General features: G+C 44.8%; 3 protein-coding genes across 5 annotated transcripts; 2 read left to right on the top strand and 1 right to left on the bottom strand.

The window, feature by feature from the left end:
* The first annotated feature begins 2,490 nt into the window (after window positions 1–2,490).
* adam10a (ADAM metallopeptidase domain 10a) lies at window positions 2,491–62,136 on the top strand. 2 transcript variants are annotated; one of them, XM_049031402.1, is made up of 16 exons: window positions 2,491–2,662; window positions 18,708–18,858; window positions 40,379–40,497; window positions 45,690–45,848; window positions 50,869–50,969; window positions 52,159–52,308; window positions 54,121–54,213; window positions 54,371–54,554; window positions 56,582–56,745; window positions 56,898–57,081; window positions 57,301–57,451; window positions 57,557–57,740; window positions 57,986–58,094; window positions 58,177–58,397; window positions 58,646–58,772; window positions 59,115–62,136. In XM_049031402.1, exons 1-16 carry the CDS (start codon window positions 2,596–2,598, stop codon window positions 59,213–59,215), a joined length of 2,265 nt encoding a protein of 754 aa, XP_048887359.1. In that variant the 5' UTR covers window positions 2,491–2,595; the 3' UTR covers window positions 59,216–62,136. The 2 variants fall into 2 exon arrangements, with proteins under 2 accessions (XP_048887359.1, XP_048887358.1); XM_049031401.1 differs by having other exon boundaries at window positions 2,492–2,662; window positions 52,147–52,308.
* A 1,543-nt stretch (window positions 62,137–63,679) lies between these two features.
* aqp9b (aquaporin 9b) lies at window positions 63,680–80,894 on the bottom strand. 2 transcript variants are annotated; one of them, XM_049031406.1, is made up of 7 exons: window positions 80,719–80,894; window positions 79,368–79,494; window positions 76,312–76,449; window positions 75,359–75,477; window positions 73,737–73,954; window positions 71,855–72,007; window positions 63,680–70,157 (listed from the first exon to the last, which is right to left on the bottom strand). In XM_049031406.1, exons 1-7 carry the CDS (start codon window positions 80,818–80,820, stop codon window positions 70,103–70,105), a joined length of 912 nt encoding a protein of 303 aa, XP_048887363.1. In that variant the 5' UTR covers window positions 80,821–80,894; the 3' UTR covers window positions 63,680–70,102. The 2 variants fall into 2 exon arrangements, with proteins under 2 accessions (XP_048887363.1, XP_048887364.1); XM_049031407.1 differs by lacking the exon at window positions 63,680–70,157 and having other exon boundaries at window positions 70,409–72,007.
* A 5,762-nt stretch (window positions 80,895–86,656) lies between these two features.
* aldh1a2 (aldehyde dehydrogenase 1 family, member A2) lies at window positions 86,657–105,809 on the top strand. Its single transcript, XM_048969461.1, has 13 exons — window positions 86,657–86,909; window positions 96,407–96,511; window positions 96,949–97,089; window positions 97,647–97,776; window positions 98,690–98,751; window positions 99,734–99,862; window positions 99,995–100,108; window positions 101,534–101,636; window positions 102,405–102,589; window positions 103,036–103,200; window positions 103,306–103,463; window positions 103,977–104,051; window positions 105,007–105,809. Exons 1-13 carry the CDS (start codon window positions 86,793–86,795, stop codon window positions 105,077–105,079), a joined length of 1,557 nt encoding a protein of 518 aa, XP_048825418.1. The 5' UTR covers window positions 86,657–86,792; the 3' UTR covers window positions 105,080–105,809.
* The last annotated feature ends 14,475 nt before the right edge of the window (window positions 105,810–120,284 follow it).

The following is a 120,284-nucleotide window of genomic DNA, read 5'->3' as shown; positions in this document are numbered from 1 at the left end:
TAAAGTTTTAGGAACATATAAAAAGCCAAGTAAGCAAACACGGGCGTCCGTTAAGTCAACTATAACAATATGTTACTGAAAACAGGTGCAAATGGTAGCGAGAAGTCCTATAATTATATCGCGTTCGATATGATTTGGTATTTTCTATTAAACCTAGCAATAATTAAAAAGGGTAAGATAGAATGTATGTATTTATTCTGGCACTTATCTCAGGTTTGACAGATCTTAAAGAGACCGTCTGGAATAGATTAAATACGCGAAGGCTGTGAAACTATTGGGATTTTTTTGATAGTCGAATAAATTTATACTTAAATATCATATATGATTACGTGGACGTATAATAATTGAATATAAATCATCATAACCTTTGTCAAAACAAACAAGAATACGTGCACCACGCCCAGTTACATTAGGAGAGTGGACTTTCTATTCAACGTTCGTTGAACGCGGTGTGTTGTGATTGGATGAGATGAGCTCTGCTGACTTGTTGGCGAATCAGAATGAGCTTGTTTATTGTGCGTAGTAATAAAATATACCTTTAACAAAAACTTGCTTTCAGAGGTCTGCCGAACACTGTATGTCGGATGTCATAAGGGCAAAGGTTTAACTCATTTGCATCTTTCCAAAATAAAACTAATTAAAATGATAACGAGGTTAAAATTATCAACGTGTTATATAGAGAGTATTTTTAATATTGTGCTGTATCGAAACAACTCACTGAATGGTTTCAGGCATCGTACATTTTTTACAGGAATCACTTTATTCTGATTAATTTATCGACATGGGAACTGTAGTTTAGGTGTAATCGTTGTAATTATCCGATATGAAAACATAATTATGTAATAAATCAACTAGAGAACATCACAATTATCGATTTCAATCTTCAAACGTTCCTCTTGCGTGGCTCACGTAAATGCAGTACCGCCTATTACCGCAAAGGGGCAAACTGTGCACAGTAGTGAATTTAAAGTGAACGTAAACGTACTTACTTTTACACTTTTCATACTACGAATCAAAAGCTAATTGTTGGGATTTCTTAATAGTGGACGAGAGAACAAAAATGACCAAATCTGCTGGTGTTATTGGAGTAGCGTAGCTAGAAATTCTTGGTCCCTCGCCAGGGTTACCATTTGCTATCTGAAGTAATACAGATCCCTCACGGCAAATTTTGCAGACGATATAGATGTGATGTCCCCCAAGCGTATAAATTATTATTTTTTTATTCAGGGGCCTATATCAAATGCTAGGCCCCTGAATCTGCCAGGTAATCCATGCCCTTCCAACACATCTGCTCATTCCCTCCATCCATAAACACTTTCATTCATCAGTGACTGCCTTTCCAGTATATACTGTACAGTTTTCCTGGAGACTATCGGAAGAAGCACAAGGCACATGGACAGCCTGCACTGGATGAGGGCACACAGTGTGACAGTTTGGACAATTCAAAGATGGCAACTCATATTTTTGATTGCTGGAGGAAATCTGTGTGAATATGGGGAGAAATTGGAAACTCCTGAGACCATTTTCTTTGGGCCAAATGAAAACAGCCCCTTCCAGTGCACTGCTCCAGAGCCCCCTGTTATTGTTTGCATTGTGATCATTAAAATTTGGCAGACTAGCTGGGCCAGTTCTAATGACCTGACTGACTTCTGGCTGTATTTTAAAACTAGAGGTGATCCAATTATCATTGAGTAAAGGTGTAAAAATTGCTTATCTGAAATAGTTCCTAGATTATTCGAGTTTGACACATGACAATCATTGCATGTGGATCTTCTGCTGAACATGCACAGCTGGTGGTCGAGGTGAGTGATGATAAGATGAACAGTGCAATTCTCTATATAAATCAATAAATTATGAACATTAAATAATAAAATTAGTGTGTGCCACTGTCACCTCACGTCTTCAGGGTTTGGGTTCAAATATCTTCTCAAATCGCACCCCTGCCTTGTGCCCTATGCCATTGTTTTGCAAACCAGTCCTTGGGGCAGGGAGCTAGGAGTGAACAAAAATATGGCCCATCCGGGGGGAGGGGGTCTAATCGGTTATTCAATCTGGTGTTAAGAGAGAACTGGTTATATTCGCAGACAGCACAGAGCACAAGGATAGGATGAGAGAAATAATTTAATTTTTTTTTCAAATAAAGATCTCTTCAGCAATTTAAAGCTATATACATTTCTGCCATTTATCAATTCATCTAGTCATCCATTCGTTTTCGTTTCCACTCCCAAAAATTAATGGCCAAACTATGGGACATATATTTTGTTTTACACTAAGATGCTGAACTGAACAAGTACAGCAAAATGACATTCGTCAGTTGAGGCCAGATTCAGCATGACTAGTATGAAAAGTGTGTATACAGAAAGAGGTCAGCGCCGTCACGCTGTCAAGCCGATCGCCGGCTCCGCTTCGCCGGAAAGGGGAGAGGCGTCTGCAAACTGAGCGCGGGGGCGGAGCCGGCCCGCTGCCTGCGCGTGACGTCAGGCCGTTAGAGACCAGCCGCAAACGCCCGGAGACCGAAAGCTGCCATAAACGCAGGCGGGTGCCACTTCAAGGAAATCGGAACAATAAAGCGTCCACGCTGTCAATGTTCAAATAATGAATTTGGGCGCCATGTTCCAGCCGAAGCTCTTGCTTTTGATTTACTTTGTAAGACATGCCGGGGGTAAGCAGAATTATTTTATTTTATTGAAAGTGTTTCGTGTCTTTCGGTTGAAACAACAGGAGAAGGAATGGGGAGTGAAGGCGCACTAGAGAAGCGGGGTTAGCTGCAAAGCCAGCTAGCTAAAGAAGTAAACTGCTGGGAACCTGCTGCCGTCTGTGGGCGGAACCAGGGCGCGTCGGGACGCTTTCCCGTAACCGCTCGGCCGGCAGGAACCGCGGCTCCTGTGCGGGCTGAGCAATTTGTCGGCCAAAAGTTTTCTGGTCAGCCGCGTTGTAGAACAGTGGTAGTGCGAACTGTACAGTTGGAGGCTAACTAGTTACTTCTCGCGTACAATATTTAGTAAGATAGGGGGAACCGAGCTGTGCGTCCTGCAGCTAACTTGATAGCTAGACCGGTTTGCTACGACACTGTCTTACACCTGGGTCACAGTGTTGTGAGAGCCCTGTGTTTACATCCATTTCTCTCCGAGTTCGTCAGTACATTTTCCCAACGAACTGTAATTTTCCCCGTCGGACTGGGGAAACACTTTATCGAAACTGGCAACGTTTTTTCAACACGAAATGTCAGTAATAGGAAACGTAATTGGTTCTCTAATGTAATGTGAGAAAACACTTAGAAAAGGTGTTGAAATCCGGTTTTGTTCCTGTATGAGGTTAGCTCGTTAGCAAGCTGGATGACAGCTGACTTTCTGCTCAGTAGTGCGTACTGCTGCTGCATTAGAGGCACACTTGCAGCAAGCAGGGTAAATGTGCTTTTCGCCCTTTCAAAAATAAAACTGAGCCTAGGTCTATGCTAGCATTTGGGTGAAGTATTTGATATGCGAATCGGCGCTGTTCAATTATTGACCTTTTTATTCGGAGTACGCCACGATGCAGTTTATTCAGATGGAAATTTCGTGTGCCGACAGATAACCGGGACTCGTGTGTAAACACAATTTGTACCCTGAGCTACATATTTTGCTTAGGAAAACAAGTTTATAGAAAAGGCGGAAGTGAATCACCTTCTCGTATACTGTCGTGTAATCACAAAATACACCTTGTCTCTCTAAAAGTTGTTCACACAGGACGCGGTTTTTTATTTTAAATTCAAGCTAGTTATATAGTTATTTAATGGGTATGTAGATTGTGTACAATCTAAACGTATATGTAGTTGATATTTTATTGTATATTTTTGTTTCTGGTTATGTATTCCAGCAAATTAAGAACGTTATTCAATGATACAAGCAGGGTTCTCCTCTGGGAATTTGTAACTGTCTTCTATTGCCAGTCCTCTATTATTATTCTTATTTCCTGTTAGCTGCTATGTTTATTGCAGCACAACATATTTTCCTGGGAGGACACTCCCTGCTTTTCGCCCTCAGAGGCATGTGGAGCAGTTGAACAGTAATGATAATAGAATTATACCATTGTTGATTTAACGTTATGAGTGTTTTCCTCCTTTTGAGGATATTTATCTTGTTTTATAAGTAAATTGAGGTTTCTTCGGTCTGCTACAAACATCTGTTATACGAAATGAGAATAAATAGCATCTATAAATTAAGTGCCTCTTTATTAAAACCCCAATTTATGCTTTTCTCCATGCAAGACAAGGCTTTAATACCTCACCAGTCTGTGGTTAGATTATCAGTGTAGAATTCGTATTAGGCATTTTGGATATTTTGTTTTTACTGCAAAGATTTATAAATCTGTAATGCTTTTATGCAAAATGCCCTTTTGTTTCGTATACATCCTTGAATTCCAGCTTGAAGGCCTTTAAATTAAATCTTGTCTATTAAGTGGCCTGTAAGGACTGAGATTTGCAGATGACTGAGATTGAATAGAGTATCACTGAAAGACCTTATGGGTTGTCACTAGTTCTCACAGGAATGTCCTGTTAGTATACAGACTTCTGTTACCTTTAGAACTGATTAACTTGTACTTGCAGTAGTGCAGATTTTAGAACCGCAGAACAGAATCCTTTAATTTCGCCCTTCATTTATACTTCTGTAATCTGTGATTGATGCATTGAGGTTTTGCCAATTAAGTGGGAAGTGTTTAAGGTTCTTTTTTTGCTACATCAATATAAATTGATGTACAGGTAAGTTACAGTGAGAAGTGTTCTGTATTTGTGGCTAAAAGCCCACTGTATGACATCGAGACACTTGTAACATAAGCCCTAGTTTTGATTGGAATGATTCGTCTGGAGTTTTCGATTACATTTTATACGCTAATGGTTTTGAATTTTTCTTTGTTCTGTGTTGCTTCCCATAAGCCCCACTCAGAAATGCACTGCCATGTTAAACCATTCTAGATATTAACCGGAGAGGCTGTATGAGTGAAAGTAAATGTCCAAATCAGCCAAACTGGACACTAAATGGACTTTTCCCTATTAACTCCCTTGTCCAAAGTTTGGGTAATTATCCACTGACTCCCATGTGTGAATGGAGCAGGAAATTATCTGGAGTTTTCACTTCGAGCGAGTGGCTGTGTTGGTGATGTTTCTATCATGTGACTGGTGCAAAAATAGAAGAATGTAAACGGGCAAAAACTTCTGTTCGTAAGGGCCGTTGCCGAGATTTGTCTGACAGATTCAAGGAACGACAGACTCGTTTGTGTATGATCAGATGTCAAACCGGCTACACGAACGAGGTGTAATTTGAATTAAGGTGCAGGCGAACTGCAGACATCTTTGAAGTGCTGTAAACAAAACAGTGAGATTTCTGTGGCTTACTTTTTGCAGCATGTCCTGCTTCCTGTATGCTCTACCCAAGTGACACACCTCGTTTAGTCCAACCCGAGCGTTTCTAGTAGGTGTGAACACACCCAGCACGGACAGTCTGTGGTTGTGGTTATGTGAAAGGGCAACTCTGGAAAATGTCTGGACCTGATTCTCCAGATAATGTCCGCAGTTCATGTGTGACAACGACTTAAAGATAGAACTTAAGAAATGTTCCTGATATCTGCTTGCTGTCATTTTATTTCCTTAGTGGTGTTTTAATTCCAAATCTTTGAATATTATTGTGTAGGAGCTCTGCAGTCCAGGACTACCAGGCTCCAGAACAATTTTTACCCATCTGGTTACTCAGCTCTTGTACTGTACAATACTGCCAGTCACTACTGCTAGTTACTTCTGACTATTTACTATATTTTACTAACTACTCTGTCTGCAACAAAATATTACACTTATTTTAATACATTGATAGCCACCTTACAATGGTGCTACACCTGGTCTTTCTCGCTATTTTTTTACAAGTCTTGTTTAATTTATTCCCAGCTTATTCCAATATATTTATCTTAGCTTCCCTTTTTTCCTGCTTGTTTAGCTTCTCCCTGTGTATTGTATTTGTGATTGTATGTGAGCTCATTTGAGGTTCTCCAAGTATTTTATTGTATAGATTTCTCTGCCATACTGTGCTTACAGCAAATACTTTGTCTATACAAATGGATGGTCTGCAGAGGAAATCTGCAGTACCATGATGGCCTGTGTGGCCTAATGAAATGGGCCAAAGGGCTCAGCTGTTTCAGTTGTGGAGACTTTCAAAGGTAAATAAGCAGTATTGCACAGCTGAACTGAAACTAAATCTCCAGGTTGTATTTTCCACAGACACTTCATGAGCAAAGTTTCCCATAATGTTGTGTCTTTGTCAAAAGAGCAGGTCCACCTGATGGGTGGCCTTGGGTAATTACTGATCTGAATTATCTTACAAGGTGTGACAATGATGATGGTTATTGTGTAAATTAGTGTCTATTCCCATAGAAAACAACTGCAGTGGCTTCTTTAATTATTCAGTCTGCAGGCAGAAGAGCCAGCTAATCTCCGCCTGCTGAGAGGAAATGTTATCAAATTGTTTCTAGCGAAAAGCCAAGCTTTCTCCTGTGTAAAGGTAAAAAAAAAGCATGCAAAGAAAATACGTGTGATTAAAACTAAGCTGCACAAAAGTTACTAAGCATTAGTTTTTTGTTTTTCTCTCTCCTGAGGGAAAACCCTGTGTACCTTTACCATTCTGGGTTGCTTTATTTGTCCAACAGTTTCCAAGGTTTTCCAACAAAATTTAACTTTGATCAGGAAAAGGTGAAATGTCTCTCTTCTCCCTCACAGTGACTAAGCTGGACTGAAAAGGCCATTAACAGGCTGGATTTACAGCATATTGCTTTGGCTGACACACACTTCAGTCCTGGCTGTGTGTAAGGCTCTGCATATGGCTGCTTTTCTGTCCTTTTTAATTTCATCCTCAATCTGAGATTTGTTGTTTTTTAACGGTGCTTTATTTTGTGTTTCTTACATGTGAGCTATGACCATGCCAAAAATGCTGCAGTGCTGTAAGGCCAGTTCCCTGGCTAATTCCCAGCTATGACTTTCAGTATCATTAAGAATAGAGCATTTTTCAAATGCCTACGAGCGTAAGATACAAATTGGTTTTATTGGATCATGAGTTACCCTGTTGATATGCCAAAGAAACATGAAATGACTGCAAATGAAAATATCAGCATATAAATGTTTCTGAATGAGGATGAGTGCTGTGATATGTATGAATGCAGTTAGAAGCATGAAGTGGTTAGAGCTGGATTCAGTGTGGCCATCTGACCTCTCAGTGGGGATTGCAGGAATATCTGTGACTCTGTGTATACTGATGCTATAGGAAAGTTTGCTAACTCTGTATTTAAATACATTTTTTGGAATGTATTTGTATCAGTTCTGCGATGGGCTGGCCCCCCATCCTGGGTTGTTCCCTGCCTCGTGCCCATTGCTTCCGGGATAGGCTCCGGACCCCCCGCAACCCATTAGGATAAGCGGTTTGGAAAATGGATGGATGGATGGATTTGTATCAGTTAAAGTGAAGGATTCTAAGATAGCATGGTCACAGGGTGTGGGCTTCCTTCCTGTTGGCCTGGAAAGTCAAGTTACTGGTCCAGACTGGCTGTTGTCTAGCCCTGTGCCTGCCTTTGTTAGTTTTCACATTTGAACATGTTCTTACAAAGACACTAAACATTGAATTCATGATAGTTTTAAGTACTGGTTCAGGCATGCTTTCTGCCCCGTTTGGTTGGGTGGTGATGAAAGCTTCACCCTATTGCTGAATTTAGCAGATGAAAATTATGGTCCATATGAAAGCCTTTGACTTCACTAATTGATTGCATAAAGCCAAAACATTAATAGATTAGATGCAATAGATACACTAATAAACTATTTACCATCTTGGGCATTGCATAACTTTCTTGTGTTATCTAGAGACTGGAAAATCTGCTGTTGTCTTGAATTTTTGTGTGTTATTTAAATGGTCACTTTGCATGACCTTAGATCACAAACAGGACCAGATATCTTTCTGGGGTTGCTTTAGTTTTGGAAACCCTGTTGTAGACGCTGTCTTAGACCTCATCGGGCTTATATTTTTACTACTAATAGTGGGTGGTAGTGTCTTCGTTCCAGGAAATGAGTGTGTGTAGTTTCCCAGTGGAGGATTTATGAAAGTGCAGCCTAACATGTACTGACATGCTTCACAGTAGAACATTGTTGTTGTGCTTTTTTGACTCTTGCAATTCACAATAGTGCTGGCCTGACTGATGTGGGTTTTGTCTTCCAAATATGCATATGTTTCATTGCCCACAGGTAATCAATTTTCTGCCTCTTGGTTCTAAAATTCAACTTTTTACTATTTTTTTTTTTTTGCTTTTGGGGAAACCAGTGGTTACCTTTGCTTTTGTCTTCGGGGTGAGAGATGTGTCTTTGAGAATTGTTTTAAAACTGTCCTGTTGGCTGTGATTTTCCCAGTAACACTGACACACCATTTCGTTCCGTTTCAAAGTGTTTGGTGATTTTTGCATGCGTAGTCTTGTCCCAGGTAGGAAGTGTCCTATTGTAGCCAATTGTTCTGTTTCTAAGGTTGTGTTTACCATTCATGTTAATCTAATTTGGCTGTTTGAGTTTCATGGGCCCCCATATCCTTGAAAGCAGGAAAAAGCACTGCTAAAATAGGAAACTGAAAACCGGACCCTACCCCATTCTTCTTTTTGTTGTTGTTGCTGTTGTTTCTGCTGTTGTTGGGCATGTTTATTTTGTAGTTATTGCTCACTCTACTTGGGATATTCTACTAATGAGATGTAGCTGCAAACCATTGTATAAAAACTCCAGTGAATGCTGTTTATTGTAAATCATGTGTAAGTTTGTGTTAAATAAATGCAGTTGTCATTTATATGTACTATTAATGATGTTGACAACTTTAAACAGTTTGCTGTGAATTTGCATTTTTGCTTTGCTTTGTTTTAATTAGTTTGCCTGACAGACTGAAACCTCTAGGTTTGATCCTTATTCCTTAGAAAATATCTGCAAATTGAGGCCTGGGAGATACTAAGCAACTTCATTGTATTTTACTTGACATTTAATTAGACCTTAAAACAGTGCTTGAATCAGGTTGTTCTTATGCCGGATATGAATTTCTTGTAATGATAAATAGTCCCCAAGGGTGACAGAGCCAGTGGTGTCAGGCATAGAGATGAATGATTGCGAAAACTGTGAAAGAAATGAACACGTTGTTGTCATCGTGAATTGTCACCATGTCCGTTATTGATGCTTCATGTACAGTGGAAGGCTTTTTAGGCTGCCCCAATACTCTCATTTATATTGATTTATGAAGTATATGTATTTTATTGGTGAGATGTTGTCATTACTCGTGAGTGTATTTTTTGGTACATGAACAGGGTGTTAAGTAATCTAATTCATGGTGTGCGTTGTATGGATACAATGTACTAATTTTAAGAACTGCAAAACAGATTTTTGCATTTTAAATAGTCTACTGTTTCAGCTGTGGCTGGATGTCATTGTTGGTGTTTTTCAGGTTTGAAAGCAATGAAAAGCAATGAATTTTTCCACAAAACATCCATTTCCTGCTTCTTTTAGCAGCAGAACCTGTTTCTGTAGATTTGTTATTCCAGAATGGTCATCCTGTCCTGTAAACTGCACCCTCTAATCTCTGATCTTGTTTTTCATTGTTTTTATGTTAGTTGTTTTGCCCTGTATGTTACAGTTGGAGCTTTGCATCAGCCAGGCTGTGTGGGCTCGGTCTGGTGGCAGTGTGGGAGTGGCTTTGTCTCTGGAAGTGCCGTGGGTGCCCTGGAGAAAAGAGAAGCATAACAGCAGAACCTCAGCAGAGTTCAGCTGAAAATCTCACATTTCTTATCACCAACATGCAGCAAAGTAGTTTATTTGACACAAAGCTCAAGATTCAAGGTTCTTTATTAGTCACATACATTGTCATTCACGTTCAACTCAGTGAAATTCATCCTGAACCGATCAGACTGCAAAAATTTAAGTTAAGGAGGTCGATAAGTTAAGTTTTTAAAAAAGAAAAATCAAATAAGAACGGGGCGGCATGGTGGTGCAGTGGTTAGCACTCATGCCTCATACCTCTGTGTCCCAGGTTTGAGTCTCCGCCTGGGTTACATGTGTGTGGAGTTTGCATGTTCTCCCCATGTCGTTGTGGGGTTTCCTCCGGGTACTCCGGTTTCCCCCCACAGTCCAAAAACATACTGAGGCTGATTGGACTTGCTAAATCGCCCGTAGGAGTGGATGGTGTGTGAGTGTGCCCTGTGATGGGCTGCCCCCCTCATCCTGGGTTGTTCCCTGCCTCGTGCCCATTGCTTCCGGGATAGACTCCAGACCCCCCGCGACCCAGTAGGATAAGCGGTTTGGAAAATGGATGGGTGGAAGATAAGAATAAAGTTGTAGTTTCAATTAAAAAAGGAGTAGTATTCTTAGATTTACAATTTTGCAACTATGAATGTGCAAATTTTGACCAGAAAGTACGAGTCACTGACATTTGTGCAAAAAAAATAATGTATCAAGTCCCAACAACGGTAGCGACAGTGACCGTGTTGAGTGATCAGTCCTTGAGTCAGCGTATGAAAGGGAATTTAAGATGGGGTGACATGTCCTGATTAAGGAATCGTATGGCCTGAGGATAGAAACTTCTTCCGAGTCTCTCTGTTCTGGCCACGATACTCCTGAACCTTTTCCCTGAGTGGAGCAGCTGAAACAGGTTGATGCTGGGATGGGACAAGTCCTTTATGATCTTTATAGATCTCGTCCTGCATCTCTTGTTGTAAATGTCTTTCAGAGATGGGAGGGCTGACCTACAGCAGCGTTCTGCTGTGCGAATCACCCTCTGCAGGGCTTTGCAGTCCTGAACACAGCGACTCCCGAACCATGATGTAATGTTCTGCGTGAAGATGCTTTCCATAGTGCCAGAGTAGAAAGTCCTTAGGATCATTGGAGAGACTGCAAACTTCCTTAGCTGGTCCTTAGGACCATTGGAGAGACCCCAAACTTCCTCAGCTGTCTGAGATGGTATAGGCACTGCTTTGCCCTTTTGGACTCAACTTGAATGTGTTCAGTCCATGTCAGGTCCTCTGCGATGTGGACGCCCAGATAATTGAAGGTCCTCACCCTCCCCACTGGAGTCCTGTTGATGATGAGGGGCTTGTGGTGTCACTGCTGTCTCTTACTAAAATCCACCACCAGCTCCTGGGTCTTGCTGACATTCGGCTGGAGGTGGGTTTTCCTGACACCATGATGCCAGGTTCTCCACTTCTCTCATGTAGGCCGTCTCATGGTGAAAGCCATTGATTCTCACAAGCTGGCAATCGCACTAATGGTGTCTCACGTCAACAGCCCTCATCTGAATATTAGGGAGTTAGATTTGCCAGCCTACCACTGAAATTAGTTGTCTTCTTCATATTAAACTCAATTCGAAAGCACCCGGTATTTCAAAGACTAATTTTATGTTGAATTGCACAAGAAAGTGTCAGATTGTGGTGAGGTATAACTTGATGATTATTGTGTTTCTAAGAAGGAGAATTCAAAGAAAATTCTTAGTGATGATTTTATTCAAAGCTGTATTACTTCTAGCTGCTTATGTGGTTCAGGTGAATGGGGTTACTTGATATCTGAGGAAGCAGACAAGCACCCGGGACAGGATGTCAATCCATTGTCCATTGTGGGACATAAATGCACACTCGCCTACACAACTACATGCCGCAGACAGTTTAGGTCTTTTAGATTGCCTGACTCTCCATTTGTTTATCCTGCTGGAAGAAACGGGAACACCTGTAGAAAACTCGCACCACATAGAGAAGGTATATGCCCATGTCACACACGGCAGGGTTGGGATTCAGGGTTTGGGCAGGCTACCCAGCATGCTGCAGCAGTTACCGTCAGGTCTGGCGCCATGCATTCTCACGTCAAAATAAACGAAAGGCGTCTTGAGTTTCTGCCGACGTGTCTAGTCCTAAGCTCCGTGGTGCTTCCTGCAAACACTGGCTGAAAACACTGCCACATCTATTACGAAAGAGCTTTTTATGTGTAGGCAACATTCCTACTGTTTTTCCAAATAATACTCGAAGCACCGTGATTTTCAGTCCAACTATATGTTCTTGTACATATGTTTTCAAATATTTTGAATGGCATAATTTATTAATATTGAAAAATGTATGCGCTGTAGTCATTAAGTTCCAATTCAGCTACTACAAAGGTTGGGCAGGCTGTTTACTAAACTGAGGAGACTGGACTCAGACTCAGAATTGGCCAACACTGATGAAATTTGGCCTGACTTTCTGGCCAGGTGCAAGATCCCTGGGTTTGGGTTTCATGAGTGGGTCAAGCTTCTGTGACCTTCATTGACATTGCATGATAGAGACTGACCAGCTCTGTGAGCCAGAATGATTAAAAATGGCTTTAGTCATCAGAGTAGGCTATGTTTACCCATGCTAAGTGTATGCCTTCCTTTCTGCCCAGTTGTCAGTGATAAGTGTGGGCTGTATAATGAATGACCAGCTGCTGGAATTTCTCACCTCAGTCCCATGCTGCTCCAGGAACCCTTGTGCAGATTTATATGTGTGTTTTTTCTCTACTTATGAGCAGGTGAGATGGAGGAATGGGGCCTAATGCAAAGCATGCTTGCAGCAGAAGTTTTTATCTACCTCTTCACTTTGCCTGCCTTGTGCTGAATTATTTACATTCATTTTATTCTTACTTAAACATAAGGTCTTCCCCCTTGCCCTGGGCCTTTGTGAACCACCTGCTCCATTGACTAAAATTATATTTAAGTAACCTAGATCTTCAGCTGTTTTTTTTTCAGTAGTTAAATCTGCTTTCCCCTCAGTGCCATTATATAATGAGATTAGGGGTTAGTTTTCAAACATGTGTGATGATTCTAGGAAAATGTTGTGATGCTGGAAGTTGTCATGGCAACCCTTGACTGCCCTCACTCCCTCATTAGGTCATTATTAGGCTGTGGCAGGTTGGCATCTAAGAGACTTTAGATGGCAGCAGGGTTGAATGAGGTGGGTTGATCTTTGGTTTGAATTCCTATTTCTATAGGTACCATCGTGGCATCTCTTGCACACCTGTCAATTTCTTCCTTGTTCAAAAACAGGATTTTGGCAGTGTTAAATTTCGCAGTAACCACAGAAGTCGAAACATACTGTGGGGCTTCCCTGAAAAGTTCAGTTTTTTCCTTTTAAAGAAATATTTGAGTACTGCAGTTTCTGTGTGCAGAGTTTTGTTTTTGAGTCTGAGAACGACAGTGGCTAACCAGTTTTATTAGTGTCATGCCCGGCTCGTCCGCTCCTCGTGTGTGCCACGCCCCCTGATCACCCACGTGTTCTTCCCCGATTTGTACCCAGCTGTGTCTAGTTACTTTGATCAGTCCTGTGTATTTCAGTCCGTGTCTTACCTCAGTCCTTTGTCTGTCATTGACGTGACTTGACGTTTTGTCCTGTTCGTCTCCGATCGATGTCTCCTGAACCCAGTGTCCTGAATAAACCCCTAGTTTTCCCTGATCCTGCGCACCTTGCCTGCTTGACCGCCTGTCTGTCTGACCCGTACACCTTGCACGTCACAATTAGGCCATCTACAGTCTGCTGGTTCTGTAGCAGATTAAGGAGCTGATATTGGGAAAAAATGTGCTTCTTTATTGTCTAGCTTTAAATTGATGATAAAATATATTATAGGGGTGTATACTGCTACAGATATGTGATCATAATTGGTAGTAGAGATCAAGGGATTTAGACAGGATTTAGGTTATTATGAATGTTATGATGTTACAATATGCAAAAATGCATCTGTTAGTTTGTTATAAACGTGTCAACAGATGCATTGCCTTTGGTTTACAGCTGTTCTTGGTTGTCTTTCTATATAATACATTTCAAAACAAATTTTGTTTTCTCTGTTCTGTACAAACTCAGTACAGCAATCAACTCGAGAGTTTGTGCCAAACCGTAACTCTGATGTACTATTGCATCCCTAGTTGGACTCATTCAGTTGCCTGATTCAAACTATGCAAGTTGCTACCCCAGGTTGATTAGCAAGGGAGTAGTAAACCACATTACACCATTTCTGTGATACATTGTCAAGACATTGGCTTCTGTACTGCCTGTAGCCTACTTTTGGTTAGCTAAACAAATATATACTCCATGCTTAAGTAAAAAAAAATTAAAAGTCGAAGTCCAAATACATCACAACATATTTACGAGCTGCTCCACTTGCTGTTTGGAGTTCTTCATAAAAACTGCATGATGAAGCCAGCATCGTAAAATCATTGAGATGTAAAATAATTGCAGTCTTCTTGTTGCAATGCTAAGAACACAGTTATAATTATGCTAATGTTGTGCTGAGGTTGAAGAGGGAGCATTACAGTTATGCATGGCAATGTAGAAAGAGTACACTCCAATAATAAGAACTACAGTATAGTAAACCCATATTTATTATTGTAATGTACTGTATATGATTGTATGTGTTTTACATGACTGGTGGAGCAGCAGTTTTGTTTACATCAGCATCACCACAAACCCATGGGTAATGTGTTGCGCTACGGCATCGAAAGACGACGGGAATTGCCCTGTTATAACCTTAAAGGATCACTGTTGTAAATGAGATCCATGGTTGACCAAACTGTTCTGCGGTGCATGGCTGTAGGAATGTAGTTTCTGCGTGAGCCATTGCAGTGCCTCACTGGAAACAAGCCAGTTAGAGCAGAGCTCATCAACATATTAATGACCCCACAAAAAAGAGCAATTAAAAGTACTTAAAAACAAAATGCATTCTATGGCACCTTCAACCAGAAAAGTGCTTTACAGTACAAGGAACATGTAATCTGGTATTTGCTCAGGTAGGAAATAGCTGGTGTGCAGGTAGCTGCAGAGAAGGGACTGTCTATGGAGTCTGCAGAGCTGAGGTGAGGCCATGTATTCGTGCAGAATAGCTGTCAGCTGCCATCTGTCGCTTAGCCTCTGAACTGTCAGCTACTAAAGCAAACTGGGCTGTTTCAGATGCTTCTTTTTTCCAGTTTCCTATTGTACACGCAGATGGCCATAAGCATCCTCGGAGCAGGAATGCTTAAGTCAAGAGTCCGCACGCACTCATCTGATTCACCCGGGTTGTTTGATGGAGAAGATAAACGGGGACAAGCAGCAGTTCAGTGTCAACTGTTTTACAGAAATATAAATGGCCATTTACATCTTTCTATTGCACTGGTGGTAGTTTTTTTTTGGTAGCACCACTTAGACACACAATGTAGTATTATGCTATTACTTATGTATTAACCACAAACTTAAGTGCTAGTTCCAAACTGTCACGTTTGTTCATCATTAATTGTCATGCATCTTTTATCTCAAGCCGTTTCTGTATTTGTTACTCTATCTGTTAATTCTGTAAACCTTCGTGAACTAGCGAAGGAACCACTGAAGGAAGTAATGCAGGAACAAATAATGAACAACATGTAAAATACTGATCTCATGTTTGTTCAATAATGAATTGTGACGCCTCATATCTTAGTATATCTGTTAATTCTGTAAATCTTAGGGAACTACTGTAGGAACTATTGAAGGAACCAACAATCAATAACAGAAGTGAAATACTGATGTCATGTTTGTTCATCATTAATGAATCATGACACATCTTTCATTTTAAGTAGTGACTAGTCGTTGATTTATTCATGATTTGTACTTCAGTAGTTACTACTAAGTATTCCTGTCACCTCATGTAAAGTATTACCATGTTCCCCTTCTGGAATATTTAAACACAGGTAAGAATTACACAGTAGGGGGTCTTTGTGGATTTTTCTCATATAACATTGAACTGCAATTTGGCTAATTTCCTTCAGCAAATTACGGTACTTTCATTTTGTTTGGTTCAGTATATTCCAACCCCTGGTTTAGCTCTGCTGTTTAATTTTGGGGAGAAGGCATCCTTTTCCTACAGTTATTTTCTGGTTTCATATGAAATGTTTATCTGAGCCCTATTCTATTTCAGTGGTGTTTTTTTGTCCAGCCTTCTAAATAGATTTTTTTTCAAACCCCAGGAGGTGAGAAGTTAAGTATTCTGTTCCATCTTCCCTTACTGTTTTAAAATGCCCTGTTCCTGTTTACCCATTTCTGTGAAATATGATTAGTGGTAGTGGTGTGGTACTGTGATTTTTAGCTGTTCAGCAGCAAACTTTCCTGGTGGAATGAAAGTACCAGGCGCCCGTGTGAACTGCAGAAGGGAGTCACTGGTCTCCTACTGCCCTGGCTTATGTGACTGACTGTATCAAGCTCCCCTCTACATCTTTAGGCTAAAGCCCTGTTGCCTTGATCTGTCCACTTGACTGCCCAAGTGGGCTGTAAGCAAAGCAGTCTTGTCAGTGTGGGCTTCTCCTGGCCAGTGGCCACTGGGACATGCCTTATGCTTTCTGGCTCCACTTGCGCTGGGGCATGGATGTGCCTCATTTGTACTTGGTCCATATCTGTCTGAATTTACCTCACTAGCCTGCCAGGCAACAAAGGTTCAGCTCGGTGCCCTCTGGTTTTCAGGACCTACGGAGGAACTGGAAGCAGCCATTTAGTTAGCATTGTGACGAAGTTTCACTTCTGAATCCAAGTTTTATCTTTGCTGTGAATCTAGTTTGATTCAGCCTTCTGTATATGTAGGCTGATGCTGATGAAGTTTAGAGACACGTTGGACAAATCTGTGGGACTCAGTGCTCAACCAGATCTGCAGCAGATTTACTTCTTTGCTAGAGTGACATGGCAGACAGGTTTATTGCAAACCAGCTACCTTGTGGCATGGAAGGCAGAAGGCCATTCAGACTGCTGGAGATCTTTCTTGTTCTGCTTACTGGACTGTGACGGTCAGGTTTGGGTGGGATGGGTGTGCACTGTCACCTGGGCAGTGGTCACCAGGTGGCAGTTCTTCCTCAGGTATTTAGCTGATTTGAGATGCACCTACATAGATGACGGCATGAACAATCTGAAACAAAGCTGTTTTTACTGCTGTGTGCTCTGCTCTGCTTGTCCGGTTGTGTCTTCAAAATTCCACTTGGCAATGCTTTCAGGGGCTGTTTGGTTACTCCCACAATTCATTCATGAAATGTAATGTAACGATTGCCTTGTTAGTTTCTATGGGGAAAATGCCTTAAGCTATTTTGTTGCAGATTTAGAGGACCTGTTTCTGTGCATAAACTACTAGGCAAACTTATAGTTAATTTGTTGTCGCGTCAGACATGGATTATGTGCTTGTACGTGAATATTGTTATCGAAGCAGCTTTCGTTACCTTCACGTCTGTACCAGAGGCATCACGAGGCTTGGGCATTTGGGAATGAAGCCCCCAATGTATCCAAATGAGCCCTGAATGATTTGTTTGGCTCCAATATTGTAACTACCATGCTCTCACCTGGACAACTTGGGCTAAGCCCTGCATATCTTAAAACCCTACCGGCTGCCTGGTCTGTAACCTTTAACACTAGGTTTACCACATGTTGTTTAGTAAGAGTTGACTACTTTCATTTGACAAGTCTGAAGGAGAATTGACTAACATTTGTTTTAATTTCATGGCTTCACACCAATGCAAAAGTATATCATGCATTATTTATTATGACTCATCATTACAAAAAATCCTGTCTTCATTAGTTTCCTTTCCAGAGGGAACATCCTGCTAGAACTGCTGTTGAGTGACGTGCTCGGGCCGACAGATTGCATGTGGAGCTGGGAATTGGAAAGCCGAGACAGACAGGGGCCTTGTTTGTTGTGGGAGATCGATGTGGGGTTTGAGCATTAGCTTTATGTCAGGAAATAAAACGCTTTGTGCCCACAGGAGACCAGGGGTCGCAAACTGAATTCATTGCTGCACCTAGAATATGTCTGTTTTTTGACTAAATGCATTATTAGTTCCTAGAAACTTTCTGTTCATATTTGTATAGATATTGAGGAAAAACCCTACATGATTAAAAAAGATTACAAACTGCTTGGATATTTGTTTGCATACGGAGTGTTGTTGGTGTGCCTGTATGCGGTCTGTGCTTCGGCAAATGGACATGAGACCATTCAGCTGATTGCAGCCATAGTGTCCTCTGTTACAATGGAAGCTTTCCACAGTGAAGCCCCAGGAGAACACGCTTCTCTTTGAATGAAAGACAGGATGTGGGGGGGGCGGGGAGTGGAGGGGGGGCTGGGGTAAGCCTCTACAAACATTAACAGAAACATCAAGCTTTACACGCACACTTGTTTTCCTGTTTGAAGGGTCCCCATTGACCGTGCAGTCTAACAATTTCTCACTGCATTTCATCAAAACGCAAACAGTAGAAAGGCAGACAACAGATCGGTTCCCTCGCATTTATTCCGCAGGAACATCCACATCATATGTTTAACCTTACTGTTCTCAAAACTAGCAGACAAAGTGGACAGTCCCATGTAATGATTAGAGACACACAGTCAAACACACCCTCTCAGGGAGACGGATGGGGAAGCTGCCCCTGGTCTGACGTGAGTGGGGTTGCTCGTCGTGAAAGGCCTAGCTGAGGTAATTTTGTCATGGGCCCAGGAATTATGCACAGCAGATCCACACACACACACACACACACACACACACACACACACACACAAAAAATTGCTCTCTTGTTTATCAACTGTAAGGAACCACAGGTAGCCGCTGCATTGCTGTGTAAGATTAGGCGTTGCTATTTTGGCAAGGTGTGTCCCAGTACTGCCTCCATACTGGCTGGTTCATGGCTAACTGGCACTCTTCCTTTCTCTCTTGCAGGTCAGTATGAGAATCCCCTGAACAATTACATCCGCCACTATGAGGGCCTGTCCTATGACACAGATGTTCTGCACAACAAGCACCAGCGGGTCAGGAGGGCCCTGTCCCATGAGGACAAGTTTCTCCACCTTGACTTCCATGCGCATGGAAGGTCAGTCTGTCTGCTTCTAGCAGGGAAGGAACAGTGTTTACTGTTGCACATGACTCTACTGTATGTGTCTTAATTACAAGGATGGCCCCCTTTATGTAATGTTTATTTTAAAAAGCATTATTTCTTTGTGTATGTTTGCTCCTGACTTGGCATTCCTGGTGGTATGTTCACTTGATCTATAACTGCCATTCTGTGGGTGTTGTAGACATTTGGTTGTCTTGGAGAAAGCTAGGCTGTATCAGACTGGCCTAAATATTCCTACCTGAAGTAGGAATGAAGCAGCAGCAGTCGTGTTGTTCCTGCTCTTTGCTCCATCCTGGAGCTCACCTGTGGGCGCTGTGATACGCTATAATCCACAGGAGTCCCATATGAGCGGCTTTTCGGGACAGCCTCTTGCTGTACCCCCTGACGCGGTAGAAAAGTTCATGGAACACACAGGAACATTAACCCTTTGATAGTCATGAATGCTGGGAATATTCACCGTTGTATCTTGGCTGCCTGTTTATATGGTAATTCCAGGCGGAAGAAGCTAAGCAGTGATTGATTGAGGCAATACTCACATGTAGCCTTTGGCCTGCAAACGTCCATGCTTTTCCAAGTCTTCCCAGGTAGTGTTTAATGTTCAGCCCCTTTCGATCTCATTGTCAGAAGTGTCATATTAAATTTGTGGTAAACCATGTGAAGCTCTTTTTGTACAGTTGACTTCACAGCCTTGAGTCTTGTCCTTTTTGATCTTGACAAGCATCCTTGTCACTGCTCTCATTTTGAACCTTCTTGGGGTTGGTCGTTTTGGATACGATTGTACAACTTGCAGTTTTTGCTCCGCGTGACACGTGGCATCCACACACGGAAATGCCACCATCCACGTGCAAACTCGTTTGGGCCGATGGTTTTGCCCACACATGAGCAGCTGGCACCTGGTGAAGATGGTTTGGCCTGAAATGCAACTTGGTCTATTCCTGCCCCCAGTTCACCAGATCATCCACACAAGGTGTCATGCTGGGCTGACTCGCATGCTCTTAGTTACAGGTGAAGATTCACTAGTTATCTCCCGCATGTAAAGCACCTTTAACTGTTAAGCACGTTTATTAATTTATCCTTTCAGCTAACGTTTTACTCATCCTTTAACAAAGGTTCTTTACAGAAGTCAAACCAGGGGCTTTTTTCGATTTTTATTTTTACATTGAAAAAATCATCATAATCATATTATTTGGTTAGTTCTAACAGTTTGTAACTTTTTATAATCAAATTCAGAAAACTTATTGATGTTTTTACCTGTCTGGTTGTTCTGTTTGTTTAACTTCATGAATATAGCCCTAGTTGCTGGCATGATGTTAGAATTCAACATAAAATAACTAATTTACCTGCCACCACTTCCAACTAGTGGAAGTAAACTTGTTGTGTTAGCAGCTTTATACAGTATGGAAGAATGTGGATGACTGTTATTTATTCCTGAGTAAGATGGTGACAGTGTTGTGCTGAAGCTCTGTGTGCCAGCTTTGGGAGCCCCCTGCATCTCCTCCGCCTCACTGTGTGTGGCTGGTTCTCAAGGCCTAAAAATAGCTCTTTGCCCAAGGCCTCTCCTTGCCGGCTCTCTCGCTGTCTGTTGCCGCTGATGCCTTAATCAAAGTACAAACGTATGCGCACACACTCGCACTAGCATGGCTACAATCCATCATACTATGACATGCTGTTGTGTATATTTGGCAGTCATGGGATTACATATTTTGTTTTCCTTAAATCTATTTTTTTTCTCTACGAGGATCTGTAAATGTTGTTTAGGTTGAATAAGACCTCCTTATCCAAAAGGGCCTTTTTTGACCCCCTGCTTTGCCTCTTCCTGTTTCTTTTGAATGTGTGTCACTCCCTTTTAGCATGTGACAAACACTGAACTCTTATCCCAGATCTTTCAGCATAGTGTACAAGCCTGAAATTAGCTGTACTGATTGGTTATTGGCTAGCAGCTTAGTATTGTTGCAAAAGGTTCGTGAGATTTAAGATTTGTCACATGCACAGTTGAACAGATAAAACTCTTAGTGAATTGCACATCTGGTTACTGCTTAGACTGAGACAAATAAGTTAAAAAAAAAAAATTATGCTCTAAATTAAAACTGGGGACAGGTGGAAAAATGGATAAAGTTAAGTCTATATATATGCTGTATGTACAGAAATGATAAATTTAAGGTATGCAAAGATGGATAATAAAGGTTAAGTAAGACTGTTCAGAAATGTGTTGTATTTGGTGATGTAACGCATGAAGTATGTTATGGTCAGCTTGATTTCTCTCTCCATTAGGCATTCAGAATCGGTGCGCTTACTTTCTAGTTAGGTGGAGCCGGTGTTTTGTTTCTGGGTTTATGTCACTTAGGTTAACTGGGACAGAAGGTTTGCATGGGCTGTAACAGTCAGTAGTGTTTAGGATTTGCCTTGCAGAATGCTATCTTATTCTGTAGTTTCTTTAAATGGAATTGTCTTTGTTTGTAATAAAGCATTTTTAACTGCCTTTTCTGTTTGGGGAACCCAGCCGGATGCTAATTCACTCCGTGAACCGTTCTCTCAGCGGATGGGTGTGATCCCCTATGGGAAATTAATGCAGTTACTGCTGAAATACGAGCAATGTCACAGAAACAGCTAATAGGATGTGTTTTTGGGCTTTGCTCTGATTTTATATTGTGGTGTGATATGTGGCACATGTCTCCCTGGCTGGCATTTGTTGATCATGGGAATTCCCATCCACAGGGTGCTGTGAGACTCCATCCACCTAGGGGGGCATGTCTCTTTATGGATGATATGACTGCCTGTGTAGCGTCAGCACCTGAAAAATTCTCTGTCCAAATATTTGTTAATATTTTATTGCTTGAATTGGAGCTGCCACATTTGTAATGGTAATATGTGCAATTATCACATCCCATAGACCACAATGGTCAGCTGGGTTGAGAACATCGACAAACTACGCTGAAACGTTGTTAGTCTGTGACGGGAAACAAAACTTCACAAGTCTTACAGTTTTAGTGGTTGTTACTTTGCGCGACTAGTTAGTATGTTACAAAATCCGTCTAAAGTTTACTGCCTCTGCTTCTGCATGAGTTTTCTGACCCTGGTGTTGGGGTCATTCATAAACAGTGTGCTGGGTTTGTGAGAAATTTAACAAAACTGAGTGCGAAAGAGAAAAGCGAACGAGAACTGGTCACCAAAAGACATTAGTCATCCACCGCATGGAAATATTTCAGACTTCATAGGGAGAATATTGAGCAAAACCAAGTCACAACTTGTGGCAAGATCACCAACTTCCTTGAGAGAATTGTTTCATAAGCATTGAAAAATTTAGGCAGAATTGTCATAATATGGCAGCATGAATATTTGAATATTTTTTTCCCAATATTGTGCAGCCCTTCCTTGAATTTAGTGTGTTTTGTGTATCACCTGCTTTCTGTAAGTAGAATTACTGTGTGTGTGTGTGTGTGTGTGTGTGTGTGTGTGTGTGTGTGTGTGTGTGTGTATATGTATGTATATATAATAATTTTTTTTCTCCATTCTTAAATTCTTTGCTATTATGCTGAGCAGGGAGGCAGTGTCCCGTAACTCTGAAAACTTCTGCAGTTTTTGCAATTTGCACATGCAAGTTTCACCTTCTGTGACCTGCTTGCCCAACATCCAATATGGTCACTACCGAACAAAGTGAATGTCCATATCTCAGGTCCTCTTTGAACTAGATGAACTATTGTATAATATATACATTTCCATACTTTTGGTGCAATGAATCCATTTTGGGTGTTTTAAAATAATGTTCAAGGCCGGATGTCATTTTCAAGGTCATGAAAATGAACAAATCGAGCGCTAAAACAGATTTATTCAAATAAAAGTCAGACATTAAGAAAAATACTTGACTTGGTTACATTAAATATGTATATAGAACATAGATCTTCATATAATTGTTTGTGCAGCCTGCTTCACACTTGCAGAATGGGGCCTAGAAAATTCCATCTCGATAACATTTGCAGTGTCCTTTGCAGCCACAGTGGAGTAGCAGTGAGCGTCCCTGACTGGCATCTGCCAGATTAGTCCAATATGGCACCCACATCTAGGGTCTGTCATTCCACTCCCATCCCCATTTGCCTGGGTCAGGGACCTTGGGGGTTCTGCCATCTTCAGATGTGCACTTCTCACCGCAGCTTTCATTTTGCATGCTGATAGAAGGTATACTGAGTTTGGTGGGATGGAGTCAAGTGATTTTAGGCTGTGAGTGAACATCAACTTCATCGCTTTATTGACTGAGTTTGCACTTTTAATTTTTGCTGTATATAAGCGCAGCGAAGTGCTCCAGACTTTGCACATGCAGAGAGTCAATGTTGGTGTGATGGCACCAAAGGTGTCAGTGACCTAAAGAAACAGTTCATGCATTCTATGCTCTCTTTTTACCAATTCCAAACAATGTTTCGTCATACTCTGTGTGTGCATGGAAGAAACGCTTCACAGTGTTGAGGTCCCAGCTGTTGACGGATCTGATGGACTGGTATCTCTCTGAATATCTTTCCTGACCCGCACCCAACCCATAGCTCTGAGAGATTTAGCTGATGGAAATGACAAATTGCAAGAACAACCACATCATTGTTCACTCTCCTTAAACAGGCTTTTGTGTGGCCCTCTTTAGCAGCATGAAACTAATGGAGTATCATTCGTGTGTCCGCTTCTTCTTGCTGGCAAGGAGGCAGTGCTGTTATTTCAGTTGTTCTGTTGCTCACCACAGTGTTGGCCTTTGTTGTGAAGAGGTGATATCTTTGATTATCCTCATACGCTGGTTCTCTGTGCTGCAAGTTTCCCCATGTTTGGCACTAGTCTGTGATTTGAGACTGACTTCATTGTGTCCCAGACTGCATCTACCCTTGTGCTGTTTGTTGAACTTCCATCCATCCATTTTCCAAACCGCTTATCCTACTGGGTCCGGAGTCTATCCAGGAAGCAATGGGCACGAGCCTGGGAACAACCCAGGATGGGGGGCCAGCCCATCGCAGGGCACACTCACACACCATTCACTCACACATGCACACCTACGGGCAATTTAGCAACTCCAATTAGCCTCAGCATGTTTTTGGACTGTGGGGGGGGGAAACCCCACGACGACATGGGGAGAACATGGAAACTCCGCACACATGTAACCCAGACGAAGACTCGAACCCGGGTCCCAGAGGTGTGAGGCAACAGTGCTAACCACTGCACCACCATGTTGCCCCCGTTTGTTGAACTTAGTTCTTCTAACTTATTTAGTAACTAACACATACCTCAAATATGGATTTCTGACATCATAAAATATGAAGTGATATTACACAACAGTCTAGTGTTAATGGGAGGTGAAACAAATTGCGTTATTGAATAATGGAAGTAATTTTATGCCTTTTTATGCCTTGTGTCTATATTTGCTCCCGATGTGGCAGTCCTGCTGCTATGTTCTCTTTATGTATTACTGCCATACTGTGTAGAAACAAAGATCCACAGTCTCCAGTGAAGTATACAGTATTTTGATGGTATTTTCAACAGCAATTCTGGCATTTCAAACTCTTGACAATAAGATTTACGAGTGGAGGAAGGGTGTCTTTGCAAATTTGTTGCCAAGATTTAAAAATACCACAGTAGGTAAATATTACCTTAATACTGCTCAAGCCTAGAAGCAGCTTTAAAGCTGTTCATCAAAGGTTACCCATTTCACATCACTGCGTGTGTTTGTACTTGTTGCAGTACATCTGCCGTCTGATGGAATATCATTGCATGCACAGACTCCGACTGTCTGTGCCCACAGACACTCATATCTCCCAAAATCCATTATTTCAGGAGCATGAAAATGCATTTTTTTCAGAAATTGTGAAATTTACCTAAATCAACCTTTAGCACCACAAATACAAACCTATATTTACTCAGCCGTCTATGAATGTATTCATGTTTTAAATAGTTACATGGATTGTTGTCAGCAAGGCAAATATGTTTGTTTCAACAAGATACAAACTAATCATGCTTTATATGCACAATTAACAATAATTTTAGTTGGCTAGATGTCACCATTGTTAAAATCTACAAAATTAAGTAATTCATATGTTAACTAGTACACACACAAATACTAGTGTAGTAAATGACAAAATATCTTCATCGGTCAGTTGAATCTCAAATGCTATTAGTGGACATAGGAAAACAGGCATCCTCTTATCTATGGTAAAAGGATCGCAGTCATCAAAAAGTGGAAATACGTGCTTTTTCTTGGACAGTGATGAAATGTATGTAGACAATGGTCTGCATGCAGACTAATGACTTGTGGAAAAGTGAAGTATGAACTTAGCTTAACATCACTTAGCAGCGTTAACATTGGTGTGCCATTAAACACTTTTTATGCAGCCAATTGCAAAAATTCAACCAATTTGTTGGCAACTATTTTTTTTTTTTTTGCCAAATTAACAATGTTATCGATCATCAATCTCGCATTGTATCCCAATTCATAAGCAATTGCCAGGAATTTGCTTGGGAGAACCCCCCCCCCCCTTTAACCATAATTTTGAGTTGGTTGCTGGAAGTTGACTTTCAGTGCTGGGTTTTATCTGGTTGTAGCACTTAACTCTCCAAAGGAATCCTGCCCGTGGCTCCAGGTTTAAACATATATGAGGATGCAGCTTGTGCTTCTTCAGGGCTTCATGGATGGATGAGAGCCTGTTCTGGGGAGCAAGTTGGGTTTTTAAGATTCAGCTCAGCCAGCGGACCAAATCGGAACCCACAGTGGGCAAAGCAGTAATGCTGCAGCAGAGTGGAGCTGGCCGACAGATTCCGACACCCCTGACGACCTGTGTGCATCACTCTGGTGTCTTGCCTGAATGGGATTAGTGTAAATCATACTTTTTAGCTGCAAGCTGAAAGTCAGCAGAGATGAACCTGCCAGTTGGATGAGGACGACTCATGGTTTGTTTGTGTGGGCCTTTTGCAGCAGAAGTGTGTTGTACTATTTTCGGAGGGTTGACAATTTCTTCTCTCGTGATGCTTTTTCACTGACAAAGAACCGGTTCTGTTCTGGTTCGCATACCGGTTCTTTTCAGAGCCAGGCGCCAACCAGGAACCTGTGGGTATCTTCATTTTCTTTATCTTGTTTATTATTTGAACCAGCATTCACGCTTAACCAGCCTTTGCTAACTCTTCCACCACTTCAGCAAACTCTTTGCTTTTCCTAGTAATGTGTTTAAATTTGGTTTGGAACTTGGTTGATGTCCAAATCGACACCTGTAACTTTGTTTCTTTTAGGGACAAGAGAATGAATATATTACAGACTCTGCTTTCGCCTCCATGTTTGTTCCATGCCTGTAGGTAGAGTAGTGCACACCCACTCATGATGTCATTGCAGTTCCCATTCAGGACCTGACTATTTCTTGGTTCTTAATGCGAACTGGTCTTTTGATTCAGAACCAAGCTACAGTTTTTATTTTGTTGGAAATTCGCAGAACTGAGTTTGCAAACCAGAACAGAGCTGGTTTTCTGTCAGTGTAAAAGCGCTATCAGGTTATTTAGTTCTCCTGTCTTTGGCTGGGCTGGTTTGAAGGTCCCATCTGGGTCGTTTGACTGGAGGTGACCCTGACTGAGCAGTACTCTGCCTGCCTTTAGCCTCACTGCCCATCCCCAGTCAGCCATATCCATTTAAACACTCGTCTCTGTGGGAGCTGTCAGCTCGTCTGTGTGATTTTGGTAGTCTTAAAACCTTGGTTTGCAGGATATGTTTTGTGGCCTCGAGTTAATCTTGCATTATCTCCCTGTGCGATTCAGCCACCATGTGCTTTGGTTAGCAGTGGAACCGTATTACAGACGCGGACATTAGATGGGCGGTGTATGGCTCAGTGGGCTAGGACTGTGTCCATGATCAGAAGGTGTCTGCTTTGAATTTTGGGGCTGGCAGCCTGATATTCCTGTTGGGCACTTAAGCAAAACTCTTAACATCCCAATTGTTCCATGGGCACCAGCATGTAAGCAAGATGGGACATGTAAAAACGAGCATTCCATTGCGCCTGTGCTTGTACAAATAGCAAACACCACGAACAGAAAAGCTGCCCTGATTAGAAGGATAAATGTTGTTTAGTTTCACTTTCAAAATGATTTTTTTTTTTCTCCTCTCCTTTCTAACATGTAACTAATAAAGCCGGTTAGAACCAGTTTTTCCTTTATGCATTTGGTGTGGCCTGTCTTGTTCCTGGGAATTGCTCAACATCCTGCCTGCAGCCCCCTCACCCCTACCCCCGCCTACCCTGGGAGCTTCCTGTCAGTGGCATGTGAAGGTCTACGATGGGTTATCACTATAAATAATGCAGTTTGGACCCATTCCTCTCAGGCAGCAGCCAGCAGGCATCGGACTGTCTCCATGGTTCGCATTCCAGGTCATCCTGAGTTCCGTTAGCAGCACGCCTGCCTCCATGATGGCCTCTCTGTTTCACCAGGAAGCCCTAACACTCCAACGCATGCGGTGATTCCTGAAATGAAATTGCATATTCTAGAAATGGAAATGCTTGAATGGCAGCAGTGTATTAAAGATGGCTTCTCTGGCTTCTCTTTAGAGGGGAGAGCTTCTTATGGGTGGGGCTGCTTGTGGAGTCTGTTCAGCAGCTGGCTGAACTGAGTCACTGGTCGCAATACCGTAAATTGAACATTAAATTGGGAGCTGGTTCTGAAGGGATTAATTTGCAGGTAACATGAGATCAGGTCTCAGAAAAAACCCTAGAACATGATGTGGCTCAAAGTTCATCCGGATTGTCTTTTCAGGTCACAAAAGTTAGTGATTTTGCTATGGCTGTTTGCCACACAGGTGCCAGGTTTGTGAAAATTAGCCAGTGATATGGCTAAGCCAAAAGAACACTTTAGTGCAATAGTGCTTATTCTACTCTGCGTGAACCCACAAAACCAGGCTCCCCAATGGAAAAGAAGAGAAAGCTACTTAAAAAGGGAACACAAGTACGCATACTGAGAAACCCTGTATTATTTATAATAGGTCTTTCCTCCCCCTCATATCTCTGGCCCCGATGACAAACTATGTTGCATGTATTTTAAAAACATCAGTTATTGTGTATTATTTCACAAAACTCCGAGTTACCCCTCCCTGAAGTATCACATCAGCATCCCTACTGAGCCCCCACACCAGGGCAGCAGCTCCGACCAACACCGAAGACGAGTCACAACAAGACAGAGAAATTTGAAGACTTTGAAGAGTCACAGCAGAGCCACACTTCCAACCTCCCTGCTCCAGACACCGGCACGTCGGAAGCAGGCATCCTAAACAGCCAAAGAAGAGTTTATGCAGCTTTGCAATGTTAATACATTCCTTACCTTGCTTGGTGACAAAGAGCTGATGGCCATATTAGTGGTCTGGTATTTGCGACGCTGCTGTAAAACACGCGCCACAAGGACAGGTTTGAGGAAGTCAGTGTTTCTGGGTGTGGGTTTCACCCTGAAGCTATTTGCATCCAGTATAGTTCACTGTATATATCTCCGCTTTGATCATTGAGTTGCTTGGTGAAGATCTCTGCTGTCCTATAAGGGCCAATGGCTAGATTCCATTGGCTTATTTTGCTGATGATATCGTCTTTGACGAATGTATATGTCTGCTTCCAGACGCACTTCACACAATCTGCTGTTCATTATGTATGTCAAAGTTCCCTGACGTGTTGAGAGATGATTTGTGTTTGTCATCTGTATCGTCTTCGACAGCTTTAACATTGCATATGCGCTTTGGAATTCCTGTCTGGCTGTCATTGTATCTTATCATAACGAACACAGTACTGAGCAACACTTCTCTGCCTGATTCCCTTCTGTCTGCATTCATTTGAGAGTGGGTAGGCATCCCTAAGCTATTAAGATCAGAGAAGTGATTGTATTTTCACTTAATGTTTATTTAAAAGTGAAATATCTAAAGCTAGGTTGTTAAGTTTGTATTTGAATATATGGGCTCCTCCAATTCTGGAATGAGATTTTCAGGGCATTATTCAGCAATGTGAGAGCTGATGTACATGTTCCAGATCGGCAAGGCCCAGTAACATACTAGACAAATATTTTGTTTCTACACTTGTGACCAGAAAAGGAAGTCTAACTGGATCTGTACTACTCGGCTGGGAATTCTAAAGTAGTTTTTCTATGGTGCAGACATGGGGGAACGTGCAGCTTGCATCAATTCGGCTTTTGTCACATGGCCGTTCTTTAGGTCTCAGCCCAGCTGTGCTCCCACAATTATACTGGCATATGTATTGGAACAGTCCCTGTCATTGATGGGTGGCAGACCAAATACAACTGATGGCGACCGATTATCCCATCTCCACACCATTCTCTTGTGCTTCTGTGCATGAGAAGGAACGTTAATGAAGAATGCTGGTCAAGGTAGCAGACTGGCAGAGGCAAGCAGGCCTCACACTGGGCCTGTTCAGAAAGCACTGTTCAGAAATGACACGGCACAGGGCAAATTCCCTGTCATTGCATTTAGAGTGAAAGTGGTCTGCAGGTGATGCTGCCACTTTCTGTGGTATATTAAAAACTTAAAAGGCACTTCTTTTTTTTAATATGTGCTTGTGAAGTCCATCTTTACCTCCCTAATTAGTAGTAATGTGTTCCGAGTAATTATTTTAGTGTTTCACACTGCGCTAAACTGTTCTGGCATGTCGATTCTGCTTCTTCACAAAGTTGAATTGAATTCACTTTGGTTGTTGAACCCTCCCCTGAGAGCTCTAAGGTCCTGAGGTACACTGCTAAACTCTAAAAGGAGAGTTTTCCTGAGCCTCGTGCCTTCAATGCAGATAAGATCCAGTACTTATGTCTGTCGTACAACTTTCTACCCAGTTAGATATGTTTTTTGGGTAAAACTGCCAGCTGTGGTTGTGTGTCAGATGTGAAATATTCTCGAGGCCTTTCTCAAGGCCTTTAGGGACTGAAAGGGGTATGAGGTGATCTTCCTGGTTCATAAACCCTAAACCCACACTCTTATTGTCCAGGCGTAAGACTCAAAATTTCAGCTTATTGCGAAGACTAATGAGGTCTCGCCATGTTGTGGATATTCCAATCTTAACATTTTAGTGTTATGTGAACTTTGAGGAAAAATTAAGAAATAATCAGTAGAAGGGAACGTGAGCATTCAGCAGAGAAGAAAGGGCTCTATTTATGAAACACAGGCTTTCTGGTGTTTGGCTTGATTGTTCTATCATAGCTCTTTCTCTGACAGGACTCCTTGGCATGTTCCCCTACTCACTCTCCCTATCTGTGAGGAACATCTGTCAGAGTCATGTTCTTGGGACCAGCAGCAGGTGGTCGTGTTTGTACTCCTGCATTTAGGGCCCTGTGCTCATTCCTGTGGACTGCATTTCTGGCAAATCTGCCCTTTTGCTCTGTGTATCTGGTATATTTAGGCTGATAAAGAACATTTAATGGGGGACATTGAGCCAGAATTTACACAGCCTGTAGAGTTACCTGAGCATGGACGGGTCTGCCATTCTTTGTGCTAAAAGAATATTAAGTCATTATATGGCCTTTGAAATGATTTCTTTGATTAATATCAGGAATAGCTTGTGTTTTGCTGGTGTTAAGTGCTTTTATCTGGAATTGGGTGGCTGCCCAACTTTTCAGTAAAAATGGTCTGTATTTTCTGCACTGGGGATTTGTTGCTTTATTCTTCTTATTGAGCCTATTAAGCATCATTTTGATGGCTGCAATATGTTGCCAAGCCATAGAATCTGCTTGTGACTGTAGTAGGTGAAAGGTGTTTCCAGGGAAACGAGCCGTTTACATGTCACCTCTAAGCGCCAGTAGAACGTGAAGGAACTGAGAGGTACGAAGATGCCCTTTTAGTTACACTGCAAAACAATTTCTCACACAGATGGCAGCTTCAGTTGTTTTCCTTCATTTAAATTCTGTGGCTGATCATTTCCTGGTTATCCTATCTCTACCAATCTAGTTCCCCTTTCGGCTAACTTTCTCAGAAGTGTTAAGGAAAATTTATTAATATAGAAATATTTTACATTTTGAGCATTTTTTTTTTTGATAAGTGAAACGATAAAGGGCTTACTTACTTTGAAGTAACTAAATGACCAACATGCCTACAAAGGCAAGTAGTATTCAGCTGAATGCCAATTAAAAAGAACCCAAGTATAAATAGCCGTATGTGCCAAACACATGAACACACTACATCCATTTAGAGGAACTGTTTGCAACCTGATTTTCTGCTGATAACGATAGATGGATACATAATTTTGTAAACATCAATTGCTAAACACCATGGAATTGTCTTGCTTAGTCATTTAAAGGCTAAGGAATGTGAGGCTGGTTTACAGGAGCAGGTGCATCTGAATACCGGGGTAAAATCACCTTCCGAGTCAGCAGATATAAAGATCATTGAGCATTCAGGGGAAGTTCTGGAGTGCAAAGTGTGAAGTAGACTTCCACCTCCTCTATCCCTTAAAGAGCTAGCGGCGTTGCTTCTTTAGCCCTGTAACCTACTGCACACATTACGCTATTTAACCCCCCCACCCCGAAAAGAAAAATCTGCATGCATTTAAACTTGCTGTGAAAGATTTATGTTTTTTAATCAATATATCTCAGAAATGTGAAAGGGTTTGAAGATTATTTATCAAAATGCCATAGACGTCCCCTGTATTCCTTGCTGTGTTCAGTGCTGGAAGTTTACATGTCTGGTTTATGTTTAGCTGTCATGTATGCATGTATTCATTTAGCACTTCATGTATTCATGTGGTCCAAAATTTACTTTTTTTTTGACTCTCCAACCAAGATAGCTGGTAAATGGAAAAAAATCCACCAGCTAAGCCTATTATTTCCTGGGCAAAATAATAAATTGCCTTTTTGTGTAACACATACGTTTGTTTTCGTGTTAAGTTGGTTTACTCCTTGTAAATATCACTGCATCACTTTTAATTAGCCTGACTTAGTGGCAGCAGACTGCTGGCAAGTGATAGGTACCTGCATTCTGCCAAGAGCTGCCCGTACTCTACCTCTGATTGGCTCTTGTTTATAGTTTGGTTACGGTTATTGTCAGGTGGTTGGTTAGGCTCAGACAAAAAAAATGCTAGCCTCAGAGTGGCAGTTAGATGAGTAGGGAAGGGTCTTCACAGGAGATGTGTGTTTATGTGCAATCTCTGACGCATAGGACTGAAGCAGACTTTAGATACAAACATTTACCTACCAGTGTGGCCAATCGTCTTCTGAGATTTATTCTCATAACGGAAAATCTCCCTGCATTGGGCACCTTGCTGGTGTTTAATTTCAGACCCTGTATTTACGTATTTAAATACACACACGCACACAATTAAAACTGCAGAACAACTTTGATCAAGATCGCATGTTACATTTGAATGATGCACATCTCTCCAACCTGACTGTTCAGAGGGCTTGGTCCGATAAGTGATTTATTCTGTGTCATTTCTCATCTGAAATGAAACTTGTACAGTATGTGGTTTTTTTTATTTTTTATTTTGTTTTGTTTTTTGAAGCCCTGGTGCTACATTGCTGTTGACCTTTTCGTTTCCAGTCAGTTGCAGTTTGCGCTGTTACACTTTTAGCCAAAGCCTTGTGGTTTGTGGTTGCTGAAGCAGTCTGCATGGTGTTTTCTCGGAACACTTATCTTTGGCTGGTATCTCTTTGCTTTGTTTTTTTTTTTTTTTTTAAACTTTGTTTCCTTTGTTACTCAATTCGACCATCTCCATGTTTTGCTATAATTCTTGTGACGGAGCAGTCAGCCCCAGCTCTCAACACACACACACACACACACACACACACACACACACACACACACACACACACACACACACACACACACACACACACACACACAAGCACTAGGTATGTGCATCTCTATCTCTGAGGTGATGCAATACACATCTCGGTGCATTGCCAACGATCCGATATGTTAAAGAGCTTGCGATACGATACGAATTAACCGCAATGTTGATGCAGCGCAAATCGACAGGATGCCATGCAATACATCGCTGGACAAGTCTCCAACTCGAACGAGATTTGGCTGAGAGACTTGTAGAAGATTCTGCCACTAACAGCAGTGGAGAACTGGAGATGGGAGTGCGATTTAGAAAACGTTTACAACTGGGGTCACCAGTGTGGTGCCCGCGGGCACCAGGATGCCCCCAAGGACCACATGAGTCACCCACGTACCTGTGCTAAAAATAGTACAGCTCACAAGTGAGCAGCGTCTAAAATTCAATTTTATCCTGCTGCTAATCTTCTTTAATCACATTTGCATTTATATAGATTTGGAAAATGACAATATCTTAAAAAAAAAAAAAAAAAAAAAAAAAGCATTTAAACCGTGTTTATTATACGTGAAGTTTAGATAAGTTTAGGAGGGCGAATTCAAACAGGTAGCCCTTCATATACCCGTGAATTAGCTCTGTTTCAAAAAGGTTGGTGACCCCTGGTTTAAGAGAGTGGGGAAACAAAATCTAAATATAAAATTATTGGTCAGAAATTATTGGTTACATTTCTAAATAGTAAGGGCATATGGCTCCTGCTGATAATTATATATTAGTAATTCTGGCCTTGTGCTGCTTTCTGCTCTAACGCCAGGGCGAAGGGCAGGCTGAGCCTGGGACCCTCCCATCGCGTCTTATTATCCCTAACACACACACACACACACACACACACACACACACACACACACACACACACACACACACCTTTATTCAGCAGGCTGTGCACCCCCTTCCAAAACTCACGAGTTAGATAAGCATGTAGCCCTGATTTCTGTGGGGATGCATGATGTCTTTTGGACAGATTGCCGTCAGCCTCTGTATTCTGGTTTCTTTTAACATTCTGTTAATCCAGTAATAATACAGTATAATCATAGATCATGTTTCCCAGGACAGGCTATGAATCACTGACCACAACTGAATAAGCGGTCACTGAGAAATTGATCTGTTGTATGAACAGATCTTCTGCTTTTATGGGCTGCACCTAGACGGCAGATTACAGTGTTTCAGAGCTGGTTGAGTTGTGTGTGGGTTAGGGACCGACCAATATGAACATTTTTTTTTCTCCGATGTACCTAAAATAAGATTTAAAATGGCTTTACATTTGGGAGACGTCGCTTCTCAGCCTTTTCTCCCGTGAGACAGCTTCCTTTCTCATCCTCACATCGTTATCCACACTTTTTTGGTGAGTAGCCTTAATGGTGGGCGATTTTTATCAGTCTCTTGATAATACATTCTGTTTCATACTACTTTTTCGCCATCCAAAAGCCACACAGACAGGTCCATTAGCTTGGCTTTACGATCTTCCTCTGTGATACCAGGATTGTAGTCTAGGCCCCATGAACCTTGTACCGTTTCTTCTTAAATTGGCTGTTCTTTGCAGCCTGCAGTTTTTTTTTTTTTTTCTTGCCTTGAATACCCCGCCCTGCCCACATACCTTTCATATAATGTGTACCCCGTGATTTTTGTCCCACCATAATATAGTTTCTTCATTTTTCCGTGCCCCCTGGGGGGTGCAGACACTTCACAGATAACAAATGGATTCAGAATCTGCTCTTCAGATGCTAAAGTTTGTCCTTTCCCTCAGCAAGGTCTCCTCAGCTCCCTCTCTCTCCCCCATCTGTTCTGAATTCATGAATTGTGATTTAAAAAATAAGCTTCAGTCCATTCCTCCTGTTTGTGCTCACTGCAGGACAGGTGATTCAGAAGGGCCTTCTGGAGTGAATGGTTTCTCCATCCTGTTGTCAGTGTAGAGCGAGCAGCTGGCCTTATGTCCATTAAGAGATGGCAAACACATCTGTGGATTTTCACCAGGTGATGTCCAAGTAATGCTTTTCGTTTTGAAAACACAAACACACAGACTCGCCATTTGCCCAGTTAGAAATGTTAAGGCCTTAAAAACAGTATTCTGGTTAGGTGCAGAAGTTGAGTATAAATGATTTGTATCATAAACTGCCTTTAGGTTTTATATCAACTGTTAGAAGGGCAGGGTATTGCACTGAAGGTGTACATTCTGCATTTTGATTGGCTCCTCTCCACAGCCCTCTGCCCTCTCACAGCTGTCCAGCGTTGTACTTGTTGCACTGGCTTGCTGAGGTGTGATTCCTTTGGAAAATAACTTTGGTATTGATTATAAAAATTGACCTCTCTTTCTTACGGAGTGGGGCATCTAGCAGCAAAGGATATAGAATGATAAATAATGCAAATTTATTATTCTGTCAGAATCCTCATGAATATTGAAAGTGGTCAGAGTCATTGTCTGACCAGAGGTCGTCACTCCGCGTTCCAGAGGACTCGCCTAAACTCCCCACAAGGGGAAATTCAATTTTATCTGTGACTGCAATCAAAAAACTAAAAATGCCAAAAGTCTTTTGTTTGTTTTGTTTGGTTATTTATGGTTCAGGTTAGGGTTGGGTAGGGTTAGGGTTAGGGCTGGGTAGGGTTAGGGTTGGGGCTGGGTAGGGTTAGGGTTGTCATTGTTGGTATCAGGGTTTTGCCCATAGAAATGAATGGAGAGTCCCCACAACGATAAGTATGTCTGAGCGCGTGCATGTATCTGGTAATATGAAGCACTTTAAAAAATGTGACAATAGTAAGTTAGGAATGAACCGTGTATTAACAGAAATATAAGTTAATGGATCCATAGGATGGTCAGACAGTCTCTGTCCTCCTCCTTTGCTCAGGCCCTTGGTTGTGGATCATTTCCATTGGCAGCTGTGTTGAATTGGCTGAGAGCTTTTTCCCCACATGTGATAATGGACTGAGAGCAGACTTCATGTGACGTTGCGTGCATCCTGAGTGGGTCTTGCTTGTTTAAGCCTGCCTGCACTGCACTATGTGTTCCGGTATACACATTTACTGTGACTTTTTTTGAAGAGAGAAAAAAAATAAGGATGAACTGGTGGGAGGAGGAGAAGTCAAATGGTTCCCATTAAAGCGCAGTGTTACTGTCCGCCTGTTATGTAATTCGGCATCAGTGCAGCTTCTTGGGCTACTGGGAACGCAGTTTCCCGCAGATCACTCATCAACATTAATAGCAAGTAGCCAGTGGCCCAGTATCGCACTGAGCACCTCAGGCAGCCGCTGCAGTGAATGAGCCAGGAAGCGGCCCTCCACGTCGGCAAGGTTCAGCGGTGTAGGCCCTGTCCTCAGGAACAGCTGGGGTTATTTTAAGCACCGATTATCTAGCCTCCAATAAGGCAGGGGGGTAACACAGGCCCTCAGTCTACACAAGATCGTGCCTATGGGGCAATCTGACCTCTGTTTTTAATCCGCATCATCTTGTTGAATTTTACTGTTTGACAAATTTCTGTGAATTTCCATGGTCTGGACATATGACGGTTTTAGGGTCTTGGCCTAAACAATCTGGAGAGAGAGCTTTCATACTAATTTTGATGAGTTGTGCCCTGCGTTGGCTGGCTGCCCCATCCTGGGTTGTTCCCTCCCCAGTGCCTGAAGCTTTCAGGTAAATGATAAAGTGAATGCTGTTGGTCTTTTTCTAAATGACTACTGTTTATGTCCCTTCACTGGACTCTTTCAGAGTGTTTGCTTTTGCTTTCTGTTCCTCCAGCTAAGAGGTATATCCAGATGATATGTGTGGGCCGTTAAAGCCTTTGAAATCCAAGCAGCTCTCTCGGGGCTGGTGAGGCCTGTGTTGGACCATCTGGCTGGCAGTTTGGCCAGGGCTGTACATCACCCTGCCACTTCCAACGTTCTGTGTTCAGATGTTCGGCGCAGGTGTTACAGTACGGCAGTGTGGGGGAGGGGGACAAAACAGCCAGGTTACAAACAAGCAAACTTCTCGTGCAGTTGCCCTTCTCAGGAGGTGACATCCAGAGCAGTATGTGCAAAGTTTTTATTTTTTAGACATGGCTGGAACTGGCAACACATGGTTGAGCATGTAACAGTTTGAATGTATAGAAGATTTTTGCTGTTTTTCAAATCCCACATAAGAACTATGTAATGTGAGCAGAAATGCCGTGATGGACTGATGGACTGGAAGGAGTTGTCTTGTCTTGTTAGTTTAGTCATTTTGGTTGTCTTTACATCACTGGCTCAGAGCCTTATCTTAGGGGTTAATCCTGTAGAAGCCACCTGCCCCAGGACCTCCGTGAGTCTCAGGTTGGGTGACATTGTGGTTGGTTGTCGTCTAGGGCTCTTCCGGTTAAGTACATTGCTCAACGCTTCCACAGCAGGGCTGCTCCTGCATTTTGAACCATCCATCAAATTATCAGGTGTTTAATAATAGCAAAAGTGACGCCCGCCTCAGTCAGTGCTCCTGTCCCATGCTTCTAGAATAGCATCTCCTCGCTAGCGTCAAGCATGATCCTGTCTGCCATGCCTGATTTGCCGGAGCTGACAGTAGGCACTCTCTGCAGATGGAGCTGTTCGCTAGCTGTCATTGTGCTAAAAATACCGCTCTACATATTGGGGGTGGATCTGCCAACCATTTAGCACTTTGAGCTCTGCTAGTGGAGCCGCCGTGCCATAGCCTGTGTCTAGACCCATCCCTTTTTTGGACATTTGGAAACTCCATAACCTGCAAGTGTTCTGAATTATTTGTTTCCGAATGGGCTCTCAAATTGTCATAATGAAACCCTGTTTGACTTTTGGAGAGGCTCACTGCCAGCCCGAAATTCCATGTGTGCAGAACAATGTCAAAGAATGCAGTGCAGTGCAGTGGGTTATTCATTCCGCAGCATTAGCATCTGTTAGTGCTTTATCAAAACAGCTTTTGAAATACCTTTGACTGGAAACAAACATCCATGTATAAACATGATGCATAATATGATAAAATGCTCTTTATAGTAATATCAAGTTTGTGACCAAGCCTATATCCAAAGATAAGGATTGTGTATTAGCAATGCAATGCAAAAATAATTTTCTTCTAACTGTATGGCGATTTTGCCGCTATTGGATCTGTTGCCCTGTCATGTGTTGTGATGTGTTCTTGTCAGTGTAGCTTCGCACTCTGGACAGCTGGGCCACAATGTTTCATGCAAAACAACTTGCATTATTGTTTCCCATTTTACTGCCGATGCAGTTCAGTTTAAGTACTTTGAGATTGATCAAATTTTATGGACCCTTCCTGGGTCTTGATTTAATGATCACCTTGAGTTGATGTCCGTAACTGCAAGGCAACCAGCCACCCTGCCTTGAAACTTTAAATATAAGGGTCATTTTCAGTATGTGGATGTTTGTGTTTCACGGGAGGGTGGCTGATTACAGTAATGTAGCAGGTTCAGCATTCAGTGTGACCTCATCTGCATCCAGCATCATGGTAAGTCGAGGGTCTTTTCTGGGGTCCTGCATTCTTTTATGAACTGATTAATGATGTTTTGAAATTGAGAGCACATATTTTTGGTGCCATTAACGCCGATGTTGGCAGTTTGAAGCTATGTGCCTATTGGTGCCTGCAGGGACGCCGCTTCCTGCAAAATCAGCACCCAAAATAGTTATAAATGTCTGAATACTGGATGGATTAGCAAACAAGGGCAGTGTTTACAAGAAGCACCACCACTTCCCTTTTGGTATGTGTCGTGACGGTCTTGATTGGACGGTAAGCCCCAGCTGGCTTCTCAAGGTGAAGTGCTGTCCAGGAACTGAGTGTGTTCCCTCAGGGGAGACCAGTGAATAGCATTCTGTGTCAAGGCTAAACAGTGAATTGGCATAATGTGATTGTTGGAACACCTGTCCACACAGATGATACTTAATACCAGGTTTCCCTCTATAGTAATTAAGGCTTAATTTAAATCTGAGAACCTTACGAAGGGCCTTAGAATTGAAATCCAAAGTCCAGGCTGTTGGCTGTTTGCCCCACAAACTGGTTTATCCTGTCACACTCTGATCCCAGATGCTGAGCACAAGGATGCAGAATTTCCAGCAGGGCTAAAACATGACGTGACACACAGCTGTTTTATAGAGCCACGTGTAAATTGTGTGGCTTTCAGTAAAATGACATTTAGTGACTTCAGGCAATGTTATATGGTTAGTATTGTTTTTAAAATGTAGAAAGCAAGAAAATACATTTTGTTAGCGGTAATTTTTCAGGAATTTTAGGTAATGGACCCACTTTTACAAGATAAAGCATATGAATGCTTTTCAAAGCAGTTTTCTAACATTTCTGAAATGCCACAGATCTCCCCTGTAAGGATCTGGTTCCTTGAAATTCTTTGAACTCACTGGATGAAACCACCAGGAACACAGCAGTGTTTGAAGTGTTGCCTCTAGGTCTCTCCACAAAATAGTCCTTTGCTTGAACATGCTGCTCTTGACTATGCTGGCTGCCCATTAGCTCTCTTACCGGGTTCCTGACTACTGATCTTCCATAAGGCCTGCAGTGAAGCCTTAAGAAGACTTTTCAAAAATTGTTGATTCCGTAGCCATCAAACACAGCTTGAAGTATGATAACTAAGCCTTCTTAGCTTTCTCCTAATATGTAGGCATTTCAAAACTAAAAAGTCTACTTTGTTGATGTTACTTTTAAGTCTGATTTTAGTTTTGGATGTAACTTAAAGCACATAATAATGTTGTATTCACTGGCTGCCATTGTCGGGTTGCCGACCAGTGTGACAACTCAAAGAATATCTGGTGGATCTTTTTCAAACTTTGCTGACGCATTGTAGTGGATGCATTTTAAGACAAGTCAGACCATAACTGAAGCATTGAGAATGAGAAATGAATGCAGAAAACACTATGAGCATAACTCAAAAAGTATTTGATGGGTCTTGTTACTATATCACATAAATATTATTTGGATAAAGGTCTGTACTCTGTACTGGAAATTCCCCCAAATCTGAAGCAGCAAAGGTGGCACATGAAAGGACTTTTAATAGATAATATGCAGAGGTGGGGATTATAGAAGTTGGGGTGTAAGGGGAGTAGGAATTAGGTGGGGGGGGGGAGGGGCTGACAGGGCTGTCTGGGGAATACATTGTTCTTCCGAACAGAATTCTTTGCTTGACTTAGGGAAATATCAGCTGCAACAATGTGAATCATAAGGTACTGAGCCTGGAATATGTTGTACTGCTCTCAGGTTTAACAGACTAAATCCATGGGGATTAGCTTCTTGTTTGTTGCCCAGCCATCCTGTATACATACAAAGACGGAAAACTTCAGCCTGGGGCTGCCTACAAGGACTATAAAGCTTAGCCTCATTCATGAAGGGGAGGCACAAAGGCGTTCTGACTCTGGCGATTGTTTTTTTTTTTTAATAAATGTTTTATTGGTGTCCTGCCCTGCAGTCTTTTTCACGCTTTCATGTGGCAATGCTAGACTATCAGTGTATGACACATGTAAGCCCGGTATTTTGCATATGTCTTCAAAAATGAAGCATTGTTGTTTTTCTGAACTCTACCTTGCGGTGTTTCTGTCCTTTTGTTGGATACATTGTAAACTTTTCCTTGAGGTGCTTTTCAGATGAATGTATGTCAAGATCTGAAAACATGAGGACTAACTGTTAATTACCTAAAGTGTCACAGAAAAAAATGGTTAAAAATAACATTTTCCAGTAACTTTTTTTATTTTATTTATTTCAGATATTTTAATCTTCGAATGAAGAGGGACACCTCTATATTCTCACCGGATTTCAAGCTGGAAATGTCAGGCACGGAAACTGACTATGACGCATCACATATCTATACTGGCGAAATCTATGGTGAGTCAGGCAGTTACTACTAGCAAAGATTTTTTTATATATATAGTGAATGGGTTACCACGGAAACATTGCTGCAATTGGTGTACTCATAATGGATGTGGTGAGGACATCCTAGCAGTTGAACTTTTTTTATTTTTTTTATTTTTAATTGTCTAAAAGTACCTTTGAGACAGGGGCCTTCTGGGCCATGTTAGTAGGTGAAACCTTGAAAGGTGTTTCTTCAGTTTAAACTCACTGTCTGGGGTTCTGCTGAACTAGGTGTATAGGCTTAATAGTTCCACTTAGACTATGTAATAAAGAGACATGTTGTGTTTCTTACTAGCTGCAGTTACAAATTCCTGTCTAATGCACAAAGATTTGTAGCTTTCCAGCTCTGTATGATTAAGAATTACTTAAAACATGGTTAAAACTGCAATTAAGCTGCTGGGTGCCAGATTTGTCTCACTCTGCTAGCTTACAGTAACGTACAGTAAATACTTTGTCTTTCTCACTACATTACTTGCCCCTCTTTCCACAAACACACACACACACACACACACACACACACACACTCTTTCCCACAGTTTTTGGACTGTATAATTTGTATTGCGTGAGTAGTTTAAATTACTTTGACTAACTTAATAATAGAAATTTGCAAGAAGAGATTTTGCTTGTTTGGTGCCTGATGAGTCAGAGATTAAATATTTCTTAGCAGTGGTACAAATCAGATTAGATTCCGGTGTAATTATTTTTCTTCTTAGACAAACCAGTCAGTCCTTGTTCGCTTGCATTGGAGAATGCAGATTATTTGCAGCTTTGTCATAGAGTCTCATAAAGCTACTTAAAGTAACTGACATTTAACACATTTAGACACTTTTGTCCAGAACTTCGTACCAGTGAGACAAATAGCATGTTACAAACATATGTGCTGTCAAGGATTCAAGTGCTGCTGGGCTGATCTTGCAGTGTAAGCAGTATTGGAGCTGGAGCTACACAAGAAGTAACAAAGCAATAACCTAATAACTATTCAATGACCAATTTATTTGGTTAACCTCTCTGGTAACATCGCAGCTTGGGGTTGTGGCTCATCCTTCTTTTCTGTGTGTGAATATCTCTACTTGCACATATACATACTTGTGTAGGTATCGTTGCTTCACATGTGCAGACAGGTGTGATCAATGGAGAGATGTGTTACAGCAACGGTCTGGAAAGGTTGGCTTCTTTGCTCCAGAGAGTCAGGGACAGACCCATTGCCCAAATGGGGTGCTTTTCTGCCAGCTAAGCAAGAAATGTGGGTGAAACTAGCTGGCTCTGTCATCCGTGATTCACAGCGCATTGTTGGAAAGAGGAATTTGAATGCGTACAAGGCCCTTTTGTGTAGAACGTATAATTTGAGTGTCACAATCCATGCTGACACCTTTGGGCTCAGCACAGGATCAGAGCTGTCCTATCCAAACAACTTCAGTCGATGACTTTATCTCTGCAGAGACAGCCTCCAACTCTGGTACAAAGGCGAGGCAAACAGTGATTAAAACGAAGTGCAGACTGGCCTTTAGTTTCAGATAAAGTTCTTCCAGTTGGCCTGTGTTAGCCTCCCTTGGCCTTGCTCTGCCTCACCGGGCTTGCTGGAACACCAGATAAGGAGCAGTGTTTTCTCTGTCGGGTGGGCATTAGGCATTTTTACTGGCACACTGTTAAAAATTACAAATGCCCAGCCTCGCGTATCACGGATAAACTACTTTAGACAGTATTGCCGTGGCAGATTGAGTAGCCGTCACCTGGAAATGTTTGCTATTGCCGAATGACCTAACACAAGGGTTGTTTTTGCTCAGGGCAGTGTGTCTCACTGGTAACTGCTGGCTTTTCTGGTTCCTGGGTGTTTTGCTATAGGGATTGCACTAAATGAGAGGTTTTGTTAAAATGTTTTATGCGGATTATGGCATAGTCTTGCCAAAACCACATCCTTTGCCTAAGCAGGACTGCCACTAACGACTATTTTTCTATCAATTAATCTATCGACTATTTTACCGATTAATTTTTCTCCAGAAAATTAAGTCGACCCTTTAATATTATTTTGACAACAAACTATTATTGCAGGGCTTTAGATAATGGAACCCAGCTGTATTATTATTAATATATATTAATAGTAATATATATAGTAATCTGTATGAATTCACTGTATCCTTATGCTTATTAAACCCATGCTACTGTATTGGTGAATCATGGCAGCGATTAAGCACTGAAGCAGCGGTAAAGGAAGGGACAGCTCAGCAACCACAACATCTTTTAAAATAAGGGGTATTGTGGATATACAGGGTAAAAGGATGATGGTGGTGTGGCGCTACTTTTTGCTAGTTTTAGCTAATTTAAGTTTGACACGTTTGGGGCGATGGTGGCGCAGGAGGTAGTGTTATCATTCGGTAACTGGAGGGTTGCAGGTTCGAGCCCCGGTTCCTCCTGACCCCATCAAAGTGTCCTTGAGCAAGACCCTAAACCCCAAATTGCTCCTGGTGAGGAGATTGGCGTCTTGGCAGCCTCTGCCACCGGTGTATGAATGTGTGTGTGGACGGGTGAATGTGAGCCGTGAATTGTAAAGCATGTTCGTAGGAGTAGAAAAGCGCTGTATAAAATGCAATCCATATGTTTTTTTTTTTTTTTTTGTAAAGTTTTTTTCATTTTTATTTCAGTTCATAAATTCTCTTTTATTTAGTGTTCAGTTTTAGTTTATGATAACACTGGTCCCAACTCCCAAAAGACCCAATGCGCATGAACACATATTGGCACCATCAATCCACATAGAATAAACCCAGATTTTAGCCCCATCCACAAGCACTTATTCAATAGATTTATTCAATAGAGGTAGCAGGCATACAACTTAATGGCTTTAATAATGAGTTTATTTAGCGGCTTAAAGAACAAAAGATATTCAGAAGCTCTCTGTATGAATATTCATTTAATAAACATGAATAGACAACATGGTGGTTTGGCCTTTTCTGACGCCTGTGAGTTTTCTGTTCGGGTGCTCATGCATAGCTCTTGTGCTACTATGTTATGCCATCGCACTTTGCACAGTGTAAAACTACCGATTTATTCTGTTAACTATTCCCATAATTAAGTTGTGATATTAAAGGAAAACATTTGTTATATTGAATTGAACGGTTTTAGAAATCATAAAGGTGATTTTATTAAAATAATAATTTTTAAAAAATGCGGCGATTTAAAATTATTGATGTCGACGAATTTTCAGCGTCTACATCAAATACGTAGACTTTTCGCGGCTGCACTGTACAAGAGGCTTTGTGCATGACCGTGCGCACCATTCTTGGACGTGGAAAAGTGAAATATGAACTGGGCTTTAGTCTTCTAGAGGTGATTGAACTGTCCAGGTTCCACCGAGAGCAGAAATAAATGGAACTTAATGAAAACCTTCATTTATAATGAAATGGCTTTTATTGTCTTATTGTTCTGTTTATTTTTCAAATAACGAAAAAAAAAGAGCAGCTTGTATAGGTAGGTAGAAATGAAATATAACGACGAAATAAAGACGTCTATCGTTTCTTTTCGTGTTCTGTCATTTATTTTCTGGTGTCGCAAAATACTCTAACAGCAATATTTTTTCATCATTTGGATGAGGTTGCATGCCTCATGGGACGTGGCACTTGTGTAGACGTTTTTATTGCAATTTATTATTTGTAACCCACAGAAGACAATCCACAAATATGTACCATGATCCACAGATTTTTTAACTATCCACAAATATGTATTTTTAAATTTGTGTTGTGTAAACTGGTATCCACAAAAATACAGAGCGATTTAGAGAAAAATACAGAGAGTAATGTGCACCTTTGTGTATCACTTCCTGTCCATTTGTGGACCTGCGCACACGCAGAAACACACACACACACACGCACAAACACACACTCTTATATTATGATATGAGATTTTTGTTATACTGCACAGCCCAGCTGATAAAAACCAGTTATTTTAACATTGTGGGGGACATTTTTTCAGTCCCCGCAAGGGGAGACTCAATTTAATAAAAATCTGTTACTGCAATCAGAAAACTAAAAATGCCAAAAGACTTGTATTTAGTTTGGTTACTCATAGTTAAGGTTAGGGCTGCATAGGGGCTAAGGTTGTCATTGTTGGGATTACGCTTTTTCCACATATAGATGATTGGACGGTCCCCACAAAGAAATGAAAGCAGACGTGTGTGTGTTTCTGCCCCCCCCCCCCCCCCAAACGAGAACTGCAGTGAAATCCAAAAGAAATACGGCTAAGATTAATTATGCATATCTGACTGAAAAATTGTGCTTTTTTTTCCCCTGGTGTCGTTCAAATTTCTTTGCGGCACTTGTGCCCCCCCACCGCCCTCCACCCCTCCCCCAAGCAACTGTACATAGAAGTACAACTAATGCATGAAATACAATTGGAAGGAAAGAGTCAAATTTGGCACAGGGTGCAATGAATATACAGTGCAGTTGCGCAGTGAATAAGCAGTACAGTAAACACAGCTCTGCTTTCTTCCTTTGTGTCGTACCAGTACTGCTGTACGTCGGTGGGCTGCCCTTCCGTACAGGCAGAGCCGGGCCATGGCCTCACAGCTCCCTCAGGGGTTGCAGTTCAAGTTGCTGAACTTATCTGAAAGACCTGCCTACAGCTGGGCAGCAGCATGATGCTAACTCTGGTCTCTCATTCACTTTTATTGGACGCTGCAGAATCTGTTTGTTTTGGTTAGTTGGAGTCCTTCTTTGCCCACATGCCCCCCCCCCCCCCCCACTGTCCTCTCATAGCTGCTCTTTGGATGGCATCATTGTGACTTCTGTAAGAGTCTTTTGTGTTTAAAATGTCCTTTTGCGTGTAAAATGCACTTGACTTATTCAACCACTTTTAAATCCTCGTTGCATTTGCAAGTGTCGCATTCTACAGTAAAAGGACCTTTGTGTTTTCAGTGTCCTGCAATACTTTGATTATCCTTGACATTATTCAAGTCTGTGCCTTATTAAAAAAGCAATTATTATTAGCCGGAAGGTTAATGGGGAGCGGCTTTGGGGAGCCTTTGTGGAAAAAGGTGGAGAGCTTTGCTTTGCTTTGCTTTGTACCATCCGCTGGTCGCTTTGGGCATGGTGCCGTCTGTCCGCACGTCTGCTTTTCTGCACAGATCAGCTTCTTTTGCTAATGCCGACTTCTTCTGAACTTCTGTCATCCCACAGGTGAAAAGGGCACCTCGACCCATGGCTCCATTGTGGACGGGAAGTTCGAGGGTTTCATCCAGACTCACCGTGGCACGTATTACGTGGAGCCTGCCGATCGCTACCTCGGGGACCAGAACGTTCCCTACCACTCCGTCATCTACCACGAAAATGACATCCGTAAGTCTGTCTCCAGAGAGCAAAAAGCTGAGTGGCTGAAAGTGGCAGTGTAGGTGCCTGTGGTCCTGAGAGGTTATTAAAACATGGGGAGAAACGGACCATTTTGAAAGTGAACGACCTTAGATTTTGTCTTTTCTGAGAATCTACCTGTTCTTCCGTATTCAGTTTTTTTGTTGCTCACTTGTCAGACCTGTATAGTTGAGAGCGTTGGCTGCATCCCTTCGTTTTAGCACGTCTTCATTAGTCGGCGTGAGTCATTCCCTCGACTCCTGTTCCTCGGGTTTATGCGCATCGCCTAGGTGCCTCCACCTTCATGGCGCGTGGGGGGAGGGACTGTGGCGGCAGAAGCCGTGCTCATTGGCTCAGTGGGGAAGCGGCTCAGGAGCAGGGATGGCTGTCTGCCTGCTGTATGGCCACACTTGGGCTGGGTGATGCTCTGTTTGACTCGCAGCTGGTTGCAGAGCGTGAGTGTCCTTCGTGAGCTATGATGTACATGATGTTCTGATCCACCCGCCTGCCTCTCAGCCAATAGCAGTGTGTAGTAATATCTTTATGCCATGATGGTCTGCAATTTACATTCTGCCTGGTTACTCCTTAAGGATGCAGTTTGTCCTTTTAACCACCAGGATCTGAAAGCAAGTCTTCATTTGCCTGAACGGAGAGAAGTGTCCCGTTCGGCGGAGTGAAATAATGGTTAGGGACGTCTCTTTCGGCCCGTCTGTTTGAGCCGCACTTGCTGTGTGTGAGGTGAATTGGGCCTTTATGAAGGCAGCTGAGCTCGCTCGGTTCCCTCCGCCGTGCTGCTGTGGACCCAGGGCCCTTCAGGGGCTGCCTCCTTGTAACCCGTGGGGCCCTTATGGCTTTCTCACTATTCTCCGGCTGACAGTGTGTGATGAATGTGCCCCTAATGTCAGCATCAGTCCTCCTCTTCTGTCCCGTTTTTGCATTGTGAAATGCCCTGCTGGGGGGAATGTGCTCTCCAGCAGCATATAATGGCCACCTCTGCGCTTGCATCGCTGTAATTAGCGCCTGGCTTAGCCCATTACAAACACTAAAAAGCAAGGGATTATTTTAGCCGTCTCACTCTCTCCTGAACTTTTCTAGTTCCTCTGGTTTTTATGCATAAGGGCCTAAATACAAAGCTTTCCATGTACAGACAGTCCCTGGGTTACGGACGTTCGACTTACGGACAGCTCATACCTGCCAACGGGCTGCCATATTGTATTAAAAATTTCAGATAAAAATGATGGTTTGTAAACACGAACGCACACATTCTTTTGTGACTCTCAAAAACATTGAGCGGCTTCAGCGGTCCGTTGGCTCGAGGTGCATGTAGTTTGATTTATTGCTGTATCATTTATTATCACCATTATCATATTTAAGATGTTTTAATGCACATGGAAGTTTTTAAGTATTTTATGGGGATAGAAAGGTAAAATATAGCTATATGCAAAGACAAACATTTGACTAACTGACCCTAAGTAAGAACTGTATGTACCTGATCCGACTTGCCCACAGATTTGATTTAAAGACAGACTTAGGGAATGGATCTCGCTTGTGACCTGGGGACTGCCTGTATGTCGCCTGACTATGTCCATATGCATATGAAGTTCCTCTCTCTCTATTTTTTTTTTAACTGAATTGAATAGTGATACAGGAAATTTGATTGGGTGGGGTATCCATTGAGGTGGTCACTGCAGAGATGCTTGTACAATATTTCCTTCCCCACCTTGAATATTCCCTCAGCCCAGTCGCTGTGCGCCCCATTGCGCCATCTTGTGGTGGACAGAATATTTCCCTTGTCAATGCAGTTATGCAGCTCTTTGACATTAATTCCTCTGTTCTTTAATAAACTGTCTTTGATCAGTGGCCAGAGCAGAACAACAGTGCTGCCTCTGTGCAGAAGAAAACCATCACATTACTAGAAAACCATTTATTTAATTGCATTGAAACGTTACCAACTTGTTTTTTTTTTAAGGTTTTACTATTTCGGTATTAAATTACTGGCTTGTGCCTTAGTGTGCACAGCAGAGATCAGGCGTCAGTCCATCATGAATATTGTGGTGGCTCAAAACAGCCCCCGTTGCTCATAAAATAATTTTTTTGCGAAAGTGTAGATACCTGGAGACTGATTTTTAGGCCCATAGCTCATCGGAGGTCCATGGAAAACAGGATGGAAGGGGTCTGAAGGAGGAGTGAGACAAAGCCAGCAACCATCTATGGCTGGCAGTCGGCGACAGATGCCACTGTTTCACTTTCAGTTGTTCACTCTTTATTCCTCTTTTTGATTCTGACCCTAAACTGCCTACGATTAGCATCTCAATGTGGCTCCTTTGTATCGGGCAAACAAAGAGGGGCTGTGTGCGTATGGTGGTCTGTCTGTGTGTCGCTGGCCTCTCAGGGTCCGCGGCCCGCCCGCTTCACGCAGACTGACTCGCCTCCTTCGGTGTGGACGACGCGTGTTCAGCTTTACGAAAAGCCTGATTGCGGTATTTCGCTTTGGGGAGAGCCACCGCCAAGAAGTGGCGTGCAGGCGTGACGCCGAGTGACAAAGCCTCCTCTTCTGGTTGGACGATGTAACTGCCATCCGATGCGTCTGGGAGCAGCTTTGCGCCTGCTTTGCGCCTGCACACTGGCCTGGTGCTGATTATCGGGCGGGGGGGGGGGGGGGGGGGAGATGCGCTTCCCGGCACCACTGGCCTGCCTCTGTCTAGGAGGGGCTGCTTCCCAGCTGCGTTATCCCTGACTCACTCTACAACCCAGGGTCTATGTGCATATATGCCTTACAACCAACGCCCTTAGTTTCTGATAAGTCAGCCAGCTCCCAATAGAGGGATGGGTTTTGCTTTGGCAGGGAAGAAGAGAATATTTTTTGAACTTTGTACTCTGTGTAAATATAAAGCTGTCTTCCACAAATCTGAAGGGGATGCAGTTTATTTTCTGCATCTAGAGCAAAACAAATCTATATGTGGTTTCTTTGAATGCTGGCATGAAATGCGGGATGTACAGCCCCCTACAGGAGCCCCGGGGTACTAATGTTCTTCTTTGCTGTTTTCCTGGAGCGAATCCTCAGTGTTCAGTGATTAAGTGTGTGCTTGGGTGAAAGCTGTGTCGTGTGATTGACAACAGCGTGACCTTTTGAAGGGGGCTCTGGGTGGCTGCGCTGATTTGTGTAGGTGAGCCGCTAACGGCCAGCGTTGGAGTCGCCTTGCTGTTATAAACGGTGGACTGCTTGGCATGCAGGCCAGCGCTCGTGTGTGTGTGTGTGTGTGTGTGTGTGTGTGTGTGTGTGTGTGTGTGTGTGTGCGCTGAGGCATGAATTGGGGGGCCGCTCTCTCTGAACAAGCAGAATATCAGTAACCAAAGTCTGCCCTTAATAAAGGGCCTTCCAATGGTGGGAGGGGGTCTACTCTTCAAGGTGGTGTTCAGGCTAGCTCCTTAGCTGGACGTGATGGTGTGGGGGTCACCAATGCTGCCTCATTCATTGTTTCTGTTCTCTTCATTGTTCTCTACCAGAGTCTGCCTGGTGCCTGTAGTCTAGAAAATGTCAACTACCATACAGATTTTAAGTGGCAGCCATAATGAGCTGGGGGAACACGACAGAGGCCTGTAAATGTACATTATGCAAATATGTAAACTCAAAAAATGTTGCAGTGTAAATTGCTCAGTGAGTAAACGCCTGTAATGGAGCGTGTTCTCGGTCTCCCCTGCTGCGACTAAAAAACACTAATTAGAGGGCATCTCTGTCTCGGCTGCATTTCCAAGGCTTTGTAAGACAATTAAACCTCCACTTAGATCTTCACCAGATTTCCTGCCTAGGCTTGGCCAGTATCTCGTTTTTCATAGTCATACCTTCTAGACATTTCACGCTGGTATACGGTGTATGACGGTATTTGAAAACCAAAAAACCAGAAATGTAAGTCATGTAGGCTACGGTGAACTCCAGAGTCATAGAGAGCCTGAACGGCCTAATCGATGTGGGAGCCGATCGCTGGGGGAAACTAGGCGACCCCTCGCTGAAGAGCTTCAGATATCACCCTTCCTTTATGGACACCACTCCGCTTCATCGTTGTTGCACAACATGCCAGGTAGCTTCCTTCTGGGAGACGCAATTAGCTGGTTTACTAACAGTAGTATGAAGTTATCTAAAATTAAACTAATGGAATTCTTTTTTTTTTTTTTCCCTAATCTTGTGTTTTTGCTACCACTCTCAATTGGCATTTTTTTTTTACCAGTACATTGACCTCTCGCCTCAATACAGCGTCACCATATCAGTTGAATATAAACAGGAACGTCTAGATTTCTGATTTTATGAAAAATAAACCTTTGGGATTTCAAAATATCATGGTATACCGTCATACCGCCGCACCACTCTAGTCTAGTTCTGCTTCAGTTCAGCTTTGCCAAGCTGGGGTGAATCGGGCCCCTCACCATCTATAAACCCAGAAACAGTTGTTCTTATTATGAAGGATGGAGAGCTTGTGAAGCCATCCAGCTATGAACATGGTGATTGCTGGTGTAGTGAGCTGAAGCCCTGTTTGCTGTTGCTGCATGTGGCCCGTTGAGGTCTTCAGTTTCAAAGCTACTTTGTTGCTTGATGAGGACACCTGGGTAGACCGTGCTCTGTTTCCTAGCCAGCTCTGGTCAAACCTGCTGGTCACGTGTCGCTTGTTTGTGACCCCAACCACTGACCGATGACGTGTAGGTTTATCCGGGGAGAGAGGGTGAACCGGCACATCCTTACAAGCCTGTTTTACAGGCGTCTTCAGCGTCTTCAGCGTCTAGGGTCTTCAAAGGTGGTAATGAGGGTTAATAAACAGACCAGCATATGGTCTGTGGCCGATCGACTTCTGATCAACTCTGAGCTATTAGTTAAGTTCTCCCCAAACGAGCTTGATGGGCCGAATGGCCTCCTCTCATTTGTAAATTCCTTATGTTCTTGTGTTCCTATGAAACGGGTGCTGGAGGCTGTGGACTGGGGATGACGGGTGTAAATGGTGTTTTGCCGGGTGGCCTACAGGTTACCCTTACAAGTACGGGGCTGAAGGAGGCTGTGCGGACCATTCCGTCTTTGAGAGGATGAAGAAGTACCAGCAGTCTGCAGTGGAGGAGCCAGCCAAGGTGAGACTTACCCTGTGTGTGTTTAATACCCTTTCAGCTACCGCATACACATTCATATGCATATACACTGCGTTTATTTTCACAGCTGAGCTGCGATATGTTCACTGTAACAGTCACTAGCACAGCGTTGACACAATAGAATAGCAGCGTCCTCTGAATTCTGAGTGTTCCTTTCCTTTGAGGAAGGACGTTCCTGCACGTTTGTGTACTGATAGTCCTTCTCTTACTGTGTCTGGGACTCTCAGTTGCCCAGCCAGGTTTTAGCTGGTGACCCAGTGTCTTCTGTTTTCCCCGTTCTGAGACCCTCACAACATTTCTTAATTTCTTCCCATCCTGACAAATGGAGGCTCTTTTACTGTACAAGAAATCGAATTGTACATCTGTGTTCTCCCCGCTTCCAGTTAAACTTTCATTATCGCCCCCCTAGGGAACATTTCCAACATCTCCCCCAATTTCCTCTGTAGCTGCTCCTAGGCTCTTTACTCAGGCGCAAAAGAGAGCAGGAAACAAGCTTCTTTTCCCGGCCTGATCCCTCCCGGGTTTATCTGTCAGCCACCACTGGGAGAAGCACAGATAGCAAATGCAAACATGAAACGGGACAGGCAGGAATGTCAGCGCTCTGCCTTCTGCCTCGCAGCGCAATCACGCGGCGCATTGCTACGTTTATATCTTAAGGTGCCACCCTGAAAGGAAGTCTGTAGTTCTACGGTGAATGATGTAAGTAAAGAAGGAGTAAGGAGTCCAGCCAGATAAGGGTAGTCAGGTTTTCTTACTCCTGTGTTTGGATTATAATGCATTTCAATTTGATTAGCAGTGATTTTTGCCGGTATCTTCATTTTATTCTCGGCTGCAGCAGATGGCTTTTTTTTTTTTTAATAACTGGCGGTCGTTGCTGAGAAGTGTCAGAATAAATGAATGTGTGCAATGGGTAAGCAGATTACAGACGAGTGTCTTGGGCCTTTCCAAGCATAATGTCTGGCTGCTGCAGCTGTCTGGTTGAATTAAGCTTAGCACCACGGTGCTCCACAAACGAGAGCTTTCCAGCCGCACGTGGTGCTGCTACTGGCCCAACACAGACGCCGTCTCGAAGCGGCGAGTTCTCAGGATCCACAGGCAATTTAGGCTCTGCGTTGTTCCGCGGCACTGAAGCCCCTTTGGTTAACATCGCTCCCCGCAGGGGGCCCGCCAGAATGAGGAGGATGAGGAGCGCGCTGACGGGCCAGTGATCCTGAGAAGGAAGCGAGCCGCACAGGCGGAGAAGAACACCTGCCAGCTCTTCATCCAGACTGACCACCTCTTCTTCAAGCGCTACGGCACCAGAGAGGCTGTGGTTGCACAGGTACACTTCTACCAGGGCTGCACCATTTGATCAAAATATCACATTGCGATTATTTTGACACATTGCGATTGCAATGTAAACTGCGATATATAAGCCTAACTATTAAATGTACCATTTGGTCTTTAAACTTATATATTTACGCTAAAAGCAAATAATGGTACAAATGATCACATTAAGTAGGTGTCTTCCAATGTATGTTTAATAACTCAAAACTTATTTAAAAAAAAAAAACTTAAATTATTGAATGCTAGGAAACAAAAGGGTCAAATTTCTTTATTGGACTTATTTTACAAGCAGCCTAAAATGTATACATAAATAATGGACTGGTTAAGTTAGCCTTCAAAATAAAGATTTTCCTGTCGACTCAGTTTTGGTCCAAGCAAAAATACTATATACTGATTTTCTATTACAACAAATACAGGTAAATACAGGCGTGACCCTTGCAAACGCATCGCGATTGTTTTTTTGTGATTTTCCAGCCAGATTTTTGAATGTGACATTTTCACTTGTTTGCATTTGTTGTATCGTTCTGAAGGTTGTCTGAGATGTTGCTGTAAGTTAGCTGCGTTTCCATGCAGTGTATGCATTTTCACCTTTCACACATCTGCCGCAGTCCCTCCACCTGAGCAGTGTCACGGCTTATAAATCCAAAGTACTTCCAAATTACAGAAGAGGATCCCTCTCCTCAGCTCTGTTCATATTAGTATTCAGAATGCAGCAGATGAGTCTTTTGTGGTCTGCAAAACACCACTATTTCACAACAAAGGATGCGCTGACGAGTGAGGCCTCTGATTGGAGAGTTTCACATGGTAATCGGTCCAATTCCAGACACTTCAGGCAATGCTCTGTATGAATCTGTGCAGTGACTGGAGGCACAGTGTGAAAATTACCAGTACTAAATCGTATCCCTTCGCAGTTGGGTAAGAGCACGGGACTATATCGCGATTTTGATTTTTATTTGATTAATTGTGCAGCAAGTTTGCACCTCTTCAGGAAATAGCTAGTCTCTAAGTGAAGACATATTATTAATGTATGCACATTTGTGCATATATATGCACATTCGTCTGTGGCTTTAATCTATTTCCATATGCTGCACTTGGCCGACTCAGAGCTTCAATGGCTAATGAATGAGATGTCGAGAAGATCTGTGCTCAGCAGAAGTGGGTCCAGGGATGGAGGCGTTATTTATTAAAACAAGAGAGTCTCTGCATCTGACACTGGGAACGTGTTCACACGGTAGGGAGAGGGCTAAAATATCAGGAATGGATAGGATGGGGCGTGTTTCCAGGCTGTGAGGGACACGCACTGGGGCCGCTCGGAGCCGGGGCCAGGTTGGGAGCCGGAAGCTCCCCGTGCGCAGTGTCCAATGGGCCGTGACGCTGCCTTGGTTTCCTCTGCACCGATAAATCACCCCTTTCATCGTTACGCAGTGGGCAGCACTTTGGAGGAGAGAAATGGCAGGATAATTGGAGTCATTAGCGGGCCGTATATAATTTAGGAGCCGGAGTGGAGCCTTTGCTTGGTTCCCAGGAGCAGGCGGGCTTTCTGCCAGGGCGCGAGGGTCGTGTTTTACAGATGATTTACGGAAACCTGGAAAAAAGTTGACCGCTGCGCCATTCTCACTCAGCAGAAAATATGATTTGCAGGTAGCTAGAGAAAAGGTGCTAATTTAGCTTGTCTGAACTTTTTAAAAAATGTCTTTTTGATAGCGACGTGAAGTTACCTTTTGGTAGTATTTAGTGTCATACTCCATGCCTGTGTGAGTGAAGCACATGCCCTTGTTTTTTGTAAGTCTAATCACTCCTGTTCCAGATCTCGAGCCATGTGAAGGCAGTTGATTCCATATACCAGGGCACGGACTTCATGGGCATTCGCAACATCAGTTTCATGGTTAAGAGGATCCGGGTGAGTGTGTGAGCAGGGCGGTGTGGTCCTTCGTGCTATCGGTGGCTGCAGACCTCTTTGAAAGCGTCTGATTGTATGACCTTGTAGCTGGATGATTCAAACTGGCCCGCTGTGATCCTGGATCCTGCAGGCACTGAAGTCTCTTGCACTTTTTCAGATCAACACCACAGAAGACGCGAAGGACCCAAGCAACCCCTTCCGCTTCCCCAACATTGGGGTGGAGAAGTTCCTTGAGCTGAACTCTGAACAGAACCATGATGACTACTGTCTAGCCTATGTCTTCACGGACCGTGACTTTGACGATGGGGTGCTGGGTCTGGCATGGGTGGGAGCCCCAGCAGGTATCAACATGCATGCGAACCGTACCCTGCGGGACCCTTGTGATCATTATGGGATGCCTGTGTTGCCGCTAGTGTTTCTTGGTGTAAACTGTTGTAAAATGCAAGAAATGTCCTCTTGGCTGCAACCTGTTGCACTTCAGGGATCTTTGGTAGCATTTGGTTACAAACAGGGCTGACTGTCCGAGTCCCTGTCGCCCTTTTCTGCCACCCTAAGTAAGCTGCTTAACCTAAATTGCTCCTGTAAAATATCAGCTGCCAGAACGTGTAATAATCACAAGTTTCTTCGGGTTAGTGTTGGCTAAGCAACTAAATATAAGCACATTATGATCCTGATAGCAGCAGCCTGGCTGATTGGCTTTAACGTCTCGGGTAATCCCGGCAAACTGGCCTCCCGTGGCATTTCCATCTCAGTCGGCTCTTCTGGGCTATTTGACTCTGTGAAATCTCCATCTCCGCTTCTCCAAGCCTCTCTCTGGCTTTCACATTAATGTGCACCTGAAGCTTGATCCCGCAGCAGTTCCTCCTCTTTGGGGTCTGTCTCACTCCGCTGTACAGTCTTAATTTGATTCACATTGTTCTCTGGAGGCTTACAGGTTTGGTGGAAAATGTGTACATTTAGCAGCAAAGGAGCATGAACTGAGAATATAAATGGCAGTGGGTCTTACACAGTTTGATGTATTAAACTTTTGCTGTGTAACAGAGAAGTGCAACACGACTGTATGAAGCCACAGTTCCAGTTTAACATGGGAGCTCAGCCCCTGTATCTGCCTGTACAGATGATCCTTTATGGAGGGCAGTTTTTCTTTTCGATCCCTCTTGTTAAACCAGATCTTCATCAGAGCGATGATGGGCACAAGTTGGTCCCATGCTTACCCAGGGATCAAACAGACTGGCTGTGCTGTACCCCCGTCCCTTAATCCTGGTAGGCGTCGCTGGTGTTGCTGAGGAGTTAGGTTCAGGCCATGCACTCCTGCCGGACTCGGCTCAGGGGCAGAGAGAGAGAGACTCTGCATCTTTGCATGCCGTCTGCCAATCGGTCGAACGAGAGCCTGTTCAGGGAGGGCTATCGCAGCAAGGATCCCTTCTAATATCCACCTGGGTGGACTGACAGCACCAGAGAGCAGGCACCTCCAGCCAAGCCTGGCTAATGGTCCTGATGTTGAATTTGAGAAATCACCCCCCCCAGATGTGTCTGCTGACTTCCAGACAGCATCTCCCACTCGCTGCACGGAGAGGCGTGACATGGCGCGATTTAACATGGTGTCAAAAGGCAGCTGTGTATGTGATTACAAGGAACTGAGGCAGAGTGATGCTTTGCATGGTGATGAGTGAGGCTGGTGAAGGATGAGGTCTGTGTCTGTCTCGCTGTCAGGAAGCCTTATTGTTAATGCTGGAGCAGTGTGGACTCTGAGCCTGGAGCAGACTGTAGGCGCTAATGAAGTCCCCTCTTGACATCATTATCACCATGAACCACAGTGCTGTGTGTATTCTTGATTTCTTCTCATAGTCTCTCAGGAGCCGCTGTGTACCCAGACTGGTCAGTTTTTTTTTGTGGCATCACTGCAGTCGAGTCACATATTAGTTCCCGTCCCTGTGTGTGGCAATTTGAGCGGACCAGTAAAAATAATCCACAGATTAGCACGAAGCAAGTGCTTGCCAGTTTAGCGTTTCATGATTAGGGCAGCCCTTAAAGGGACAGGGTCACATTCGGTATGAGACTGTCCCTGACCCAAGCCCTGACTGTGTGACCATCAACTAGAATGTTCTCTCCTGTTTTAATATGGTTGGCCACAAAACAATGCCAGCACTCTGAGTTCTCATTTCCAAACAAATTGACACCTTTTTCGAAACCATGGCAGCGCAAGAGGTGTCTGCACGGGTTTGTTTTTTCCACAGTAAAACATGGTTAAGCTACTCTGTCCAATGCCAAAGATGCCCCTGGTAGACAGTCTGCAGCGGTTTGGGTTTGGTAAACATTTTGTTTGGTTTGCAAACAACTGCGAGTGACCGTGCTCTGGTGCCTGCAGGCAGCTCAGGTGGCATTTGTGAGAAGAACAAGCCGTATTCCGACGGGAAGAAGAAGTCCCTAAACACCGGCATCATCACTGTTCAGAATTACGCCTCCCACGTCCCACCCAAGGTCTCCCACATCACCTTCGCCCATGAGATTGGCCACAACTTCGGCTCTCCGGTAAGATCCTGGGCCAAAGGCTTCCCTTCACCCTTCAGCATTAATGGGGTCAAGTAATTCACAGGAGGTGCTGCTTTGAGTGCTGTGTTTTCCATTGGCTACCTATGGGCGCGGTCTTAACCGGTGGTTTGGTTCCCTGCGGCCCCCCTCAGCATGACTCCGGTTCGGATTGCACCCCCGGTGAGTCGAAGAACCAGAACATGAAGGAAAGTGGGAACTTCATCATGTATGCCCGAGCCACCTCAGGGGACAGGCCCAACAACAACAAGTTCTCCATCTGCAGTGTGCGCAACATCAGCCAAGTGCTGGAGAAGAAGAGGGGCGTCTGCTTTGTGGGTAGGTACTCATCCCTGAAGCCTGGAGCTGATGTCCATTCAGTACTGTAATCTTGTACGGGAATGTTTGTGCGCTGTGATGGACTGGCATACCATCCATGGCATCCGCCTAGTGCTCTCTGGACTGGATGGATGGACAGTGTGGTAGAAAAGAAGAGTATTGTCATTATTATTATGTGCTGTGGTGTGTGAACATGTTAGTTTGTTTATCTGTCTGCAGAGTCTGGTCAGCCCATCTGTGGGAACGGCCTGGTGGAGTATGGTGAGGAGTGTGACTGTGGCTACAGTGATCAGTGCAAGGACCAGTGTTGCTTTGATGCCAACCAGCCTGATAACCAGAAGTGCAGGTTGAAGCCGAACAAAGACTGCAGGTATGTGGTTCCCCAGCTTCGGTTCGGAGGCTCGTTCCTCCGACCTGCCTGCTTAAAGTAGGACACCCTCTGTATGAATGTCTGTAAGCTGCTGCTCCCTTCCAGCCCCAGCCAAGGGCCCTGCTGTACATCCAGCTGCACCTTCAAGGGAAGCAACGAGAAGTGCCGCGAGGAGTCGGACTGCGCCCACGTGGGCATATGTAGCGGCAAGACCGCGCAGTGCCCTATCTCCGAGCCCAAGCCCAACTTGACTTCCTGCCATAGGGATACACAAGTCTGCTTCAATGGGGTTTGTGATTGCTGGGCTCCATCAGGACCGAGTTTGAAATTTGTCACCGAGATTGATGTCAGGCAGATCCAGGGACAGGCATTTTGTGGCATTTCCATGGATACTTAGACACTAGAGGCCGATCGTGTGTATTTGTGTGGATATCTAGATAGTTGATGATTAGTGTACGACCACGCGGGTCGCGAATTACCCCACACCTGCGTCCTGCGCTCATAATCACACTGCCGCTCCCTTCTGCTCCTCAGGTTTGCTCAGGCTCCATTTGCCAGAAGCACAACTTGGATGTCTGCACGTGCGCCAGCATCGAGGGCAAGAATGACAGCGAGCTGTGCCACGTCTGCTGCATGGAGAAATGTGAGCCAGGCCCGCGTCCTCCTCCACGCTTTGCGTCGGCATGTTGGCGCTGCGACGACCTGACCCTCTCGTTTCCCCACAGCGAACCCCGACACCTGCAGCAGCACCACCTCGACCCGGTGGAAGAAATTCTTCAATAACACTGTCATCACGCTGCAGCCCGGCTCACCCTGCAATGATTTTAAGGGCTACTGCGACGTCTTCATGAAGTGCCGTCTGGTGGATGCCGATGGGCCCCTGGCCAGGCTCAAGAAGGCTCTCCTCAATCCAGAGCTCTACGAGAACATTGCCGAATGGATTGTTGTAAGCGTCCTTGCACTGTAAACCATGTTATCCTGTTTTTTTTTTTTTTTTTGATATTCTGAACATTACATAATTCAGCCTTTTGCAAAAATGTCAAAATCCTTTACAATAACCGCTCGAGTCTGTTTGTGGTTTTGTTGCAGTAGAGGAGAAGCAGGTCTGCCAGTAGAGTCATTCTCCTTTGTGTTCCTGAAGTGCTGGTGCTCTAGCGATTTTCACCTTCAAGGCTTTTGCCGTGTCCGTTTCAGGGACACTGGTGGGCCGTGCTGCTCATGGGCATCGCCCTCATCCTGCTGATGGCCGGCTTCATCAAGATCTGCAGCGTCCACACCCCCAGCAGCAACCCCAAGCTGCCGCCGCCCAAACCCCTCCCAGGTAAGGCAGGCCTCATCCCCAGTCCACTTGTGGATGCAAAGCTGTCCAGTAGGAGACAGGGTATCGGTGGACAGTCTCCATTAATCAGCCCATCTTCAGTCCTAGAGTTTCCGTAAAATCCATAAGACCTGATAGTTACAGTTAAGTGACCCAGATGCTGGCGACCAGAAGGGTCAGAGTCCCCAGCCTGTAGGTTTGGGAGAAGCGTGACGGTCGTAGGGAGCTCGGTGCGGACGCTCCCAGTGCGGACGCTCCCAGTGCGGACGCTCCCAGTGCGGACGCTCCCAGTGCGGACGCTCCCAGTGCGGACGCTCCCTCTGCTAATCCTCCGGTCTCACACAGGCACGCTGAAGAGGAGGAGAGCCCAGAATGCCCAGGCTCAGCCACCGCGCCACCCCCGCCAGCCCCGAGAGGACTACCAGATGGGCCAGATGAGACGCTGAGGCGGTTAGGCCTCCTAGTGCCTTGGTTCGTCTTAGTGCCTACAGCGGGAAAAACGTCACTCCAAAGAATTACCTGTAACAGTCAGATCCAAGCACCCCCCACTTTCTGCAGAGCAAACTGGCAAACAGACCCATTACACAGGAGGGGGGGAAACAGGACTCGCGATGTTGCTCTTTTCTCAGAGTGGCAAATGGCGACGGGAAGAGAGAGGAATTAAAGATTTCTGTTGTGTATTTAATTTTTTCAGCCTTTTTTTAACACAGTGTCAGGGACAAGTCTTAGCTCTTCTCGCTCTCTCTCGCACTCTCTCTCTCTGTCGGTCTCTCTTTTCCCCCCCCTCCTTTCTCATGTGATGCCCCCCCCCCCCCCCCCCCACCATCTCACCCCTTTGGAAACTGAGACTGCAGCTTCCCAGCTTGCATCGGCTGCAGAGGTCCACACATCGCCTGCAGTCAGAGTTCAAGGGACCACGTTGCCAATTTAATCTCCGCGGCTTCAAAGGAGCACAAGTGCAGGCTTCTGTCTGGGCTGCGTCCGCAGCGCGCAGCTGTACAGAGATCGCAATATGGAATTTTACACACTGTATCATATGAGGAGCCTTTTCTGCTTTTTGGAAAAACATTTTATTAAACACTCAGGACTGTAAAGAAAAACATCAAAGAAAAAATGAAGATGACGTCATAGTAGAGAATTCCTGAGGATTTTTACATTTTTTGCAATTGCAAGAGACGAGGGTCTTCAAACAGTTGGTCTTTTTCTTTGTCTCTTGGCTTATTTTAGCAGCTGCTAAGTTGCATAGGGTGCAGAGGGGATTTATAAATGAATGAAGGTGAATTGTTTTAGAGGTCAGAGGTGGGTGTATTATGCAGGGTGACCTGGCTCTGTTTGCGTTTAGCAGAAGCTTACATTCTTTCATTCTGTCGCATTTATGTTTTTTTGCGTTACTTTTCCTAGTTTTCTGTACAATGTGATATCAGCTGGTAACCACTAAATGTAAGAGGGCGTGAAGCTCTAGGGAGGGGAGTCAGGCAGGACGGGCTGGGCGTGGCCGTGCTGGCCTTCGAGGCATGGGCGTGTTGACCACCTCTGCTGATCGTCATTCCACCGAGCCTTTTGACGACACAAGGGACTGAGTAGCCAATCACCAGTGACACCCCCTCAGGGTGGCCGAGGCAACCAATCAGGCGAGTTTTTTTGTAAAGGTCATGCTTACGCCTGCCGCACGCCTGCCGCACGCCTGGCTGTTTCTGCCAGGCTGCTGTATGTGCAGGTCTTTCAGCCGTCTGACAGGGGGGAACAAATTAGTTGAATTAGGGAGACAATTTGTTCAGTTCACTTGATTGTATTAGTGCTCAGGTGCATAAAGACTCACAACTGCTGTGCCAACTCACACTCTCTGCAGGTTAGACGCAGTATTGGAGGAGACCCCGCCCCCCCACAAATGTGGTGTATGTTTAGTTAAAAGGTAGTGTAGTGTTGATTAGTGGGCCCTAAAAGAGCTCCCTGTTGTCCCCCCCCCATCCCCCAGTGTAGACTCTCTGCCTGTTCTGAGCCAGATATCAAGGACATACTGGGTGTGAAGCAGCAATTGCAGAATCCACTTCCTGCTGGGTATCAGTTATGACAGGCCTGCTCTCTGGAGGCTTGGAGGAAACAGATTGCAGAAGTGGCAATGCTTCGCTCCAGTACTTAATCTTACCCCCACTGCCCCCCACCCACTCACCCAGCTCCATCTCAAGGTCCCGCCCAAGAATCTTGGCTTCTCTCTACTGCTGAAAGGAAAGCTGAACTGTGTGAGCACTTGTTTTGGGTCATGGCTGCCAGCAGTTCTGTTTTAATGGTCACTGAGCATTTCCCTCTACTCAGCGCTAACAGGCAGCTCAGAGATTATATGTTTTCTTTTTTTTCTTTATTTTTTAAATAATGCGTTCTATAAAGTCGGTAAACCATTGTAATCCAGAATTCCTATTCCAGCATGTAAGGGAGTTCAACAAAGTGACCCAGTAGGACTGGCTGGGAGCCGTTCCATCGGCCCTTGGGAACCGTGCCACCGACCCTTGTGGCCCTTGGGAGCCGTGCCATCAGCCCTTGGGAGCCGTGCCATCGGCCCTTGGGAGCCGTGCCATCGGCCCTTGCGGCCCTTGGGAGCCATGCCACCGACCCTTGTGGCCCTTGGGAGCCGTGCCGTCGGCCCTTGTGGCCCTTGGGAGCCGTGCCGTCGGCCCTTGTGGCCCTTGGGAGCCGTGCCGTCGGCCCTTGCGGCCCTTGAGAGCCGTGCCGTCAGCCCTTGGGAGCCGTGCCACCGACCCTTGTGGCCCTTGGGAGCCGTGCCGTCGGCCCTTGGGAGCCGTGCCGTCAGCCCTTGTGGCCCTTGGGAGCCGTGCCATCGACCACAGAGAATGCCAGCACGGGCTGGACTAGCTTATTTTAGTTATGTGAAAACAAATGTGACTCATCCTCTTTTTGGGCGCTTGTGGGTGGGGGGGGGTGACTGATAATGAAAGCTACCAGTTTGGTTAATTACTAAAACCAATCAGCTGTGACGCAGTCAGTGTGCACCCCCGTTTATCCTGTGGTAGGGTGTGTCTCACGGGAGAGGGGCTGTGTCGATGCTTGCTTGGGTCATTATTTTTTTAAGCATATTATATATTTAATCAGTTTCAGACCTTGAGAGAACCTTGCACTGAGATGTTTGCTTTGGATGGATGATACAGGCGGAAATATTTGGTGGGGTGGGGTGGGGCTAATTCTGTGGTCTTATTTTACATCCGCTGTGTTTTATACAGTATCCAGAACTTTTTCTTTTGTTCTTTTTTGTTCCCTTAAAATTTTTATTAAAAAATTGCAAAAGATATTGTGCAGACATATGTAATTTTTTGAAGTACTTGAAATGCATTAATAAAAATAGATTTGATCAAGATATTGATTTACTTTCATGTGTATGTGGGCTTGGGAGACATTATTGTGCACAGTCCAGTTAACGTGTGTACTTGAACCTAATTACTCATTTTTTAAAACGTGGTCTGGGCCTGAAAAATGTTTTTTCTTTAGTCACAAGCATAAAATGTTCATTAAAAAGTTCATTTACAGGATATGCATATTTTTAAGTATAAATTCTAAACACATTGATTTTTGTAAGTAGTTTAAGTTTTTCTTAATGCAGCTGATGGTTCCATGGGCTGCGCTGTTCCACACCAGTGGGACTGAGCGTAGCTCAATCAGTTAAGGCTTCTTGCCTGAAAGATCTTTGATTTGAATCCTATATCACAATTGGACCTTGAGCAGTAACCCCCACTGCTCCAGGGGTCCTAGAAGCTGGCTGACCTGCTCTCTGACCCCAAAACCTGCTCTCAATTGCATATGTGTGAACTACTTTCTCCATTAATGAATAACGTACAACTGTTCTCTTATTCTATTACTCCTGGAAATTGGATGTAATGTCGCTAAGTGGTTAATCTGCAACCATTTTTGTAGTGGTTTTCCAAAATGTAAATGTTTAACAAAGTTTTGTGTTCATTTGCAAAAAGTTATTTAACAGCCTATTTTGGATGAGAGGCATTTTTGCCCCTCCTGCGCGGTTCTTAGGAATTTTTGTACGCCTAAATGATGGTCAAGAAATGGTAATATGGAATGATATGAGTGTGTGTCTGAATTGTCAGGTTAAAATCAGTCCTATTAGTGAGAACTGGATGTTGATAATGTGTGTGTATTTGCAGTCAGATCTCCCTTTCTTTACCTTGGTACCCCTAGTGTTTACAGCCCTGCTTCTGAATTTAAATTGGTTTGCTTCAAAGGTTGAATTCTTTTGATGGATTTCTTCAGATACTCTGCATTTTATAAACTCTTTGTCATTTGTAAATGCTTTGTAATTTTTTTTCGCGAGTTACCGATGCTGGTATATTCCTGGTCGTCACCTTATCCATGCTGGATTCAGTGAAAGGGTATGCAGTATTGGAGGAGTGAGGAAAATCCCATCTTTAATCTGTGGTTCTGAGATGTTTCTGAGCTTCAGCAGCAGTACTGGACCTCATCCTTGTGGAGTTTACAGCCAGCCACCGCCAGGCTCTCCCGCTGTTCCTGGCCGGCTCCTCATAAATTGGATGTTTCTGGTTCCTGCCCTAAGACCCGCGTCCTTCCCAAAGCTAAATGTGCCTGGAAAGGCTTTCCATTCTCCTGCACATGGTTTGTTTTGGTCTCAGCTTGGTGACTCAGAGATGGTGAGAGAGAACGATAAAGAGACCAGGACGGGGAAATGGAAGATGGGATTGGCCAAGTGTGGCATGGGAGGCTTATCCATAGGGTGACTTTTACAATGTGATCCTCCACTGAAGTATAAGGATTCAGTGTGAACCGCACAGTGGAAGGAGGCTGTTTGCTAGTGGAACAGCTGGGAAATGAGGCCTGAACGGTGTCAGGTCAAGTTAAGTGGGCCTTTGTCATATCGACCGTATTCAGTGCACTGCGTGCAGTGATGTGAATGTGCTGATACTCAAACCTGGCGCAATAGAGTGTGGAAAGACAGTGCAGTAATATTAGTTGCAGTGTAACTTGATTAATTGCTTGGTTTTGTAGTACTTTGAATTGGGTGTTTTTAAATAGGTTTCAAGGGATGTACCTCCGTTTAAAAAGAAAAATCGATTGGTTGCAGTTGAAGACATTCAACACTGGGGGGGGCAAAATGCTAAATAAAAAATCTTATGGATTATGTAAAGATTAACATTTTATTTTTATTCCATCCATCCATTCATCCATTCTCTACCCACTTGTCCTCTACAAAATACAGTTCCAATCCATATTTTCTGGTAATATGCTTATTGAAGACTTGACACACTGCCGACTATTCTAACCAATACAGTTTATTTTAAACATGCATGTTTGTGTATGTATTGTATAATTTGAAGGTGCCATCTTTAGTCAGCTCTGTCGTAGGATGACGGCACACAAATGTGTAAGTTTGTGTTCCATCGTTTTTATTTACATGAACTCAGTTGCCCGTTTTACTTCTGAAAGTTCCTCAGGCACCTGTAATGTTTCCTCTCTGTCTAGGGCTTGGGGGTTGTTGGATACACACATCACAGTCCTCAGTGATGCAGCTTCCATCCATCCATTTTCCAACCCGCTTATCCTACTGGGTCGGGGGGGGGTCAGGAGCCTATTTTTACCACGCAAGCTCAGTAGCAACCTTATATCAAGTATAGGTTTGAATTAACGCTATGATCGAGCATGCAATGCACTCTACACTTTATGCCAATCAATGCTAACTGCAGAAATCTGATTGGATGTGCCAGCAAATTTTAAATTAAGCATCTGTGATTTTACTTCTTGGATTGGTTGGGTAGTCACTAGTTTTTTACTAAGTATTTGCAGACCAAAGAGCTTGCAGGTAATTCAAATGCATAAATTTCCTCTGCCTCACGACCCTTTTAGGATCTGACACGACCCAAATTTGGGTTGTGACCCATGGATGGAAAATAGACTGCATTTATATAGTGCTTTTCTACTCTTACGAACACTCAAAGCGCTTTACGATTCATGCCTCACATTCACCCATCAACACACCAGTGGCGGAGGCTGCCATGCGAGGTGCCAACCTGCTCACCGGGGGCAATTTGGGGTTCAGTGTCTTGCTCAAGGACCCTGATGGGGTCAGGAGGAACCAGGGCTCAAACCTGTAACCCTCTGGTTGCCAAACAGCAGCACTACCTCCTGCGCCACCACCTTCCCACAATAAAATTGCTGCATTCTATGAGTGGATTAACACTAGTGTCCTGTTATACACCGATACCATTTGGAGAGAGAAACCCTCCACCTTCCATGGGTAACTACCTGCATAGCTGCACATTCCAGCTGGTCTCCCTTTCCAGCCTCCACCCTGTGCACACGCTCACATCACCCCTGCAGTGCCAAACTCACAGCAGCTTCTGCTTTTCTCTCCCACGCTGCCCTCCTGCTGCTGTGGAACATGATGATCAGAAGCTGCCCTCATTTGACTGGCTGCTCCCGTCAGGTCCTCGTCTGTGTCGGGTGTGATCAGTGACGTGTATTGTGACACTGTGTGTGTGTGTTTGTGTGTGTCAAGCACATACTCATGCAATTGCCCCGGAGTTCGAGTGCGTGGTCACGGGCTTGCAGGATGCTATGTGAGTTTCCGGATCTTGCCACCACGGTTGAACAAAGTCTTGTTTTTCTGTTCCTTAAACACCACTCTCACCATGACACGTAGGGCAGTACAATCACTAGTATTTCGTTATGTTGCATATTGTGAATTTTAAAAGCCCCTCCTATTCTCATGCATTTCTTTGTTTATAGCATGAACTTTCCTCATTGCCACTAATGTGTAGCATGAACCACCCCAGCCATGGTTCTGTCACCATACCACTCAGGGTCGGGATGGTCCTAAATGACGTCTTTCTCCACTGACACACGTAGGAGGAAGAGTTTCGATTCGTCAAGTGTTTTACTAGCCTTCTAATGCATGCTGTCTTTAAAACCAGCCGCCATTAACACAAGAGTAAATTGAATGTCATAAGACTGACCAGTGGGAATCTACATGCTCCTGGATCTCTCCCTCGCTCCCAGTGCAATATGTGGCGAGAGGCTTGGATGAGCTCAGGCTGTGATGGATTGGATATCGAATGACTGGCGACACACCATCAGTGGGGAGGAGATTGCCTGAGCGATGCCCTCGCTGCAACCTTTGACTTGATTTGCAGCTTAGTTGACATTAACTCCGCATAAAAATATAGAAGCTCTTTCAAGTTGATTGTTGACCTGTATCTTAGGAGCCTGTTCTGGTTGAGAGTAAATCGCGTACACATGTAGAGAGAGTAGACAGCATCATAAACTGTTCAAAGGATGGATTAGCCGCTGTGTATGAAAAGAGCACTGTAACTTACCACCTGCTGCTTCTCACCAGACAGGCAGCAGCGCCCTACTGAGTATGACATAGCATACCGTTGGAGGAGGCCTGACACCCTTAGCCACCAGGGGGAGCTCTTTGGAGTCTCAGTGTTACCCTGACCTCTGCCGTAGTATGTAAGACACGTCACCATTTGATTGGTGCACCACCAGGGAGATCATAATCCTTTTGTTTGATACGGCTGTGTTTTTGTCATTATCCAAGTGGGGCTTTTAAGAAGGCAGACGGACAGAACTTTTTAATAACCGTCTCTTCGTGCACGCACATCGATTATATTTTTGAGCTGACCTGACTTAAGAAGAATGGTTGCCTTATTTTATATTTGAAATTATTTAACGTTGTTATAGTGTAGATGAAGACTGTAACTTGCTGGATTGTGACGGTAGGCTTGATATATAAAGGATCTGCAAGTTTGACTGTATGTGTTGTAATGGATGGGGTGTTTACACCCAATACCTAGTAAGTGGAATTGATCTAGTGCTTTAGAGAAACATCTGCTGCCTGGAATGAATCAATTAGTGCCATGGGCCTGCTAACCAGTGTGTTTTAAACATTGGACAGAACCATTTAGACTTAGTATTGAGCTGACCTCTGTAGGGATTCTGGCAGTCTGGTTAGAGTGCTTTCACGTTGTGTGTGGAAATTTTTACGGAAATATTTATAAATGAACAACTCCGAACTAATCTTACTGATGTTCAGCCGTATGCCAGTTTTAAATAGCTTTAAATGAGCTGTACGGTTTTTATAGTAGCTTTGTTAATTGCGTTCTTTAAAGTGCTAAATGGATGCAACTTTTCTTTAAAGCACAAAATTAGTGCAGCAGTTATTCTCACTCTATTCAGTGTTAACATTTTTGAGTCCTGTCACATTTTTTCGAGTGTGGGAATACTTTATAAGGTCACAGTTTTGCCTGGTATATCGCTAAGAATAATTTCTCTTGTCGCTATGGAGCCGTAAGCAGCTCCTCTGGGCATAGAGATATAAATCTATTCTGTTTCATCTAATCTGTTTGTTTGTTCTCTGTATTTGTTCTCATTTCCCGAGGAGATCTGTCAAAGAATCCTGTCACTGTGGCAGGAAAAGAGAGCCCCACTGTTTTGTTATTACACAGAAATGAAAATTGTTTTCACGAGGTGATGCTGTATCCTGGGGCTGGCAGACAGCAGTGGGGAAATGAACTGAGAGTCTGCGTGATAATCGATCAGTGACTTTAAGGTTCTTTCAGCATTTTATGCTTTTCCACCGATGGGAATCCCTTTGACTGTGAGCCTTAAGGCCTCGCCTGTGCTGCTGGGAGGGTCTTGAATTCAGTCGGGGCCTCTTCACCGCTCAGCTGTCATGCCTCCTTCCCTCCCATTAATCCTGTTTTTCGCCAGAATGAAGCCACCCCTGTCCTGTAAAATAGCCGAATATCCGCAAAGTAATCATTCCGCCCTATGTGCCACATTTATCATGATCCGTTACCGAAATCAAGCAGAAAAGATTACATTTTAATGTCCTCAGTTATTGTAATAGATTTATGTCCATTTGCGTGAAAGTTTATATTCTGGTTCGGTTCGGTTGAATGCCTTTAAATGGCTTGTTGGAACAGTTTAGTGCTGCTTAGGTGAGGTTCAGGAGATCGATCTCAGATTTAACGTGGACCTGAATTAAACGTCTCACATGACCTGATGTATCCCCTTAGATGTGCCCTGCGATCCAGGTGGTTGACTAAATGTGATTTTAGTGTTTTATTTTTGGGTTCTAAGGTTGAATTGAATCTGGCTTCCTTTGATAGCTGCACAGCAGAGAGACTTGCTTTAGATTTGCCTGATATAGCGACAAACTCATTGAGCCATTGATTGCTATACAACGTTGACTTCTCCCTTGGAGCCTACATAGTCGATGCTTTCATCTCCTCAAACCCCCCAAGTTAGTAGACCAATCTTCTTGCATGTCATTGGTACAATATGCGCTCAATTCCCAATCATGATTGTTCCAGCTGTGATGGTTTCCGTGATCCTCTGGGAGAACATGTAAATGAATACCTGGTAGCAGTGAGTTGCTCAGTGGGCTAAGTCTCTGTGCAGAACAGTCACATGTCCGCGGGCCCTTGAGTGAGGCCCTTAACCCCAGGCTCCAGGGGCGTTGCATGTTAGCTGGCCCTGCGCTGTGACCCCCAAGCTATGGAGAGCAAGATGGGATTGCTGAACAGAAGCATTTCCAATTCGCAAATGGGAAATAAAGAATATTTTTTGTTCGTTTTGTTTAGTTGTTCATTCGTACGTCACACTTCTTCAATAGGTTATTTAAGATATTTTTTTTCGGGAAATAGAATGTCTGTGCCTTGATTTGAATAAGGTGCTTGCTGGGAACATTTGGGGGTTGAGGGGGGACTTCCTTGAGGCTGACAATTTAGGGAAAAGATCCTGGAAGACAACCAGGTTCTGGGGCTTAACTCTCGGGTGGAGTTTTGATTTAGCTGAATTTAAACTACATTTCATTATTGTGTCAAGGTCCTAAGGTCATTATTTTGACTGGGTTCATTAACTCTCCTGCCAGAATAAGTGTGTGGAGTGTGTGGAGTGACCTACAAGTGGCTTTTCCCAGAATGAGGGAACGAGATATATTTGTGAATCACATCTTCATACAGCCTTTTTGGACAAGTACCTGTTTATCTAGGCAATATGGTTGCAATTTCGTTTCTGTTTGTTTGACTGAGTCATTCACACTGCTGTTGGCCCCCAGTTGCCTGATAGCATTTTCAGTCTTTTTCAGTAATTTCCCGTATCACAGGGAAAAACAAACATTTATATGTAAAAGATTAAACCTCAAATCTTCACCTGTCTTTGTACACGTCCGCTAACATTCTAGCCAGCCAACATTCTAGCTTTCCTGCCCTAAGCTGTACTAAAGAGCTCATAAGGACATGAGAATGAAATTTTGATGCTGGTTAAAGTCCCTAATTAAGCATTTAATGGCGAGCGTGTGGAGGGGTCCTTGGTTAGCTTGAGGCGTGCCTGTAATTCCTGGCTATTCCTAATTTCCTTTATTGTGTATGTTAGCATGCATGTTAGCATAACTCCCTGGGCAGAGCCTCTCTGCTAAGGCTTGTCTACATGCACATTTACTTGTACTTTCTAGCTCGATGTCCACAGATGGTTCGGTTTTAATCAGCACTAATCGGGGTTATTTTATGAAAATCAAAATGACGCTGAAAGGCCATCCTGCGATTAGCTGTTCCGTTGTGGATGGAGGTAGTTTACCGGAGTAAAATAAGGTGCCCGTTACAGCATTGCATAACATTCCACAGTTCACACTTTCTGTACGTTCTAACCAATTATCATCCCAAGCAGAAATCCCTGGTCGTCTTCAAACAAGGCTCTTCCCTGGGGGGCATTATGTCCGTTTGTAATGAACAGGTGATGTACGTACTGTGGGAAGAGACGACCTGTTGCTATAAAATCATTTCACAATCTGAAATTATCCATTCATCCATCTTGAAATAAAACTAGGAACCAAGTGGTTGTGATCAATGGACATATTTTGCGTGTTGGCAAAACAAGTTTTCATCAGACTGATTAAAATGTGAATGCCATTGCTTTGCCTTCCTCTGGGTATTAAACATCAACTGTATATTAAAGCTTTGCCTAAATATGTGTTTAAATATATGCAAATCTAAGCAACTTTGCTGGGAATGATTGAGTTGACATTGTTCGCTCATGTGCGTGAGACTCGGCTGTTCTGAGGCTCTGTGTGTGAGGCTCTGTGTGTGAGGCACTGTGAACGTAGTGTCCTCATTCATCTGAACGGCATCGCGTACCAGCGTGTGAGGGGAGTCCATGCATGTGGTGACCCACCTTATCCTGGGCTTGACCACTATGCCGCCTTTTCTCCAGCATCTGGCTTGTGCCTTGGGAATGCGGGGGTCACGCGTACAGCTGGAGGAGGCCTGCGCGGCTGCACCAGATCACCAGATTACTGCCTGTCAGCCTGCAGCCCTGGGTAAACTGCATGGACCCGTGCATTCCAGCCAGTGAATCCTGCGAATCATTGCACAGCGTTGCTGACTGCACCCTCCTAAGGTGTTGGGAGTTAATTCCCATTGTCATAGTTGGCTGAGTGATGGTTGACTGAACATGGACCTGTGGTCAAATTTTCACGTCTGCCACGGCACTAAACTTTTTGTGTAGCTGGCGTGAAGGCGCATGTCCGAATCTGTCACGGACACTGAAAAAGAAGTCTTGACTTTATAAATGTAAATTAAAATGTGCACGCTAATATTGCCGGAAGATTTAAAACAAAACTTTTAAACATTTTATTTCTGTCAGAGTTACCATTGCTACTTCCATTTGATTTAATTTTATTATTTTAATGCCAAAACTGAATAATGCATATCTTTTACTGTGTACATCCATGAAAGCAGTGTATCTGGTACAAGTAAAAATGTAGTTTTGCGCAGTAATATGAAGTAACCCAAAGCGCAGTCTTAGCACTTAGCAAAACCAGCAAACATAAACGCAACCTTTCTTTAAAGATATACTGTCCATTAAGGATACTGTCCGTGTTTGTCAGTTATGCATTTTTAAAGTTCACAGCTTGAATTGAGGGTTAGTGGAAAGGGAATTGACAAGAACCTCCTCTGTTTATGCTAATTACACAAAGTCACATCTCCCTTAGATAATTTAATTAGGCCATATACAAACCAGCTATCTGACAACGGCCCTGGGGGGAAGGGATTTGCCAAAATTCATGCTAGAGTTTAATCTGTCGCACCAGTAATCTTGCCTGTTTTTCTGCACTGCATTGCAGTGTTTGCAGCTCGGACATCGGAGCTTCGGCAGCGGAAAGCAGAGTCTCCTAAATGTAAATTCTCCGCTATCAAAACTGGCAAAAGAAACACACAGTCCTTCTTACTGCTTTTTTTCTTTTTTTTCTTTATATTTACAAATAATGCAATAAAAACGGTTTGACACTGTGAAGTACAGGGCACAGCACCTTCAAAACGGGCCAGAACACGACAAAGGAAAGGGCTTGACAATGGACAACAGCAGTCAGCTTTTGTAAGTCTGTACTTTGCGTGCTAAAAAATATTCAACATTAAGCAAAATGAGTCTTAGAAACATGCATGATGATGGATGATCATCCACACAGTTGTAAAATATGCATGTTCTGAAGATGGAGCAGGAGCATCTAAAAATACCTCTGTCTCTGAGGTAACATCTCTTATTAAAAACCTGCACGCACGCTTCTTTGTATAGTCAAACTAGCCTGACAGCTGCGCTGATACTTAAAGACTCATCAGGAACTTGGATTTCGGTGATACTAGACCTCTATTCTCATCAGTTTAACAATCGCCCTGGTAGTTGTATACAAGCATCATTTATAGTCATTAGCCATGACCTTTATTAGTGTACTGGAGGCCATGTGACAAGACGTGTGGTTGTCTGGTATGTCATTGTAGGATTGCAGTACAAATACACATGTACAGCTGTACCTACGTATGTACCTAAGAGTGCAGTTGGATTAGGGACATGTGTGTGAAAGGGAGGGATGATCCCCACACTCTTCGGTGGGGCTTTGTCCTTGATGGCTCTTCTGAGGGCTACCTTCATGTGAATGAACAAGTAAAAGAGACAGTCCCGGTTCTTAGGGGATTCCGTCTCTTGGCGCTGGAGGTCAGGAGCGAGAACCCCAATGGGCGCCGTTCCTCCTTCAGCTAACGGCGATCATCTCATACTTGTCCTGGACGCTGCTGCTTTCCTCTTCCTCCTGTTCCTTCTCGGGCTCACTCTCATGGTGCAGCTCAATGAAGAGGAAGTAGATCGTCCCGCCCACCACACCCCCGACGAGTGGTCCCGCCACTGGGATCCACCACCAATAATCTGCGGTGCTATGGGGACAAGGAGGCCACAAGCAAGTGAGCCATCTGTCCGCCTGCAGATGTTAAGGTATTTCAGTAGGTCATTCCAGCCTTTCTGGGCACCTTGTTGGCTGCTGTACATTCCTCTCCTTTGGACAATCTCTTTCTTTGCCTGTTATTTATCTAAATCTAATTCTTCATCGTAATAATACTGAACAGAAATTAGTGTTTTTCTTGAGACTCGCAGACATGCACTGTGCTCAACTCGCTCTTGATACAGGCATTACTGCTAAGGAAACAGGATCAGACACTGTTTGAAGTGACATCACCCAGGCGCTTTTTACTCGGCATGGGGGGATGTGGCAGGGAGGTTTGGCCTGAGCAAAAACAAACACTGTTGCAGGTTGACTACAGTTATTAAGGTACCAGGCAGGATTATGAGGGCAGGTGGACTGAGTTCTAATCTGTTGAAAGGAGTCCAAGGTGACCACATGTCCATAGGGTCCCGACAGTGAAGGCTTAAGAGCCAGCGGTCTACTGCCCTTCCAGGACTATTTCTCTCAGTTGACAGGTGCATGGTTGATCCAATGATCTCTAACTGTGAGATTCTAGCTTTGAATTTAAAGATTTAAAGACATTTATTTTCTACACCAATAGGTGACTCCCCACATCTGATTTTCACCCTTACGTAATACTAAGAATTGTTATTCCTTTCTATGATGCCGTACTTGTTAATCATTATTAAACGCTTCAGAGAAATTGCGCTGGGAAGCCTGTTAATGTTAAAAATACACTGGACTGGAAAAGGTGAAACCTGTAACACCTCCGCTCACAGTCTAAGTGCTAAACGGGATACATTTCTGCGTCTGTTTGTTGTCAGACTCTTCAGCCACATTGGAGACAAGGACGGGAATCGAGTTCCCCCTGGCTGACCTGAGCAAAGCCTGCTGGGTACTGGAGAGGCCATTTGATCGGTTGCATAATGTTTGTCTGTCAGTCTTTAACCAACAAGTAAATGCGCGTGAGCAGCTCCCATGCTGACCATGACCGCTGTCTTGGGAACATGTTAGCTATGACCTTTGACCAGCTGACATCAAAGAGGGTCAATGAATGTTCTAAATGACAAGTCTAGTGGGGGATCAGGACTTTGTTTTGGATAAGAGAGTAAGTGATCCAAACAGAGTTATCAGGCTTCTGTACGTAAGCAGAATGTTCCTGCTTACATTCCGTGCTGTTTGCTTCAGAGATATCAAAACGGGGGCTTGGTTGTACATGTCATAAGGCTTCTTGTTAAAAACCTAATTCTCCCTTAATCACTTCCTGTTGCCCAGCCTGAGAGAGCAAGATGATTCCATTAGGGAGGGTTTGGTTTGGTCTATATCTATTCCATTAGCCCTGTATTAGCTATGGGCATTGCGTCTAACTATATGAACATTCTGTTTTTTCCTCTCGTGTTAGAAAGACCACACAGCCATTGACTGTCCAAGAGGTCAAGCTTCCTTTGAAGACTGTTAAACATTTGGCTAAAATGTAGGGAAGCTGTGTCTAACTCAGGGTCACAGAGTATTCAGGGATACCGAAGAAGATGACTGTCCCTCCTAGGGATCTCTTTACAGCCAGTATTTTGATTTTGGAGTGAAGTATTCTGTGCGCATTTTAAAAAAGGTGAACATTGTAATGAGCCAGTTATATTAGGGGTACTGGCTTCAAGAAAAGGTTTGAACGGCTGTCAGAGAGAAAGAGGGCGGTGATTGGTTACCTGAACACCTCCATGCCCCACCCAGCCAGTGCCGTGAAGACCCTGGGACCCAAGTCGCGGGCAGGGTTCAGGGGATAGCCACAGTTCAAGCCCATGGACACGGCGATCCCCATGATGATCAAGCCGATGACCAAGGGCTCCATTCCTCTAGGTGCACCGATGTTCTTGCCGTCCATGATGGCCAGGATGCACAAGACCAAGACGCCCGTCCCAAACACCTGGGCAAGGAGAGATGGAGTCTGCTGCAGCAGTACCGTCATCCTCAAAGCTAAACTCCATGAATATTTTCCTTTTTATCCAAAGACACTTATGATTTTTATGACTTTATACTGCTAGATCTATTTGGTTTGAGTACCTTGCTTAAGGCAGAGCCACAGCTGGGATATGAAACGGAAACCTTCAGCTTGATGTTCACTACCATGACACTACTTATTACCCAGAGAAAACGACTCCACGCTGGTGGGATTTGAACCCCTGTCACACTGGAATTATTTCATTGGCTTTCTAGTTGCAACAAGGCTTGCCTTTGTTACCTACGCACTGTATCCAACACAAAGACAAATTATTTTGACCCACTGTGCTCTGTCCTGGTCTTCAGGATCTGGGGTCTTGCATGTTTTATACATTAGCATGTTTTAATCAGTACCAGATTTATAGCTAAATTGGAAAAAAGAACCCAATGCATCTAGCAGGCCTCTACAAGCAAAGATGTCCATTTTCCATGCATCATAGCTCATTAGAGACGTCAGGCAATGTGACACCATAGGACATAGACGAACGGGGTAATTAATAGATTGGCTTTCAGGAAGGAGGGCGATCAATTCAAATTGCTCAAAGTCTGCAGCATTAACCACATGCTGGAAGAGCAATCTGTTTATTGAATCAGAATGGCCGCCTTGCTGATCTCAGATCAGTGCTGTAAGCAGTGACCAAAAACAACAAACAAAAGGCCATTAAATCGCCCATAACTGTGAAAGGCATCCAGTCCAATAGACCCCAGCACTACATGACCAGGGATGCTTTTATCCACTGACCTCCGTGTGTCCAGCAACATCAGTAAAGGATGCTCTTTGTAACCCAAACCTTTGCTTTGAATGCCAAGGGGATCCTGCCTTATATGGTGGCGTTAATCTTCCCAGCGTGGACATTGCTAATTTCCTCTGGCGAGAAGCAGTTTTGTTTATGTGGGATGGGCCAAAATGGATGTTCCTCTCTGCTCTAATTTAGTGCTGTGGGAGCACTGAGCGTTCAGATGGTGGTGAGGTGTGAGGGCCTGGATAATATTTACATTGCTTTTAGGGTTCTGCCTTAGGGTGTTGCATGACACCTGTTTATTGTGCAGTTTACTCAGTAAAATGCTGTAAATTATTGTAACGGTGTTAGAATGAACAACTAACAGAGTTATCTTTAAAAAAGAAGTTAATGATTCCTCAGGTTGAATTCTGTAGCCTGCACACACACACACACACACACACACACACACACACACACACACACACACACGGTGCCTCTCCCGTTTTAATCGCATGATCAGACGGACGGTGAAACACTGATACGTAGCCAAATGGCGTAATGCAAGGTGCAAGGTTCTGCCTCATTGAATGGCAGTTCGGATCACTCACCTGGTCAATGAATCCGTTGATTATAGAGAGGTGCCTAGAAGGGTAGGAGGCAAAGATGTGTGCTGTGGCGTTGATGCCAGTCACTGACAGTATTCCACTCGTGAAGTCCATGAAGGCATCTAGGAGAATGAGGTGTGCAGTTTCAGAACTGATCATTACCCCGTTTAACAGCCTGCGTAACAGACTTCTTCTTCTGATAGCTCTAACTTGACCTTCTCAAAAAGTCTTTGAGAAGATCTGTATGCTTCTGGGGTTCAGACCAGGAGCCAGGCATCGTGGTGTTGATCTCATGCTTTCTTTACTCTTCGTCCCAAAGGGGCTACTTTTGGACAAAGCCAGTTCGTGATCAATGCATTGTCCTTCAGATTTGCCCTTGGCCGGGAGTATAAGGGACAGGCAGCCAAAAACATTTCCCATGTTGGACCATTTGCTAGTGACTATATCTGCAATTAGGCAGATCACCAACGTGATACTAATGGCTGATCTGAAACGAACATGTTACCGTGTGGGGATAGTGCTTTGACCTTAAATACATTAGTCATTCTAAAATTAATCAATAAGATGTATTTTGAGTTCATTTCATCGCTCAGTATGGCCAATTGCAGATTTTTCTGTAAATGTTCAGATTGTTTAGTGTGAAAAGAAATTTAATTTAAATTAAAATTGCATTTATAAATTATACTTGCCGTTATGCTGCATCAATTTTAAATGGATAATTCTGAATGAAAATTATGATTGTGGCAGAGTAAATTCTGTCAGAGGGATATTTCCATTGTTCATGTTTTAAGTCCTGGGAATAAAAATAGACGCAAATCTCTTTTTTTGTAAGTGCAGAAGAATATGAAGACCACAGAGTCCATTTTAGGTCACAGCAGGAAGGCGTGTAAATCTGGCGGTAAAAATGGCCCCTTAAACCCTAAGACTTTCCGAGTCTAAATTTAGGATACGCTCACCGTAGTACAAGCCGAAGACAGCAGCCGCGCCGGCGAAGGCCCCCAGGAACTGTGCGATGACATAGATGGGGAACTTCACCAGTTTCAGCCGTCCCAGGACGACCATAGCCAGGGACACGGCAGGGTTAATGTGGGCACCTGTGGGGGGGGGGCGGGTGGCTTTAATGTCACCTCTGATACATCGCTGCCCATTGAAATTTGACGCTTCTTGTGTGTGCATGTCTGCCATAGTGCTGAGAAGCAGAGGGGTTTCCGGCTGGCTGCAGGCAGCCCTGTTCATATCCTGTTTTGTTCGGTGTCGGCCCATCGATGGGGCCACACCCTGAGGCGGACTGACGATGGATCTGCATGCTGTCACACGAGAGCGGTGGACACGATTGGCCGGGCACCCTGCCCTTTTGTTCGGCACCCCAGGGCTGAGGCGTGACCTTTTCAGGCCTGGCGTGGCTAGGACATGTGGCACAGGCCTGCCTGTAATCCATAACCCATTCTGGGAAACAAAATGACACTATTGGGTGATGTGACCCGTCTGTGCACATCTGCCAGCAGCATTTTAAGAGGAAAATGCCTCAGAAGACAGACCTGTGACTGGGAACGGAGGCCCTGCTGTTGTACCCTTAGGCAAGGTGTTAGACCTGAACTCATTACATTAATGAGGTTTGAAGTTCCCTTGGTTGGGAGTATTAACTAAACAAGTAAATGGTGTGTCCACTAATCAAACCCAATCTGCTCCAGGCACGGCCTGAAATTCAGCTCTTACACGTCATTGTCAGTGACACAATAACACATACAGCTAACTAAGGCTATATGCTAAGATGGCATTCTGACATTTTATATTACATGTCAGTGTTTTTTTTTTTGGTCAAGTACTGAGGTCGTCCTGTTATTTGGTCGTATTATTAGCTACTAATTAAAATAATTAAGGGAATGCAGTAATATTAAAAAAGCATAAATGAGTGAAAGTGTGAGCTGCTTTGGGTTAAGCATCATCTCACCTGTAGCCTGCATTAATATGTCCTGTCAATTTGCATAAATTATCAAGATAAAAATAGATCAGGTTTCCTAAAGGCTGTAATGAGGGTTACAGGGACATGATGAAATAGTGATTTATTTTTGTTTGTATGTAGGATGTAATATTTATTCCTATTGACCTGTTTATGTGCAGGCTGGGCTAACTGTGTGCCCCCCCTTTTGCTGCCGGGGAAAAGTGTGATTTTTTTGGGGGGTGGGGGAGCCCTGCCTCTACTCATGCAGCTTCCCCCATTCCAAAAGCTGGAGCCCACGCTTGTTCTCATGAATTTATAATCATGGGTTACGTAGCACCTTCAGCTTTCTACACGTTTCTACCCAAAGCCTGGTTACACAGCCCTGTCGCAACACGAGAAACACGTTTCTGTGTCCCTGCAGAGACAGAAAGACGACAAATAACAGTATTTTCTGTTAATGTCTGCGCAAGTAGTCTGGTCTGACATTAGCATCCATTAGGACTAATACTGGACTCTCGTCAGTATCGCCAGTCTTCTGTGCCTGACGTAGACCAGCATTAAGTCCTCAGCGTATTTAATCGAGCCATGCAAAGCCTCCATAACAAACATGCAATCTGATCTGTTGTTACACTTTGCCCCCTCCCACCTGCACAGCAGCACTGAATCGCCCATAATATGTGCAAGGGTTTCCCAGTGCTTCCTTCTCTACTGTTAACACAGCATGAAGGTCTCTCTCTGCAGAGATCCAGTATCCAGTGGTCATAATCAACTATCTCTTGAGCCTGTAAATCCGGCCTCTGTTCTTTATAAATCTTCACTTGCTGCTAAGAAAGGCTTGAGAATCAGGAGCGTCATCAGATATGGCCCTAATGGGTTCCACGGTCTCTGCCCCCCCACCGCGACCCTCGTTCCTCATCCTTTCGCTGTCCAGAGAAAATCCTACTGCCAGCTAAGACAACCCTGCCTGCCTGGAATGAGCACTTCAGGCTCTCGAAAGCCTCTTAAAGCGACACAGACCTATTTTACTCAGAAAGACACGGACCAAAAACGGATCCTTTCCCTTTCACCCCTGCTGTAGCCAAAGCCGCCGTACATGATGTCATGACAGCCTCACAGGAAATTAGGGAACTCCCACGTGAAAGATATCGTTATGAACCAAGCAGCTTTCTGTTACGTCGTGCAAGAGATGTCAGCGCTTTCACAATTGTTTACTTTGCGGTTCTCCTAAAGCGCTAACGACAGGAGTAGCATTCAGCTTTCAGGCGTTTCATTCAGACTGCAGAAGAGGAATCAAGAACATGCTGTATTTCCTCCCCAAAATATGGATGATGCATGAATGCCGAGACACCATCGGGTAAAGATCTGAACAAACTGATGAGTTTAACCCTAATCCTACAAGCAGCAGAAATATGAACTTTGAGTCCCTGTACATAAGCACAAAGACTTATTTATACCTGGAAGGTAAATAACAAGCTTCCCTCCTGCTATTGTAGAGAATTCCTCCCTCATTTCCCTCCACCCTTCAAAATGAAAGTGTTCCCGCTCAGCAAACATTCACTTTCAGCCTGAAGTCTTTCCTTAAATGTAACGAATTTCTGTTCACCTGGTGTCCAGTCATATGTATACAGCCAAACCTACAAACTATCAACATGCGTTTTCTTCTTGCCGAATGGTGTTGCTTTTATCTATGGAACCCGCAAGGTTTGACCTAAGGGCATTGTATCACTGGAACAATTCAGGTTTCAGACTCTAAGGCACAACAGCAGTGAACAACAGAATCTTCATGTTACTATTCTGTATGTCTGATTTATGGTATTGATCCATCCTGCTGTGATTTTCTCTAATATATATATTTTTTTGTAAAATTATGTCATTCTAGGTGAGCAGGTTCTGTGCTAATGCATGTGTGACGCAACATCGGAAAGCAGGTATTTTGGCGCCAAACTATACTGGGCTGTTTTTCTTTTTACAGTTAGAGTGCAGTGTGGTGCACCTACACAACAATAAAACCGCGTCTATGCAGTGACTGATCCCTCGGATCCATGTATGTAACAACGGTGCGACTGTCACCTGACACTCCTCCAGCCACGTAGACCGCCATCATCACTCCCAGAGTGAAGCCGATGTGGATGGTGAGCGGCTCTCCCAGGGCACCGCGGCTCAACACCGTCTGTGCCACGGAGCCGCAGCCGAACAGCTGTGACAAGGAGGGGGGGAGGTGGGGCAGAACGGAATCAGGAGAGCCGCAGGAGCTGCATTTCGCTACCGGCAATTCACGTCATGATACCCGATCTCATGCCAGAGCGTCATATCTAACTTCGGAAGCTTTTATATCAACCATTCCAAGCCACCTTGTATAGCGACAGTGATGGAGAAGAACCAGAAAGAACCAGATCATCGACTTGGCTAAATATGCATAAGGAAGATAGATCCACATTGTAACCTAAACAAAGTGGCAAAGGTGGCTCAGTGTCTTCGGCAACATACAACCTCTGCTTATCACTTTACAGTGCATGGTTAGGTCTGCTGCGGGACATATAAACCACCCTCACGGACGAAGGGGCACGTGTCATTTATGAGCATTTTGTTTAAAACTGCATATAGATATCAAAATGCTCAGTATCACTTGCTAGAAATTGAGTGAAATTTTTGGAAACTACACAAAAAGCACTTCGGTACCATTTCAATATATAAATTCAGAAATTCTCTGGCCCGTGACTTTAATATAAATAAAGAAAAGTGTCATAATACAGTTCAGTGTATTTAATGTAGTCTAAATACTTTTAAAAACTTTTTTTAAAAAACTGTTTTTGTATGTAATCCTGTATGAGTGGGATGTGGTCTGGAAAAATCAATAAACATATTTCTCAGAAAATAACCTACATGTAACTAGTTTGCAAATCAGTTGAAATGAAGCCGAACTTATATCAATCTGCTCAGCAAAGGAACTTTTTTTTTACTCTATGTTTATTTAAGTACTGCCCATAATATTGCACTTGAGTTTATTTATTTATCTAACCGACTGTCTCCCTCTGTATTGTATAATATTGCACTGAACACCGCAGCAATTTCCTGATGTTGTAAACCTGCTCAACATTTGGCAATAAAGTCCATTCTGATTCTGATTCTGATTCTGAACTTAACCACTTTAAACCTGTTAAATGTCTCTCTACTCACTAAAAGAAGCGTCCGCGTTTCGTGACAACGAGGAACGATCAAAAAGTGAATAGAACATAGGAAACGATCGGTCATCAGAATTTTCCCAAATATTTTATTTTGTGGTCAGAATGAAAGTTTAGTAAATGTTCAAAACACCTGCTGGCAACGCGAAAATACCTAGTTCTCCTGAGCGTAATCCTGACGTAAAACAGTAGCAGTAGCGTGACAATACCGCAGAAATGTATGAGTTCGGGGTACTTACAATTAATATAAATGTTCCGAGAAATTCGGCCAGAAACTCCCTGAAGATGCGGTTATGCACCACGCAGCACTCCTTCATTTTCCTTTTGCGCTCCGTCTCCATGTGTTAGCGGCTGGAAGATGCTGCGCTGCTATCAGGACTGGCGGTGACGGCCAATGCGCACCGATCACCCTCCGCCTGACATATAACCCCGTGTCACGCTGCTCTCCCTTAATCGGTTATTTATCTCACTCTACTTATCCCGGCTCGTCGCTTGCATTCAAATTGTTAATTGCATTATTCTGCTTAATGACATCAGTGTGCCATTTCAAGACACGTTTTCCATTGTCCAATTTCAGTTTTTTCATTACCCATTTTTCCACCTCTAAAAGAATGTAATCTATGGACTTACTTGATTTGTGGAAAATGTGAATGGAAGGCCCTTGTAGTCGGATTAATAAGTGAGACATTTACACGCTGTGGTTCACGATTGCCTAAATACACCAAACAAAAGCAGTGGCAGTTCTTCTCACCTTTAATTTATTTCGTTCGTGAAGTGCTGACCTACATGTTGTCTTGGCCACTAGCAACGCAAGCAGTAAGGAACAGGCATTAAATTATCACAATATTTTAATAGTGTATACCGCATATAGTGATCGCGCCTGTCGGAGTGAAACTGATCACTGTATGTAGATGATCATTGTAGCATATTTTTTTCTTCTTACCATAGTTTTAATTTTTTCCATATGACGTCATGTTCAACGGCACCCAAAATGAACAATGGAAGCCGACTACTTGATTACTATAAGGGAATTATAGTGTAGAGGAATGATTCTGTCCCAAGCTTTTTGATCCATATAAGCGGTTTATCGCTATAGCCATGATCACTAAAAGCGGTTTACACTCATTTCATTTAGCCGAAATATGCTCACAATGCTATTATTTCAGTTCACATGGTGGAAAACAGGGACATGCGGATGGATGGGCCTACTGAAATATCTACTCCTTCGATCAGAATGTTTAACACTGAGAATCGATTCAAACGCTTAAATACCAATATCGATAAATATTGATTTCTCGACTTCACTGAAATATACCGCACGTTTTTCTGCGGTTTAAACTGAAACGGGGGCACGCGCTTATCCTCCAGTACACGCGGCTGCCCCGTACCATTCAATCCGAGCCGCATCCACTGAACACTGAAAACAAAACATACCACAACCCAGTAGTTTATCATCACCTTGTTTAGCAACATTAGCTTCAGGTCAGTAACATGAAATACGATCTGACCTAGAGTCCGAGACTGTAGTACCATTTTTTAACAAACATAGTTGGCTAGTTATTATGCCAGTCTCGTGGGATACCCATTGGCCTTTAAATATAAATCCATGTGAAATGAAAGAGATATAGTAAAATGGCTTCATTTCAAGTAATGCCAATATATGCGGGCGGTTGAAAATGCGCTTTTAGGCCTATTGTTAAGATAAGTTTGAAGTCCACAAAAAACTGTTGCCAGGAAAATAGTATCGTTGATGTTATTAATGGGCTAATGAACATTGGTTGTTTTCCTGGTGATATTCTTAAAATGCTAAGAAAAATGTGGTATATCTGTCTTCAAAGCTTTTGATGAAGTGTAACATAGTCCAGAGATTTGTTTTGCCTTGACTATACATGCGGTTAATGCTGGCTGTGCTTTTGCAGAAGCTCGTCGATCACCGGGCGATTCACGATAATTTTAATCCTCAATGTCGGACTCAGTCGTAGACAGTGGGATATAGTTGTTTGAAATTTAACAAAAATGAGTGATAAGGCAAAAAGTGAACGACAGCAAAAGAAAATTGTTGACACTGCTTTGCATCTGTTTGCGCGATTCACAGCAACGCCACCAACTTATTTGACACTCAACTGGCATCTGAGTTCTGTTCGGCTAGTTTGATTTGGATCGATCTTTCTTGTTTTATAAATATCGCAATATTTGTTGCAAATACCGTCTTCAGCTTTGATTACGGCGCACATTTGTCATGGCATTGTTTGCACAAGCGTATGCAACATCTCACCCTTTGTTTTCATCCAGATCTACATTAATTTCTCACCGAGATCCTGTATTGACTAGTGAGTTGAAATACTCCGTAAACCCCCTTTCAGCCCGTCCCAATGACTTTCAGTGAAGTTAGGGTCTGTGGTGAACAAATCATGCCTGAAAATGATTCCTCACGCTCCCTGAAGCACTCTTTGACAATTCAAACGCAATCAATCTTGGCATCCTTGTCCTGGAATATGCCCGTGCCAACGGGGAAGAGAAACATCCACTGACGATGGATGGAGGTGTAACCTGGCCATTCAGTAGATTCAGTTACTCAGCTGACTTCACTTTATTGCTGCATAACGTTACTGAGCTGTAATAATGATCCAGTCATTGGCTCTTAAGTCATTGGCTGATATAATTTCAAATAGCGACTACTTTTTGCCCGGGCAGTGTATTTAAATTACTACGCTGTGTTTCTCCCAGCACTATCTCCCATTTTATCCAAACAAAAGACTATAACATCGGGATCCGTATCGGAGATACCAACCTTGTTTGGATCAAAAGGGATCTAAAAGGAAATAAGCGTCATCTCCCATCCCCAGTGGAATAGCTGGATCACAGAAGGGGACGTACGCGTTTGGGGATCTTAGCTAACGACTGCCCTCTACTGGATGAAGTGCACTTTGTTTTAAAATTCTTACACGCTTTCTCTTGTGAAACATATACTACCCGTCTACTAAAATGACAGCAAGTATATTACCATTTATTTAATTCAAAACCAATTTAATGTATTTGCAGAAAGCTACAGTATTGTACAAAGGTCTTAGGCAGGAAATATGTAAAGCTATTAGCAAGTGTATGTTTGTTCAGAACAAAAACACTATTTAACTTTAGACCATATGCAAACGAAGAGTAACACGCTTAAAACTATCAGGAATATCTTCTGATCTGCCAAAAGTCACTGATATTTTGCTGGATGGCTAGATCAACACCAAATCGGTTCCCAAAGCCCTCCACAGGGGCACCCCACCCATTTCATGTATTTGTTCAATTTCCCCACTAGCTCGCTCAATTAATACATTTTATTAGTTACAAAACACGTCATTGACTATACAGTGAGGTGTCGATTAGGCGAACATGATAAGCTAATGGTCAATAGAAAAAATCATTGTTGAATTTCATCGTAGCTTCAAAGACTGGGGTGATTTTAGCAGAGGTTTTGAAGTATAGTTAAGCTGACACACTTTGACAGACATAAAATTATAGTTCTGCACCAACATGAATATAATTTAAACATAATTTTCCTTGACAGCCTAAGAGTGCGGTACATGTACGGTTAATTTAGGTTATTCTGCAGCGCCTGTAAGTTATTGTGTGATTGGAGGACACCTAATTCCAGATGGCTCCCGGGATCATCCGACGCTGCTTCCCCCAAAACGTACGTTGCTTTGGATAAACGTGCCTGTAGATATCATGCACTGTTGAAATACGACTATATTAACATTGGTTAATGGGTACTTAGGCCTAATTCTGGTATTTAAGTTTATTACTCTGCTTCATTGTACTTATTCTCAATCCTTAGCAGACAAGGAAACTAAGAAAATCCAAAGGCTTGATGATGATTCATACCTTCAGAAACCTAGTCAGCAAACTGCAAATGCAAATAACATTTCACAAGGTAAGCTGTTAGGCGTCAGTGACGATTTACTACGTTATTTGTGACTTTCTCATCGTTCCTATTGACCGGCAATGATGGTGGCACTATTTGTACGTCGACGGGGTCGACACAACTGGATGCCAAAATCACACTCATTTTGTGTAATGCAAACCGGGGACAGTCAACCTGTCCGTACACTGACAGACATGTCCATAGCAAGACACGTGTGTCCGTGACAAGATGTTTCGACTGAGGAAAAATAACCATGTACGCTACATTAGTGAATTCCATTAACAGTAAAAACTGCATTTTGATCAAAAGGTCTGTCAGAAATAGAAATGGTGTTGATCCCTGCTACTGACATACACGATTTATCGCACACTAGTCACTTAAGATTGGCGGCCGGACATGAACACGTTTTAAAGACGCATATGTTGAACTACACTTATCTATTGTGTTCTTTTGAAGACAATACCTTCACATTCCTATAGGTCTAGTAATAAGTCAGCTATAAAAATCTATTACTTTAGGCCTAGCAGTAGCTGGAAAACATGCAGGGCAGTGGGTCCCGAGGACCGACTTTGAGAACCACTGGTTTAACCTAATACTGACTGTTATCGTATTGATAAAATTCAGCGTGAATTTGCGCTTCGCCGATAGAGGGCGTTATGCGAACAGAAATAATAACAGCTAGACTATGACGCCTGTTTCATCAGACACTCGGCTGGAGGCTGTGAAAAGGAGGAGCTACAGGTGAAAAAAAGGAAATGTTTTGGTGGCATTAATCAGTGTCACCTTTTCAGTAAATTGTCGTCTTTGATGTGAAGCAGGCACTTTAGAGAGTCACCCATGCTGTGAAGAAAAAAAGACTGTGGTGATGGACGAAAAACACTCCAGTGAGGCTTTAAAAAATCATAACCCTGGAAAATACATCTTTAGCTTGGATCATGGCTTATTGTATGTCATGGTCTGGCTATATTTAGTATTCGTGTACCAGTAATTAGATTTTAAATATCGAGAAGAAGCAAGCTGCAAAATAATTGCAAAAAATATGAAATTGATAATATCTAAAGTATAACTTTGCTGTGACGCTACAGAGACATCAAATAACCCCGAGGGTAAGCCGCTATAATAAGCCGATGATAAATTTATACTTAAACGATTCGATTGACAGTCCTAAGAAGATAAGTTTGTGTATCGCTTAATGTAAACCCATGTAAACTGGAAAGATAACGCGTGATTTTCTGTGTAATCCCCCCAGATCGAGACTGGCTACTAACAGTCACTTGCGGTCCTAGAGGATCCCAATGTTTACTGAAAAGTCGAAGGTAAACGTTAACTAGGGCACAACACTGCCGACTGATGGTTTCTCACAATCAAGAGACAGAAATAACTTGTGATCCCCTGATGGCAACACTTCAACAACATCCTGAGTCCATCTGTGAATGTTGTAACAGCCAAGTAAGGGAAATGCGTGGCAAACGGACCTCAGCCAAAGAAAATTCACACTTGGAAAAGTGACACTTGCAATCTGCCTAAGACAAGCCTTCGGAACATTTAAAAAAATCTGACAGAGTGAGTAAATTCCCCGATATCCTTTTGTCTTTGACTTGAGAATGAAGTGGAAAATGTTATTTGGAATTCACATAAAAATAAATCTATTCTCGATTATCTAATTCAGCAGTTAATTTATATTTTTAATACTAAATAAATCAACTATTTATTGGCAAATACTGTAAACCTAACTGATCTGAGAACACGCTTTGAAATACAAATGTAAACAAATGTGAGACCGGTGAAATATGCTGCAGCTCCCTGCAAGAACGGGGTCCTTCGGCTTTATCATCTTAGTGGGATCCGTGAGCTCGGCGCTGCTCGACACGCTGCTTTGATTAAACGGACTTTCAGACGGATCTCTGCTCTCACTCAGGTGTTAATTCTCCTGTAATTACAATGCGTAAAACCATCGTGTTCGCCACTTAAGCACCAATTCCGACACCTCCTAGCTTTTCACGTTTTCGCCAAACTCCTGATTGATGTATTGAGTAAATAAACACACTAAATGATAAACACCTTCATGTCTGGGGGAATCTTTTAGGAGCGTGAAGCGAAGAAAGTTTCTCTGCCCCCCCCTTAAAAGAGGGGTGTGCGTATATATGTGTGCTTGCATGTGGAGGCGGGTGGGGGGTGTCTCTTTTTCCTCCAGATCGCCCAGGGTGCTTTATGTAAATGTTCGATTTTAATTATATCGGGAGGACGGCCCTGCTCACTACCCAATAAAAATAGGCCGAAGCTGACACCTGGCTATAAACGCAGGAGGGATTCCAACACCCCAATCAGAAACCTGTGGAAAAAACCACAAGACGCACATCTGTACGAGAGAGAGAGAGAGAGAGAAACGTCCCCTGCGCAATGACTTCCAGTAAGATTGAACTACCCGGCGAAGTTAAGCCCGACGCCGCTGCGCTCAGTGCGTCTCTCCATTCGATGCCCTCGCCCGTGTTCAATCCGGAGATAAAATATACTAAGGTTTGTGATTTCTTTAAAAAACAATTTTGAATTGAAATGGTTTCGTTTTGTTGCATCTTTTCATTAACGTGTTCATCTTCTTTAAATCCACCCATTATATTTAATGAAAATTAAATGAATAATTAAAATGGAAACAAATTCGAAAGTTTCGACATCCGAATTATCAATGAAAAATTCATCATTAATTGTATTATCTCAGATCAAGTGTAAAGTATGTGATATTTCTGAAGTTTATGCAATGTTCATCATAAAATGTCGTTCAATTGTGGATCATTCGTTTAGGTTTATTCGCAGGTTCATACGATTTGGTTCTAAATTTCCGGGCTGTTAATATATCCAATAAATAGGATATTCATTGTCACTTTACGTAAGTAACGGATATAACAGGAAATACATAACACTGTGACTTTGAATATGGAATCGCTGTAACACATAAAAGTTTAGTAGAAAAATAAGCACAAATAAGCAGTTTTAGAAACTTGCATAAAGAGGACGGCTCATTTATGTGATTTTTCATTTATATTTGATAATTAGATTAAAGGCTAAAACGTAACATTTTAAAGCCTTAAAACGAGAAAGTCATTCCTCGTAAAGTTTTGTGGTATAGGTAATCACTGTAAGCGATCCAATATGTAAGTAATCGAGAGTCCAAAGCTGTAATACAAGTCGGGAAAACACACACACGCACACAGGTTGACTCCCGAGGATGCATTAGTGGAAACAATTTAATGACAATTCACAAAAATCTAAATTGAAGTAAATTGCATACTGACGCAGTGCCTCGGATCTGGGCAGGTGTCCGCGGCCTGCAAGCGAGTGTCTCTCGTTAACAGAAACGACGCAGAAATCCGCAAAAACTATACATCAATTAATATATTATTTTAACATCAGTGTATGCAATTTGATTTTGTGTTTAATTAGTTACCAATTGCAAGAACGGATTAGTCGAAAATTACGTTTTAATTTTGAATGCATTGAAGAATCATTTATATATTATATTATCGTTTTTTTAATCGAAAACCATGCAGTTTTCGAGACTGATGTGCGCGCAGGTGCTACAACTGAAGCATACACGGTTCAGAGGGTTATTTATATTTATACGTTAAAGAATAAAAATTATATCAAAATGAAGTTTATGTCCTGGCGAATGTGTCCTACTGCACCGTTAATATTATTTCTTTTTCCCGATTCGCCCTGTAGTACAGTGGTGAAGGAAGAGGCCACTGACCCGAGAGCTGTGTCAGTAACTATGTAGCGCGTTCCCAAAGCTTTGCGGAGATCACCAGCGCCGCTGAAAAAGTGTCGTGCGTTTAGCAGAACACAGAGCACGTAAGAACATCATAAATGCTGCGGACTGCAGAGTCCAATCAGTCCAACCCATCAACTATGTATGTTAACTTTTGAATCAAACCTTCTCTGCCGTTGGTGCAAAGACACACGTTCTTGGTCCTAATATTAAACTAGTTCGAAGTAGCGGTTTGTGGCCCGTATTCTACAGATTCAAGTGCTTTTCTGGGTTGACCGTGCATATGCTCACTGAAATTTTCAATTGATGGCTCTTGCATGTCCTCTGCTCGCCCCCTCCCCAAAAACTCTTTAGTGTTACTGTGTAATAGACAAGGACTGAATTGGAGGGAAAAAAAAATTGCCCAACGGTGCTGTGGAGATAGTCATCATTTTAAGGGGATCCTGAAGAGATAAGTGGGAGGGACTCAGAGAATTCACAGGAATTTGGGGGGAATCTACCGTCTTCTTCACGGGGGGGGGGGGGGGGGGGGGGTCTGTGATTTATGGGATGTCCAGGCAGCCTGACTCCTGCTCTCGCCCTTTTAGGGTGTGCACTGGCTGTAAAGGAGCGAAAAACAGCAAGCTATGAGGATGTCGGGGGTGGGGAGGGCGGCATGTGTGCGTGCGTGAGCCCGTGTGTGTGTGCGAGTGCGTGTCCTACAACCGCAGCACACAGCCCGCCAAGCTACGCACAAGTGGCGTGTGTAAAAGGCATTTTTTAAAATGTTATTGCTCTGATGAAAGCATGACTTATGGGTAGATATAAGAGGGTGCGCTGTTTGGCTGAGGTCTACGGACGCAGGCCTGCTGCGGTTTACGCCTCTCTCTGCTTTATGCCTTTGCGGGCCCCTGTTTTAGCAGGAAGACGTGCTTCATTATTCTGAATTTGACGCCAGCTTGTTTTTTTGGACGGCATCTACACCAGCGATTAAGTGTGAGCTTTTTTCCCACACATGCCCGGTACGGTGCACCTTGAACATTCGAAATGGCCTCTGCTTTCCATACATTCTCAGAAACAGCAGAAGGCGTCACTCAGCGTCACACTCAACTTTGACTCGATGTGTCATTCTCTCATGGTCGGATGCTTGCAGCTATGGAGGTTGGTGTGTAAGGAAAGTCACCTCCAGCTGTTTGCTTTACGCGCAGTTTCGGAGCTTTCAGTACAGTAACCTGGAATTAAAACATTTAGCTTGACTAGTCCCCGGAGGTGAGTGGTAGAGCTTAAGGAGGTCCCAACGGAGGAGTTCGGTCGACGGGGGTGATAACCTCACAGAGGAAGGCATAAATTAGCCCCCGCTGATGGACCCTCATTGATGTTTTTCACTTTTTTTTACAGCTAGGGGGGAGCGGGGAGATGCGAGGCAGCTGGTCATTCGCCTCTGCCTGAGAAAGGCATCTCTCAGGGTACCAGAGAGCCCCGTTATTTTTGCTCAGACCGGAATGGATTTACTGTCAGTCCGAGAAAATGTTTAAAGCTGTTTTTTCTCGGGAATCGGTGTACATTTGCTCAGATGAAAAACACAATTTAACATCACAACATATTGAATTTCACAGTAACGATAAAAACTGACAGGAATTTCCTCCGTTCTCCAAAAAGTCACTGTTATCTTGTTTGATAACTAGGAGAACGACGCTTCAGTTCCCAAACCTCGCCACAGGGGGACCCCCAGCCGTTCCATGCATTTGTTAAATCTGACCACCAGCTCAATTAATTAAATCAGTTAAATGACTCAATGAGGTATTGATTATCCAAACACGGTATGCTACACTGTCAGAGAAAGGAGCGTCGATTTGTACCGTTGCTTGTCACTGGGGCTGCACCCTCAAGGGAAAATGTAACTTTCGTCGAACATTTTTCTACCTTTGGGGTACATTAATGTTTGTATTTTGGGGATGTTCCTCAGTGTCCATTTCTGCTCCTTAAATTAAATTAAAAGTACATGTAAGCTACAGCTAAGGGTACAATTGGCAGACCCTTGGGGGTACAGTCCCAGTGACAAGCAGAGGTAGAAACTGGTACTCAGAGTCAGAGAATACATGGGTGTATTGGATGGTCGCTGCAAACACTGGGGTGATTTTAAGAGAGGTTTTGAAATGGCAGAGCAGACACTCTTTGAAAGGCATAATAACAGTGTTACACCAACATGATTATCATTTAACCATCATTTCTTTGATTGCCTGATACTGCTGCACAGCACTGTAGGTACAAAGGCATGCCTGTTTAGAATTTCATTTGTTGTTATGGTTACGTCTGTCTGGACCACTGGCTGTATGGTGTTTCTATTACTTCTTTTGCAGAGTAAAACTGCAGCTTATTTATTATTATGGTCTTCCTGCAGAGAGCTGTACGCCACTCTAGTTTTTGGTAGGGTATGCAACCAGAATGCCAGGAAGTAAATATTTATTCAATTAATTTACATTTTAAAATAAAAGAATATTGTTTATATTTAGGAAAATACAAACAATGTTTTCTGCAAGAGTTGCATTCTGCAGAGGAGTATGAATTTTTGGCTAAACTCAGAATAGTTCTTGAGTTTCGCATACAGACTTTACTGAAAACTACAGATAAATGTGAACACTGTACAGTGCTGCCTGAAGCTGGTCTAATTTATTTTGTATAAGATCATTGCAGTGGGCGCGCAGTTGGCCGGCCGGCTCTCAGTAACTTTATGATGAGGCAGCCTCTTTGCTGGAAGAGTGAACCAGACACCATCAGCCCATTGCAGCCTGACAGAGTACAGAGGCTGCTGCCATCCACTAATATATGGTCCTGTGAGGGTCATTGGCCTGGCGAGAATCTGACCCGCGCTGAATTGGAATTCCCGGCTTCAAAACAGTGTCCACACTGCCATCGAGATCAAATAGATTTGAACGCAGGGGATGCTTCAAGCTGAGTGATTTACCAGTCCCTGCACGGCCCAGGGAGAGAGAGCAGTGACTCGGTTGAGCCTCATCTTCCACACACGTACACCAGGCTCATAGGGGAGTTAGAGCACGTCTGTTCTTGCTGCCTCATGATGGTCCCTCATGTCTGCAGCCCCTTTTCATTTTGAAGTGACCTGTTTGAAAAGCAGGATTAAGGCAATAAATCACAATATTTAATGATGGTTGGGAGTTCCTGTCATCATGGAAGAGCACAATCGCTGTGGTCCGGCTCCTTACCCGGACCGACCGTTTGATGTGTGCTCTACTTACATTTAAGTGTTCGCATGTTACAGATATTCGATAATTTTCTTTGAATTTGAAAATGGTTATCTTGATCTAAGAGCCTGACTGCATGACTAACAGTTTGAGTAAAATCCTGGACAAATATCAATAGAAATTTGCTTTTGAGTTGTGCAATGCGATTGTGCATCGGCCCTCTGCCAGCAGAATATTACCAAGCTCGTACCGTGGAAGTATGTGCCTGACTAGCTCCGTCGAGGGAATACTGCAGCAATTTACGATCATTTCAGCCTGTTATGATTTCAGGCTGCAGGGACTAGTACTGTACACTCAGGCACACACAGGCACGCAAACCTGAATCTCCATTGTGCCCCCCATTGTACACTGGAGGAGATCTCCATAAAGCTGATTATCTCCAGGTATCCTAGAGAGAGAAAAGGCCTCACAGCACTAGTCCTTTCGTGGTGGACATGTCCAAGCTCCCTAATTGGCCCAGCTAATTAACCTGCTAATCTTCTGGTCCCGTAAACAAAAACCTCACTTGGATAGCTTTTATGTCATTGGCCCCCCAGGACCTATTTCTCCCCTGAATGTAGCCGGGCAAGTGATTCGCAACTGAAAGGCAAGACGGCTGTCTGGGGCTTTTACGCCATTAGCAGAGAAGGACACATTTATTTTGGATGATCAGAGGGCATTCAGTTGTGATCAGAGAGTTTTTGTGCCCCTGCAAAATGCCCACCCCCCGCCCTACCACATCTTCACCGAGTCCCCTTTCTCCTCCCCCCGCAGGATGACCAGGCCTTAGGGTCGATGCACGCACAGTGTGTGTTTTACAGGAAGCACGAGGTGTGTGTGTGTGGTTGTGTGGGGCTGGGGTTGGGGGTTTTACTCACCCGCTAATTTGGTAGAAGAGACTCTCTCGCTTTTCCTTTCACGGGACACATATTTGTTTGAGCGTCGTGTGAGTGACAGCATGTCAATTTTCCCCGATGGCTTTGGCCCCTTGGAAGCGCTTGGAACAAATGTGCTGCGCTGAGACAAAGTGTGGGTGGTTTCTGAATGTTTTTTTTTTAATGTAAGAGGGGGGACTGTGCAGCTTTCGTGGAAGTAAGATAAGAGAGAGAGAGAGAGAGAGAGAGAGAAGCCAGGAGAGTTTCCTTGGCCAAACAAACCCAGGAGTGCCGAAGCGTTTGGTGTCAGGGAAGCCACACAAATGGGAATAGTTAAAGGTTTGTTGTGTCAGACTGACATGCTGTCGAATAATGAAAAAAACATGGGGCCCTGGGTCATGTTTGTCCTTCCTCCTCTCGTTCGTTACAGTAATAATTATAAATGCCCTGAAATGGGGAGATATGAGATTAGTGTGCAGAGAGTCTGCTGCCAAGCTATGTCTGTCTCTGCGTTTTTGTAATTATTACACTGTAGGCGATCAGATCGATAAAAACCTGTAACGTTTTACATTTAGGGGACATTGGTTCACTTCTCATGAGAATAACCTCAATTTAAACAAAAAAAAATCTGTGAATGCAATCAAAAAACTAAAAATGCCAAGAGTCTCTTATTTTCGTTGGTTACCTATGGTTAAGGTTAGGGCTGGGTGGGGGTTAGGGTTAGGGCTGGGTGGGGGTTAGGGTTGGGTGGGGGTTAGGGTTATGCTGATAGAAAGGAATGAACGGTCCCCACACAGATATGGATGCAAACAGGTGTGTGTTTGTATACGTGTAACTGTCCCATATTTTTAATGTTCTTCATTTTTGTTGGGTTTATTGTAATAAATAATTCTTCAACAAAACTGAAAAGGCACATATATTTAATTAAGAATTATAATTTTGTCATTTAAAGCAGAAGTTTGTTAAAACACATTTCTTTTTATTTCGTTCTAGGTCTCATACATATTATGTTATATTGTTACAGTCTCTGTTTCCTGTGTTTTGGTGGAGACAGTCTGTATACTAAGGATTTGCTGGACATTTTTGCATCATATGATCTGTGTGGTGCTGCTTGCCCCGCAACAGACCTGCTGCTCTCTCCTGTTCCTCAGCCCACCCCCATCCTGCTCATACCCCAGTATGAGTTCCTAGTAAGTGCTGAGCGCTCGCAGCTGTCTTGGGGCTGACTTACTGTCAGGCCTAACGCCCCAGTTAGTGGGGTCGGCCTCTTTAACGCCAAGTGCCTTTCGTGTTTACAAAACAGCGGATGGTCGGGTAGATGCTAATTCTTGCATCGTAAACAGAAACCAAATAATCGTCTGTTATGACAGCCATACGTTTGTTTTGCTTACAGTCTGTTGGTAGGTGACGGCAATTTTGCACAGTATATGAACATCTGGCAAACCAAATTTTGGAGTAAAACATACAGGCCTGGCAGCCCACATAACCTGGCAAGTCACCTGTGTCTAAACGCTAAGGAGACCAGCATCTCCCCTGCATAATTTTTTTTTCCTTCCAGTTCCACTGAGTAAGGTAGCACCTAGTAAACCACAGTGTCATGTTCGATGGTGAGTCTCCCACGGTTTAAGCCAAAAAAGTAAACTACCTAGGATGTGCATGTGACACATGATGCAAAGGTGGATAATCAGTAGGCAAATTTTTTGCAGCCGTTCCTGTAAAAATCTTCAGATCTGATGTGCTTTGTAGTTGCTTACGTTTACACCTAAATCCAGGTGGGTGAAGCTTAGCATACTAAACACCATAATGTTTGCATTCTTCTGCTCACTGTCGAGCCTTCAAGAGGCTCTCCTTGTTTAAGACTGCAGTAGACCCCAGATTTATAAAAAAAAATATTTTTGTGGCCTGAAGAGTTCTCCCTCTCTGTTTCAGACAGAGACATCCTGTCACGTTTATGAAGTGTCTTTAATGAGCTCGGTTAAGTGAGTGAGTGCTGGAGACCACAGACAGCTAGGCTGGGAGGCTAGGGAAGGAAACTGGGCAGCTTTGTACCTGCTGTTAATGTGAGACATGGCTGTGAATCCACAGGGTATATGGAGCGAGGCTGGTATCTCCCATGCCTGTGAATCCACAGGATATATGGAGCGAGGCTGGTATCTCCCATGCCTGTGAATCCACAGGATATATGTAGGGAGGCTGGTATCTCCCATGCCTGTGAATCCACAGGATATATGTAGTGAGGCTGGTATCTCCCATGCCTGTGAATCCACAGGATATATGTAGTGAGGCTGGTATCTCACATTATCTAGAAACTGGGTCTTACCTTGAATTGTGGGAGTATTTATCTTAGCGGGATTCCAGGCCATGTCTCTGCTGTTCGCAGGAATCGTGGCTGTCTGCCTGATAACCGGAAGAGGGCCGTGTACCTGCTGTAAGTGGGCGGCGTAGCCATGAACGTGCCATTAGTAGCAAACATGCCCATCAATCTCCCGTCAAGGGGAAGTGGGTGAGGCGATGCAGGCTAATTGGGGAGGAATCCGATCCCATGTGGCGTGAGTGTCTGCAGAATGGTACCGGTTGATACAGAACCCCCTCCCCCAGTCTTTCCGCAATGAGTAATTTATGTGAGGTTTTTCCTGTGAACTGGCCAACTGGTGGAGAGCAGCCCAGCTGGGAAGGATGGTGAGGGTGAACTTTGAATCCATTCCAGAGCGACGGGCACTTCAGACCTGCTCTAAAGTAAATACTTTATAGTTTACTGCCAATTAAATTGTATTTAAGACTCTAGGTTTACAGTCATAAATATGCGTAGGAGTAAGTGAGGTTTAGGCCAGAGGGGCACTTGAACCCTGGTGTAAGATAGGCTTTCAGAGTATCTTTATCCATCCACAAATAAAGTCCCGTAACAGCAAATGTATATAGAAAGAGGTTCCAGTGAGCAGATGTGATCCAAACAGTCATCCATCAGGCAGACTGACAGCCATTAAAAACAGTGTCTATTGGACCCGAGTCAGCAGGACCCGAACGCCGTCAAAGGCTGGGGAACGGTTCCACCCTGCCACTTTACTCTGACATCAAATACTTGGTGTATCGCATCACATATTAACTTTCTGGGAAGCAGGAATGAACCAGAAAACGGCAGTTCCAGTGCCGAGTGTGAAAGAAGGCAGCAGTGAGGAATATGTTAGCTCACGCTGGTCTCTGCGGCGTGAACATGTTTCTCCTTCCTGTAGTATGTGTTTGCATTTCCCCTATGTGAGGCGGGAAACTGGGGCCGTGGAGTCTGAGGATCTCACTAAATGGGCCGCTTGCATCGAAGCAAAATTCTTTGTGAGACGTTCCTCTGATCTTGTTTGTCCTTGGGAGGGGTACGACATGAGCACGGGCTCTGCTGAGGGTCTTTTTTGTCTGTTCATCCAACTGGTCACTGTCAGACTCTGCAGAGGCTTCAGCACCATGGCTATCAGGAGCGGCTGCACACATGAGCAGTGTTTGTAAATGCCATTAGCTTTTAGATAATTATTATGTACTGTGTTAGTTCTGACTAAACTAGCCGTGCACAGTAATTACTTACTTGGTTTGCAAGACAGATTACTGTTTCGCTGGTACATGCAGAGTCAAATGGGAAAATGAAGGACTTCTACAAGCCTCGGTGAACTTTCTCCTGTTGTCTGTGATCTCTGATTAGTTGCCTTTTCTGTGCTATTCCTGCGAATGATGCAGTGACTATGATGTAGGATTTCGAAAGGAAACTAAATAAATACAACTAATCGAGCATGAGTGCCCATTAATGATGGAAATATGCTTGGGGAGCTGAGTAATGTTGTGGGTTTCTACAGTATTTTTGTCTTGGAGCCTCAGCTGAATAACAAAAAAGGAAGCAGTTCCTGAAGACTGAGTAGATATTGGCTATTTTAAGTGGAAAAAAAACGGAAAGGGAATTTAGCATTTAGTTTGAGCAGCAGCCATGCCCGAGTGAGGATGAGTAGAGCCCAGCTCCTGATTCTCATCACCATGTAGCTCCTGGCATTGCAGGTTTGTCATCATAATGAACCAGAAGATGAAAATGTGTCTGAACTTCAGGTATGGAAAACAAATCTCATCTGCTTTGGGTCTGTCTGTTTGGTGAATCCTCACAGCTGTGTGTCCCCCTTGCAGATCTTCATTAACAATGAGTGGCAGAACTCGGTCAGCGAAAAGTTTTTCCCTGTGTACAACCCTTCCAACGGGGAGAAGATCTGTGAAGTTCAGGAAGCAGACAAGGTTGGTTTTAAGACCTAGATCCTTATAAAACAGATGTAGTTTTTTTCAGTAAACTGTTATTGCAGAGACGTTACTGCCCCAGCACTGCAGACAGTAACCCCACATGATGTGATGGTAAAGGGGCTAAGATTTTCTGTATCTCTCCTGTACAATGCCACACATGCTGTGCTTTCTACAGCGTCGAGCCTGGCGCCCATTCCTAAGGGCCTGTCCAAGAGTGTGAATGGCCAAAAAGTAGGGAGGCCAACAGGAAGTACAGTTTAGTCTAATGTGGTCGGGCAGGCAGGCCATTCTGAATCGCCACCCTGATCTATGCCTCTGTGTGGAAACTCGGCACGGCTGACAGAGATCAGAGTAATTCTATCAGTCAACAGAACAGCATGATTGGAGGCTGTCACGCTTAACGCGTAACTCTGTTGGCATCCCTGCCCCCCAAGGCGGACGTGGACAAGGCCGTGCAGGCTGCCCGCCTGGCCTTTTCCTTGGGCTCCGTGTGGCGCAGGATGGACGCTTCGGAACGTGGACGGCTCCTCTCCAAGCTGGCTGACCTGGTGGAGAGGGACAGGGCCTACCTGGCGGTGAGTGGGCTGCAGTGCTCGCTGTCAGTGCACGTGTCGCTCATGCAAATCTGAGAAGATTTAAAAATCATTATTCGGGCTCTTCTACAACTAAAACAAGGAATTCAGCACAATAATGTAGGTAAAGGTAGTTTGACGTTAACATTTTATTCATAGACTCATAATGAACTACAAACATCGGAGTTGTGTAAACAGCAGATTTCACACGTGGCTGGTCAGATAAAATGTGACATGAAATGATGTCACGGTTAATGTTATGTGATGTGCTTCAGTCCACGTTACTGTTAATTTAGGATATGGGCATATGAAACCACCGCATGCTTTACATGTTTAAAACATGAAGCAAATGCTGAATGTAGAGGTCTTGGTATGAAGGGATGTAACTGACGAATATGTTCTGGATCCATAAGTCATTCTCTATCCACGTAGGATAAGTAAGAGCAGAAACAGCGGACTGTCTCCTAGGTCACCCCAGGCTCATAATTCCGTGCCCTTTCATATGGCATAATTTTCAAAGACGGAATCACTGGCTCCAACTTCACTTGTTACCTTTGCAGACGCTGGAGTCCATGGACAGCGGAAAGCCATTTCTTTCTGCCTTCTATGTAGACCTTCTAGGAACCATTAAGACCCTGAGATACTTTGCTGGTTGGGCTGACAAGATCCATGGATTAACCATCCCGATGGGTAAGTTCAAGGGTTTGGCTGCTGAATTCGGGCGTCATCTTGATGGCCTCCTGGTAGTTCTGGTCTTACAGTCATGAAGAGGTGCTTGATGGTCAAACGCACCTTGACTCCGATCCAGAGTGAAGCTGTTGGGTTGATGGCACCCAGTTGCCTGGCATATACTTAGACAACCAGGCTTAGGGGAGAAGTGCCAGACTGCCAATCTTAAAGAGAATACTGTGTAGAATATTCCTACCCCAGGCTCATTCATGCTTATGTAGATTCCCATTTTATATCCATTGCTCCTGTAAGCTCTGCCAATTTAATTTCTCTCCACCCATCCTTTTTAATGGCCGCCTATCTGGTTAGGAGTGCAGAGATTCAGGACCAAACCCAGGAGGCATTGAGCTCAGGGCAACATTTTAACTGTGTGTGTTACAACTTTTTGAAAAGATATCAAAATCAAACCATCTGTGGTCTGAACTGGCAGTCAGACCCAGTGAAGCTCATTGCCCTTCTGGTACCAGGACTTTTCCCAAGAGAATCCCTATTAGCAGAAGTCCATATGATCCCACTGCAATACCAGAGAAATGGGAATGACATTGTCCCGGTTACCCTTCAGTCATTTGCTACTATACAACTTCAAATCCATCTCCCATACTGAAGTCCAATTTAAAGTTGATTGCTGGTCATTTTTATGTAGATCGGCTTTCTAAACTCCTGGGGACTTTTGAGTTCGTTTTTTTTATTACGCACTATGGGGAAGTAAATATGACCAACAAACTATTGCATTGGTCTGATCTCTCCCATGCAAGTGCCATAGATCTACCCTGAAGTAGCCCCCCCCCCCCTGCATTTTCTTTTCATGTCCTGCCAAGCTCAACTGGAGCCCTGAATGATAGCAATCCCGGTCTCTCCCCCACATTCTCTGCAGATGGGGATTATTTTTCATTCACCAGGACCGAGCCGATCGGCGTGTGTGGACAGATCATCCCAGTGAGTATCTGGCAAGCCGTTTTTTGTTCAAATCAAATAAAATGCCTCTCTCACAGCTGCGTGGTTTTTCCGGGGAAAACAGTGAAGTGAGTGGGAAAAGGTTGGGGGGGGGCGACTGCAGACGAGGGAGATTGTTGGTGGTCCCAGCCTGGGGACTGTGTGACGTGTACACCGGTCACTGTGTGTTTGGGCAGGCAGGCCGAGTCACAGAGCTGCCCAGAATGTAGCTGGTGTAGTCGGCAGTGCAGAGGGGCGGGGCCTTGGCTACCCCGGGCTCGAGATGGGGGGAGGACAATGGTCAGAACATTCCGGAAAGGATGACAAAACACTGCAAGCACCATGCTGTGTGAACGTACTGGAAGCCAGTAAAGTGAGAAAGAATAACCAGCATGGGAGAGTGTATTTCTGTGTGGGACACTGGCAGAGCCCTTGGAATGAGATTACGCATATGACAAGAAAAGGCAGCGTCTCCCACTCTATAATGTCTTTTAAACCAAATATCTCCCTTCTAACAGCTCGTCTCCCTTCTAAGACCAGCTCACAGAGCACTTGAATATGCTGGGCATTTTGAGAAACTCGGAAAGCTCCATAGCAACTTTTGTTTAGTTAAATTGAAGGACATTTACTAATAGAGCTCTTCCTAGATGAGACGTGTTGAAGGTCATGGCGAATCGCATCCACTGTGGTGGTACCTGAGAGTCGCGAGTCAGAGATGAGTTTGTTTGTGTGATGCTGTGTTCATGTTTTTCTTGGGTTAGAAACTAAGGTCAGCTTGGTGGGGGCCTTTCGGCCAGACCAGCGCTGTTCATTTTCGGCTCCAACTTCACTGACAGTGGGGACAGTAGAAAGCCAGCAAGGGGCCAAATGGCCGTGCGACAGCGAGCGAGTGGGGGCCTTGCCATATTTAGAAGCCGTCGAGTGTCTGTGTGTGTGCCAGCTGTGTGCCAACCCCCCCCGTGCCCTCTGCCCTGTGTGTGCGCAGTGGAACTTCCCACTGCTGATGACAGCCTGGAAGCTGGCCCCTGCACTGTGTTGCGGGAACACCGTGGTGCTCAAGCCGGCCGAGCAGACTCCTCTCAGCTGCCTCTACATGGGGGCGCTCATCAAAGAGGTAAAGTCCAGCCACCCTCGGCTGTTTAAACTGCTCTGTTTTCCGGTTCTTCCCCCAGCCACCAGGAATACGGGCTGATCTTTGACAATCCCCCGCCCCTCCATTTCCCATTTCCAAATTGTGTTTGGACAGGCCGGGTTCCCGCCCGGAGTCGTCAACATCGTGCCGGGTTTTGGGCCTACGGCAGGGGCCGCCATCGCATCCCACATGGGCGTGGACAAGGTGGCTTTTACCGGATCTACCAAGGTAACGGATCAATGGGGGCACTTGACAATAAAGTCCCGCCTTTGCTCGCGGGGTGCAGGAGGCAGCTAGAGGTCACTGTGGTTCCCTTGCTCATCTGAGGTGCCTAGAGGTTTATCTGCTGTGGGCCATTGGGCCTGTCATTAGCGCCCCCTGCAGGAGGCCCAGCTGCAAGTGGCCTGTCATCAGGCAGAGCAGATCAGATCAGATCAGACCAGAGGAATGTTCTAGTGCTCTGTGTTATTTGCAAAACTGGGTCTGGCGACAGGGACACCTCAGGTCCGCTGACAGGAGGATGCAGGGTGGTCTGTCGCATATACTAAACAGAAAACCATGCAGCGCTGCCACCACTCATGCAGGTTTCATCAGGCGATGCCCGCTGGCCATCGCTTGCCATCACAGAGCCGGGCACCAGCCGTTCCCACTAGGGGCTTCCTCATTACCAGACGCCGCTCTCCCGTGGCCCCCTGGTAATAGTGTCACTGTGCCGTAACAAGCCGCATCACGCTGCCCCACCTGGTGATGCCCGCCATCTCTGACAGTGAGTCACTGGCAAGGGGCAAGGTGAGCAGCTGGGAGCTGGGCAGAGGACCGAGATCACGGGAAGTGCCAGTGGGCCCAGAAGAAGGGACCAGAGTCTCCCTTACATATCAGCACAGCCCGTGCTGCCATCAAAGTGAGCTGCAGGACAGTTTTAGGGTTGGGGGGGAGGGGGGGTCCATGCCAAACAAATGTTTGACGACACAACAGCTGTTCTTCCACTTGTCAGTCTTCGGGCCCAGCAGGCAACTTGCTCCGGTCAGATTAATGCTCGCAACCATTTTGGCTAGAGAGGCTGTAATGAACATTTGCTGGTTTGGTAGGGAGAACCTCCAGGTGCCACCCCCGCTGGTGGGTAAGGGAATGGAAAGGCACCGTCCCGACGGGGGGTGGCCTGCAGGCCAACCTGGAGGAGACCCGAACCTTGCTGGTCTCTTTTTGTCATGAACATTAGGAAACATCTTGTGGTGGAGTTTTAACACTCACTGCAATGCCCGTGTGTTTATGGCAGGGTTTGTCAACCTAAAACATCCTAAAACATGCACACAAAACGATTCAGTGGAAAAAACACAGAGAGCCGGGATGCCACCTACATCATCTGCGGCCAGCTCAGGCGGATTGAACCAGAAACTTCTCTCTGCTGAGGCATCACATTTTCCCCTCCCTGCTGCCGGCCCGTTGGTGTAATGGATGTCTCGGATATGTGTTTGGCATCTTCCGGCTCCGGAAAGGCCCGCAAGGGGGCCCCCCTGCCCAGCCACTGCCCGGATCCCACCCCAACCTGCTAACTTATTTAAATGGAAGCCACCTGAACAATTTAGCATTCCGGTCTCCGGGCTCCGGCCGGGCATCTCTGTGAGTCACACTGAGCCGTGTTTCCTTCCGCAGGTCGGCAAGCTGATCCAAGAAGCAGCTGGACGGAGCAATTTGAAGCGAGTGACGCTGGAACTCGGAGGAAAGAGCCCCAACATTATTTTCGCAGATGCGGACCGTAAGTCTGCGCTGCTCCAACATCAGCTTCCCTGCTCTCACAGGGGCTCTCAGGGAGCCGCCAAAAGTCTGCTAGCAATTTATCCGCTAAATTTATTTGCCTTTCCGAGAGGTAGGGTCTGAGGCGGTGGGCTTTGCGGAGAGCTGCAGACACCGGAGAAGCCACTTGTGAGTCCGGGACGGAGGTGGCGGCAGCCGTCCGGCTGACAGGCTCACTGGCGGGCGGGTTACCGGCCTCCGTCCCATGCATGTCTGGGCGCTACTGCGATCCCTAGTGGCTTATCCGAGGCGCAGTACCCTGCCCTCCACCGCGTTCTGCAACCACTCACGGGGGCCGTAAATCACCCCACCGGGGGCTGCTCCACCCGCCGCCACCCCAGGCGACCGGCCCATAAATCAGTGCACTCCGTTAGCCCCCCGCATGCCACACCCCCTGCCATCCGCCGGTGTCACATATCAAACGCGTGGGGTGGAGAGCTGTGCCCCCACGGAAAGCGGAAGAGCATTGATGACAGTGAGGGTGACCACTGGGATGAAAGTGGGCAGTGGACAGACTTGGACATGTGGGGGACTCACGGTCTGATATAGGAACCATCAGCAGACATGTTTGCACTTATCTGCCGAGCACCTGGGTGGCCACATTTAAGCAACTCATATTTTTTTTACTTTTCTGTTATTCATGCCCATTCGCGAACCACTGTTAGCCACTTAGCAGAGCTAAGACCCGTATGACAGGAGCGGTGTGGTGAAGGTCCTGCTTCCTCCGCAGTGGACGTGGCCGTGGAGCAGGCCCACCAGGGCGTCTTCTTCAACAACGGCCAGTGCTGCACCGCTGGCTCCCGCATCTACGTGGAGGAGTCCATCTACGAGGAGTTCGTGCGCAGGAGCGTGGAGCGGGCCAAGAAGAGGGTGGTGGGGAGCCCGTTTGACCCCAGCACCGAGCAGGGCCCCCAGGTCAGCCCATCCGGCGGACATCCGGGGAAGTGGGGGGGGGGGGGGGGGCGTCAGCCAAGCCCTGCTAGATTGCATATCGGAAGCTGAATTTAGTGGATGTGTGAAGCGTCCTTGTGTATTTGTCACCATTTAAAAATGTTTTCCTTGTGAGGAAATGCATTTGTGAGCTTTGGCAGAATGAGGAGTTCATTCCAGTAAAGGGCCATTATCTCAGCACAGGAAGATCACACGCCCACAAGGGGCATCTAAGGAAAACACTCAGAACATGCTTCATGATTTTTTTAAAACAAACTTACCATATACATTTTTTTATTCATATTCATGGAGATATTGAACGAGAGAGAACTGACCGACGCTTCCTTAAGGCTTCAGTGGGGTCAGACTGGCACAAGTGCTGCCCGCTGCTGTCCCAGACCCTGAATCACGCCCTTCTCCTCTGACTGCAGATCAGCAAGGAGCAACAGAGCCGTATCCTGGAGCTCATCCAGAGTGGGATCAGCGAGGGGGCCCGGCTGGAGTGCGGGGGCAAGGCCCTTGGCCTCAAAGGCTTCTTTGTGGAGCCCACTATCTTCTCCAACGTCAGCGATGACATGCGCATCGCCAAGGAGGAGGTACACCATCTGCCGTCCATCGCCTGCCGTGACCGAGTGTGCGGTGTCAGCGAGATCCAAACACGGCTCGTTTATATGTCCATCCCCCCCCCCCCACCTCTGCAGATCTTCGGGCCTGTTCAGCAGATCATGAAGTTCAAGACCACGGAGGAGGTGATCGAGAGAGCCAACAACTCTGATTATGGCTTGACTGCCGGCGTGTTCACCAATGACATCAACAAGGCCATGAGCGTGTCAACAGCCATGCAGGCTGGCACTGTCTGGTGAGGGCTGTTTCGGGGGTCCGTCCGTCAGCATCTTTAGCATCATTAGCATCGCGGGGCAGTGCTAGCATCACATAATCGTTTTTGTTGTCGTAAGACATAATTGTACATCTCGACTCGCCTGTAACGTCGATTTCTAGTCATATGACTCTTTCTGGTATTTTCACTTTGGGGGATTTTTTCTATAGATGTCTGACTGCTCTGGGAATAGCGATGGCTTTCACTATTCTGGCTGAATTTTATGTAATATGTTGTTTAAAGTCGGTTTTGCCCCGACATGTTTTTTTCTTGAAGTTTAGTTTATTTTGGTTGCAATAACTGTCAATTATCTGCCGTTTTTAAAAATCTTCTCTTAAGCTCCAGACATAAATGGCCGTGAGTCAGTATCACAGACGCGTTAAATACAGTCTGTAGTTACTGCCCATTTGAACGACTAACCAGAATCCTCAGATGGCACTAGGTAGCAGCTGCAGGCTGAAGGCTGTAACCACGACTCTTTCCTGTATGCTGCAGGATAAACTGCTTCAATGCCCTGAGCTCCCAGTGTCCGTTTGGAGGATTCAAGATGTCGGGAAATGGGCGGGAAATGTAAGTCCACCGCACTGGTGTGTCTGGTCCAGCGATGCTGACGTATAACCTCAGGTCTAGGTCTTTCACATCATAGTGTTAAATTGTTTGATGTGTTTTCGTAGCTGTATTATATTTCATAGAGTAATGTAGTTCCTTAAATGGAAGTCTGAGTAAGAATTTAAATGCGATTTCAGAGACGCTGTGCATGTGTAAGGCATGGGGGCCCCAGCCTGTAATCTATACACTTGGCCCCCCAATCGTGTTTAACCCTCTGGGGTATAGGGGCATGGAACACATTTTCACTGACTGGGGCATGGTCACACATTTCATTCAATATCATAAACTTAATTCATGGCAAATCAATTATTTCTTATATATTTGTTTTGGCATTAAACTCATCTTAATCTTAGTGTACTTTGTAAATACGTCAGTTTTATGTGAAGTAATTTCACATCAAAGTATAGACATTGCAAAATGCAGTTTGGAACACTTTATTGGTGTAGTTTGTATATGTGGCACTGATGCGGCTATTTATAATGCGAAAAGCGATCTTCAGGTGAGGGCGGCACTACACACCCCCGATGCAGGTAAAACAAAGAAAGGTGACTTGGTTTACTTTTTAGCCTATTTAACCTAATTTTAAAAACTTTAATACTTCCGACAATGGACCTTTTGAAAAGAAGACAGATTGCTGATTTATTCAGCGTTTTTTTCATGTTTCTACATAAAGATTTCTGTGAGACATAAACTAAAATGGACACGAAAAACACGCTGCATGGTCGATGATGCACTGGACCCCAGAGGGTTAATGCGGAATCAGCCAGACCTGCAAAGCCATGCCGTTGGCATGTCGTGTTCCAGGGCGAGTTGTGCAGCCGTCATTGGAGGATTGTGGTGCTACGTGTCTCTCAGCGTCACGTCTTAACGAGCGTGTGTGTGTGTCTATGTGCGTGTGTGTGTGCCCACCTTCCAGGGGCGAGTACGGACTGAGGGAGTACTCTGAGATCAAGACGGTCACCATGAAGCTTCTGGAGAAGAACTCCTAGGGCCTACGCCTGGTCAGGATGCCGGGCTCCTCGTCATGTCCCCTAACCGTACTAAAAGCACTCAAGGGACCCGGTGGGGCCCCAGCTATCGCCCAACCCCAACGCAACCGGCAGCCTCCCTTCCCTGTGGCTGTGACCCCCCCCCCCCCCCGCTCTCTCCTCAGCCCTTGCTGGATACTTACCATCAGGGGTGAAGATGGGGGCTGTGTGGCCGTGCTGAGCAGGTCCCGTACACCACTGTTTCTCAAACCAGCCCTTGAGGACCCTCAGATAGTCCATGTTTTTGCTACCAGGAGCTGGGAGGGAGCAGAAACATGGTCCGTCTTGGGATACTCCGGGGCTGGGTTGTGAACACCTGCTTTACACAAAGCATGTCCGCACTCCCTCACTGTCACCCGGTTACATAGAGCCTCACTGATCTTACCGTCATGACTGATCCCCCCCCCCCACCACCCCCCGGCTAAAACGCGATGGGTCTTCTTAACGTTTAATTCCGATTGTGTTCCTCTTTTACTACTTAACACTGTATATCATGTTTTATTGATTTTTCTTTAATGTAAAAAACAAAAGGGTTAGTCTGAGAATTGTACTCATCCGCTGAATGAAATCAGTGCATTTTATACAAATGATCTAATGTCGATGTCCATTGTTTATACAACTATGTACTATGAAAATATAACTAAGATATAAATTGATTATAGATTTTTTCATTAAAAACTTTTTTCAAGATCTTGTATGTTGTGTTTGTCAAGTATGTCTGTGTGTTGGTGAGCTTGCATGTTTGTGTGTATCTGGGTTTGTATAAGCATGTGTGTGTGTGTGTGTGTGTGTGTGTGTGTGTGAGTGTCTGTATAAGCGTGTGTGTGTGTGTGTGTGTGTGTGTGTGAGTGTCTGTATAAGCGTGTGTGTGTGTGTGTGAGTGTCTGTATAAGTGTGTGTGTGTGTGTGAGTGTCTGTATAAGTGTGTGTGTGTGTGTGTGTGTGAGTGTCTGTATAAGTGTGTGTGTGTGTGAGTGTCTGTATAAGTGTGTGTGTGTGTGTGTGTGAGTGTCTATATAAGTGTGTGTGTGTGTGTGTGTGTGTGAGTATCTGTATAAGTGTGTGTGTGTGTGTGTGTGTGTGAGTGTCTGTATAAGTGTGTGTGTGTGTGTATGTGAGTGAGTGTCTGTATAAGTGTGTGTGTGTGTGAGTGTCTGTATAAGTGTGTGTGTGTGTATGTGTGTGTGTGTGTGAGTGTCTGTATAAGTGTGTGTGTGTGAGTGTCTGTATAAGTGTGTGTGTGTGTGTGTGTGTGTGTGAGTGTCTGTATAAGTGTGTGTGTGTGTGTGTGTGTGTGAGTGTCTGTATAAGTGTGTGTGTGTGTGTGAGTGAGTGAGTGTCTGTATAAGTGTGTGTGTGTGTGTGTGTGTGAGTGTCTGTATAAGTGTGTGTGTGTGTGTGAGTGTCTGTATAAGTGTGTGTGTGTGAGTGTCTGTATAAGTGTGTGTGTGTGTGTGTGTGAGTGTCTGTATAAGTGTGTGTGTGTGTGTGTGTGTGTGTGTGAGTGTCTGTATAAGTGTGTGTGTGTGAGTGTCTGTATAAGTGCTGCTTCCCGCAACGACATCCTGTTATCTCTGAGCTGACGCACATGTCGCTCTTTCCATGATCTCAAACGATTTACGGTTTTCTTCCTGGACTGAGATCTGAGCAGTGTTGGCTTGACGGGGCCCCGGGGCCACCCTTCGTGTTCCTCCACTCACGGGGCTAAGGAGATGAGGGATTCAGGACCCGAAAACATGGCCTGGCCCTCATGGGTGGCAGCCCGGGGGGAGGGGGCGCTGGTGGAGTTCCCTGGCTTCTGGAGGGTGTGGCCGGCCCCGCTGTGGGCCCCCGTCAGTGCCGTTTTCAGCCTGAAGGGTGTAAACAAGACCATCCCTCCACCCCATTTGCCTTTAATCCAAACAGCACGTTTGACTGAGGTACACCACAACGCAGCGTGACATCAAACATGGAAAAATCTTTCTGCCGGGACTGCGGACTGGGCCAACGTAAGCTGCAGGCTGCGCAGTTTGGAAAGCCCCACAATGTGATAAAAACCTGTTATTTTTGATGCTGTGGGGACCATTTTTCATCTGTGGATGCAATGAAAAAACTAAAAACACCAGAAATCTTGTATTATGTCTGGCTACTTATGATTAAGGTTAGGGCTGGGTAGGGGGTAAGGGTGTCACGCTGGGATTAGGGTTTCCCTAATAGAAATGAATGGAGAGTCCCCATAAAGATATAATTACAAACTGGTATATGTGTGTGTGTGTGTGTGTGTGTGTGTGTGTGTGTGTGTGTGTGTGTGTGAATGCATATGTGTATGTGTGTGTGTGTGTGTGTGTGAGTGAGTGTTTGAGTGTATGTGTGTATATATGTGTATGTGTGTGTGTGTGTGTGAGTGAGTGATCGAGTGAGTGGGTGAAAGACTGGACCGTGAGCAAAGAAGAGGCAAGCGGTTGGGCTAACTCCCCACTGTAACTCCCCACTGTAACTCCCCATTGTAACTCCCCATTGTAACTCCCCACTGTAACTCCCCATTGTAATGCCCCATTGTAACTCCCCATTGTAACTCCCCATTGTAACTCACCATTGTAACTCCCCATTGTAACTCCCCATTGTAACTCCCCACTGTAATGCCCCATTGTAAGTTCTTCTCAGCAGCTGCTGCTCAAGATCTCAATAACAAATTCCCACAGTCCCCATCAGCCTGCATCTGCGGCCACCCCCAAAGGGATGTGGGACAGTCATGCATGTTTCTTTATGGTGGCTGGCCAGAAATAGTCTAAAATAATAAGAAATAGGGCCTAAATCCCTCTGGGGTGGATGGCCAGCTGCAGAGGAGAGGGATTCTGCTCCCAAGGGGCCCAGAGCTCGCAGGCGCAGGGGCCCGATCACATGGACACTGTGAGATGTGGCCACTCGCGTCCCTGCCCTCGCTTGTCCACCGGGTCCTATCATCTTCAGTCATGGGGGAGAACGGAACGCCTAAGGGGTGAAGAACACAAGCCACTCCGGCATCGCCATGCCACAGGGGCCCACAGTTGGGTCGGCGCTGGTTCTGCGTGAGCGTTTGCACATCCTTAAATCATCGCTGCACCAAATCAAGAGGCGTGAGTCGGCTGGCTGCTCGGATTGTCGGCTCGGCTGCTCAGATTATCGGCTCGGCTGCTCGGATTGTCGGCTCGGCTGCTCGGATTGTCGGCTCGGCTGCTCGGATTGTCGGCTCGGCTGCTCGGATTCTCGGCTCGGCTGCTCGGATTCTCGGCTCGGCTGCTCGGATTCTCGGCTGGCTGCTCGGATTGTCGGCTCGGCTGCTCGGATTGTCGGCTCGGCTGCTGTGCCTGAGCAGCGAGGGCCATATCCTGCTCCCAAGGCAAGCACTCAGAAAGAGAATCGCATTACTGTAAACAGCAAGCAAAGTGCGTGTCGCAGATTACCATGAAAGCCCGACGTTTCAGGGCAGACCCCTCGCCATACGCAAGGCTCTCCCTCTACCCCAGGGGCCCTGCCTGCCATTGTGCCCCCGTAAACCCACGCTAGCATCAAAAGACATCCGCATCATCAATAATACATGTGATTTGGATGGGAGCTGGCACTGTGTAATCGTGGATTTTCAAAACAAATGCTCTGTTAGGCACAGATTAGACGATTTATTAACTTTTTTTATTTGGCAATGAAGTGATGTTTATTGCATGCATTTTTCAGACTGTTTTAGGTCTAAAAATGCGCTCTGCAGCCAGCCAAAATAATGTCAATTGTGTATGTTTTGTATATCTATGGATTCCTGTGACAAGCTGCGGTCTCGCCGGAATCCTTTACTGGGTACGTGGTCATAAATGATTAGAAATTACAAGGGATGCATTTCGATATGGCCAAGCCTTCAGCGAAAAGTAATTAATGCTCAGAAGTGAAACATTATTAACTTTATGTTTTCGAAAGGCAATTTCAGATTTCTGGCTCGATTCACAGTGAACTGGCACTCAGCATGCAGGCAGGCCTGCCAGTCTTCAGACCTGTACAAACTCGCAGGGGTTTCTCTTCATGCAGAAACGAGCGAATGTCACATTCGGTTGACTCAAACTGCCTTTGCTGCCACCAGCTACACGTTTTTCTGTTTCTCATGTTCAGTTCAAAGAGCTCTTCTCAAATTGGCATTAAAAGAGCATGAAATACATGAAGTACGTCAATTAGAAAAGGACTTCAAGGTGGCAAGGACGTTTTATTTCCTACTGGATTATGTTCCGTAACATTATAAGATGCAAGATGGTCGCACTGCAGTAGCAATAAGCGACATCCGGTAATAATCTGCAGTGCTGTCACCTGACCCCAAACGCGGGCCAGGCTCGGAAAATGACAAGTTGCTGACAGCCTGATTTCCTCTGTCGCCTGGGAATTGCTTCAGCGTTAAGTGGGGATGCTGTGGGACGCGCAGGGCTCTCCTGCTGTCCGCTGTGAACGACCACCAGAACGCCGCGCTGCACCTCTTGCAGTGATTTACAGAGCAGATTTGCATTCAACTTACTATCGATGTGACAGGTTGCGGGATTAAATATAACCATAAAATCACTTAAACCTGTTCGGAGTGATGTACTTCCAAGGATCCCTAGAGACGATTCACCGATATAGTTCCATATTCCCAGCTCAGATGGGCAGTAAATCAAACATACCCAATTTAAGGCCTGACAACATTCCCTCTAATGTGCAACTTCAAATGAGGTCATTTGGCTCGATTGATGCGCCGTGAAAGACAGAGGTCCTCGAGCAGCGGAAAGTGGGAGGGGCTAAACGTGAAGGCCCAAGGATCGCGACTCCGCAGGTGACCAGGCGTCAGACATTCAGGTGCTTCTCAAGGTTACCCATACAGGCAGCCCCAGGCAAAGCGAATCCTAACAAACATGGTATATGGTATCTGTCCCCTGGGGGGGGGGGAGAGCCATCTCATTGCTATCCCACAAATAAAACACATATCTCCTCAAAGCAGTGCTTCTTTCATATCTGACACTATAACACCCTCCCACCAGTCCAACCACTAGGGGGCGCTGCTAGGGCATTGCCTTATCCCAGAGACTTAATCTGTCCGAGAGTCATGGTATTGAATTACTGAAGCACTACAATGATTCTGGGAAATGCAGCCCCAGTCTAGCACTATGTGGTGACGTGTGGAATTCTCAAACTGAGAGCGCGTTTGTTAAACATCTGAGCTAAACGAATCATTCGGGGTTCAGTCCCTAGTGCCACCCGCTCTTCCATCGATCGCCACTTATCTGGTATAAGTTCACATTGAGCCTGGAACTTCTCACAGGAAGCAGGAGACAGAAACCACCTTGGACAGAAGGCCAGTCTGACACAGAAACATACACTTTAGAGACTCCAATCCACGTCTTTGGCTGGAAACGGACACGCTGCGCACACACACGGCCGGAAAATATAAAAAATCACATCAATATGTATAATTTTCCTTAACTAGTTTTGAATCTGAGCTGAAAGTCTTTGGGCTTTGCGTAATTCTCCTGCTTTTCTTTGTCTGCTCTTAGGCCTACAAACAGGGGGCCGCCTCCCTCCGTCCTCTGTGCCAGCGAAAGCTACAATCGCGGCAAGCTTGGCATTCGTGTGCTGTGAGTGCGACACGGATCCCGACTGCAGGCTCACCCCCACCAATCAGTATTATATAACCACTTAAGGTGAGTCATGCCAACTGCTTCCCCGTAATAATAGCGATTAACGTCGGCTTCGTTCGCATGAAAGCGGCCGCGCTTTCAACCATCAGGCAGAACCAGCCTTTAATTCTGCCTCCTCTAAAAGGCAAAGTGCATTTACAACACGTCCTGCGGATTAATAAGATGCGAGAAAGAGCAGGGGGAGCAAGCGGGGAAGAGCCCCGCAGATTAACAGGGGGCATGTTTGCTGGGATTCCCCTAAAACCGGGCTGCAGCGCTGAATGCTGGGAGGCTGTCCGCCGTGCCGATTCATGCCATCACAGCGCCTCAAGGACACCCCTCTAAGGACAGGAAAAATACATTCCAGAAATTTCCACCTGACACTGTGTTCAGCTTCCGTTCAGAGCCTTCCACCCGCAAATGTCGCATTTCCTAAGAACTGCATGATGGAAACGTGTCACTAATATTTTCATGGGAATGATGTCATAGCCTGGGAAATGTGGCACCGCACAGGCCACGTACTTAATGACCTCAACAATGACGAGCTCACGAAAAAAGCCCAGATGTCCCCAATTTGCTGTAGGCCTGGGGGTCGGGGGACTTCGCTGGGCCGACCCACATTTTTCAGCGCTGTTTACCTTTCTGGTGTCTTCGGTGAATACGGTTTATGTTACGCTGCAGTGACGCTTCTTCCTTGTGTTCCGGCTTCACGGCTGCATTCGACAGGCCGTGCGCCTCCATTACCCCACAGAGGTGACACCATTAAAGCACTACAGGGTTAAGTACGCCCTGCTTTTTCAATATACCCTCAGGTTATTATATAGGATCTGAGGTTATATATCCTTAAGTGCTCATTCGACCATGGAGAGCTCTTCCGCGCTGCAGACCCTGAGAAATTGCTGCAATTTACCCAAGACAAATAGATAATGGGGGCGAAAATAAATATCGGGACTTATAAATCAGGGGGGGCCCTTTTGTCCCTGAATCAGCCATTCATACATCTGCAGGCTGACAAAGGACATTTCCTCTAGATATCCCCTTTGATAAAACTGATATCCAAAACCCCTCACTGGAGAGCTCTGGTCAGCGATAATAAATTACGGCCAATAGGAAAACATGCGAGGGAGCGCTCGGTGTGTTTCTGATGTGGGTGTAACTTGTTTCAAACAAAAGCAAGCGGGAAGAGCAAAGCGAGCTTAAAACAACGGGGTCTTCAGCCAGTTGGGATCTAACCTTTGCCCCTTATGCTTGAGAGCCTCTCCTTTGCTCTTACATCAGCGTTAGGGGCGCGGACAGTGGGAACAGGCCCCCCCACTCCATGCCGTCAGAGGCCCTGCAAAGCATACAGCAGACGGGCCCTGAGAATTCCCCCGTGTGCATGTCCTCTTTCAGGGGCCTCAATGGAAAATCTCAATTATTAAAGGGGTGTTACGTAGCCTCGATAGAGGGGCCCCATTGGAAGGTATCACGTCTCATTAACAAACCTTTTTCAAAACCTTGCCAGAAAGGAGACACTTTGAGGGGCCAGGTAGGATGGATTCCAAGCAAGCAGAAGGCATGTAGGAATGGAGGCCAGTCTAATGAACCTCTATGCAGGTAATCAGGGCTGTTGTACATTATTCTTACGTCAGTTATTCCGTTTGTTATTTTGGGTGGTGAAGAGGTGAACCTGCACTGACCGATACTCTAATTTACTGTGCAATCTGCACGGCTTGTGTGAGGGGCATCTCTTTGATAAGGGTTAGGGTTAGGGTTAGGGTTAGGGTTAGGGTTAGGCTTAGGGTTAGGCTTAGGGTTAGGCTTAGGGTTAGTAATAATCTGGGAGTCAGAGTCAGAGTCTCCCCGGAATAAAGAAAACTCATTTAAACCTTTGCTAGCACGATAGATTAATGCTGCATCGTCTTCACATCCAGACTCCAAAGGCTGGGAAGCCCTCAAGCACGTGGGTATGATTTAAATGTGCACCCCCCCCCCACACACCCCCTTCCAGGAGTCAGATTTCTGTTTAAAACCTCAAGCAAGAGTCCAAGTCTAAGATCATAATTTGTTGTTGCGGCCTCCTCAAGTTAAATGCGAAGGCACAAACGGGAAAGGCAGGGAAAATGCACCTTGTGTGATTTTATGAAATGGGAACCAGATGTGAGCAAGGACCGTGGAAACAGGTGATGATAGTATTGCACACAGATGGAAAAGAGTCCGAAAGAGTTTGTGCCTCGCTGTAGGCGCCATAAATATATATTTTTTCAAAATGATGATGAAAATGATTTCTAAGTGAGCTGGACTCAAGCCTGTCTCAGCATTGTGTAAACCTGGAGGGCTGGGGGCCAACTCTCCCAACGCCAATCTTATCCCAAGCAAAACAAATCACTTCCCCCCTCAGCGGTATTTAGCGGTGCGCTGAGGATTCCTGGGTCCATGGGAAGTGGTGCTTCTCTGGTTATGGGGCTGATTTCAAAACAATGGGGCAGAACGGTGGCCCCCAGAATGATGGGCCCCCAGAACGGTGGCCCCCCGGAATGGTGGGCCCCCAGAACGATGGGTCCCCAGAACAGTGGGCCCCCAGAACGGTGAGCTCCCAGCCGATACACTTAAAGATGGGAAGGGGGAGTCAATCCCCCAAAAATTTGTCCCAAATGTTTGCAGTCACGCTGGCCATGTTTAGGGTTATGTCTTACAGGAGAGATTTGGAGAGTCTTTAGAAAGACGTCACACTGAACACTAGAGCGACGTTTTCACTGCGAACACCCCGTGTGGGTACTGGGGAACTGCTGTCGGTGTGTGTAGGAGGCGCGGCCAAAGTGTCAGATAGTGCCTGATTAGTGCTCCTGGCGTAATTATCACCGTGCCGTCAGGCCCCTGGGGCCCCAGCCAGAGTCCCTCGCTGTCACCGGAAAGGTCTGTGGATTGACTGGCTGGGACGATGGGGTGGGATACATCAGCGTAGGGGCCCTCGGGGTGTCGCTCTCAACACAGAACACGGATGGACACTGGTTGGGGGACGTTTGGATGGGGTTGAGGGCAAACACGTGAGGTGTGGTACAGACCGTCCCTCAAGGTTTCCAGAGGAACTCGTGACCTTTGTAAAGGAATAGAGAGTTACAGACAGAAAAAAATGAAACACACTATCAGCAAGCAGAACAAAGGGGAGAAAATATAATTTCTTTTATTTCTCTTCAATTTTTCTCAGTAGATAGAAGTTTAAAGGAAAAGTCCCTCATAATACGACAAAAGATACAGCAGACCAGAGAAACACTGTATAAGTTTGGGATTTCTTTCTGTGATCCAGGTTAAGATGTACTTTGGGCAGTATGGTATGCAAATGTGTAAGCAGGTTGAATCTGCATGGGGGGCCGCAGGCCTCATCACCAGGTCTCAGTCCCCCATCTCCCCACAGGGGTGGTGGGTGATGGCACAGTGCCGAGGGATCCACGCCCCCCCCCACGCCCTCCCACACCCCCCCCCACGCCCTCCCACACCCCCCGGCTCAGCCACAGAGGTGTGAGAACCTCTCCACTGGCACAAAGCCAGATGGGGGGGTTGGGGGTTAACCCCCAGACACAGGGCCCAAATGGGGGGCACTCTGTGGTTTGTGGATTCCAGGACCACCATTTGGAAAGCTCTGGTGGGGGGGGCTGGCAGTTGTTCACTGTGACAGACATCAGGGAGGGAAACATACTCTCAGCCAATGTGTGACACATCCACATGGCGTCCTGCCTCCAGAGGCACCGCAAGACGTTCAGCTGCCTGAACTTAACTAGCCTATTACTGTCCGTGAAGAAAGGTACAAGATCTAATACTGTCCGTGTAGAAAGGTACAAGATCTAATACTGTCCGTGTAGAAAGGTACAAGATCTAATACTGTCCATGTAGAAAGGTACAAGATCTAATACTGTCCGTGTAGAAAGGTACAAGATCTATTACTGTCCGTGTAGAAAGGTACAAGATCTAATACTGTCCGTGTAGAAAGGTACAAGATCTATTACTGTTCGTGTAGAAAGGTACAAGATCTAATACTGTCCGTGTAGAAAGGTACAAGATCTATTACTGTCTGTGTAGAAAGGTACAAGATCTAATACTGTCCGTGTAGAAAGGTACAAGATCTAATACTGTCCGTGTAGAAAGGTACAAGATCTATTACTGTCCGTGTAGAAAGGTACAAGATCTAATACTGTCCGTGTAGAAAGGTACAAGATCTATTACTGTCTGTGTAGAAAGGTACAAGATCTAATACTGTCCGTGTAGAAAGGTACAAGATCTATTACTGTCTGTGTAGAAAGGTACAAGATCTAATACTGTCCGTGTAGAAAGGTACAAGATCTAATACTGTCCATGTAGAAAGGTACAAGATCTATTACTGTCCGTGTAGAAAGGTACAAGATCTAATACTGTCCGTGTAGAAAGGTACAAGATCTAATACTGTCCGTTTAGAAAGGTACAAGATTTATTACTGTCCGTGTAGAAAGGTACAAGATATATTACTGTCCGTTTAGAAAGGCACAAGATGTAATACTGTCCGTGTAGAAAGGCACAAGATATATTACTGTCTGTTTAGAAAGGCACAAGATCTATTACTGTCCGTGTAGAAAAGTACAAGATATATTACTGATTGCTTATCTGGGCATGTTTGGCGACATGCTGCTTTTCACCTTCTGTCTGTGCCCAGTCAGTACCCAAATGATCAGGCATGGAGCAGGCAGATAAACCATGGTGCACAGCTGGGAATCCTCTACTGTACCAGTGTCCCCTGCTGCATTAGCCACTGTAGTAGGTGTTGTGTTCTGTGGCTCTCCGGTGAGATGCTTTTGGGGTGGGACTATGCTGCACATCTGCTGGGGGTGTTTATGGACCGTCCAGCCCAGCTAGCAGATCTGCTCAGGCTGATTGGCACAGGTTGGGATTCGGTGCCATCAGGCAGACTCACAGGAAGCAGTGACGGCCCCCTGGGGCCCCTCGCCATGTCAGAGAACATTCATAGCCCCTGCAGTGACTGTATTGACCGGCTCCGGGTCGGCTGTCCACCGAGGATTGCCGACGGCCCCACTGCCGCTCCTCGCCGTCACCGTGGCGACCCGCCATCCGTGCCAATGCTCCGATGTTTTAATGCGCTTCTGCCGGCCAAACAGACCCACGCATCCTGCGATGAAAGCAGCCACATCAAAGAGGCACATGTTGCTCACGGAATAAACAGCTACCCTGTTTTTGTCTTCCCAAAAGCAGCCTCCACAGGCCCGGGTACATTTTTCCATAGGTGTTCTCCACTGCATCATGGACAGTTTGAACCACTTCCTCTGTACCGGTGAACAAGAGAGAGTTGCACACACATGCCTTACCAGTCACCTGCTCCTCCCCCAGCGCTGACTCAGACCAATAACTGAAGATAGCGGTGTGGCGTGTGATTGGAGACAGAGGACCACCTGAGTTCCCATCACCCAGGGACTTGCACAGCTGCCTGAAAACCGCTAATTGCCCCCCCCCCCAACCCAGCTCCCACATTGCACTGGGCTTCTGTCACTGTGGATGAAGGTGCTTCAAGACAGAACAGGAAGAGAAGGGGGCTTGATTTGTTGCTCGTGCAAAGGCTTGGAAGTCTCTCCATCGCCCCGGCAAATGTGACACAGCTGGTTTTCGTCTTGCTGACAGGAGCGTCGCGGGTAAAAAGGGCCAGTTGTGGCGATTCCCGCGTAGCGGATGGAGAAGCATGGAGCGGGGGGGGGGGGGGGGGGGGTGAGAGGCACAGGGCTTGTGCAGTATGGCTCACCTACAGGGACCCATATCAGTCAGGGCAGACTGAGGTGGCGCTCAGGGGTAACTGCGGACTCGAGTGTAACCAAACGGTGCTGGTTTCAATAAACATCTCTCCCGCGTGTCTCCATCCCACATTTCCTGGCAGACAGCTGCCAATCGCATAAAACAATCCTTCTGCACAACTGATTGGGCAACAGCAAACATAATAAAGGTAATAAGGATCATAAAACATGACAATTTAAAAATATTTACTCAAAATGATTAAATATATGCTTCCCAATCTACGTCTCAAAAACAAAAATCACGGGAGCCAGAGAAATGCCTTCGACGGATTATTTTAGGATCCGAATTCAGCTAATGCAATATGAATTTTATGAGAACAGTCTGGCAACTTTATGAATTTTATAACTAAACAGTTTATATTTTCAGTCGGGGTGATTTACAGCTTCGTACTCGCTCATGTTCATGCGAAAATACAGCTGTGTGGCTATGAAACGGTGGAGGAAATTGGACCTGAGAGTGTTTTCCTCCTTTCCTTCCCCTGCCTCCGATTCCTCAGCTCTACCCATCGGTTCATGACAAAGGAGGTGAGGACAACAGGCTGACCTTCCAGTCGAGGATCTGCCTCGGGGTCCTTGGCCAAAGGGGGGGGGGGTGTCAGGGGCAGAAGATGCTCCCCCAGGCACCTCATTTTCAGCGAGGCTTGGAATGTGCTGGAACTCAGGCAGTGCGGGTGACGAGACTGGCTGCAGTGCTGATCTGATCACCCTGTAGCACTCAGCCATGAAGAGAAGTCCAGTGCCTTAGTGCTGCTGTATGGAACGTCACTCAGAAGAGCCTCCTCTCCTTTGTCCCAGTCTGGGCCAGATGTGCCGCTGGCTGCCTGCAACAAGCAACAAGGCTATAAGGCACGAGGGCCTATAGGGGGCGCCACCCCACAGACAGACAAGCAAAACGAATCCTGTCAGTCCAAGGATTCAGGTCTCATGTTCGTTAGTCAGAGTGTGTGAACGTACAGGCATCTCAAAAAACATTCTGCTGTGGGGGGAGGGGTAACAACATTCATTTAGATACATTTATCACTTATCTGGCTTTTATCACAAGCCAAGAGGCAACTCAGACGCCATTTATTTATACAAAGTTTGTCTTAATTCAAATCAAATAGTTTTCTACGGCTTGAACCAGGCAGCATAATGGAAGGCCAATTTGGATGTAGTTAAATGAATTATTTTGAAAGCCTACCGCAGGCAGTCGTGCTTGCATTTAACTACAAAGGAGCAGGAGGTTCGAGTGAGTGTCTGAGGCAACGCCATGCGCCGAGGATGTTGGGACGACACGCCAGCAGGCTTGCGTCAAAACCACCGTTCCCTCTGCATCATTTATATTTATCTTTCTTTTTTTCCCCGCAACTGCGTGCCGTGGCAGGGAGAGGCCCTGCAGTCAGGAGCAGCCCCCTGGGGGGGAGGCTGCCGACTAGCCAGCGTCCCACAGCGAGTGGAAATGGACCTGTGGAGTGAGATGGGGGGCAGTGGGTGTGCCCCTTCAATCACGGCAACAGCGAGCTTCACACATGGCATACAGCCGCACACACAAATAAACATTCAGCAATGTAACTTGAAGTACATCTCTGGGTACTTAACTCAATGATACTACAGCTGTCAGAGACCTGTTAGCCCCACCCAGCTGGTACCCATCATCAGCCTGTAGTATCCAATCAACATTTTCACATACTGACATGTGACTTGTGTCACCAAGGTTACAGTAGCCATTGTAATTCTCATTCTAAAGCTTTCACATGGCCCTCAATGAAGCACTTATCACATCACAAGTTAACTTCTTGAGGTCACTGAAACACATTTTCGATAGAGATTAAGAAAAGAAGAGCAATTACATTACCTGCTCCCATGCAATATATCTGGAACAGAGAATATGACACCCTAGTTAAAGGGAATGGCAAATAAAAACCATATTTTAAAAAAAATGTCTATTTCAGTATAGCCAGACCACCTCCCTCAACCACGAGTATCACAAGTCCTGATTTCCAGCATGTCAGCATGTACCACAGCGTGTCCGGGCGGAGGGCTGATCTCGTCGCCTCCACAGCCAGGCCACCCACATTCTCAGCAAGCTCCGTTGTGTGGTCTCAGCAAAGGAATTTGTCATGCAAAGTAGCAGCATGTATGTTAAATTAAATACAGGACATGGGCAGCTATTACAAAAAGCCTAAAAAATCCCACGAGCTACAAAAAACACAAACTTGCAAGACTGAGCTTGTAAATATATATGATCTAATTTAGTCTCAGAGGGCAGCTCTGTGGTCTTGTACTACCTGGGCTGTGGGTTTGTGTGCCGTATGTAAACCCTGCATGGCGTGCCTGTAACGTGTGCTGTACGTAAAACCCTGCATGGCGTGCCTTTAGCATGTGCTGTATGTATGGTGTGCCTTTAGCATGTGCTGTGCGTAAGGCCCTGTATTGCGTGTCTAGAGCGTGTGCTGTATGTAAGGCCCGGCACAGCATGCCTGTAGCGAGTGTCGTGTGGCGGACCATCCAGGGAACTTTTCAGCCATACATTCCATTTCAGATCCATCTTGTACTGGATGAGCGATAACAGGAGAAGGATGGATAGCTGAGTTCGGTTACGTTTCTCTGAGACTTTATGGACGAAAACAGGGCTTTTCTGGGACACGTTTGACTTCCTCGAGGCTCCAGGAGCAGCATTGCTCTGCAAGGAAGCTTGATGCAGTTGGGGCCAAGAGGGGCAACCGGCCCACAGATCGGGGATGAGGGCCCCGTCCCTCAGCCCCGCTCCCCTACCCCCCACTGAGTGCGCTCCGTACCCACCAAAGGCTTTTGTGCTGTAGACTTTCGGGCCTCTTCACCGGGGTACTGGATTAAAGGGGGGGTTGAGTTGGGCTCCGGCGCTCCTGCATTCCGCCCAGTGCGGGTTAGCAGCAGCACAGGGTCTCATACCGGTCTGTCACTTCGCTGCCAGGCAGAGATCTAGGTCCAGGTTACGTCCATGAAGTACGTTGATTTCTGCTGCATGACACTATTTATTACAGAACATACTCAATACGGGCAGAATCCTTATAAGTATATAAATAGAGTACGTACAATATTGGCTTTCATTTGAGTGAAAGAATGTTGTGGTTTCAATGGGGGGTTCAGCCTAGATAAAACTACGGCTAAATATGGGGTGCCTCCCTGGGAGAGAGGGACAGAAAATCTCCAGGGACCCCCCCCCCCCACCTTCCTTTTTGGCATGTTAATAGTATGGAAAGTGGGGCAGACCCAGCATCACTCTTGCTGGGACCACTACAGGTCAGCGTGGCTGGTGTGGGCAGGAGCGGACTGGAGAAGACTGGTCACACACGCTAACCTCACATACGGGCCCCGTGTGGCTAAGCTGGGACGGATTAATGACTCGCTCTGTCTCATCCTCAGCATCACAGCATCGGTGTAAAAAAAAAAAACACACAAAGGTAAAAGGCTGGCATGAAATCGGGAACAATGATGGCTGGAAAGGCTGTAGACATACACTCACATAGCAAGATGAGTCTTTGTTTACAAACCATTTACATACACACCCATTCTGCCGTTACTGCTTCCTGGTCCTGGCAGCTCTCCCTTTTCTTGGTATTAGTGTCATTTCAGGGTTTCGCGTTCCTGACGTTCCGGCATTACGTTGGACTGTAGAACATGCGCTGCTGTAAAGGCTGTCAGATCGGTAGGCGATGGAGGTCTTCGATGTGCAGGACCTAAATGTAATGGGGTGGC

This window comes from Brienomyrus brachyistius, chromosome 11 (assembly GCF_023856365.1).
Source record: "Brienomyrus brachyistius isolate T26 chromosome 11, BBRACH_0.4, whole genome shotgun sequence".
NCBI lineage: Eukaryota > Metazoa > Chordata > Actinopteri > Osteoglossiformes > Mormyridae > Brienomyrus > Brienomyrus brachyistius.
This window is presented reverse-complemented; position numbering and strand designations above follow the sequence as displayed.

Bases quoted from the DNA above. Each gene is read 5' to 3' on its own strand.
- adam10a (XM_049031401.1), top strand. From the start codon at position 2,596: ATGAATTTGGGCGCCATGTTCCAGCCGAAGCTCTTGCTTTTGATTTAC. The intron at 45,849-50,868 runs GTAAGTCTGTCT...GGTGGCCTACAG, and splicing joins CTACCACGAAAATGACATCC to GTTACCCTTACAAGTACGGG. The intron at 57,082-57,300 runs GTAGGTACTCAT...ATCTGTCTGCAG, and splicing joins GAGGGGCGTCTGCTTTGTGG to AGTCTGGTCAGCCCATCTGT.
- aqp9b (XM_049031406.1), bottom strand. From the start codon at position 80,820: ATGGAGACGGAGCGCAAAAGGAAAATGAAGGAGTGCTGCGTGGTGCAT. The intron at 76,450-79,367 runs GTGACAGTCGCA...CCCCCCCCACAG, and splicing joins CGTGGCTGGAGGAGTGTCAG to GTGCCCACATTAACCCTGCC. The intron at 75,478-76,311 runs GTGAGCGTATCC...TCATTCTCCTAG, and splicing joins TGTCTTCGGCTTGTACTACG to ATGCCTTCATGGACTTCACG.
- aldh1a2 (XM_048969461.1), top strand. From the start codon at position 86,793: ATGACTTCCAGTAAGATTGAACTACCCGGCGAAGTTAAGCCCGACGCC. The intron at 98,752-99,733 runs GTGAGTATCTGG...GTGTGTGCGCAG, and splicing joins TGTGTGGACAGATCATCCCA to TGGAACTTCCCACTGCTGAT. The intron at 103,201-103,305 runs GTACACCATCTG...CCACCTCTGCAG, and splicing joins TGCGCATCGCCAAGGAGGAG to ATCTTCGGGCCTGTTCAGCA.